Source organism: Artibeus jamaicensis, unplaced genomic scaffold, assembly GCF_021234435.1.
Source record: "Artibeus jamaicensis isolate MK-2021 breed Jamaican fruit bat unplaced genomic scaffold, CSHL_Jam_final scaffold_916, whole genome shotgun sequence".
NCBI classification, from domain to species: Eukaryota; Metazoa; Chordata; class Mammalia; order Chiroptera; family Phyllostomidae; genus Artibeus; species Artibeus jamaicensis.
In genome coordinates, this window is record NW_026522059.1 from 49934855 (window position 1) to 50079033 (window position 144179).

Consider the following 144179-nt stretch of genomic DNA (forward strand, 5'->3'; position numbering starts at 1 on the left):
GTTTTCTTAAATGTATTTTCCAAAAAAATACATTTTTATCCAGCCATTATTTACAACTTATGACTCTTTGTCTTATGACTCATGTTCCAGTGGAGTAGTGGGAGGGGTGGGGGAAAGGCAGAAAACTGTACTTGAACAACCACAATAAAAAAATATATACAGTGATAAATTAAATTTTTTAACAGCCATAATAGTTCACATATTAAAATATATTTTAAATGTCTGGATATTTTGATTTTTGCAGTATGCACATTAGTCATGCATTCAGAATTTTAGAAAGGTATAGTTTCTACTTTCATACTTTGCCCCTATAAAATGTAAAATTATTTTTGGTATGACATTCTTTACATCTTTCATCAGTCAAAATATTTTAGTTCCATGAATGTAAAAACTCATATTTTTAATTTATAAATCTCTATTGAATCTTCCATATGAGATTTTTATTGTAAAACATATGTTCATTACCTCTCTTGATTATCAATTTTTTCCAGTGGATGGGATTCAGGAAGAACAAAAACAATTATTTCATACCTCCAGGTGTTCCTTTTCTTCCTCTGTGATTACTAATTGTAGGAAGGAGCCTGCTGAGTATTTGGAAATATCAGACCCTGCTTCAGTGTTCTGGATTTGCTAAGATAATTGCCTAGTAGCAAGAGACCACGTACTACATTTAATTGGTATTGGATATGTCTTTTCATGTTATTAACATGAGTACTTTCTGCTATTAAGAAAAAAAAAACAAAAACAGAACAATCCTGTACTTCCAGCAGAGCAAAAATATCCTGTTTATCTATTTAAATTTGTGTCGTTATCCACGAGGGAATCTTTGAAGCTAAACCTCTGCAAACAATTATGATGCCAAGGAGGACTGCTGAGACTTTAAAATTGCAAAAAGGGAGTAGGTAGACTGTGTATGCCCTGGCGGGGTTTGTCTGTGAACTGCCTGATATCTCTCAAGCATATTAGAGTATAATATGCTGAACACCTGGTCGTTTGAAAGCATCCCCAAATGTAAATCTTTTAAATGCCAAGAGACAAAGCAGGGTATGAAAGAGAAAATCATAAGTAGTTGTATAAATATAATTCATAGAGACAAAGAGAAAAAATGTTTTAGAAAATTGTATAGCACTCTCTGTTCCACTGCCATTTGATAAGGATCTCAAACACTGATGTTTATTAACATCTCCAGGAGAGATGTTAATCAACATAGCGACCCAGGCTTATGGAAATACAGGGTCTGGCACAAATAATGCCTCTTTTTATTACAAATTGATAAGCATGTAATTATGTAACATAACAATATCACACTCAAGCACACCATAGAACATTTTAGGTGAAAAGTACAAATTAAAACTATAAGTTATTACACCGATATTACTATCTATCAGCTACATTCAAGCAAGCCTTACTTCTGCCAGACTCTGTAGAATGGAACCTGGTATTTATATTTCCCAATTTATCATATTTTGACAGCCATTATGTGGGCTCTAGGGGCCAAAAAGTGGGACCAGAGGACCTATAAATGAAACTCATTCAGGAATGATAGAAACATGAAGAATGGTTACAGGGAATAGCACTTAGACACCAACTGCATTTATTTTACCTACTATAATTCACTTACTAATTAACACTGTTATTTCCTATTTATTTTATTTGCTTCTCACACATCTAAATTACAAAAGGAGAAAAAGTAGCTTGGGTCATTTGTCTATATAACCATTTTATATAGACATATATATAGTGTCTATATAACCATTTTTGTCACTCTACCTACTTGTCCTTGTGGGATAGCTTAAAATGTTTTATTTCAGAAAACTACGATGTTCTACCTAATCAATACATGATATATACACATGAACTACTTACATACCTATATGTTATAGACTTGGAGATAGATACACTGCTCATGTTTTTCTCAATGACAGATGTGCTACTCAGCTGGGGCAGTGCTTTTGGTAGAGAGCCTTCACCTCTTAGCTAGTCCAGGTTCTGCTCAGGTGACTGAGCAAGGCAGGGCATAAAGGCCTGGTGATTCCAAACCCATTGGGTCACTCATATGAGCAAAACTCACTCCATATTGGCCTACCAGGTTAGCCGAGGTTCTCAGTTTTGCATTGTAGATTGACTATTCTTTTATAATTGTTTCTCTCCCTCCTTTTCTCAGACTTTGGTACCTAATAGACATCATACACCCTCAACCCTAACCTGATGTCTGCTCTGAAGAAACTGAGAAATAACAATAAAAATACCAAACTATAGTGATTGTTTTAAAGATTAAAATGGTATTTTTAACATTCAATTAAACCAAGAGGCAACACATTTTTAAAAAACACTGAAAAGTAATCATAGGGACACTTTTATGCAGAATATAGTTGAACAAAATTGTATATACATGTAAAGAACTATTAATAGATACTTGTAGAGTAGTTAGCATTAAAACTTAAACTCTGTTAACATCCCAGATAAATATATAATTTAGGAAAATTTCACAAAATGGGAAATTTGGAAGAGCAAATTACTGGTGAGGATTCTCTGGAGATGGAACCTTAAATGTAGCCGTTGTTTGCACAACTTTCCATTCAGCCACAGACAAAACTAAGGTGTGAGGCCTTCCTTCCTGGTAAGAAGGAGGAGCTGCTGAAACAGCAGGACATGCTGAAGGTGGAGCTCTCCGGGCTGCACATCACCAAAGTGACAGGCAGGCCTTCCAAGCTTTCTAATATCCGAGTTGTTGCAAATCCATCACTCCTGTTCTCACCGACATTAACCAGACACAGAAAGAGAACCTCAGGAAATTTTGTAACGGTAAGAAGTATTGTACGAGACACTCGATCTGCGGCCCAAGAAAACACAGGTTGTGCACTGTCGCTCAAGCATGAAGAGAACTTTAAGACCAAGAAGCAGTTGCGGAAAGAGCTACTATTCCCACTGTGGAAGCAACATGGTCAAGGCTCCACCATCAAGGTGTCAAAAAAGCATAAACTGGTTGGAAAAAATAAAGAACAAGTTTCTACATCCAGCACACTCCATTTAAATTATTTAGTTAGAGTGTGTGTGTCTATTATATATATCACATAAATTTAAGCAGACTTTTAAGCAGGTACATATATAACATGTACCTGTGCTGTATTAAACACACACACATTTTGAAGTGATGAGAAAACTCATTGCTGTTTCAGAAAACCCCCACAGGTTAGTGGGAGAAAGGATTAGAATACAAAACTACAGAATTATAATCGGTGTGCTAGAAATAACCACAGGATACTATGGCTGCAAACAGAACAAATATTTAAAGTGGATTAAAACTCAGAAAGAAGTTTCTTCTTAGAGTTTGTGAGTTTGAATCAAGGGTATTTCTAAAGACTGCTAATGGATTATGGAAGTTTGAGAAATGAATTTGGGCAGGTTATTTTAGACAGCTCCTGCCTAATGATTGATTATGAAGGAAAAGAAAGATTGAGAGTAAAATAAAACATACTTCTAAATACTGGGGAAACTTGAACAACTTGTTTCATTGAGACAAAGATTTGGTAGAGGGAAGATAAAAATAGAGGAAATGTGGAAGAAGACATATGCACACAAAACTAGTAGGAGGTAATAGCCTATGGAATCAATAACAGTATTTTTTATAAATTACTTTAAACTATTTTGGATTAGTGTCCTTCATGAATATTACTCATATCTTACCCACTGGAGGGTAGGAGGTAGGATGGACATAAATAAAGTAGTTGAGTAGGGAATGGGCTAAATTTTGAAAGAACAGGTGTTTTAATAGAAAAAACAGTGTGATACTTGTAAATATAGCTATTTGTGGCAAGAAAGATGGATATTGTCATTGAGGTTTTTAAACAGTTATGTGGTTGACTTTGTGTGTTTTAGGTAGTTGGTATCAGAATTAAAGGAAGACATTCAGGTTTATTCTAGTCCTAAGGAATCAGATCATGAAGAACACTGTCATCACTACCTACATTGACACTTAAGACAAAACATGAGAAAAAATATAGGGTATTATAAGTACCATAACTTATATCATGCTTTATACTGCAGTGGGGGGAGGTGTAAAAAAAGAACTTGCTGTCTGCAAGCAGAAAGAATCAGTTCTATGACTGTTGCCACTGGTGGAAAGAGCTCGGATGGGCTAAAAACAGAAGTGTTTAGGGCCTTTTATCCATTCAGCACCAGTGTCTAGGTTCTGTGAGAGTGTCTAGGTTCTGTGAGAATTCAAGATCCAGCATTTGTACCTGAAAAAAAAAACCCATTAACCTCCATTCAAAATTTACATGTTTTACTTAAATTACTTAAATTTACTTAAACTGATATACTGATACAAAACATATCAATATGTCAACTAATTGACTAAAAATAAATTAAAAATTAAAAATAAATTCATATTTATTTACAAGTATAACAATTAGTGCATTGATAACAAAGAAGCAGCAATATGATTGCTTTACAGTAAGTAGCCTAGTGCAATCTATATAATCGCTTTACAATAGAAAGGAGATCTCAAAAACAATTCACAATATACTTACCAAAAATATTTTGTTAAAGATTTTATTTATTTATTTTTAGACAGAGGAGAAGAGAGGGAGAAAGAGAGGAGGAGAAACATCAGTGTTTGCCTTTCATGTACCACTCTCCAGCCAGGGACCTGAACTGACCGCAACACAGGCATGTGCCCTAGACTGGGAATCAAACCAGCGACCCTTTAATTCATAGGCTGGTGTTCAATCCACTGAGCTGGACCATCCAGGGCTGAAAAAATTCTTCGTACAAGTGAGACCATGTGATTTAAATCCATGTTATTCAAGGGACAACTTTATAATAATTCTGTATGTGAATGCACCTGATAACATTGCTTCAAAAATTAAGAAATGAAAACTTTCAGAAATAATGGGAAAATTACACAGATCCACAATTTTAACTTAACATACTAAAAATAGAAGTAGATATACACACACACAATTCTAAGTTAATAAATGTCTAACTGAAAACACAGGACACTGTACCCAATGTACAGCAATATACTTGATTTCCAGAAGCAGATAATTTGTACCAATAAGCTGCATCACAAAGCAAGAGTAGTAAAAGTGTTCAAAGAAAAAAATCATTAACAGCCTATATGTTAATATGAAAATTAATTTTGAAATCAGTTTTAAATGTTACTGATAAATACCTAACTGTTCAGAAATTTAAAGTATATAATTCTAAATAATCCATACATCAAAGAAAAAATTATAAGGATATTTGGGAATTTTTAATATATGACAATGATAAAATATGAAACAAAATTAGTATGTGAGCTACAGTTATAATTATCTGCATTTAGAGATTAAATATATATGTACCAAAAGAAGAAAAAGATGAAAAATCAGTGATTTTAAATCCATCTAAAAATCAAATTAGTAAAATACAAAAAAGACTTCTTAAATAAACATCATGACTTGCTATCCCCCGAAGAATAACCTTAACCAGTTAAAAAATAATTTATGGATAGATAGATAGATAGATAGATAATGGTAGATAAATAGATATATGATAAATAATAAATGTAAATATTTATATAAATTAAGAATTTAAAATCTTTAAAAATTATCCCAAAAGCATGAAGCAAATGAAGAAATGTTTATTGAAGAAAATTTACTGAGTCTCATAAAAACTATGAATTTGTGCCACTTGAGCAAGAATTTGTTTCATCCCTCTTCACTCCTAGCCCAACATGACAAAAGCTCTACTCAGGATGTGCAAAGTCATGGATATAGGACTCCCATTCTCATGAGTCCCCTGGTAAGGACTATGGTAACTGAAGGAGAAGTAGGCTGCCAAAATTTCTCATCCCCCATTTTACGTTGAAGTACTGTGTTCTAAGCAAGAGAAACTGAGATTGTGGGGTTGTCTTTGTGTAGCCAACCATTACTCATAGGGTCATAGGGTCAAAGTCAGCAACAAACATGGCAAACTAAAAATAATAAAGTCACATTTGTCCTTGCTCCAACTAACTTGTATAGCTTATAAGGTAGTTATATGCAGGGAGCAGCAAGCTGGAAGAGAAATCCTTCCAAGCAGTGACCTTCTCAGAAAGCAGGAACGTCACTCTGAGAAAAGTAGCCTGCATCCCTGCCCAGCTCTGGAAGAGTTATGCAGCAGTTTTGAACAGAGAAAGGACAGGACACCCACCAAAAACCAAAACAAACAAACAAACAAAAAAACCCTCACAGCTGTCCTCAACTAGAGTTAACTGGAATGCGGAATGTGTAAATATAAAGGTATAAAGGCATTCTTGCAAAAGTGCACATTATGGTGTTGAAGAATTAAGAGACATCTAGAAACTATGTGACAGCAACAAGCTATATCTTAAACAACATAGAAAATTAACAAAAAGAGCCCTGGCTGTTGTGGCTGAGTGGATTGAATGCCAGACTGTGAAACAAAGGGTTGGTGGTTGGATTCTGGTCAGGGCACATGCCTGAGTTGTGGGCCAGATTCCTGGTGTGGGGGTGCTCAAGAGGCAACCACACAATGACGCTTCTCTCCCTCTCTTTCTCCCACCCTTCCCCTCTCTAAAATAAATAAGCAAACAAATAATTTTAAAGAAGAGTTTCAGAAAGGAGAAAAATGGATGGCAATGAAGATCGCTCTTAGGGTGAGAATAAACTCCAAAGAACTACTTCAAAGATTACTCACAAAAATAGGCCCAAATTTAACTGTACCAGACTGTGAATGTACTGCATGTTCCAGGAAAATGACTGAGAATAAAGCAATCAGATAAAAATTAGTACAAGGTACACCTGCTGTGATACAAACAAGCAGGCAGCTTAACAAAGAGATTACAAGAAAAGACAGAGAGGCTTGCAAATACACACTCACTCCGATACTGGGCTTCAACTACTGTGGAACAACATCAGAACTGACCTCTGTGAACCTGGGGGAAGGGGATTGGTACCCAGAACAAAATACAGATCAGTACTTTACATAACAAACGTTATTAAAATACCCAGTACTCAACAAATATTATAAGACACAGGAAGGAACAAGAGAAGAGTGTGCGCTATTTTTTTTAAAGGTGACTAAAACTGTCTGAGAAAGGGCCCAAATGTCAGACTTCCCAATGTCTTCAACACAGCCATTATAAATGTGTACATATGGAGATAGGGGAAGGAATAATGATCATGGTTCATATGAGAATACTGATAAGGACATAGAAATCATTAAAAATACAAATAGCAGATTTTCAGGGGAAAAGGGGAAGGGTTTACGGGAACAAGTATAAAGGACACATGGACAAAAACTAAGGGGGGTGGAAATGAGAGGGAGGTGGGGAGCACTGGTGGGGTGGGCTGGGATGGGAGTAAAAGACAGAAAACTGTACTTGAACAATTAAATAAATTTAAAAAATTGTAGTTAAATAATATATCTGAAAATTTAAAAATCATAAGTGGATTCAAAAGTAGGTGAAAATTTCAGCAATGTGAAGGTAGAATAATAGACACTATGCAATGTGTCTATTTTCTCTATTATTTAATAGAGGAAAATAATCAAGGAAAATGAACAGAACCTTAGCAAAACATAGAAATGTAGGACACTGTTTATTGCTTCAACATACACTTACTAGAAGTACTAGAAATGGAGAGAAAGGAAATGCTATTTGAAGAAATAATAACTGAAACCTTTTGAAATGTATTGAAAAACAATAAAAAACCATTCAGGTAGCTCAAAAAACTCTAGCACAAACACAAGAACACACCTATACAGACATATCACAGGGGGAAGCTTTTAAAAGCAGCAAGAAAAAAAATAAAACATTCCACTTACAAAGGAACCTGAATACAATTAATAACTGACTTCTCAGCAGACAATGGAGGGAAGAAGATAATGAGATGACAGAGTCAAAGTTCCCAAACAATAAAACTTTCAACTATAAATCCTATATTCAGTAAAATTTTTCTTCATAAATGAAGATGAAATAAAAGCAAAAAAAAAGGTTTCTTCAAACAAACAGAATTTGTTAATAACAAACTCATATTGAAAGAAACACTAATGTAAGTTCTTCAGGCTGAAAGCAAGTAACCACTGGTAGTAATTGAAATACTCGGGATGGGATCCGGGGTGGGACAGAGAACAGCAGCACTGGTAATTCTGTCTGTAAGTATAAAAGATGTTGTAAATGCAAAACTCTCTCCTTTCTTCTCTTGAATTATTTAAAAAGCAATTATATAAAACATGTATAAAATGATTTATGGGGTCTATAGCATATAGAAATGTAATATATATAAAATAAATTTAATATTTCAATAACAGCACTGGAGCAAAGCTATAATGGGTTAAGAATATAATGACTATGATAGGCTATATATATATCTATATATATATAGATATACACACACAACATTTTATGGTTGTATTTGTAACCTTCATATATGATATATTATTGTTTTATTTACACATATAATATATATTATTGAGCCATGTATGTTGAGCCCCATATGTATATATAAAACACCAAAAGGTGGGAGAGGAAAAGAAATAGAGGTATATGAGACAAATGTTTTTTAAGATTTTATTTATTTATCTTTAGAGGGGAAGGAAAGGAGAGAAGGAGAGAAAGATCAATGTATGGTTGCCTCTCATGGGTCCCCTGCTGAGAACTGGCCTGCAACCCAGGCATGTGCCCTGACTGAGAATTGAACCACAATCCTCTGGTTCGCAGGCTTATACTCAATCTACTAAACTACACTGGCCAGGGTGAGACAAATGTTTTTACATTTTGTTACAATCAAACTGCTATTAATTTAAAGATGAATTCTGACAAGTGTGGATGTATATGGTAAACCATGAAAAGTAAACTAAGAAAATATAGTGAAAATAAAGTCACTCAAGGCAAAAAAAGCAGAAAAGGATTAATAGAAGACTAAAAAGTCACAAGATAAACAGAAAACTAAACTAAACTAAAACTAAAAAGGTAAAAATAAACCAAAGTATGTCAATAATAACAGAATATGTGAATGAATTAAATCAACCAAACAAAAGAGAGTTACAGATAGATAAAAAGTAAAGGCCTGGAAAAGACACATCACAGAAATAGCAACTACAGGAAAGCTGGAGTGGTTATATTGATATTAGAGAAGGTAGATATTAAACTACAAAATGTTCAAGGAATGTACTGGTAAATATATTGCTAGGTGGAATATCTGGCATTTTTCTGCCTTTGTTCTCCTCTAGAACTTTTATGGTGTCACATCTTATATCTAGGTCTCTTTTTTTAATTGTTGTCCAAGTACATCTGTCTTGATATTTCCCTCCACCACTCACCACCACCCCACACATCACCACCTCCTACACTCAATCCTACCCCCTTCGGCTTTGTACATGGACCCTTTATACATGTTCCCTGACCACCCTCCCCCCTTTATTCCCTTCCACCCTTCTTCCTCCCCTTTGGTTACTACCAGTTTTTTCCTTATTTCAATGACTCTGGTTATATTTTGCATGCTTGTTTTCTTTGTTGATTAGGGTCCATTTATAGGTGAGATCATATGGTATTTGTCTTTCACCACCTGGCTTATTTTACTTAGCATGATGCTCTCCAGATCTATCCATTTTGTTATGAAGGGTAGGAGCTCCTTTCTCTCTTCTGCATAGTATTCCATTGTATAAATGTACCACAGATTTGTGATCCACTCATTCACTGATGGGCACTTAGGTTGCCTCCAGTACTTGGTTATTGTAAATTTTGCTGCTATGAACATTGAGGTGCATAGTTTCTTTTAATTAGATATTTTAGGATTCTTAGGGAGTAGTCTCAGCAGTGGACTTGCTAGGTCAAAAGGTAATTCCATTTTTAGTTTTCTGGAATTTCCATACTGTTTTCCACAGTGGCTGTACCAGTATGCATTTCCACCAACAGGATACCAGGGTTCCCTTTTCTCCACATCGTTGCCAGCATTTGTTCTTTGTTGATTTGTTTATAATGTCATTCTGACATGTGCGAAGTTGTATCTCATTCTCTATGGTCAATTAATATTTGACAAAGAGGGCAAAAGCATAATGGAGTAAAAATAGCCTCTTCAACAAATAGTGTTGGAAGATTTGGGTAGCTATATGCAAAAAAATGAAATTCAACCACCAAATACACCATACAACAAAATAAAATCAAGATGGATAAAAGACTTAAATATAAATCACAACACCATAAAAGTCCCAGAGAAGAACATAGGCAGGAAATTTCACAGCAATATTTTCACCCATATGTACCCTAGAGCAAGGAACATAAAGGGAAGAATAAACAAATGGGACTTCAAAATAAAAAGTTCTTCATCGCTAAAAAATATCAGCAAAATGAAAAGGGAACCAACCTCATGGGCAAACATATTTGCAAATGATACCTTGGACAAGGATTTGATTTCCAAAATATATAAAGAACTCACACAACTCCACTCCAGAAAGACAAACAACCCAATTAAAACATGGGCCAAGGACCTGAACAGACACTTCTCCAAGGAGGACATACAGGGGGCCCAGAGACATATGAAGGATGCTCAACATCTCTAGCCATCAGAGAGGTGCAAATTATGTTTAAGTCTTTTATCCATCTTGAGTTTATTTTTATGTGTGGTTTAAGTCTGTGGTTGACTTTGATTTTTTTGCATGTACTTGTCCAGATCTCCTAAAACCATTCATTGAAAAGCCTGTTTTTACTCCATTTTATATTTCTACCCCTTTGTCAAATATTACTTGACCATAGTGACATGGGTTTATGTTTGGGCTCTCTATTCTGTTCCATCGGTTTATGTGTCTGTTTTTACACTAGTACCAGACTATTTTGATTAGAGTGGACTTGAAATATAGTTTGATATAAGGTATTGTTAATCTTCCTGCTTTGTTCTTCTTTTTCAAAATTGCTGAGGCTATTTGGGGTCATATATAGTTCCATATACATTTTTGAAATTTTTGTTCTGTATGTGTGATATGTGTAATTGGTATTTTGATAGGGATTGCATTGAATCAGCAGATTGCTTTGGGTAGTATGGACATATTAATGATGTTAATTCTTTCAGTCTATGAACATGATATATATTTTCAATTGTGTCTTAATTTCTAGAGCAAGAGATATAAATGAAAGAATAAACAAATGGAACTATATCAAACTATAAAGCTTCTGCACAGCTAATGAAAACAACAAAAATGGAGGCCTGGCTGGTGTAGCTCAGTGGATTGCACACGGGCCTGTGAAACAAAGGACTGCAGTTTGATTCCCAGTCAGGGCACATGCCTGGGTTGCAGGCCAGTTCCCAGCAGGGGATGCATGAAAGGCAACCATACATTGATATTTCTCTCTTTCCCTTCCCCTCTAAAGATAAATAAATAAAATATTTTAAATATTTTAAAAAAAGGAAAGAGAACCAAACTTATATGCAAATGTATTTGCAAATGATACATCAGACAAGGGTTTGATCTCCAAAATATGTAGATAACTCACAATACTCCACACCAGAAAGACAAATGATCCAATTATGAAGTGGACAAAGAACCTAAACAGACACTTCTCCAAGGAAGACATACAGAAGACCCATAAATACATGAAAAATGTTCAACATCACTAGCCATCAGAGAGATGCAAATTAAAACCACAAATAGATACCACTTCACACCAGTCAGAATGGCCATCATTAACAAATCAACAAACAACAAATGCTGGCTAGGCTGTGGAGAGAAGGAAACCCTGGTATCCTGTTGGTGGGAATGCAGACTGGTGCAAACACTGGAAAACTGTATGCAATTTCCTCAAAATACTAAAGATAGAACTGTCTTTTGACCCAGTGATCACACTACTGGGATTATACTGAGAATCCTGAATCTCACTACTAAGAATCCTGAATCACAATTTCAAAAGAACCCATGAATCCCAATAATCATAGCAATGTTATTTATAATGGCTAAGTGCTGAAAACAGTCCAAGTGACCATCATTAAATGAGTAGATAAAATACCTGGTTCATTTATACAATGGAATACTATGCAGCAGAAAGAAAGAAGGAGCTCCTACTCTTCACAGCAGCATGGATGGATCTGGAGAACATTATGCTAAGTGAAATAAGCTGGGCAGTGAAATACAAATACCATATGATCTTGCCTATAACTGGAACCTAATCAACAAAACAAACAAATGAGCAAAATAGAACCAGGGACATGGAAATAAAGAATAAACTGAGTGTGATTAGAGGAGAGGTGGGTAACATTGGACAACTGTAAATGAACAACAATAAAAAAATTTAAGTTGAAGAGATAATTGCTTTTATAATTTTAAGTGTTAATCCACCCAGGATATATAATTATGAATATATATGTATATATGCACCCAATAACATAATGACAAAATGTATGAAGCAAAACTAAGAGAAATAGATAATTGGGCAATGATATTGAAGACTCAGTACTGCACTTTCAATAATAGAGTCTACTATATAGTCATTAGACAGTATGGCAGTGGTACAAGGATATACAAAGAGAAAAATGAAAAAAAGAAATGAGCTTCCCTCTGTATTATGGCCTCTTGATTTATAAGAAATACAACATTTTAGTGCAGTGGGATAAAATAAAAGGTCTTTTAAATAAATACGCTGGATTAATTAGCTTTTAATTATAGAAAATATATCTGGACCACTATCTCTCACCACATTAAAAAGTCTGTTAGATGTGTTTTGTCGATGTAAATGTAAAACTAAGCAATTGGTTAAAAGTAAAATTTTATAAAAACATTGAAATATTCATAATTTATGTACAAAGACTTTTGAGACAAGTTATCAAAACCACTAAGAATGTAGTAAAAAGTAAATTAGACTATATTAAGTGCCAAAGATTTTCTTCATAAAATGAGAAAAAAATGACAGGCTCAGGTATTGCAACAAATGATTCTGAGGCATACATTCAACAAAGTTTTGTATTCAAAATTTGTAAAAAAATTTTATGTATACATTTTTTTAAAAAAGAAAATACCAGGAAGCATATTATAAAATGCTTAAGTTCATTAGTGTTGATGGAAATGAATAGAAACTTCAGGATACAATGCCAACTATTTTGTAGAGGAAACACAATTTTAAATAAATAATATCAAATAAACATAACCGTATTCCTCAAAATAACTTCACATTTCAGGGGATGAACAAGAAAAGAACTAACCTGAGTATATTTTAATAATAATAGTTTTACTAAATAAGTCTAAAAAATTTAAAATATTGTGTATTAGTAAATTTGTTTTCAGAGCAGTAGATGGTTGTAATTCTAAAACTACTTTGTATGTTCCAGAATTAAGTAATACATCCACATATAATAAATAATGAGACCCAAGTTTTTCACTATTGCAGAAAGGAGTAACAAATAATGAAAATATGAATGCTAGAATTAAACCTCTGATATTAAATTGGAATCATGGATGTCACTATGCACTGATTTTATATATACATAGATATATACATTTTATATAAACATATATAATATACACATATATATTTAAACTCCCTAAAACTCTGACCTACCAGAAATGTCATCAGGCAGCTGTCAGAAGGCATATAGACTTGGTATACCATAGAACTTTTGCTGAGTGACCTCAGACCAGCTCTAGTACTGAATCTGAACCTCTGTCAGTCTAGTGAACACCACTTGCCCCTCCTAATGACTCAGCAGGAAGAAGCAGGCAAAGGCATACATATATTAGGGTAACTTGAATCTTTTGCTTCCTTGCACCTGGGCCTGGTCCTCATAAAAGCCAACCTTGATGTATGGTTTGGTCATTTGCATGCACACTGAGGCCCATGAGAGGCCGTCACAAAATGTATAACCTTATAGCTCAAAACATATTGCCCAGGGCCAGTCACTCCTAGTGTCTGACAATGGGCTATACCAGAGTTCCTCCCATGAAGCCACAGACAAAACACTCAATGGCCAGCTTCAGACAACATCAGAGCAAGATTCATGTAATGTCACAGTGGCATGTCTGGAGAAAGATCCTACCAGGCACCAGAATGTACTGAAGTGAATTCCACTTCATTTGACCAGCACCTGCATAGCAACTCATACACTATGGACAGGGTCAATCCACTCAGTCATCAACCTGAAGGTCCACCCACACAGGACAAAGCCAGTAGCAATTGAGATTCAAATATAACAGGATGGCCCACATTACCCACATAAAAGACTTTCCTAGAGTACTCCGATCAGCTGATAAAGCAGACTGAGCCACTGGGTACTATAAGATACCTACTACATAAGCCACACTACCAAGACTGGGAGTCAAAGCAGACCTACCAAACACATAGAAAAAAACACAAATGAGTAGCCAGAATTGACAGAAAAAGAAATATGCCCCAAATAAAAAAAAAACAGAAGAAATCTCCAGAAAAAGATCCAAGTGAAATGAAGGTCAGCAATTGAGCACATATGGAATTTAAGAAAAATAGTTACAAGAATATTTAAGAACATAGTGAGAACTTCAACAAAGAGCAAATATTAAAAAGGGCAGGGAAACCACAAAAAATAGCCAGTCAGAAATGAATAATATAGTATCTGAAAAAAAGAATATACTAGAAATAATAAATATTACATTAGATGAAGCATAGGACCAAATCAGTGATTTGAAAGACAAGATAGAAAAAAAAACCCAATCAGAGCAAAAAAAAATAGAAACAGAATTTTAAAAAATGAATATAAATTAAGGGACCTTTGAGACAATATGAAGCTTAACATTTGCATTATATGTGCACCAGAAGGAGAAGGTATAGAACAAGGCATTGAGAATCTATTCAAATAAATAATGACTGAAAATTTCCTTAACCTGCTGAAGAAAAAGATATATGAGTCCAAGAAGCACAGAGAGTCTCAAACAGCATGAAACCAAAAGGGCCCATACAAAGACCCATCATAATTAAAATGGTAAATTTAAAGACAAAAAGATAATCTTTTTATTTTTTTATTGTTGTTCAACTACAGTTTTCCCCATTTTCTCCCCACCACTCTTCCCCATCCCATCCACCCCCACCTCTCACACTCAATCCTACTCCCTCTTTGGCTTTGTCCATGGGTCCTTTATACATGTTCTTTGACTACCCTTCTCCTCCTTTCCTCTGTTATCTTAAAAGCAGCAAGAGAAAGACAGTTAGTAAACTATAAGGAACCTCCTATAAGACTGTCAGCTGATTTTTCAACAGAAAAATTTCAGGCTAGAAGGAATTGGCCTAAATAGTCAAAGTGATGAAAACTGGGATCAATAACTAGGACTACTTTCCTTAACAAAGTTATCTTTAAAATTGAAAGAGAAATGAAGCACTTCCCCAAAAAGGAAAAGCTAAAGGAGTTTGTTACCACATTATAAGTATTACATGAAATATTAAAGGGTCTTCTTTAGGAAGAACAAGAAGAAAGAAGAAGAGGAAGAGAAAGAAGAGGAAGAAGGAGGAGGAGGAGACAGAGAAGAATAGAGAAACAGTTAATGGAGTAAAATGGCAATGAATACATACATATAAATAATCACTTAAAATGTAAATGTCTTAAATGTTCCAATAAAAAGACATAAGGTAGTTGAATGGAAAAGAAAATGAGACACAACCCTGACTGTTGTGACTCAGTGGACTGAGCACCAGCCTGCGATGCAAAGCGTTGCCTTTTGATTCCCAGTCACGGCACATACCTGGGTTGCAGGCCAGGTTCCCAGTAGGGGGTTAGCAAGAGGCAACCACATATTAATGTTTCTCTCCCTCTCTTTCTCCCTCCTTTCCTCTCTCTAAAAATAAGTAAATAAAATCCTAAAAAAGCTAAGACACATATGTATGCTGTATGTGAGACCCACCTGAGAAAGATACACCCAGAATAAAAGTAAAGGGATGCAAAAATATATTTCATGAAAATACAAAGAAAATAAGTAAGAGAAAAAGAAGGATACTACGTAATGATAAAAGGAGCAACCCAATAAGAGGATATAGCCCTTGTATACTTTTATGTACCCAACATAGGAATATCTAGGCATATGAAGTGAATTTTGATGAACAAAAAGGGAGGGATCAAAAGTAAAACAGCATAGTAGAGGATTTTAACAATCTATTGATAACAATGCATAGCTCTTCCAGACAGAAAAACAGCAAGCAAATAGTGTCTATAAATAATACACTAGATCAGATTGATTTCATTGATCACCTATTTATGATAAAAATAAAACTCTCATAGCGGTGGGAATATAGGGAACATACTCCAAAAAATGAAGGATGTATGTGACAAATCCACACCCAATGTCATACTCAATGGGCAAAAATTAAGTTTTTATCTTTATATCGAGAAAATGACAGGTATGTCCAATCTTACCACTCTTATTCAACATAGTAGTGGAATTCCTAGCCACAGCAATCACACAAGAAGAAGAAATAAAAGGCATCCAAGTTTAAAAGGAAGAAGTAAAACTATTATTATTTGAAGATAGCATGATACACTAGAGAAAATCCTAAAAAATCAACAAAAAACCTACTAGAACTCATAAATAAATGCATTACAGTAGCAGGATGTAAAATAAAAAGCTAGGAATAATTGGCATTTTTATACACCAATAGTGAGCTATCAAACAGGGAAACTAAGAAAATAACCCCATTTACAATTGCATCAAAAAGACCAAAATACCATGGAATAAAATTAACCAAAGATGTAAAATACCTGTAGTACAAAAATTATAAGACACTGAAAAAAGAAATTGAAAAAGATACAAATAAGTAAAAGTATATGCCATGTTTATGGGTAGGAAGAATTAACATCATTAAAATATCCATACTACCTGAGCAATCTATAGATTCAATATGATTCTTATCAAGATTCCAATGGCATATTTTACAGAACTAGAACAAACACTCCACGATTTATATGGAACTACAAAAAGACCCCCCAATCCACAGCTCTTGAGAAAAAAATGACAGATGGAGGAATCATGCTACCTGATATCAAACTAGAAGCCCATAGTATTCAAAAGAATGTGGAACTCGCATAAAAACAGAAAATGGAATAGAATAGATTGCCCATAAATAAACTCATGTCTTTATAGTCAATTAATATTCAAAAAAGGAGGGAAAAACCTACAAGGGGTTACAAATTGTCTGTTCAATGATTTGTGTTGGGAGAATTAGACAGAAACATGCAAACAAAACAAAACAAAACTAGACCAAATTCTTACCCCATTAACAAGAATAAACTCAAAATGACTTAAAAACTTAAATGTTAGACTGGAAACCATTCAAATCCTTGAATAAAATATAGGCAGTAAAATCTCAGACATTTCATGTAGCAATGGTTTTCCTGATATGTCTCCTCAGGCAAAATATGAAATATACACAGGAAACTAAACATTTTGCAGAATAAAGGTTACCATCGACAGCATGAAAACACAACCCACTAAATGGGAGAATATATTCTCAACTAATATATCTGATAAGAGGTTAATATCCAAAATTTATGAAGAACTTACAAAACTCAATATAAAAAAAAACACCACAAGTAAAAAAATGGGCCAAGGACCTGAACAGACACTTCTCCAAAGACAACATACAAATGACCAATAGATTTTATGAAAAGATGCTCAACATCACTAATTATCAGAGATGTGCAAATTAGAACCACAATGAGAGACCACCTCACTCCTGTCAGAATGGCTACCATCAATACATCAACAAACAAGTGCTAGTCAGCATGTAGAGAAAAGGGAACCCTTGCATACTATGATGGGCATGCAGACTGATGCAGCCCCTGTGGAAAATAGCACGGAGTGTCCTTAAAAAAGTAGAAATGGCCTTAATGCCCAGCGGTTCTATAATACTTCTAAGTATATAGCCAATTTTCTCTCTAGTTCATCTATTGATTGTGAAAAAAGAGTCTTAAAATTCTCTATTTTGACGGTATTACTGTCAATGTCTCCTGTTAATTTTGTCAATATTTGCTTTATATATTTAAATGCTCCTAAACTGGGTACATAGATGTTTACAAGAATTATGTCATCTTGTTGGATTGGTGTATTTTTTATTATGTAATACCTTGCTTTGTCTCTTGTTAGAGCTCTTGTTTTAAAATCTATTTTTCCTGGTATATGTATTGCTGTCCCAGCCTTTTTTTGTCTCCATTTGCATGAAATGGTTTTTTTTCATTCTTTTATTTTCAGTCTCTGTATTTCTTTTGACCTGAAGTGGGTGTCTTATAGGCATATATATTGGTCTTACTTTTTTATCTATTCAGCTACCTTATTTCTTTTAATTGGAACATTTAGTTCACTTAGATTTGAAATAATTATTGATATGTATATAGTTATTGCCAGTTTATTTGTTTTCTGGTTGTTTTGTAGTTCTCTGTTTCTTTTTCTCTTACTCTTCTTTTGTGTATTGATGACTTTCTATAATGTGCTCAGATTTCTTTCTGTTTATTTCTCTTTTATTAGTTGTGGAATTATTATTTTTGGTTACCATGCATTTGCTATATAACAAGCTATAAGGATATCTGCAGTTGATCTATAAAGTGATCTGCAGTTGATCTTCATATGTCCTGGGCTTGGGGCTGCTTAACAAAAGGTACAGGGCACCCCAAAGCTGGATGCCACTTTGTGTGGGTTTGTGAATCTTTGAGATATGTTAGGAAAATCTACAGCATGAGCCAAGGAAGGCTACTTATGTGGCAAAACCACTGGAATTGGTTCTGGCCTGGTGTGAGAGTTGGGTGTGGTGGAGTTTCAGAGAATCACCAGGGCAGGGTGAACAGAGTGTTAGCCAAGTTAATGGAGAGCTTAGATTTGGTGCACACCTGTGCTTGCTGACTGGGTGATGGAAAGGTCCCACAAAAGAGCAATGGCATCTGCCAACATGTCTGTGACCAGAGAGAACTGTCCTGACCCCTTCCCCTCTGGGCTTTGCTTTGAAGCTTATCAATTCAACCTTTCCTTATATGCCCCTTGTGTTTCTCAAGCTGCTGCTTGTATGCTGCAGTGCAGAGTGAATGAATTTGTGAGTGAGTCGGTCTCTGTTTGGGACTTTCAAGACAGGCAGGGCCCAAGTCTCCAGAGCCCTCTGTTTCCTTCAGCCATAACCCCATGGCTTTTCACAACCATATGATATGGGAACTTCTCTCCCCAGCACAGTGGCCATGGCTTAGAAATTGGATGTGGGCCTTGGATCCCTCCTTCTTCAGGGGGCACCTCTGCAGTCGAGATGTACTTCCTGCATTTTAACTATACAACTGTGTGTGTGGGAATTACCCATGCTACATTTATGCTCCTCTTACCAGTCTTAACATGACTTTTTCTCTAAATCCTTAGTTATAGGAATTCTGTTCAATTAGTCTTCAGGTGGTCCTCAGTGATGGCTGTTCTATAGTTTAGTTTTAATTTTGATGTGCTAGTGAGAGGAGGTGAAGTCAGTACTTACCTATTCTGCTTTCTTAACTAGAACTCCATGTATCTCAATACCATTTATTGAAGAGACAATCTTTTCCTTATTGAGTATCCTCTAACCAAATATTATTTGACCTTCTATGTGTGAGTTTATTTCTGGGCTATCAATTCTGTTCCATTGGTCTATGTGTTTGTTATATGACAGTATACATAGATCGCTATAACTGTGTGGTATGATTTGAAATCAATAAATGTGATGGCAATGCTTTATTGTTCTCAATTAAAATTATTTGGCTATTTTGCAACCCTTGTGATTTTATACAGATTTTAAGATAGTTTTTTCCTTTTCTGTGAAAAATGTCATTGGGATTTTAATATAGATGCCTTTTTTAAAACAAGCATTGACTTTTTAAAGATTTCACTTTTTAATTTTTTTAGAAAGAGGGGAAGGGAAGGAGAAAATGTCTATTCCCATGGGGTGAGAAACATCAAAATAATAGAAAAATATTGATCAGATGCATCTCATACATGCCTTGATGCAAGACTGACCCCTGCAACCCAAGCATGTGCCCTGATCTCATCATAAATACCTGTCAACATTTTACTTTGCAGGATGTGGCCCGTGAAACTGAGCCAAACTAGTCAGGGTGATGTGGTTTCCTTTTTCTTGTCTAACTGCTCTAGCAAGGACTTCCATCACTATGCTTTATAACAGTGGTGAAAATGGGCACCTTTGCCTTTTTCCTGAGCTTAACAAAAAAGCTTTCAACCTTTTATCATTGAGAATCTTAGCTGCAGGTTTGTCATATATGGCCATTTTTATGCTGTGATATGTTCTTTTTATAACCAACTTCTTGAAAGTTTTCATTAATCATGAAACAATATTGAATTATATCAAATATCTTTCTTTTCTGCATCTATTGAAATAATTATGTATTATTTATTATTAATTCTATAAATGTGTCACAGCAAATTTATTAACTTGCATATTTTTTAAATTTTATTTATTTATTCCTATTGTTATTCAAGTACAGTTGTCTCCATTTTCCCACCACCACTACTTACATAACAAAACTAATACTTTAAAATATATATACTTAAAAATACATTAGTCTAAAGTTGTGACTTTGGTTTATTACTCTATATTTTTGTTTTCTACATAATTTGAGAAACAACACACTAAGAAGTATTAGTTTATCTTTTGTACACACTATGTCTAAAGATGCAATTTTGTGACATCAATAACTAAAAGTGGTTGGGATTCAGCTTTAAAGATGCAGAGACTCTGGATATTATTGAGGTTAAACTAGTATTAGTTAAAATAAGAGTATTCCCTTGGCCAGTGTAGTTCATTTGGTTGGGTGTCATCCTGCAAATTGAAAGATGGAGGGTTCAATTCCTGGTCTGGGAACAGGCCTAGGTTGCAGGTTTGGTCCCTGGTTGAGACTCATATGAAAGGTAACCACTCAAAAAAATTTTTTTCACATCAATGTTTTTCTTCTTTCTCCCTCTCCTCCCCTCTCCCTAAAAATAAATAAATAAATAAATAAATAAATAAATAAATAAATATTAAATGAAATAAGGTTAGAGTGTTATAACTTTAAGGTGTTAAATATAATCCCTGTGGTAACCACAGAGAAAATAGCTATAGAACTTATAAAAATTAGATGAGAAGGTAATAAAAATATTTTACTAGCAAAAAAAATCAACTAAAGAAAAGAAATACAGTAACATAAGAAATGAAGCCAAAAATCTTAGAAGGCATTTAGAAAACAGATAACAAAATGGTAGAGGTTTTTCTTCATTGGTAACTACTTTAAATATAATTACATTAAACTTTATGATTAGAAGACAGAGATTAGTGGAATGGATTTTGAATAAAAATGATAACCCAGTTATTTATGTTTACAAGTGACTCATTTTAGATCCAAAAGCACAAATAGGTTTCAAGTGAAGGGATGGATAATTATATGAAGTGGCAAATGGGTACCAAAAAAAAGCAGGGTAGCTATAACAGACAAAATAGAGTTTAAAAAAAGATTATGAGAGAAAGAAGAACATTATCTATTTATAAAAGTCTAATACAACAAAGATATGTAACAATTATTAACAATCATACACATAGTGGTAGACCATCAGGATATACAAAGGCAAAGTTGATAGAATGAGGGGAAAATAGACATTTTCATAACAATATTTGGAAGCTTTAATATACCATTTTCAATAATGGAGGTACAATGCAATAAAACAACTGGATCTAACAGACGCATATAGGACTCTCTATTCAACAGCAATGACATATACATTATTCCCTAGTGCACATGAGATATTATCTAGATCTTCAGATGTATGTTAGGAAAAGTTAATTCTCAATAGATTTAAAAAATATATGGCATACAAAGTACCATCTCAGATCACAAGACAAAGTTAGAAATCAATAGCAGAAAACTAGAAAATTCACAAACTTGTGAAAATTAAGCCATATACTGTAAATCAAGCAATAGATGAAAGAAATCAAAAATTTGAAAATACTCAGAAACAAATGAAAATAAAAATTCAACATACCCAAATGTATGGACGAGAGCAAAAGCAATTCTAAAAAGGGGATTTATTATTATAAACATTTCAGCACTGTTCACAATAGCCAAAAGGTGAAAGCAATCTAATGTCCACAAACAGATGAATAAATAAAATGTGTCCACACACACACACTCACACACACACACACACACACACACTGGAATATTATTCAGCCTTAAAAAGCAAGTAAATCTGACTCATGTTGCAACATAGATGAATCTTGGGGATACTATGTTAACTGAAATAATCTAGCCATTAAAGATAAATACCTATGATTTCACTAACATGAAGAATCTGGAACTCATAGGAACAAAAAAAAAGGTGGTAGTTTCCAAAGACTGGAGAGAGGAGGATGGGGGAGAAGTCTTTGACAGATATAAAGTTTCAGTTCCACGAGTTAAACAGTTCTGGAGAAGGGTGATGGTAGATGGTTGCACAGCAATATAAATGTACCTAATGCCACTGAACTGTACACTTACAAAATTTAAAGCCAAAAAACATGAGTAAAAGACTCATGGGCATAGGCAATGTTATTGGGGTTTGACAGTGGGAATGGGCAGGGGAGAGCAATGGGGAAAAAATGGAACAACTCTAACTGAACAATTTAAAAAAATAAAAGTGCCCTAAAAGACAAAAGAAAAAATGTAAGGATTGTATGTTTTATATGTTTTTACCACAATAAAGATGTTTTATTAAGAATGAAAGAAAAAGAAAGAAAGAGAGAGAGAGAGAAAGAAAGAAAGAAAGAAAAAGGAAGGAAGGAAGGAAGGAAGGAAGGAAGGAAGGAAGGAAGGAAGGAAGGAAGGAAGGAAGGAAGGAAGGAAGGAAGGAAGGAAGGAAGGAGAGAAAGAGGAAGGAAAGAAGGAAGGAAGGAAGGGACCGGAGGGAGGGAGGGAGGGAGGGAGGGAGGGAGGGAGGGAGAAAAGAAAAGAACAGATTGTTTTAAATTGAAATATCTCAAGTGAACAGTGCCTGAGATTGAAGTTAGAAAGTTAAAGGAAACATCACCTTAGCTCTTCAGGTGGATTATGCACATGCCAATATCCATTTTATTCTTGACACCACTTTTTAGAGCTTGATTTTCCACTAGGTTTTACGTAACATTGTGTTCCAGGACCAGCAAAGTTATTTAAGTGTGTAGAGGGATGTAGGGAAGCTCCAAACACAAGTAGAAAACCACAAAATTAATAAACCTTTCATTAAATGTATATGTACTATTATATCAACTACATACTGTAATTATTTTTTTAAACTTTTTAAAAAGTTATATATTTTTTCTTAATTTTATTTATTTATTTATCTTTGGAGGGGAAGGGAAGGAGAGAGAGAGAGAAATATTAATGTATGGTTCTCATGTGTCCCCTGCTGGGAACTGGCCTGCAACCCAGGCAGGTGCCCTGACTGGGAATCGAACCATGATCCTTTGGTTCACAGGCCTGTGCTCAACCCACTGAGCTACATCAGCCAGGGCTCATAATTCTTAAATACTCTTTAATAGCACAACTCTTAAATAACAGCACACATATTCTAGTTTGATATGGGATGGGATAAAGTTAAATAATTTGGTATCATAGGAATGAGATTTCCAAGGGTAAGAGTGTGAAAGGCCTACAAAGTTCTGGTTCTGTCCTAACACAGAGATTAACTTTCTCATGCTTGGTCCTGCTGTTTTTCTGTTGGCTCTCAAGGTGTAGCTTTTTTGGAAAATAATAATAAAGCAAACATGAAATGAAGAAGAAAAAGATTTGAAAATAGTGCCTAATTTTATTTTATATAAATAAGTTTGAGGCATCTATGCAATGTGAAGTTTTCAGATCCATTTGTGTTATTTCCAACTAGATATCTTAAAATTACTTTCTTATTTGTAATGTTATTAACTTTAAAACCTTTAAAATGTACTTTGTGGAAAAAGGCCCACGTGTGAGTCAGAAAGACAAGTGCGTTTGTCCAATATCCTGACTGAATGTCCAGATGAACAACAACAATAAAAGAAAGCATTGAAGAAATGACCAGAATTGCACATGCATAGGTAAAAATGAGTTGGAAAGGTAGGTGGTGATGAATGAGCTGCTGATTGTTCAGTAAGACATGCAATTTTGCTTAATTAAAGCTTGTACAGAATGTGTTTCCCTTTGCAATGTTTTTCAATTTTCAACAGCTGAAACTTTTGTTTCTTGTTTTTAATCTCCAACATTTAAGTCTGATATCATTTAAAGATAGGAGCCAAGATAAAACAGGCATCTTTGTGATAAAAATTAGCCAGCTGCCAGGAAGTCCTGCAGTAATCGACTGTGATTACTGTCACTTGCACAGCCTGAAAACTTCTCAACGAGTCATTTAGCTATTCTTCTTGCATCTCTTGAGATAGCTTCCTCTATCAAAGATGACCATCTATGATTTCTCTGTGAAAAAGTGGGAAAGCCAACTTGTAGTGCCATGTCTAACATTGTTGAGAGTCTTTGTGTTGAAAACGTTAGGATTTTTCTCAAAGCATAGCATTTACTATCACTATTATACTTTATTGGGAAATAAACCAATTTTTTGGTGTTAGTTGTGCATAATACAACTATATATAATGTATAATACAACTTTGTATTTGTGAATAAAATAAATAAAATGGTATTAAGTGACAGTGAAATTATGAAAATCAGCAAAATACTTCAGAAACTATATATTATTCTTTAAACTTTTTCTAAATACATGTCCTATAAATGTAGATCATTTGATTTTAAAGGAAAGGATCAAAAACTATAAGTGACACAAGGCTGGGTCTTTGGTTTCAGTTTCATTATTTTATATTACATCTACATCCATAATAGATTATATTTCAGTACCAATAAAAGGTATAGATAAAATAACCATTACAATAGAAAAACATAATAATAAAATGTAAATAATACTTCCATGAGATTTATTGGATGAAATATTAAATTACATCTAAAAATTCTTTAATTTGTTGACATGCTTTCTCATAAAGAAGGTTTTACTGTGCAACCCAGAAATTCCATTTTCAGGTATAAACTCAGAGTACTGAAAACACACAGGTGACTGTGTGCACATTTGCAAATGTGCACACACACACACACAAATTGTGTTTGAGGAGTACTATGCATCATGACCCAGAACTATAAATAACAGTAATGTTCATCAGAAAATAAACAACTAAAATTGTGGTATAGTTACAAATGATATCATATTCAGTGATAAATAGGAATGAACTACTGATACACATACACATAAATAAAACTCAAAATGTAATGCTTATTTGAAGTCAAACCCACATGATCATAAACTATGATGTACACATACGGAGTTTTAGAATGAAAAAAAAACTAATCCATGGTGACAGAAAGCCTGGGGACAAGAAAAGGAATTGATTTCAAAGTGGATCAGGGGAGTATTTGGTGTAATGTGGATGCTTACATCTTAATTATGGTGATGTCAGTTACATGGGCGTGTATTAGTATATTGATGTACATAACCCTAAGATGAAAGGTTCAGTAAATATATACAAGATGGTTGTGTAAGTTTCAAAAACTCATTCAGAACTTTGGGAGATTTCTGTAACTTGCTTGAATTTTATAATCGGCTGAGCACCTTTGACAGAGATGATGTCAACACCACCCTGTGGCATGTCCCCATAATGTTTGTTAGTCACCAGAATGTGCTCAGGACATGTAGACATCTGTTCTCCAAAACCTTAAGACAATTATAAGTAGTGTGAGACTACTAGGGTTCTTCATTTCATCCTGTAAAGCCACTTAAGGCAGAGATAAGACCCAGTTATGGCTAAGTGTGATTTGGGTACTCCTGGTAGCTGGCAGAAGTTAATCTTCTGCATGTATATTTTTTTCATATAAGTGGTGTGATGGATTCTATGTCACCCAGTAAGAAACTGCATATCTTACCGTATGCTTATCTAAATGCTAATATACACCTTATTTTTCAAACATCTATTTTCTTTAAAATCTCATTTTCTATCTATAGCTGCACTTTCCATATAGTAGAGCATAGACACATGCAGCTATTTAAATTTAAACTAACTAAAATTAAATAAATTTTAAATTCAGTGCCTGACTTGTATGGGCTGCATTTCAGGAACTGTTAGAAACTACCATATTAGGTAGTGCACATACAGAATAATTCCAACATCACAGGAATTCTATTGGAAAATGCTGGTCTAGCAGATAGATGAGGTCTTTTCAAAAATATCTTGCCTTTTAAATTTATCATCACTAAATCATCATGTCCAGTGCCAACTTCTAAATAATATTCTAGATTGCTAATTTCATTATTTTTACAGAGCAGGGTGTTGATTCTAAATATCACTTTATGGAACATTAATCTCTTATTTCAAGTATTTTAAGTTCTTTTTAAGCAAACCTTAATTAAGTGTATCATCTTTCCTCCATAATGGTACATTCATCAATGCTATGTCTGATGTGGCCCTTCATGGGGCAGTGAAATTTGATCTTCAATACTACCTGGAAAATCAGAACTTGTGTACAATACTCAGTCCACCATAGTTTATCTTAATGTTTACAATAACCTCACCAGAGCCTTTGGGATTTTTAGGAGCTGGGTAGTGTGTGCCCATTATAGCAACCACAATGGGTGAAATAGAGTAAGAATGAATACTTCCTACTGTGTTGATGAAATGGTCTGATACAGGTTTTTGACAACATTCTTGTTAGAATTCTGAAATAAAAGGTGAAATATATTCCAAGCATGTCAGTTTGTTTACACACATTCAAAACTTTATGGAACTTACACTATTAAAGCTATTATTAAAGAAGTTATATAAACACACTTCTGCAAGTTGGTAGAAAAAATATTACACTACCTGTCTGATTTTCCCAGGAAAATGCCTATCATTGAATTGAAACAAACTCCAAAATCAATATTTAAGAATGTATAGCATTAAAATTTCAATGAACATAATTTCTGGCTTTTGTAAATGTACAATATAATAAAATCCAATCTTTCAAAATACAGTTTAAAGGAAAATTTAAATTTAAATATGTCCCCAAATTAATTATTCATCTCTTAGCATGTCACACATGTTGCTTGTCAGTGGCTTGACAATCTGGCAGATAATGTAGTATATGTTTTACTAATTCATAAATTAATCTTGATGTGCTCCAAACTAGGAAACTTAATATAAAACTTCAAAAGAAAACATCACATTTTCAGGTTAGACTCACACTATTTGAAAAAAAGTTAGCTAAAATTCAATTATACAGATCAAAGCAAAGACAATTCTATATACACTTGAAATATTTAGCACATTACAAGTTATATAGCTGGATTGATAAATCCATGGTTTATGTAATTTATTTTTAAAATACTATAATATTTAGATATATAAATTAAATAATTTCAAGGACACATTTTGCATCACTAAACATTTATAAGGTATAAGTAATATACTTATTAGTTCACAAAGCTTTTAGTAATGATTGACTAAATAGTGTTGTCCTAGGCCTTGAGGAAGGAGTCCAATACATAGACTCTTTTCTGTAATCCTCTGTGGTTTACTAGGCAAGGGTTTACTAGGAAGCAGTTTTGCATCCAGATGATTAAGGATAACTTGTTATATGTATTTGTTTTTAATACATATTTCATAAATATAATACAGGCTGGGGACAAAGTTAGATTTACAGTTAGAGTACATAAAACAGTTTATTTCATATTATTCTTTATTATTTATTGTATTATTTTCAATAAAAACAACTATAAACTTACTTTGTCCCCCATGTTGTATATGTTCAGATTTTTCACTGAATAATCAAAAATAAAATTAAAGACATTAATGTTTTTTGTTAAAAGGAGCAAATCTCTAAACAATTCTATATGGAATCCAAATCTTATTATTAGAATTGTATTTTTGGAATTTAACCAATTTTTAGATGATTCTAGTCCTGTACTGATAAGAGCGCATGCATGTGTCTCTTCAGTCTCTACAAGATGTTGAACATCATAAATTTTTTAAAGTTTTATAACTCTTTAAAACAGACTGAATTACTGTTTCTGTCCAGTGGCATGGCCTTGCCCTGCTCTCGTGACCACACATGGAGAGTTGCATAAAATAAAGTGTCATCCAATAAGTAGTGTTCTTCTGAGTATTTTAAGGGTTAATTCTTTCTGACCTGATAAGAACAAAATGATCCGAGAATTAAAGATTTAAGAACTTTCTCTTAGGTGCTGTGCCAATTTAATATTGAATCTATGGTCACTGCTATTTCAATAACCCCAGATTCTTACCACCTCTGGGCATGCAGTCCCTTCACATCTAGATTTATTCTTCACCTGACGGCTGATGAAAATGAACTGTGAACATAACACGACATTTACTACTATCCAAATTGAGATTTCAGGAGACAGATTGGCCTTTGCAAGTATTATTGGCCAAGTAAACTTATAAGACATTTTAATCTTACAGGTTTGTTCACAATGTGTAAGGACCAAAATACTGAAAACTGTCACCAATTTGCCTCTGTCACCAGCATACTTGGAGTTGATGTGTTTGAGCTGTTGGCAATGAGATTTTCTGTGTAAATTATAAGATTTTAAAGCCTATGCTTGAGAGTACTGCTTTATTTCTTTACTTTTTAATTTATTTTTGTTATTTACACCATTACAAATGTCCCCATTTTTTCCCTGAGCCCCTGAGCCAGCCTCTATTCAACCCTTCCTGACCTACCCCCCTTCTCTCTGGCCAGCACCAGCTGTCGTCTGTATCTATGGGTCATGATGTGTGTTCTTTGGCTAATTTCTTCACCTCCTTTCATCTGGTCCTCCATCCCACCTCTCTCCTCTGACAGCTATCAGTCTATTCCTTGGATTCATACCTCTGTTTCTCTTTTATTCCTCAGTTTATTTTTAAAAGCTTTTTTCCCAGTTTCCTGTTTTCAAATACTCATTGGCTTTTTATTAAAATCAATAATAAATGAAAACCTTTTTGGAATATCTGCCAGTATAATGCAAATATTCCAAATTCTCCTCTAGAATCCATGAATGCAGTAATAATAAAATAATATATGAGTACATGCATACATGCATTATTAGTTGCAGAACAGACCATAGGAAAAACAGAAAATATTTTGAATGGAATAAAATGGGGTATAGTTCTCTGATGCATATTCAGATATTTAACTGTATGTAATAAAAAAAGAGACAGACTAATATCAATTCATTGATCTATTGTATAATCTAAAGAGATTAGATAAAAAAGAGTAAATTAACCCAAAGCAAGTATTAGAAAGATCATGATTCAAATAAACGTAAAATCAATAAACTAGAAAATGGCAAACTATCAAGAAAAATCAATAAAATAAAATATTAATCCTTTGAAAAGATCATTGAAGTTGGTATAACTCTAGCTAGATTGATTTTTTAAAACAGATTATCTATATTGGGAAAGATAGAATGTTACTATAGATCCTTTAAGCATAAAAAATTTAGTAAATATTATGAATAATTTTATGCAAATGAACTTCTCAATTTGTGAGATAAATTTCTTACAATATAAAATGTTATAACAAAATTAAGTCTGAACACTCATACATGCACACCACACACAGTGCACCACAGAAAACACCAGTCCCTAACTGATGTCCTTAACGACAAACTCCATTACGCACTTAAAAAAGAATTACCTCCAGTCCACCAAAAATGTTTTAAGAATGTAATAGAAAGAACACCTTCTAAGTCATTTTTGAGAGCAGCATCACCTCACATTAAAACCAGGCATAAGCATGGCAAGGTAAAAAAATATATACATATATATATAAAATATTAATTATATTACGTGAGGGAAAAATTCACATATGTATATGTGTGTGTGTCTGTGTGTATGTATATATATGCATATATATTATAGATGTAATATAGCCAAGTGACATTTATCCAAAAAATTTAAGGTTGGTTTATATTTGAAAAATTAATCAATATAATTCCTCATAATAACACTGTCAAGAACTTTTTTATATGTTTTAAATTTTCTTAAGAATTACAGAAAAATAAAAATCGACCTGCCTTTTGACCCAGCAATTCCACTCTGGGATTATATCCTAAGAATCCTAAAACATCAATATCAAAGAACCTATGCACCACAATGTTCATAGCAGCACAATTTACAATAGCCAAGAGCTGGAAGCAACCTAGGTGCCCATCAGTAAATGAATGGATCAAAAAATTGTGGTACATATACACAATGGAATTCTATGCTGCAGAGAGAAAGAAGGAGCTCCTACCCTTTGCAACAACATGGATGGAACTGGAAAGCATTATGCTGAGTGAAATAGGCCAGGCGCTGAAAGACAAATACCATATGATCTCACCTTTAACAGGAAGCTAAACAACAAAAACAAACAAGCAAGCAGAATAAAAACAAAGACACTGAAACAGAGAACAAGGGGACAGTGACCAGAGGGGAGAGGGAAGGAAATTTAAGGGGAAAAAAGGGGGAGGGATTTGGAGGAACAAATAGGAAGGACACAGGGATGAGGAGAACTAAGTGGGGTGGAAATGGGAGGGAGGTGGGAAGCAAGGGGCGGGGGAGGCTGGGATGGGAAAAATAGACAAAAAAACTGTACTTGAAAAATAACTAAATAAAATTAATTAAAATTAGAAAAAAGAATTACAGATTGCCTGAGGTATTTCATTTTTATTTATTTTTATTGTTGTGCAAGTAGAATTGTCTCAAATTTTCCCCCACCGTTAGCCCCTGCCCTACCCATTCCTGCTTCCCACCCTTTACCCATGAATTGAACTGGAGAACATTATGCCAAGTGAAATAAGCCAGGTGGTGAAAGACAAATACCATATGATCTCACCTTTAAATGGAGCCTAATAAAAAAAACAAACAAGTGAGCAAAATATGACCAGAAACATTGAAATAAAGAACAAACTGACAATAACCAGAGGTATGGGGAGAGAGGGATAATGAGGAAAGTAGGGGAAGGGTCATCAAGGAACAGGTATAAGGAACACGTGGACAAAGAACTTTCTTTTAAAAACATAAGGGAGATATCCCTGGCTGGTGTAACTCAGTGAATTGAGCTCAGGCTGTGAACCAAAGGGTCACCAGTTCGATTGCCATTCAGGGCATATGCCTGGGTTGCAGGCCATGTCCCCAGTGGGGGCTATGTGAGAGGCAACCACACATTGATGTTTCTTTCCTGCTCTTTCTTCCTCACTTCCCCTCTCTCTAAATAAATAAATAAAATCTTAAAAAAACATAAGGAAGATAAAGCTAATAAATGAGAGACTGAAAACTCTCATTAAGACTAGGACAAAGGAAAGGATATCCACTCTTATCATCTCTATTCAAAATTGCATCTGGAAGTGCTGGAAGTAAGCTAAATATCCACCAGTATATGAGTGGATAAAAAACTATGGTACATTTGCACAATGGAACACTACTCAGCAGAAAGAAGGAAGGAGCTCCTACCCTTTCTGACAGCATGAATGGAACTGGAGAGCATTATGCTAAGTGAAATAAGTCAGGTGGTGAAAAACAAATACCATATGATTTCACCTACAAGTGGAACCTAACAAAAGAAAACAAGCAAGCAAAATATAACCAGAAATATTGAAATAAAGAGCAAAGTGACAGTAACCATAGGGGAGGGAGAGAGGAATAATGGGGGAAAATAAGTGAAGATCCATCAAGGAACACATATAAAGGACACATGGACAAGGCCAAAGAGAGTAGGTTCAAAGGTGGAAGGCTGGGATGGGCGGGGTGAAAATGAAGACAGCTGTGTTTGAACAACAATTAAAAAAATTGCACCTGAAGTTTTATTCTGTGAAATAAGTCTAGGAAAAAAATAAAAGCTATAGAAATATGAAGGTAAAACTTCTTTAATTTTTATTTAAGGTCATATATGTAAAAATACTACCATGCAAATTGTATATCTACTAGAAATACTAAGAAAATCTAATGATTTCACAAAATTAATGGTTAATATACTAAACTAATTATATTCAATATTTTATGGCCTATCAGTAAGAGGACTGGAAATAAGATTTTAAATTTGCATCAAAATCATAACATTTTTAGATAAAGTATTAACAAAACTTGGAAGACCTTTACCAAACACTACAAGATATTAATTAGAGTGAAATAAAAAGATGATTTTACCACGTTTGTGAAGATCTTAACAATGTTTCTCTCAATATATTAAAAAGTTGCACATCCTCTAATTAACTGAGTTAAAAGCATCTCAAAAATTCCATTAAATGTTAGTTTTGTAGAAATGGAGAAGCAGATTTTTTAATTTATATGGAGTGAACATGGGATAGCCAAATCACCTCAAACATAACGCTACCTTCTTTTAAAGTTTTTAAGGATATACATTACCATCCTTAGAACTTCTTTTTTTCACAGAGGTGTCAATAGGGAATGAAATGTTTAAAAATTTAATTTATAAAGGTAATGTTATTGGCAAATGCTTTTCAACCAACTGTACTATGATATCTTCACATCAATAAAGAACGACAATCACTACCACTGCTTATCTCACACCTTAAATAGAAATTAAAACTATGGAACTGTAACATTTCTAGAGAAAAACATAGAAGACATAATCTTGTGAGATTACAGTAGGCAAAGATCTCTTTGACAGGACATAATAGGTACAAACTACAAATGAAAATTGATAAAATAAACTTCATCAAATTTAAAAACACTCCAAAAGACAACATGAAAAAGTAAAATTACTATCTGCAACACACAAATTTGACCAAAGACTTTTATAGACAATATGCAGAGTGAGTTAAAATAGGTTTATAGTTATTCACATGGAGAACAATACAATAATAAGTAATACTAAATAATAAACTTTGTGTTTCATGTATTCACAAGTGTAAACTTTTGTGCTCTATCTTGTATAAAGAATTCTTACAATTTAATTATCAGGATACAAACAACAGACCATATATTGTACTATACATACATTATAAATTAATTAGTCAGCAGAGTTAATTATCAAGAAAATAAAATTAAAATGATAAGGAGATATTAAATATTCACAAGTTATAATAGCTAAGATAAAGATACTGATTGGATAGTATCTGTAGCAATGGATAGTCCAACACATTGCTGGTGTGAATGTGAGATGATATAATGTTTAAAACAGTCCAACAGTTTTTATAACTTAAAGATACATTTATCACACAACCTTACAATTTTACTTTTAAGTATTTACCCAAAGGAAATGAAACATAATCCACATAAATACTTGTACAGAAATGTTCATAACAGCTTTATTCAAAAAGTGAATTTTACTTTTAAGTATTTACCCAAAGGAAGTGAACATATATTCCATATACCATAGAAATACTTGTTGTACATGAGTGTTTATAGCAGCTTTATTCAAAAAAGTCAAAGCTGGAAATAGTAAAAAATGTAACAATGCATAAGTGGATAAACAAACTGTAGAATACTCAAATGACAGCAACAATAAAATTCTTCCAAGCAATGAGTTGCTGATACTTGCAACAATTTGGATGGATCACAAAATATGCTGAGAGAAAAAGGCCAGGCAAATACAACATAACACAGAGAGTATCATTTTATATTTTACAATGTTCTTCATGGAATTTAACACACTAAATAAGCCTAATTAATTTAACATCTCTCTTTGATATTAAAACTTATTTTTAAAAATAATTAATTTTATTTTAACCTTAGCTAGTTGAACTATGCATAACATTTTTTTTTTGCCAAGATTCTTTTTCCTCATACCTTCTGCAATTTCATAACTGTTTTCACTTTTTCCTATTTTGGAACAATCACTCTTTTTCCTTACCAATTTTTCATAAATACTTGTTTGCTTCTACCCTTATTATTTCTAAGTAGTTTTAATTACATATATTAATTAGAATGCTTAACCCTTATAATAATTAATTCCTAGTGAAACTAAACATGTAAGCAATTGTGGAGTAGCTCATATTATTTTGTGGATTGGGAGACTTATAAATATATTTCATAATTTCCAGATGTATATACTTCCTTCCATATTTTTTAATGTGGCACAAAACATGCTTACACAGTAATAGCATCAAATATATTTAATTCTTTTGTAAAAGGAAAGCAAAAGAAAAATAAGCCTGTGTTCAATGATAAATCAATCAGTATTAGACAGTGTTAGGTTTATTTAGTGTGTTAAATTCCATGAAGAACATTGTCAAATATAAAATGATACTCTCTGTGTTATGTTGTATTTGCCTGGCCTTTTTCTCTCAGCATATTTTGTGATCCATCCAAATTGTTGCAAGTATCAGCAACTCATTGCTTAGAAGAATTTTATTGTTGCTGTCATTTGAGTATTCTACAGTTTGTTTATCCACTTATGCATTGTTACATTTTTTACTATTTCCAGCTTTGACAAACAAACAAGCAAGCAGAATGCAACCAGAGACACTGAAATAAAGAAATATCTGACAGTAATCAGAGAGGAGGAGGGAGCAGGGTAATAGGGGATAATGGAAAGGTCATCAAGGTGCATGTATGAAGGACACATGGACAAAGCCAAAGGGTGTAGGGTGGAGGGCAGGAGGTGGTGATGGGTGAGGTGGAAGGCTACGGTGGGGTGAAAATGGAGATAAAAGTACTGGAACAACAATTAAAAATACTAATCTGGTATTCGACATATGTCCATCATTTAATTTAACTTAGCAAAACCTAAGGTTTTAAGTTACCAAAAAGACTTGGAAAAAATATATAAATAGACATACTATAAAATGTAAGTATTGCTCTAATACAGTGATTTACAACTTTTCATCTCATGATGAACATAAATTATTACTAAAATTCTGTGGTACACCAGTATTTTCCCCATCTGAGTGAGTAGAGAATGTCTCCAGGACTCAGAATGTGCATCATGTTTTTCCAGCCAACACTCTTCCTTCTAAAAGAAGTAACTGCTTTTCTGACTTTGGCTCTTTATACCTGATCTTGAATGTCATGTATATGTAATAACCCAGTGTATATTACTTTATGTCTAGCTTATTTTTCTCCATATTACACCTGGAAAATTTATCTGTCTGTTGCATGTAGCAGTTCTCTGTTCTTTTTTCGTTTTATTGTTGTACCTTCATCTTTTAATCCATCATTCTTTTGTTGAACATTTTGGTTAGTTCTAGTTTGCATCCATTATCAATTAAGTTGTGGCAGAGTTCTGGCGAAGATAGAGGTATAGGTAGAAACCTTTCCCTTCCTCACATAACCAAAAGGAGGATAACAACCAACTTAAAATCAATAAACAACCAGAAGTGCCCCCAAATCAAACTGCGTGGAATTCTAACATCCAAGGAATTAAAGAAACAGTCAACCAGACCCCCACACTGAGACAAAGAATTATGGCCCACAGGAAAGAAGGAACAGAGCAAAACTCCAGGAAGAGAGCTAAGCAATGAAGAGATAGCCAACCTATCAGATGGAGAGTTCAAATCCCTAGTAATCAAAATGCTCACAGAATTGATTAAGCTTGGCCGCAAAATAAAAGAGCAAATGAAAGATACTCAAAGTGAAATAAAGAAAATATTCAGGGAACCAACAGTGACAGATGGTTTCTCAAAAGAAATCTTGCAGGCAAGAAGGGGCTGGAAAAAAAGTATTCCAAGTCATGAAAGGCAAGGACCTACAACCAAGATTACTCTATCCAGCAAAGCTTCCATTTAGAATGGAAGGACAGATAAAGTGCTTCCCAGATACGGTCAAATTAAAGGAGTTCAGCATCACCAAGCTCTTATATGAAATGTGAAAGGGACTAATCTAAGAAATTGAAGAAGATTAAAAACTATGCACAGTAAAATGACAACAAACTCTCAACTATCAACAAATGAACTTTAAAAAAAGAAAAACAACGACAAAATAACTAAGAAAACAACTAGAACAGGAACAGAATTAGAGAAATGGATCTCACAGGGAGGATTTTCAGTGGGAAGAGGAAGGGGAGGAATGCGGGGGAGGCACAGGGAATAAGCAGCATAATTGGTAGGCATAAAATAGATGGGGAGAGGTAAAAATGGTATAGGAAACAGAATTAAAAGATCTTATAAGTATAACGCATGGACATGAATTAAGGGGTGGAATGCTGGAGGGTTGGGGGGCCCAGGGTAGAGGGAGAAGAAAAGGAGAAAACTGGGAAAACTGTAATGGCATAGTCAATGAAATATACTTTAAAAATTAAGTTGTGGCCAACATTTTTATAAGTACTGTGCACTAACTGATTGTGCCCCTGGAGTGCCAGTGACAAACATTTTTATACTCAAACATTTTTGATGGACAAATATGCTTATTTCTCTTTGCATAAAAAATTTAGGATAAAATTGCCAAAATATAAAATAGGCAACTATTTAGCTTAATAAATATATTATTTTTTCTAAAATAATTCTATTAAATTGTATATCATGAGCCATCTAAGAAAACCTGCACCTTTGTTAACACTTAATATTGACAGTCTTATGAGCTTTATTCTAGTCAGTGTGTATTTATACATGATCTCTAATGAGGTTTTAGTTTGCATTTTTCCTGATGAGTTACTGCTTCAAATACCATTATGTATGTTTATTGGCCACTTAGATATTCCTTTGGTAAAAGGAATATCTTTCTATAATTCAAATCTTTCTATAATTTTTCATTGAGTTGTAATCTTTTTGTTATTAGTTTTGAGATACATAGTTTGTGCACAAATTTGGGAGTAGATATAGCAAATATGCTTTTTCAGGCTGTAGCTTGTAGTTTTTTTACCCTATTAATGGTATCTTCTAAGGAATAGAATTTCTTTATTTTAATGAAATCTATTGTAATAAGTACTTTCTGTCTTACTCAAGACCAGAAAACCTATGATGATAGTTTCTTATGCTTCTTTGTTAAGCATTATTGTTTATCTTTCACATTTAGACCCATACTCTGTCTTGAATTAATTAATAACTGTGTATAGTATGAAATAAGGATTACGTTTTATTTACTCCCATATGGAAAACTAATTTTCGCACTGGCACTTGTAAAATATCACCATAATTTTTCCCTTTTGTGTATATTTGACAGTCTAGGAAAGAAAAAAATTAGAGATGAACTAAAGAATGTTGTAAAAATAGAAATAATAAAAAAGCATTTAATTAGTTAAGGAGATACAATTTACTGTATTTCATTAGTGATCTGGCTTCAGCTTTGATGGAGCAGAATCGAAGATGACTCAGGGTTTGCTTTTGGCAGCTGTGTGGGTAGCTGCATCCCTTACAAAGATGAAAATGCTGGAGGGCTAGGCTGGGCAGAGGAGTGCACACAAAGCGGAGAGAACATCCTTCTCAGCAAATTAATTGGGAACTGTGGATGGGAACACATGTTTGGATGGCAGTCTGCCAGGCAAGTTTAAAAATGCAGATGACAGCCGCTCAAAATAGAAACTAAAGTCACAGAGCTGAAAAGAGGACATTCACTGGTCTAGGCAGACATGTCTCTTAATCAGCTCACTGACAGCTTAGGTATTCAAGATCAGTACCCGAGGAACAGAATAAAATATTACAAACATTGCAAATAGAGACCTTTTCAAGGTTGTGCTGCACTCACAGAAATTAAAGTTCATGTAAATGGCTGCAAAAAGAGACATTTAACAAATTTAATCAGATGTGGAAAAATGTGTGTTGTCATCAGGGTCCTCATCTGCTCACTTAGTGTCTCTTATCTGCTCAGTGTCCCTCACCAACTCACTCTCAGTGTGTCTCACTTGCTAATTCAGTGTCCACACCTACACCAATGGTACCCACCTGCTCAGCGACCTCTCTTAGGAAATCAGTGTCCCTCATCTGCTCACTTAGAGTCTCTTATCTGCTTACTCAGGGCCTCTCACCTGATCACTCAGTGGCCCAGACTTGCCCATTCAAGGTCTTCTGCCTGCTCACTCAGGATCCCACTTACTCCTGGTTTGTGGAAAGTAACCCAAGTTTAATCTCCCTTCACCCAAGTAATTTTTTCTCCATATCAATGTATGTTCTTGGAACTAGTAGAGCCATTATTTGTTCTAAAGCTTTTGATTATGGTATTTAGTCTTAAAATTCTATTATTAATTCAGTTAAAATATCTTTCTCTTAGGGGAAAGGAAAGCTGATTAATATCCATCAAAACAATGTTAATGACAGTGTGTGGCCATTTGGTAGGAGCTCAGTTGATCTGATTAATTAGCAGGACCAATCAAACTCTCTTGTTTGAGAGACAACTTCTCTTCTCCTGAAAGAAAATTTGCCATATGAAAAAAGAAAGTGAACATATGAGGTCCTTTGATCTACACTGCTATTTCATTTACTGGAAGAAAAGCTATAAAACTAGAATAAAATACTGAAATTATTGTCTCCTTTAAGAGTTAAAAAAACATATGGATTTTATACGCACATTAAAAAATCTACATGCACAATATTTTGGAAAAGAGCTATACTGACGTACTTTTTATTTATTTCAGTTGTTTTGGGGGTGATTTTTTAAAATATATTTGATTGATTATGCTATTACAGCTGTCCCATTTTCCCCCTTCACACCCCCACCCACATTCCCCCCCTTTTGTTTATGTCCATGTGTCATACTTACAAGGTCTTTAGCTTCTACATTTCTCATACTCTTCTTACCCTTCCCCCATCTATTTTCTACCTACCACTATGGTTTATTCTCCATACCTTTCCTCCCCTCCTCCCACTCCCCTGTTGCTAACCCTCCATGTGATCTCCATTTCTGTGGTTATGTTCCTGTTCTAGTTGTTTGCTTAGATTGTTTTTGTCTTTGTTTTAGGTGTGGTTGTTAATATTGTGAGTTTGCTGTTATTTTACTGTACATGTTTTTTATCTTCTTTTTCGTAGATAAGTCCCTTTAACATTTCATATAATAAGGGCTTGGTGATGATGAACTCCTTTAACTTGGCCTAAGCTTAGAAGCACTTTATCTACCCTTCCATTCTAAATGAAAGTCTTGCTGGATAGAGCAATCTTGGATGTAGGTCCTTGCCTTTCATGACTTGGAATACCTTTTTCCAGCCCCTTCTTGCCTTTAAAGTCTCTTTTGAGAAATCGGGTGACAGTCTGATGGGAATTCCTTTGTAGATAACTACACCCTTGTCTCTTGCTGCTTTTAAGAATCTCTCCTTATCTTTAATATTGACTAATATAATCATGATGTGCCTTGGTGTGTTCCTCCTTGGGTCCAACTTCTTTGGGACTCTCTGAGCTTCCTGGACTTCCTGAAAGTTTATTACCTTTACCAGATTGGGGACATTCTCTTTTATTATTTGTTCAAATATCTTTTTCACTTGTTGCTCTTCCCATCCTCCTTTTGATATCCCTATAATTCAGATTTTGGAATGTTTAAAGAGTCCTGGAGGTTCCTAAGCCTTCCTCATTTCTTTGAATTCTTGTTTCTTTATCCTTTCCTGTTTGGTTGTTTCTTTTTTCCTTCTGTTCCACTCCATTGATTTGGGTCCTAGTTTTCTTCCCATCACTCTTGGTTTCCTGTGGATTTTCTTTTATCTCACTTAGCATAGCCTTCATTTTTTCATCTATTTTGTGACCAAATTCAACCAATTCTGTGAGCATCCTGGTCACCAGTGTTTTGAACTGTACATCTGATAGGCTGGCTATCTCTTCGTTGCTTAGTTGTATTTTTTCTGGAGCTTCGATCTGTTCTTTCATTTGGGCCATTTTTTTTTGTCTCAGTGCACCTGTTAGGTAGTGAGGGGTGGAGCCTTAGGTGTTCACCAGGCCTGGGCAACCCAATCACTGGGTTGTGACACTGTTTGTGGGGCAGGGGTCCAAGAGGGAACAATAATGCTTGCTCCACTCTCTCAAATTTTAGTCACTTCCTTTGCTTCCCCCCAAGCAAATTGAGCCCTTCTGGTGCTGATTCCCATATGGGTGGGTTTGTGTATGTTCTAGGACCCTGTGGGTCTCTCTAATGAACTTTTCTGTGAGGCTGGGAGTTCCTTCTGGCACCTCAGCCCCCCACAGGTGTTTTCAATTGGTGTTTTGAGGTTTTATTTACCCAAGCTGTGACCCTGGTTTCAGTGGTCTGTCTCATTCCCCTGTTTTACCTGGCTTATCTGTGCATAAATGTGGGACTTCCCAGTCTGCCAGCTGCCTTGTGTATCATATCCCTCCACAATTCACTGCCTCCTTGGGTCCACCAGCCACTGCTCTTTTTGTCTCAACTACTCTTCCTACTCCAGCTGTCCAACTCTGCCCCTCCTACCAGTCTAGATGAATGTGTCTACTTTAAATCCTTGGTTGTGCTGGGATGGGATGGGATGGGAAAAATAGACAAAAAACTGTACTTGAAAAATAACTAAATAAAATTTTTAAAAAATAAATAAATAAATAAATCCTTGGTTGTTGGACTTTCATACAATTCAATTTTCTGTCAGTACTGGTTGATTTTTGTTTCTAAACTGTTGCTGTTCCTATTTTGGTTGTGTGAGGAGGCACAGTGTGTCTACCTATGTCTCCATCTTGGCCAGAAGTCCTTGGTGAATTTAAAAATATGCAATACCATTTTCTCCTTGAAAAGCTGATTTTTCCTATAAGTGGTATTTCTGAAAAAGATCAGACATTTACTTGGAGTAAATGAATTATATTCTATTTAATATCAAAAATTTTTAAAATGTATGCTTTTATAATTGTTAACTCCTAATTTATATATATATTTCACTTAAAGAACGATAAATTTCTCACAGTTCTCTTTTTCTTTTCTTTTTATTAAATTTATTGGCCATGATACTGGTTAACAAATTATACAGGTTTCCAATGCACAGTTCTACCACATGTGATCTGTACACACTGTATTGTATGTACAGATACACTGAAAGTTAAGTCTGTCTGTTAGTCCATCAACAAATGGAGAGAGAGAGAGAGAAAGTCATGGACACAGATAACAGTGTGGTGATAGGGGGAGGAGAGCAGAGGGAGGTGGATATGGGTATATAGGGGATAAATGGTAATAGATGGAAACTTAAGATTTTTAAAAAATTGTGATAAATATGTCCTGGTTCAGTGGATTGAGCATCTGCCTGTGAACTGAAAGGTTGCTGCTGGTTTGATTCTTGATCTGGGCATATACCCGGGTTGTGGGCCAGGTCCATAGATAAGAGTGTATAAGAGGCAAACAATTGATGTTTTTCTCTTCTTTTTTTCCCTTCCTCACTTCTCTCTAAAAATATATACCATATTTTTTGGACCATAAGATGCACCTAAGTTTTAGAGTAGAAAAATAGGAAAAAGAATTTTGAGGCAAAATGTAGTAAAATATCTAATAAGAAGAATAACATAATATTTCACCAATGTAAATATAAACAGAACTCAACAGCAGAATTAACAACCATTATTCCTCCCAAATTTGGGGGGGGGACAAAAGTGTGTCTTATATTCTGAAAAATATGGGTAAACAAAATCTAAAAATAAAAACATTTAGTAAAATACACACAATAAAACTCACCTTCACTTTTTAATTTAATTCATTTATTGAAGTAATATTGATTAACACTATATGCTTCAGGTAGGGAATTTATTACTTTATAAAAATTTAGCATTTTAAATGTACAGTATATTTAAGTTCATTCATTCACATTTTGTGTAGCCATCATCTACAACAGCTATAGAACTTTTTTGTCTTTGCAACTGAAGCTCTATATTCACTGAACACTAACTCCTCATTCCCTTCAGCCTCCAGCAACAATCATTCAAATTTCTGTCTCTATAAATTTGTCTGCTCTAGGTACCTCATAGAAATGGAATCATACAATACTTGCCCTTTTTTGTGACTATCTTATTTTACTTTGTATAATACCTTTTAGGTTCATCCATGTTGTAGCATGTGTCAAAACTTCATTTGGCAGGAGAGAGCATCAGGGGAAATTGGGACAACTGTAACTTAACAACAGAATTTTAAAAAAAGAAACAAATTTAAAGGACATATTCATATGTGGTTTTTTAGTATTGTATTGTTTATTCTCCAAAAATGTGGACATTTTCAAATATATTATTGATATTGATTTATAATTTATTTATAAATTATAATCAGTTTTAGTCAGAATATGCTCTGTATGATTATTATTCTATTAAATATTGGAAAATCTTAATGGCCCAGTATATTTTCTATGTTGGTGAATCACTTATTTAACTTGAAAAGAATATTGAACTATGCTGTTGCTGGGTAGAAAGCTCTAATACAGTCAGTTAGCTCATTGTTATAATGTTTTTCTAGTTTTCTATATTTTTCTCAATTTGTCTACTTGTTATATCAATTACTTAAAAAGCAGTTTTGAAGTCTCAGATTAAAATTGTAGATTTGCCCCTTTATTCTTTCAGTTTTGTGAGTTTTTGCTTATTATCAATTATTGTTAATAGGCATATTAATATTACAATGTTATATGTCAAAGATTGTTATATTTCCTAAATAAATTCTTTCTTTCATCATTATAAAATATTCCTCTATATTCATTATGATACTTATTGTTCTGAATTTTATGAATATTAATGTAGTCACTTGAGCTATCTCATGATTAGCATTTTTATGGTATATATTTTCTATCCTTTTAATTCTTAACCTATTTGTATTTTTATACTGAAAGAGCATTTTTTTTAGACAGGATATATTTGAGTCTTTATTTATATAGAGACTGTTAATCTCTGCCTTTTATTGGAATGTACAGATTGTTTGTATATAATGTCATTAATAATCTAATTGGATTTAAGTTTACCATTTGTAATTTGTTTTCTATTTGGCCCCATCTATTCTGTGTTTCTTTTTTTTTCTATTGTCATTTTTGATTAAGCATTCTCATTGTGCATTTTAATGAAGCATTTTTTAGTATAACCTTTAACCTTGCTTTACATTACTAAGTATATATTACAGTTTTCTTGTTGGTTGTTTACAGTATAAGGTTTGTCCAGAAAGTATCAGCCATGTACTATGAAAAATAGACACATTTATTGAAGACGAGACAAGATACAAGAAATATTGCACATTGGACAATGATGCCTCAGCACCCTTCAAAAGTAGGCACCTTGGGACTTAACATACTTCTTCTAGTCACCATCAACTGCCCTGTTGTATTTTCCTGAATCTCATTGACAGTCTGATATCTCTTCCCTTTCAAAGGTGATTTTAGTTTGGGGAAAAGCCAGAAGTCTCAGGGTACCAAATCTGGACTGTATGGGGGTTGAGTCACCTGGGTGATTTGATGTTTCTCAAAAAAAAATCTGCATAAGATGTGATGTATAAGCAGGCTCGTTGTTGTAATGAAGCTGCCAGTCACCAGTTGCCCATAGCTGCAGCATTCTGAATCATATGAATAGTTTCTGTGGAGAAATATTCAAGCTTAATGCAAAATTTGATGCAAATTCATTGCTCTACTTGCTCAGTCATTTTGAATGTGATGGCCACATGGTATACTTGCTCACTCAATGGCATCTACCACCCCACTGACTAGTACAGTGAAGTCATCATTGTTCATGTATGCACATTCCAGTCTACTCTACTTGGCCGCCAAGTTACATAATGTCATACAAGCCATTCTCATTATATTAACAATGGCTGGACTCTTTCCAGACAGATTCTATCTATCTATCTACCTACCTACCTACCTACCTATCTATGGAGGGAGATGCATATATATATGGATGTCTCTCTATATAAATTTATATACATATATATGTGTGTCTCTATATAAATATATATGCATGTATATGTATACATGCATGTATGTATGTGTGTATATATGGTCTGTATATATTCTCAATGTTTTATTTGGAAAAATTGAGAACTCAGATATTTTAATGTACACTTTCTTCTTTATAATTTTCAAATACTTCAATGCATTTTTGTAAACTTTTTATATATTCTGTAAACTTAAAAAGTTACTACTTTTTAATTTAATCATTTGTTTTTTTAAGAAATCTTGAAAAATGAGAAAATTATATTTACTCATATATTTCCATTTTGAATACTCTTTATTCTTTAATCAAAGTACCCATCTGGTGTTATTTTCTTCCATCTGATGAACTTCCTTTAACATTTTTTATAACTCATGTCTGTTGACCAGGCTTTTTCTTAGCTTTTATTCAATTGACAAAAATCTTTATTTCACCTTCATCTCTTTTCAATCAGATGTAGAATTCTCTGAAATAAATAATCAATAAATTTCTATTCATAACTAAAAATAATATTTGTTTCTAGAATCACAGTTATCCAATGTTTAAAACCCCTCTTTGATTGATGTTAATATATTTTCTCCTTTGCACTACAGGTATTTGTTGAAATTCTCTATTAACTGAAACTATTTTGTCAAAACTAAAATGATCAATTATGTTGAATTGCCCTCAGTAATAATTTTTACCAATGCATGGTGCAATGTTTTGCATGTTTTAAATCTGCATTTGAAACTTCACATTTAGCTTCACAGTGAAAGATGTAGAAGTTCATAAAGACACTAAGTCAGGATTTCTTAATCAAGAGAGACATTTCCTAACCTTTTCAGATTCTGTCTAAATGTTCTTTATATATTGCTAAATCTTTTTTCTCAATTGTATGACATTTGGTTCTTTCCATGTCAAAACTTTTGCATGTTCTGACAAACTATATGAATAAATAGTATTTTTCTTTGTATTAATATCGTTTCTGTATTTATTCCTCTTTAATTAGGTAATCCCAAATATTAATATTATTTCATACATATCTTTCCTTAGGTACACTCTAGTGTACAAAGTATGAAACAATATTTTTTCTAAATGAGAGTTATAAAGACTATAGAACATATCTCATTTTCATATCATTTTTTAAATTTTTTATTTAGTTATTTTTCAAGTACAGTTTTCTGTTTATTTCTCCCATTCCAGCCCACCCCTCCCCCATGCACCCCACCTCCCTCCCATTTCTACCCCCCTTAGTTATTGTCCCTGTGTCCTTTATACTTGTTCCTCTAAATCCCTCCCATTTTTCCTCCTAAATTTCCTCCCCTCTCCCCTCTGGTCACTGTCCCCCTGTTCTCTATTTCAGTGTATTTGTTTTTATTTTGCTTGCTTGTCTGTTTTGTTGTTTAGCTTCCTGTTAAAGGTGAGATCATATGGTATTCGTCTTTCAACCCCTGGCTTATTTCACTCAGCATAATGCTTTCCAGTTCCATCCATGTTATTGTAAAGGGTAGTAGCTCCTTCTTTCTCTCTGCTCCATAGAATTCCATTGCGTATATGTACCACAATTTTTTGATCCGTTCATTTACTGACGGGTACCTAGGTTGCTTTCAGCTCTTGGCTATTGTAGACTGGTACAACCATTATGGAAAACAGTATGGAATTTTCTCAGAAAAATAAAAATTGATCTGCCTTTTGATCCAGCAATTCCACTGCTAGGATTATATCCTAAGAACCCCCAAAACATCAATTTCAAAGAACCTATGCGCCACAATGTTTATAGCAGCACAAATTATCTTATTATTTTTTATTTAAGGGAAAGAGCTGGCTGAGAAAGCTGTGCAATGCTCTCCCCATTACTGTGTACCTAGTTCTCATGTTCATACTAAAGAGACCATAAATAGGAAGCATATGACTGAAGAGGTCCTTGGATCAAAAAGTCCTCTCCTCACAATCCCACCTCACTTATCTCTCTTTTCTATTTTCTTCCCATAGTTTATTCCTTTCTATTAAAACTTGAACTGAAAAAAAAAGCAAGTAAAACAACAATGACAAAAATAGGTTTATAGTAAATGAATGGAGATTTAGCTCAATAAGTCAATTCATTTTCATATTTTGTAACTTAAAAAAATTAATTTATTTCTTAATTCCCTTAAATATTATTATCCTAATAAGATACCTGATCTAAAAGATTCCTAACAACTAAGATATTATCATCATGTTATTGTCATCCATCTCTTTTGTTTTTCTTTTTAACTAAAAATCAGCATCTATCCAAATAACCCAAAGGAGGACAAAAAAAGAAATAAAAAATCATAAAGTCTATATGATCTATTACAACCATCAAATATACGAATATTAAAATAATCAAATTTTAGAAAGAAAAGAGAGAAAGAAAGGGGTAAAAGAAACAATACATAAGAACCTCTCACACCTGAGGAGAGACTTGGATATTCAAGTTAAAAAGCTAATAAATCATTCCATTATTCAATGCAAAAATTACCCTCCCTAGACACATTAAAATAAAGCTTTCAAAAATTAAAGTATAAAACAGAATCCTAAAAGCAGAATGAAAATAAAAAATTGTAATCTACAAAGGAAGCCCCATTAGGCTGTCATCACACTTCTCAGCAGAAAACAGTGGAATAAATACTCAACATGTGGGAAGAAAACAAAAGCCAAGAATAATTTATCTGCCAAAGTTAGTTTTCAGATATTATTTCTCAGACAAACAAAAGCTGAAGAAATTTATCACCAGACCTGCCTTGCAAGAAATGCTAAAAAGATTTCTTCAAACAAGAATGAAAGGATAGATAAGCAACATGAAAACACATAAAAAGCTATAACACAGATAAATATAAATATAGATTTGTATATAGAAAACTCTGATTCTGTAAAAGATTTACCCCAACTATAAGAACATACATATAGTCAAAAAGAAGGAATTAAAAAAGGTTTTCCATGTAAGTAGACACCAAAAGAAAGTGAGGTAACTTCACTTAGACAAAATTGACTTTCATCCAAAAATGATAACAATAGACAAAGTGGGTCATCATATTATAACATGTGGGCTCAATTTATTAAGGAGATATAACAGTCATTTTATATATATGTGTGTATGTATAGTTGTGTGTGTATGTATAGGTGTGTGTATGTGTATACACACACATGCATATATCTGTCTCCAGTATTGGAGTAGTTGAAGTTGAAATTACTAATAGATCTCAATGGAAAAATATGTACCAATACAATAATAGTAAAAGGCTTACATACCCTATTTTTAGCAATGGACATATCATAAACATAGAAAATCAACAGAGAAGAGTTTGTCTTGAATAGTCATTTAGACCAAATAGACATAAATATCTATAGAATATGATATCCAACAGAAAGAGAATATACATTCTTCTCAAGTGCACACAGAACATTCTTCAGCAAAGATTATACAATAGGTCACCAAATAAGTCTTAGCACGTTTAAGAAAATTGAAACCATACCAAGTATCTTTTTTGATAGAAATAGCATGAAGAGAGAAATCAATAATAATAATAAAACTGAACATTTCACAAATACATGGAAATTAACACACTCCAGAAAAAACAGTGAGACAAAGAATGAATCTAAAAGAAAAATCAGAAAATATCTTAAGACAAACTGAAATAAAAATACAGCATACCAAAACTTAGAAGACACGGCTTAAGCAGTTTTAGAGGACAGATTATAATGATAAATGCCTAGATTAAGAAAAAGTATTACACAGATACAACCAAGTTTTATGCCTCAGAGAACTAGAAAAAGAAGAAAAACCTAAGCCCCAAATTACTAGAGAAAATAAATAATAAATATCAGAGCAGAAATAAATGAAATAGACACTAGAAAAATATTAGAAAAACAAATGAATACATGAATAATTTTCTTCAACATATACAAAATTGACAAAGCTTTAGCTAGTCTAACCAAGAAAAAGAAAAGAGGTTAGGAATAAATAATACTCAAAGTGAAAGAGAAGACATCACAACTGGCAAAACAAATCACAAAGGACCATAACAGGGTATTATGAAAAATTACAGGCCAATAAATAGAATAACCTAAATGAAATGGATAAATTCTTGGGAACATATAATCTACTAAGGCTGGATTATGAAGAAATATAAAATCTGAAATAGAAAATAATAGTTATAGAGACTGAAACAATAATAAAATAGCTCTCAACATAGAGAAAATCTCAGGACCAGATGGTTTGATGAGTAGATTCTACCAAATATTTAAGGAAGAATTAATATCATTTTTTTTACATTCTTCCAAATATTTGAAGGGAAATGACTCAAATAAATTTATGAAGACAGAATAGCCTGACACCAAAGCCAGATAAGGACACTATAAAAAAATGATGGAGCAATATCTCTGATAAATATAGGTTTAAAAATTCTCAGAATACTATCATCAGAGTGAATCCAACAGTGCATGAAAAGAATCACATAGCCATGCCCAAGTGGGATTTATCCCTAGGTTACAAGAAGAATTTAAAATATGCAAACCAATAAATGTGATCTACCACATTATAGAATAAATGATAAAAATTATTTGATCACCTCAATAGATGGAGAAAAAGTATTTTACAAAAATGAAGCATTTTTTTTCATGACAAATACTCAAAACAAATTGGGTATGAAAGAAACTTACATCAAAATAATAAAGGCCATATGTGAAAAATGCACAATTTACACTATGCTCCATGATAAAAGTTTTCCATATAGGAAAGGTTTTCCTGTAAGTTCAGAAACATGTCAAGGCTGCCCACACTCACCACTCTTATCCAACATAGTACTGGAAGTCCATCCTAGAGTAATCAAATAAAGAAGAGAAATAAAAAGTGTCCAAATTGAAAAGGAAATAGTAAAGTTGTCGTTATCCACAGCTGATGTGATCTTATATTAAAGGAACTTCTAAAGTTCAACCAAAACCCTGTTGGAACTAATCAATAAATCAACATATAAAAATCAGATGCATTTTCATACAATACAAATAAAACATCTGAAAAAATAAAGGAAACTATCTTATTCACAGTATCATCAAAAACTATGAAATATTTATGAATTATTTTTTAAAAATTAACATATAATAGTTATTATTTTTCCATTACTAGTTAGTCCCCTTATAGCTCCTTTCCCCGCCAGCAATCCCCACACTATTGTCCATGTCCATGAGTCCTTTTTCCTTTTTGCTCAATCCCTCATCCCCCTAACCTCCCCACTACTAATGAAATGAAAGATCTGTACAAAAATAAATATAAGACTTTAATAAAAGAAATTTTTAGGAGTACTGGTGGGCATAGCTCAGTTGATTGTGCACAGGCCTGTGAAACAAAGGGTTGCCAGTCCAATTCCCAGTTTAGGGCACATGCCTGGGTTGCCAGCCAGGTTCCCAGTAGGGGGCATTGATGTTTCTTTCCCTCTCTTTCTCTTTCCTTTCCCCTCTCTCTAAAAATAAATAAATATAATCTTAAAAAGAAAAGAAACTGAAGGAGACACAAGAAAATGGACATGAATAATTAATTTGCTAAAATATATAAATACTACCAAAAGTCCATTTTAGATTCAATGCAAACCTTATAAAACTTCCAAAGACAAAATTCACAGTAATTGATAAAATACTAAAACCTATATGGGGCCACAAAAGACTGTAAAAAGCCAAAGCAGTTCTTGAGGGAAAAAAGAAAAGAACAAAACTGGAGATATTGCACTTCTGGATTTCAAATTATACTACAAAATTATAATGATCAAAATAATATTGTACTGAAATAAAAATCAACATATAGACCAATGAAAACAGAACAGAGGGCCTAGAAATAAACCCCTGACTAATGCTCAACAAATATTTGTCAAGGGAGGAAAGGTACTTAATGTAGAAAAGATATTATTTTCAGCAAATAGTGTTGCATGCATGGATAACCACACACAAAAAAGTAATCTCTGATCCCTACCTCATACCATTCACAAAAATTAAATCAAAGTAGATGATGGATTTAAATGCAACACTTGAAACTCTAAAAATCCTAGAATAAAACACGAGGAAGAAGCTCCATGACATTAGTCTTGGTGATATATTTTTTTTGGATATGACACCAAAACACAAGCAAAAAAATAAAAAAGTTGAACAGCATCAAACTAAAAGAAATTTGCACAATAAATCAAACAATCAATAAAATGAAAATCAACCTATGGAATAGAAAAAATGTTTGCAAATATTTACAAACCATTTATTAGATAAGGGGTTAATATCAAAAATATATAAATAACTCATAAAACTCAGTAATAAAAATAACAACTTGATTAAAAATTTGACAAGGGAATTGAATAAATTTTTATGCCAAAGAAGACCTCTACATGGCCAACAGGTACATAAATGTTAGACCCCAAACCATAAAAATCCTAGAAGAAAACATAGGCCAGAAAGTCCCCGGCATAGTGTGTAGCAATACTTTTTCTGATATATCTCCTCAGGCAAAAGAGAGAAAAGAAAAAAATAAACAAAGGAGACTACATCAAACTGAAAAGTTTTTGCACAGCAAAGGAAACTATAAAAAAAATAAAAGGACAACCCACTAGTATGGGAAAACATATTCAGAGTTACATCTGATTAGGGGTAACTATCCAAAATGTCTTTAAAAATTATAAAACTCAGCACCAATAAAAGCAAATAATCCAATTAAGAATGGGCAAAGGACCTGAATAGATACTTCTCCAAAGAGGACATATAGATGACTAATAGACATGTGAAAAGATGCACAAAGTCATTAAGCATCAGAAAATACAATCAGATACCACCTCACACCTGTCAGAATGGCTGTCATCAATAAATCAACAAACACAAAATGCTGGTAATGATGTGGAAAAAGGGGAACCCTTTTACACTGTTGGTGGGAATGCAGATGGTGTAGTCACTGTGGAAAGCAGTATGGAGATGCCTCAAATAATTAAAAATGGATCAGAATTTTGATCCAGTGATCCCACTTCTGGGAATATATCCCAAGGAACCCAAAGCGCTAATTCTAAAGAACATAAGCACTCCTATGTTCATTGAAGAATTAGTTATAATCACCAAGATATATGAATGGATAAAACAACTATGAGACATTTACACAATGGAACACTACTTCATTGTAAAAAAGAAAAATGTGTGCTTTGAAACAGTGTGGATGGACCTGGAGAACATTACACTAAGTGAAATAAACCTGTCAGAGAAAAACAAATACCTTATGATTTCACTCATATGTGGAATATAATAAAAAACTGAACTAAAAAGAAAAATAGAGACAGACTCAGAGAGCAGGCTGACAGTTTGGAGCTGGGGAGGGGTGGGTTGAGGGGTGAAGGCATCAGTAAAAAAGAAAAAAAAAAGACTCATTGACATAAACAACAGTGTGGTGATTGCTGGGGGTGGGGGAGGTCGGCAGACAGATAAATGGTAGGGAAAGAAATACAATGAACATTTTAAAATAAATTAAAAATAATAAAGATGCCCAACATCACTAGTTATTAGAAAAATGTCAAATCAAAACACATTTAACTATCACCTCACAACTGTTAGAATGGCTATTATCAGGAAGACAGCAAATAACAAGTGTCATGAATTTGAAGAAAAGTAAACCCTTATACACAGTTGATGGAATGTAAATTGGTACAGCCACTGTGGAAAAAATATGGAATTTTTCTAAAAAAATTCAAAATAGAACCAATGATCCAACAATTTTCCTTCTGGATATATGTCCAAAGAAAAGAAAAACAAAGTATCAATCTAACAATAGCCAGCAGGGAGGAAGGAGGGGATGAGAGGATGGAGGGTTTTCAGGAACTACTATAAAGGACACGTGGTCAAAACCAAGGGAGAGAGTGGAAGCAAGGGAGGGAGGTGGGTTTGACTAGGGTTGTGGGGAAAAAATGTGGACAACTGTAATTGAACAGCAATAAAATAATTTAAAAAAAAGAAAAGGAGTACCAATCAATAACAAAGCAGAACAAAGTAACAAATGGAAATATGAACTCCTGAACTCCCATGTTTATTACAGCATTACTCACAGTAGCCAAGTCAAGAAACAACCTGTGTCTTAAACGGTTGGATTAATGGAGAACAAAAATGTGGAAAAAAAATGTGTGTGTGTGTGTGTATAAAATGGACATTATTCAGCAATGAGAAAGAAATTAATCCTGTCATTTGCAACTACGTGGATGGACCTTGATGGCATTATGCTAAGTGAGACAAGCCAGAAGAGTAAGAAAAATACTGTATGATAACACAAAAATGAGGAATTCATAAAAGTCAAACCTGTAGAAACAGAGAGTACAATGGTGGTTACCAGGGGCTTGAGGGTGGGGGAATTGGGGACATGTTAATGGATACAAACTTGCAACCTGAAGATGAATAAGTTACAGAGATTTAATGCATAGCATAGTGATTGTGATTAGCAACACTCTGTTATACACTTCAGATTTGCTGACAGAAGACCACGCATGTTCTCATCACAAAAAATAAATAATTATGTGACACGATTCAGGTGTTAGATGATACTAAGGTGGTAATCATATTGCAATATATAGTAGTGTATCAAATAAACATATATTGTACACTTTAAATTCACCCAAAGGTATATGTTGATTTATCTCAACTTTTAAAAATATTCTAAAATAATTATAAAAATAATTCTGAGAGTGTTCGCTAAGGCATAAACACTATTCATTCTCGTACAATAGCACCAAAGTATTAATTAACTTACTAAGCTTTATTATTTTTAGTGTTGATCTTTTATTCATATTAAAATATTTCACAGACTATATATGTACTTTTCTTAAGCTAGAGGAGAAGTGGGAGGGGATAGTGGAGGGGAGGAAGGGTTTTCAGGAACATCTATAAAGGACACATAGACAAAATCAAAGGGGGTAGGATAAAGGGTGGGAAGTGGGGATAGCAGGGGGTGGGGGGAGTGGTGTGGGGAAAAATGGAGACAACTGTAATTGAATTAAAATAAAAAAGTTTCTAAAAGTTAAAAAAATATTACATTTTTATGACACACACACACAAATAAAGTGTTATTTATCAACAGAACTGATCTAAATATATATATATATATCCCTGACCAGTGCAGCTCAGTTGGTTGGGTATCTTCCTGCAAAACAAAGGGCCACTGGTTTGATTCCCAGTCAGAGCACACGCTTGGATTGAAGGGCCAGTCCCCTACTGGGGTGAGTGTGAGAGGCAACTGATCAATGCTTTTCTCACATATCAGTGTTGCTCTTCCTGTCTTTCTCCCCCCTTTCCCCTCTCTCTAAAAATGAATAAATAGAGCCCTGGCTGGTGTAGCTCAGTGGATTGAGCGCGGGCCTGCGAACCAGACAATCACGGTTCGATTCCCAGTCAGGGCACATGCCTGGGTTGCAGACCAGTTCCCTGCAGGCCAATTCCCAGCAGGGGATGCACAAAAGGCAACCATACATTGATGTTTCTCTCCCTCTCTCCTTCCCTTCCCCTCTAAAGATAAATAAATAAAATATTTTAAAAAATGAATAAATAAAATCTTTTTTTAAAGAGTAAAATAAATAATATATGTGTAAACATGGAAAACTATAGGTATTTATTGAGATAAAATATAAATCTATCCTGATATGTAATATATATATAAATGTATAGGTATTTCAAGTGCCTTTGAATATTTTAAAAGAGCATTTTGAGTACTTATAAAAATATCTGAACATTATTCCCATCTGTTTCGTTTCTAAAATCTAATTAGGATAGTTAAAATGAACTATATTTTTAGTCTACTAAACTGGATTTTGCAAAAGCAGCAGAGTATTTTAAAAGTGTACTAACCATGCTATTATTCTAGTATGGCCCCTTACCTTTCATGTTAAAAGTATTTAGCAGCAAAGGCAACATTTTAGGATTCTGGTTTTACCTTCCTTATTTCTTTGTTTCCAGTGTTCTGACATATTGTGCTTTCTTAGTCCCCTTGATATCTAAAAAAGCACAGCTTTCAAAAGCAATAGAATAGAAAATTATTTCATCCTGTATAATCTCAGTTTTTTATGTCTTCTACAAGTGAACTTTGTTGGTTAGAAAAATAAAACAATCTGTCTCCATATACTCTCATCTTTTTCAAGTCCAAATTTATCAAACCCAAGGTTTTCTTACATTTAAATCAATATAGTGTGAGGATGTTATTTATTGTCAATAATAGAGTGCAGTGGAATGTGTGGGATGAATCAAAATGTGGTCAGAAGCTATATTTGACATATGAATATGAACAGCACTGCTTTGTTATGAGATGATGCTTTATGTTTAAGTAGAAATATCCTTGACTGCAGGGGACTGTCCAAAACCGTAGTGGCAAGACTTTGAAATCACCAAAGCAATGACAATCCCAGACTATTTTTCATGAAAATAAAATTGGCAATTCAGTTGTTAAAAGTAGAATTTTGTTTTCAAACATATTATTCACTACTATTTGGTCATAAAATTTAATTTCCCCTTGGACAGCTGCTTCATTAATTCTGATGTACTCTGTTTCCTTTATGTGACTAAGAATCATATTTTGAAGATTCTATTACTATAATTTCTGAGAAACAAGGCAGGACATAGAAAGGTGAAAGACTTTATATACATTATAATATTCTCTTCGTTATTTGACTTTCAACTGTATGCAAGCTTTAATTTGGTTAAAAATTTGTATAACATTTTCTTTTTTTATCCACATAAAGTAAAATCATATGAAATTTGTCTTTCTCTGCATGAATTATTTTACTTAGCCTAGTGTCTTTCGAGTTCATCCATATTGTCACAAGTGGCATGATTTCATTCCTATTTATGACTTACTAGTATTACACTGTATATATACATCACAACTTTTTATTCCTTTGTCTATTGATAAACACCTAGGTTGTTTTCATATCTTCCATATCTTGGCTCTTATAAATAATTCTGCAATAAACATAGTGGTACATATATCTTTCCAAATTAATGTTTTGTTTCATCTAGATAAATGTCCAAAATTAAAATTGCTGAATTATGTGATAGCTCTATTGATTTTAAGTTTTTAGGAAACTTCATACTGGTTTCCATAGTGACTGTACCATATTACACTCCCATGAACAGTGCAGGAGGGTTACCTTTTGTCCACATTCTCAACAACACTTATTCTTTGTGTTTTTTTAATAATAGTCATTCTGCCAGCTATCTATAAATATCTAATTGTGGTTTTGATTTGCATTTTTCTGATGATTAGTGATCTTGAACATTTTTTCACCTATCTATTGAACATTTGTATGTCTTCTTTGGAAAAATGTATTTTCAAGTTATCTGTCCAATTTTAAATTGGATGGGTTGTAGTGTTTATGATGTCGAGTTGTACAAGAATTATAAAGAAAACTTCTGAAAAATAAATTCAATTGTTGCTAAATGTGTAGAAAATTACTTTATCTGAAAAATTTGAAATTAAAAATTTTTGAAATAATTCTGCAATATTTATTGCTTATGCTAGTATAAAGAATGCCTAATTTTGACAAATAATGTCATTTTTGGATTGTTTCTTATAAAATATATGTAGAAAAATCCATAAAATGAATACTTATCATTTAATGAATAATATTAACTCTAGTGTGCCCATCACCAAAATTAAGAAACTAATCAACAAAACAAACAAGCAAGCAAAATATAACCAAAGACATTGAAATAAACAACAAACAGACAGTAACCAGAGAGGAGAAGGTGAGGAGTGGGGAAATGGAGGAAAATAGGGGCAGGGTGGTCAAGGAACATGTATAAAGGACACATAGACAAAGCCAAAGGGGGTTAGGATCAAGAATGGGAGATGGGGATGAGAGGGGCAGGGGGGAGTGGTGAGTAGGAAAATGGAGACAACTATACTTGAACAACAATTTAAAAAGAGGAAGAAAAAGGAACAGTATTGGTACCTTAGAAGCTTTGTGATTACCAACAAATCACACCTTCCTCTGTTTGCCTACCACTATCAATATCCTTAATTTGAGGTTATAAAACCCGCTTTTAAAAATTATTAAAATATATGTATTCTATATAAATATAAATTATATTATGAATAATATAAATTATTCCAATATATGTATACCTATATGTCATTTATTGTATATTATTATAAAATATATAATTTTGTTTTTAATTTTATACTGCTTTCTTCTTTAACTTGCCAAGAAGTTAACTTCTTTAACTTTCTCTTAATGTAAAGTCTTTGAAATTTGTCTGTATTGTTGTATGTAGTTATAGTTTATTCATTTGTGAGTGTGTATAGTATTTTTTGTATAGTATTCATTAAGATAAATGCACTAAAATACATGAATACATTTTACTCTTAATAGATATTTGTATTTGTTTTTTTCTTTAATGGTTCTATGAGCAGTTGTATAATTTTCCTTTTAGTGTCACATATGCAAAAATTTATCTAAGTTATATATGTAGAAGTAGGCCATAAAGTTTATATATTCTCATTTTAATAAGTATATGGATTTATTTTCCAAAACGATTTTTGTGATATATATTTTTATCAGCCATGGCTGTGTTGCTATTGCTTCACATATAATGAATGACTTAAACATTTTTTAAGAGATTTGACAACTTTTTTTCTAATTAGAAATAAGGTGGATATGTAATAGTGTCTCATTTTTATCTTAATTTACATTTTTGTGATTACTAACAATGTGCATATCTTCATATAATTTAGCACTATTCATGTTTGCTCTGCTAAAATGTCTGTTTCTTTGCTTATTTTTAATAGATGATGATAATGATGATGATGATGATTTACATGGTCTCAGAGTATAATGAATACTAATCTTTTGTCAGTTATATAATTTCTAAATATCTTTCTAAGTACATGGCTTATATTTTCTTTTTTTTTTAAGATTTTTTTATTTATCTTTAGAGGGGAAGGGAAGGAGAGAGGGAGAGAAATATCGATGTATGGTTGCCTCTCGTAGGTCCTCTGCTGGGAACTGGCCTGCATCCCAGGCATGTGCCTTGACTGGGAATTGGACCTGATCTTTTGGTTCGCAGGTGTGCGCTCAATCCACTGAGATATACCACCAGGGCCATGGCTTATATTTTCAATTCTTCATTGTCTATTTCTAAGAACAACAATTACTCATCTTAATGCAGGTGAATCTAGCAATATTTCCTTTATTATTTATAATGTTTAATAATCCATTACCTCACGAGTTTATAAAAGGAGAATCCAGACCAAGTTGGATAACATAATCATTTATTATGTTACTGAACTATAGTCATAGTTAGTTTAATATATGTTTATTTGATTGCATTTCTGTATGATTCTGAATACAGTGAATAGTCAAATAGGTCATTGGGACTGATGTTTCTGCTGAGTAAAACTAGAAAACTGGAAAAAATAAAATAACATGAATTAGAAGACTCAAGAGAACTACACAAAAATAAACTATTGCTGAGTCAAGACCTAAGAAAACAGAAAAGTGACTTTTGGTGTCACTTCCCCAGTGCTTTTCCATTACACAGAAAAGAATCTGGAAGTCAAAGCAGAGCTTTCCATGAGATCAGAGCCTGCCAGAAATGGGGCTGGGGGATAGCAGTGTTAATAAACTCAGTTTTGGTACCTCACATCAAATTCATGTGTAAATTCTACCAGTACTCTTTCTAAAATCAGATTTATAACTTTTAAATATAAATAATTTTCAGCCTTTCCCTATGTTAAAAAAATCTCAAACAACTTCTAATTGATGGTGAAATTAACTCCAATTCCCTTGTTTCTCATTCTTCCCCTGACTCCAGGTAGCGAGTTTGTTATGCTTTGTCCCCAGATTTTCATAAGGTTGTTTTCATTGTCACCTTCAGACCTCAGTTCAAATTTTTACCTTCTCTGAGAATTTCTTCAATTACCCTACTTAAATGACCATTCACACACCACTGACATGATCCAAATCATTTTGTATGCATTACTCTGTTTTATGTCTTCAAAGCAGAGATAACTCACTTGAGACTATCTTGTTCTGTGTCTCACAGCAACTACAGTTCACTCCTCTGGGGAGCAGGGACCTTGCTTGTTTTTTCACTGCTCCATCTGCTGTGCTAACACAATGGGATATAAGATGCACTAAATAAGTGTGAAATAGTATATTGATGCTCATTGCACAAGCACTGAGTCATCAAGCCTCTTGTTTTTCTATGTATGTCAGTCACAAATATTTCCTCTTCCTTTATCTGTGTTGACTATTCTGTTTTATATTTAGTAGGGTTTGGTAAGCTAAGTGAAAATAGATTATTATGAGATACTATAGGATAACAGTCTCAGAAATCTCACCTGTCCAAATGAGATGAAGAAAGATATCTTTATTTATAAACGTAAGATAAGCCTAAGTATCCCCTTAAAGCTCTGTCAGTGAGTACCTATTTGTGTTTCTGGAGTGAAGTAGCAGGCAGCACATCTGTTTTTCTAATTTTATTCTTGTCAAACTCCTGTCTCACTGTTCAACTGGCTTTTCTGATTCTTTCACACACTATTCTCCTCTGTTCTCTTTACTCCTTTGGCATCCTTATTTTGTGATTTCCCCTCTTTTACACTTTGGCTTACTCTGAAAATTGCTATGAAGGATGTCATAATTCAACTACTGCCATAACTGATGCACAGCGTTATTTTTATTTTGTGTTGTTTTTATGGAGTGGAAAACAAATGATCAGTTTTTACTCTGTTGCTTTATGAGACTGATATTTTTCTGAATAAATCTATACTTATTTAAAACTCAATAATACTGTGTCTGTGTGGGGTGTTTTTTTGCATGTGTGTACAAGGAGAGTAAGAAAGAATGATTTTTTATTTTCTCCTTAGCCTGATGTCCATAATTGAGGTCAATCATCCTTCCGAGATTGCCCATAGGCAAATATTTAAGATGACAATTTTAGCTGAAAGCAAGTATAAATGAAAGAATATGTATATTAAATGTCTTTAAAACACTGAGTAAAGAGACAAATTTATCACTAGACTTATAAATATTTGCTTGACTAAGTTACTGAGATTTATTAAATTGCATCAATCTTTATTTATTTACCTTTTATGATACTAAATATGCCCAAGGAATTTAAGTACCTCCCAAATATATTTTTTTCACAATTAACTTTGTTTTGTTCTTATTTGTTTTTAATTTTTATTGTTGACACTCTTACAGATGCCTCATTTCTCCCCCATCCACCTACCTCCACCCAGCCCCTGCCCTCCCTTCCCTCTGATAGTGACCAGACTGCCATCTGTGTCTATGAGTTTTGCATATATGGTATTTAACTAATGCCTTTCTATTCTTTCATTCAGTTATCCCCCACCTTGCCCCCATCTCCTCTCACAGTTGTCAGTCTGTTCACTATACCAATGCCTCTGTTTCTATTGTGCTTCTCTGCTTATTTTCATCATTAGATTCTACATATAAGTAAGGTTACATGCTATTTGTCTTTCCCTAACTGACTTATTACACTTTAGTTTTAAAAATAAATTTCTTCTGCATGAATTCTGGTTTAAAGTGCCCCCATGAATATATCTCGATGACTTTTACTTGAATTGTACCTTAAAGTTTTCCAATCAGTCAATACATTTGATGCTTTTGAACTCTAAAAATTTCTATTTTCAGGTGAATATAAATAAAACAAAATAATTAGATTACATATAGCCTTTTTTATGAAGTCTCTCCAATAAAACCTCTGGGGGCCTCATTCCTCTTCTTCTAATGAGGTTCTTCATACACGTTATCTTATCATGTTGGCCTTGAATTCAACTTTTTCCACTATGATGTCATCTCTATCCTGATGTCTCTTGTAGTTCCAACTTGTTACCACAAGTTACCCATAGCCATCTCATAAACATGACACTTTGCCTTTCATTGGGGTTCTTCTTTGTGTGTAAAACTGGAATTTCGCAACCTTGGATCCTGTGTTATCTTCACAATTGCAATAATTTTTGGAATTGCCTATTCTAAGCATAATAGATATCTATTATCCAAGCCTTTTCAAAAATGCTTCAGAAATGTACATTTTAATAAAAATTCTATGTTTATACTACTGTAGTGGTAGGAAAGACCCAAATAATGTGGAAGCTTATCTACCCAGGTTGACAACATCTCTCTCTCTCGCTCTCACTTAAAAGTCTCAATTTTCCACCATTCTTCATTCTACCCTGGCAGCAACATCTCTTGACCGCATGTTATAATTGTTGATATATTACTTATGTGGGATATAAATTACAGTTGGCAGTGAAGACAGCCACTTTTACATATGGAATTGTCTCGATGCTATATGTCTTGTTACTGTCCCTATTTTTATTCCAAACTAAATTAAACAGTACCTATCACGGACTAAATTGTGCCTCCCCCCAAAATTGTATATATTGAAGCACTAAACCTCAGTGCCTTAGAATGTCACTGTATTTGTAGATGGAATTGTTAAAGAGGTAAATGTAGTTCAATCGAAATGATTAGGTTGGGCTCTAATCTGATATAAGTAATTTTCTCTTGTAAAGTGAAAATTAGGACAGAGGTATATACAGAGGGAAGACCCTGTGAAAACACGGGCAGAAGACGGCTAAATGCAAGCCAAGGAAAGAAGACATCAAAGAAACGAACCCCACAAACACGGTCATGATCTTAGACTCACGAACTTCAGAACTCCGAGACTACACCTCTCTGCTGTTTAATCCACCCAGGCTCTGGTATTTGTTATTGTAGCCCTGGCAAACTAATTTTTCTCTTTAGGTAAATAGTACCTAGCCTTGCATCTCAGACTTATAGATTGGTCATGGTATGGCTTACCCTTACTTTCTCCATAAATATCCTGAGACCATCTTACCATAACTTGGCTATGCTCTGTTTATTGAGGTCTCCTCTTGAGCTATAGTGATGACCAGCTCCCAAAGATCACTGTAATAACACAAATCTTCTAGAGAATCTTATATAGATCTGAAATTATACTATTTTTATGGTATAATTTTTGTTTTCCAAATTTGTTTTCACAAACAATTCAATTAATAGTCCAAAATATTCACATTGTATATTTTAAAGGCATTTGATTGACATAAACCTCCTTTGACAAGCATAAAACAAGCCAAATTTTTTTGCCAATACTTTCACTTCTATATTAAACTTTACCTTTTCTAAAATTATATCAGTCATTTATTTTATAACAAAACATTCTCTAGCTTTATATGTTCTTGAGAAATTACCTGCTTTTGCTGAGCTAGCCTATGGTTTATATTGATTCCTTTCAGAGTTTCCTTGGAATGTGTTCTTTCGCCTGAAGACTCCTATTGTTAACCTTTTCCCCATTATCATGAATAGTGTTCCTGTCTACCAATGATCTTTCTTCAGTGACATGAAGTCATGAGAATTATTATAAGTTAATGTTCTCCATTTATTTTAGAATTTCTCCATCTCTTCATCTTTCTTCTGTAGGATTCAAACTGAAATATTTGAAATTTTCTTCTAACAAAATATCTAAGCATTTATTTAGCATTATCACCATGATTCAAACATTGGGATAAATGTTTTTATGGACATGTTTATTCTTCACTTTTCCAATGAAAAAAAGAATTAGAAATTGAATAATTTTTCAAAGTTTATATAAGTAAGAAGTTTGGAAACAATATGTGAACCTAGATCTGTCTCATTTTAAAACTAAGCTCATAGCTCAAAAATATTCAATTGAATATTTTATATAACCCATGAGGTATTTTTCTGTGTGTAACTTCTCTTTCTCTCGGTTTAGGAAGGAACTAAACTCACAGTGGACACATGATATAGATGTGATTATACTTCATAAGATTTGTTTACTTTTTCCATTCTATGTAAATATTCTGAAATATTTATAATGTCTCCATAATATTCAGTAAGCAGATAAACACAAATTTAACTAAAAAATTTCCATATGCTATGTTGAATATAACACTTGTTTCTGTATGTTAAAAGATGTCTGTTTTTATCCCAATGAATAATTAATTTTGTTAAGTATCTTTAATTAACTTTAAATTTTATAATATTCTCTGACTTACAAAAAAGCTGAGAAGATACTGCAGTTTTTATATATCCCACATCCAATTTCCCTTATCATTCAAATCTTGTATTCGTAAGGTACATTTGTCACAATTAATGTATCAATGTTGATACATTATTATTAAGGAAAGCCCATACTTTCTTCAGATCTTAGTTTTTACCCAGTATCCTTTTCTTGCTCCAGGATCTCATTCAGGATCCTGTCTCTTCACGTTCCTTTTGGTGGAAAGACTTTCTCACACTTTCCTTGTTTTTGACAGTTTTGAGGAATACTAGTCTAATATTGTGTAAAATGTTTTTCAACTGAGATTTATCAGTTTTTCCTATTATTAGATTGGGCATAAGCATTTTTGATGTAAAACCACAAAGGTAAACTACCACTTCTATCACATTATTCTAAGATGTGATAAAAATATTTTTTAAGACATTTTACATACTGTCAACAGGACTTGTCATTGTTGATGTTGACCCTAATCCTCTGGCTAAGGCAGTGTTTGGGGATTTCTCCACTGCAAAATTATTCTTTTTTTTCCCTTCCCATACTGTACTTTTAGAAAGAAATGAATGTGTGCAAACCATGCTTAAGGAATGAAGAGTTGAGGGCAGAATGACTACATAAATTATTTGGAATTATTCTGCACTGAAATTTGTCATTGTTTGTTTATTTGTTTATTCAATCATAAATTATAACCAGAGGGACTCATGGATATTCATTTTATGCTTATAGTTTTAATCTAAGCTATTTAGTTTGTCTCCTCAAATTTCTGTGGTTTGTCCATTGGGAGCTCTTTCAAATGATTCCTGAATCCCTTAGCCACACCCTGTCATTGTGTGTATAGTAAATGCACATCTCATAACCACTTATAGAAATATCATGATTGAATCAAATTATGAAATGTTTTAAGGTTGCATTTTCCACCTGGTATACAACAGTTTTATTTTTATTTCACCTTACCTCATAAAATATGATTACTATGATTATGTGCTGTCTTTTATCACAGTACTTTGATAACTACTAAGGCCACTTAGTACAAGCTGTCACCCTGTGACTCCCAGAGTTGAGGCTGATAATTCTTTGGCATGTTTCACTGACAACACACTCATTATTTATCAGTCAGTGCAACTGAATGAAGCACATTCAGTTCTAGGAAAGTTTGTACTTTTGGTGACAAAGACTACCTATGTTAAGCTTTACATTTTTAATTATGCACGATTCAATGAAGCTCCTGTTTTTTGTAATTTGCATGTTTATACACTTTTAGAACTAAAAGAATATATATGTACATAGAGGGGAAATAGCACATAGGGGAATTACTAACATAAGTGAGAAACACAATATAATACATATGAGTTATACATTTAATAACAGACTACTGTGTTTAGAAAAATTAATATGCAACATATTTATAACTTTTACAAATAAAATGCAGTACAAATAAATACAATAAAATATAAATAAATAAAAGTGATCTCTGGTTCACAATGTGTCTACTCCAATGACTGTATTTTTAAATACTGCTTTGGAAATAAAAACTTAAATCTATAACTACTTTATAGTTCAGAATGTTATTAAGTAAATAGTTGCTTTTCTTACGGTAACCTTTGATGATATTTTATTCAATTTTACCAGTTACAGAATGTTTTCTGCTAAAATCAGCCTCTAGGATGACTCTAAAATTCTGAATTTTGATTATAATCAAAATTTTAAATTACATAGTAAATGGTGTAATGACATGAAAGATAACCAAATGTTTAGAAAAATGGAATAAAATATTGACTCTTCTATAAACTAGGATTTTAAATAGCACAAATTTGCTTATATCTAATGCAATTCAAGTTACATCTCTGCTTGGAATTATATAGAGAAGGCAGAACACCAGAGAGAAATAAATACTAGACTCAAATTGAACAGAAAATAATATATATTATCAGTTTGATTTGCTTTAAAAATGTGTATTTTGTAACATTTCTAGTAACTTACTGGGAACATGGGATTTTTCAAATTACCTTCCAGTTTTGACTTCCCTGATTAGGGACTCATAATTCATAATTCAGAAAGTTCTTTGCTGATTGTTTTTATAGTTCTTCTTTGTTCCTTTCTTATTTTCTTATTCTCTTCTCTTGTATGTTGACACAGAGTGATGTTTCGATTGCTTTTCCCCCTTATTTCTTGTGTAGCTTTTGCATATTTTTGGTTTGGGTTATCATTTGTTTTATATATACCACACTATGCTTACTGCAGTCCATTTTAATTAACGGTTGCTTTAGTTTGAACACATTCTTAAGTAACTATGATTTCTACTCCCTCCCCCTGCCACATTTAGATTTTTATCATTCTTTTTACTTTCTTTGTGTGTAGGAAGTAGTTGCTTGTATCCCTTAGTTCGTGGTCCTGTTCCCAACCTCCTATCTCTTAGGAACCAATTGCACAGTAGAAGGTGAGCTTGAATGTAATGTACTTTAATCATCCTGAAATCACCCCTCCCAACCCAATCCATGGAAAATTGTCTTCCACGAACTAGTCCCTGGTGCCAAAATGGCTGGGGACTGCTGCTTAGTTTATTACTGTAATTACACATGATATTTTACTTCTGCCTTTTTACCTTGTACTAACCATTTCTTTTACGAACTGTTTCATTTTGTTGGTGAACATTATTTTCTTTCCTACATTTTCTTATTCTTATTTTTGTTTCTTTTCTTCCTAAAGAAGTCCCTTTAATATTTCTTGTAATATTAGTTTAATGGTAATGAACATCTTTAGCTTTTACTTGTCTGGAAAACTATTTCTCTTTTTTATTTTATTTTATTTTTTCAGAAATAGACTATGTTTATTGCCTCTTCAACTCCTTTGTCTCCCATAGTTCTAATTTTTAAATACCTGCTCATTGTCAAAATAATTATAAGACAGAGAAGCATAAAACAAGAAATGGCTGGTGCGAATCATTTGGTTACAGCTTGAAAGGTTGCGGGTTGATTCCTGATCAGGGCACATGCCTGGGTTTAGTACCTGGTCCAGGTATGTAGGAGTAGCAACCAATTGATGTTTCTCTCTCATGCCAATGTTTCTCTCTTTCTCTCACCGTTCCTTCCCATCTCTGGAAAAAAAAATATATATACCACAGAAATAGTCATCTATACTCTGTTTACCCAGATGAAAAGTTAGGTGATAAATTGACTAATTTACTACTCAATACATTCTACATATATTGTAATCATAACTTACATGAAATATTTCTCTTTTGATTCTAAGTGATGATTCTACCTGGGTAGAGCAATCTTGGTTGTAGTTCTTGCTTTTCATCATTTTGAATATTTCAAGCCAATCTCTTAAGGCCTACAAAGATTCTGCTTATAAATCTGACAGTATTATGGGAACTACTCTGTAATTGATTAACTGCTTTTTTATTGTGACTTTAAGATCTTCTCTGTGCATCTAACATTTAGTGTTATAATTATGTGTGTTGGTGTGGGCCTCTTTGAATTGAGATTGTTCAGAACTCTGCTCTTTCTGTACTTGCATGTGTTTATTTCAGCAGGTTGAAAAAGTTTTCAATCTTATTTCTTCAAATATGTTTTCAAAAGCCTTTTTTTCTCTTGTCCTTTCAGTACCCACAAGGAGAATATTGGTGGGCTTGATGTTGTCCCAGAGGTCCCTTTAACACTATCTTCATATTTTTCTTTCTTTCTTTCTCTCTCTCTCTCTGTTTTATTCTTTCAATTGTTTTTTTGTGCTACCCAATCTTCCAGATTGCTGATTTGAAACTTTGCTTCACATAATCTAATATTGGTATCTGCTAATGTATTCTTTATTTCACTTATTCCATTCGTCATTTGAGATCTTTCTTGTTTATATTTTATATCTTCTTTCTTATGTTTTCTATTCCTGTTTTGAAGTACTTACTTTCATCAATTTCTCTTCTAAATTCATTGAGCATCCTTATAACCAGTATTTTCAACTCTGAATCTCGTATATTGCTTGTCTTCCTTTCATTTAGTCCTATTTCAGTAATTTTATCTTATTCTTCCATTTATGACAAGTTTCCTTGTCTCTTCGTTTTGGCTGACACCTCTGTTTGTTTCTATTTATTACATAGAGTTGTGACATAACCTGGTCTCAACAGGTGGCCTAGTGTAGAAAGTGCCCTGTGGAGTCCAGTAGCACAGTATTACATATTGCTGTAGGGAGGTGCTCCAGGTATGTTCCTTGTGTTGGTTGTGGATGTCCTCTGTTGTAGTTGAACTTAAATTCCTATTGGCATATCTATGGTATGGTTGGCCCTCTAGTTCACTGTCTGTGAGGTCTGGACATGACTAGTGAATGAGCTGTTGTGTGGGGTCTCACTTCATAGAATGAGAGTCACTTTAGCAGGTCTCTGGTGCCATCCAAGTCTTTCCTTTGAGTGTCATTTCTCAAGGTGTTTTTGTGGTGCTCTAGTATGGTCTGGAGCTGGCAACTGGGTATGTTGCTTCTGGAGCCTCTTCGGGGTACTTTGGTGCAGGCCAAGTTTCTCTTGGTAGAAGATACAAAGTGATCTATGGTTTGTTGTCACTTGCACTGGGCTTAGAGCTGTCTGGAATAGGCTATGCTGTAACCCAAAGCCAGTTGCCTTTTTCACCAGACATGGGCCCTTCTGCTGTGCACCATGATGTGAGCTGAGTCCAGCCACTACTTATACCAGACATTCGGCCACTTAATTGAAGCTACTTTCCTGGCCCAGACTGACTGCCACTTTTGCCAGGCTTAAAGCCACCATTTGGAAATGACAGTGCAAGCTGAGAGTTATTGCCACTTTTTATGTCTTTGAGACCACTTTGCAATAGCTACAAGGCACTTGGAGGTTGGCCACTGCTTCCTTGAAGTTCGGCCACTGCTTCCTTGGAGTTCATGGACTTTTGAGAGATTTTGGGCAAGTCAGCATCATGAGCCAAGGCCAGCCATTTGTATGGAAAAGCCAGTAGAAGAAGCTCCAGTTGGGCAGTTAAGTTAGGTGGGGTGGTGGTTTGGGGGAATCACCAGGGTAGGGTGAACAGTGATATCCAGGTTAGTGGAGATCACAGATTTGGTGCCTGGCTGCTCATGGCTGGCTGGATGGAGAGGAAATCCACAAATGAACAACAGTGCCTGTGGGCACTTCCATCCCTGGAGGGCCTTGCTCAGAGCCTTGCCTGTTCAGCTTGTGCCCTGAATTATTTTCTCATCATATGCACCTAGAACTTTTTGAGGTGCTGTCTCTGTGCTTGAGTTTAGAGAAGGTGAGTTTGTGAGCTACTGAATTAAAGAGTCGTTGTATAAAAGGTTTGCCTCAGTGTCCAGCAGCCCGTGTTTTCCTCAGATGCATTTCTTGCAGGTCTTTACAACCAGATGTTAAGGAGAATCCTCTTCTCGGCAGCTTCTTCCGGCTCTGGGCTGGGAGCCAGGTGTGGAGCTGGGACCCCTCACTTCTCAGGAGGGACCTCTGCAGCCAAGATATCCCCCCCTCTTGAATTGTATTCACCACATTGTGGATATTGGACTGCTTGTTCCATATCTTCGCCCCTCCTACAATTATTGAGGTGGCTTCTTTATGTCCTTAGTTATAAGATTTCTGTTAAGCTAGTTTTTGTGTCATTCTCAGTGTCATTTGTTCTATTGTTTAATGGTAATTTTTATGGAGTTGTGGGAGGAGGTGAGAACAGAGTCCACATACTCTTCCATTTTGACATGAAGTCTGTAATTGGTACCTTTCAAGATGAAAAGTGAAGATGGTCTGGTTGCCATGATGAGGAGAAAGTGAAGTTCAGTACATGGTCTTAAGGCTGCTTCAAAAGTTCATAGGTGAGAGGAGCATAAGGAAAATGTCTTTGTTATTTGCTAGGTCCATTTTATTTTATTTTTTACCTGAATAAATGCACCATGGCTATTTCCATCCACAATAGGAAGAACTCGCAAATATCCTAAGGATTTCTTAAAATACAAGACAACTTGAGGAAGCAGTGTTAAAACCATCCCATGACAAATGTTGAATTTGTAGGTCACCCAGATTATAAATAGGATAGTAATCACAGATTGAGGAAAGAGTTTTGTCCTTCATCGCTGTAACTCTCTTAAACCTTTAAAGAGATCATAAATAAAGTGAAATTGGAAGCCAGCCAAAAGGTTAGTCTGTGACTATACCAGACTGCCACCACAGCACAGGCCTGCTTGGGGTCTCTATCCATAGGTATGGTCTTGAGACGGCCCAGGTACTGAAAGAGATTGGGGACCATTAGCAGCTATACTTACTTGGAGTGAGCTGGGGCTGGGCAAATATGGTCATTTTTAAGGCTGGGGGATGAGTTAGTCAGTGCTCTTATGCAGAAATTTTGCTAAGCCTGAAAGTCCTTTAATTAGATATGCTGCTGCCAGCTTGGAACTGCAGGTATGACTTAAGACAAGAACAGGGAGTTGAAACCCTTGATTTACAGTTACATTTTTAACCAGGTTTTATAATTACATGTATAATATAGATACATGCTATATTATGTATCTATATTATACATAGAGATATAGGCAGCTAGCAGGAGTAGAGTTTACTAGTAAAATTAAATGTATATTTAATACATTTTTAAATGAGGGCTGAACACCCTGCCCTCACTACTGCAGGAATGATGGTAGCCACACTAATAAACTAACATTCAGCCTCTGTGTGTATCAGGCAGTGCTACTCAGTTATGGTGCACGCACCTACAGACACCTCACATCAAATCTGGAAGAAAACATGGGCATTTCAAAAAGAGAACACATTAGTTTCCTAAAGTTGTTGCATCTGGGGCACAAATGTCAGTGGGATTTTGACAAGAGGACATGTCTTTGTAGGATTTATGCAATCTTGGCCCACCTGTCTCACTTGAAAAAGGAAGGAAAGCTTGTGCAGGTCCGTGGAAGACTAAATGGCAGAGAGTAGAGGTGGGGTGTCAAGAGGACCCATCTCCAAATACATCATGCTCTGTTAAAAAAAATATAAGAAATAATTGTTACTGGATGTGGACCATCCTGAAAATAGGTTCTTGTGTTGTCTTGGGAAAAGTATTTTAGGGACATTAGTGAAGGAAGAATTGACCGATGGTGCCAAGATTTATTCAAGTGAAAAAGTACAGCCTGAGAGAAGAAGAGGTGTGCAGGGCACAAATGCCAGTGAAAAGGCTGCCACACTCAACAAGATATTTCCCGGGCAAGTCCAGCAGCAAAAGCTAATCTACCCCAAATACACGAAACCCAATGCTTAATTCACAACCAGGTCGTTCAGCTCCATCTCTGCAGAAGAAATCTAGTTTCTTAGGCAGCAGGCCTGCACTTGTGCCCACCAGGCCCAGGAGGGCCAGGGCCCAGGGCTGTGGTGTTGTCACCCTGGAACCTGAGGCTCCAGGAGTTCACCCCAGTCTCTGCTCCTGATGGGCATCAAAATTGCCTGTGTTACCTTAGGAAAATTTTTTAACTTCTCTGTACCTCATTTCCCCATCTGTACCTCCACCACCAAGGCTTGGTGCCCTGGGCAGCATGGCTGTACCCCCAAGCTGCAGATAGACCACTGTTAAGTGCTAATCATATTTCCCTGGGTTTGGGAACGAGTAAGTTTTCTTTCAAACTACCCAATCTCTTTCCTAGCTTTCCCCAGGGCGGTGCTAGTGTCCCCTCCCCCTTTCCTATTCCTTTCCTGGATCTTCTGGGGTTTTGTGTTCTTATCTTATTTGGTCTTTTGCCAGGTTTTCCCAGGGGAGTCTCCTCACTTTTACGGAGAAATTTTTTTTAATTTCTACTGTGCATACTCATAGTAAACAGCGTACCCTGTCATTTATCCCTCGTCTTGTTAATCCTGGAGATGGTTCTGGTTGTTTCCTGGGGTGACTGGAGAGCAGGTCTGCCCACTTGGATGTTGATCCATTGGGGGAGTGGTGCCGGCTCTTCCCTGGAGTGACTGTGAAACTGCCCCCTTCCTAGTTCATCTGGCTTCATCAAATGTTTGCTCCCTTTCTTTTTTTTAATGACTAACTGCCTACTATAACATGATCACCACAACTGAGTTTTAGTAACAGTTAATTTTGTCACATAAATATCGCATTATGATAGAAAACACACACTAGAGCCAGTTAGCATTACAAACTTTTCCACACTATAGTTTCAATCTTACTCTTAAAGTATTACTTCTCCGTAATTATTTATATATTGTGTCACTAACTATATCATTTAAAAATATTCATAATATTTAGTTATGTGCATTCAATGGTCAAGATTATGAATGAAAAACCAGATAATATCAAAATAAAATGAAATTATGAGTCTGTTCCCTCCTCACATTTGTGAGCAATAAACGTTGAATCGGCCATGACTCTGGTAAATGGAGTGGAACACTTTGCATGAATCAATTTGCCAGTTTATAGTGATATTAACAGTCTTCACCTCACCACTCTATCAGAAATGTATGGCTATAAAAATGATTATTTAGGGCATAAATTTCACAGTGTCCTAAATATTATTTATATCTTTAAAACTCAGGGTTATAACAATGAGATGAAGTCCAATGAACATGACCTACAGAACTATCAGATTTTAATATTATTTGCAGTTAGTTTCTTTTTCTCTCATGAAAGTTGTGAATCATATCACTCTTTGCCTTTCTGTCTTTGCACTGGTAGCTATAAAGTTCAAGATAAAAGTATTATTAGTCAGCTCTAGTATTTTCAGAAATACACGTCCTGTCTTGCACTTTATTTTTATCCCCAGGTCCTATATTTTTTGTCCTTTTATTTTAAGTCAACTTCTTCAATTTTATTTTAAATCTTGGTATATAGCATGAATTTTAAGCCTTTATCCAAAAAGATTTTTACATAACTTGGGGACTTATTTTAAAGGTAAGCAAAAACAAAGGAGAGACTCAAACTAATGAGTTAAAAATAAATATATTTTATTTCACAGCATTTTTCCCTTGTGCTTCTAAACTATTATGATTTGCCAATTGCTTATTCAAAATCCTTCAAAGTCATAATTATCTATGAAATCCTGAATGCAGCTAAGACTAAATTTTATGACATGAAGCACAAACTTTTCTTATTTCTGGCCATACTTTGGCTTGCTGTGATGCCATTATTTTTGCAAGCATTTGAGAAAAATGCTCAGGTACTCTTGGCCTAGTTACTCCTCAGTTGGATGACTTGGCTACTTTTCAGTTCAATTCCCTGATGTTTTGGCTCTAGAGTAGTTTTGCAGGGGCTTAAATGCTACCATTGCCTTCTCATTGTATCTTCAATGGTAACATGGTAAGAACTGCAGGGCTCCAGCTACAGTTCAAACACAAGGTAAAATAACTCAAGGAACTGTTTCACACAAAAATCTTATTTTCAGCTTTTCATTCTGTAAGTCTGTTTAGAAAGATAAGTATTCCTTTGAGCACTGATTCCATACTTCATATATCAAAGTAAAAATAATATTTTAAAATAAATGTGTATATTTTTGAACCTCCTATAGTTTAATTGTATGACACTATTAAAAAGATTTAAACAAGTGATACAGTTAGTATCAGTGGCTTTTAAATAGGTTTATAATATATTAAACATGATAATATATTATATTAAAATATGAATATAGTATTACATGAGGTCTGTCCAGAAAATATCCAGCCATGAAAATATTAAAAAGGGGCATTTATTGAAAAAGGTATAAGAAACATTGTACATAGGACAATGATACCTCAGTCCCCTTCAAAGTGTGCATCTTGGGACCTCACATAGTTCTAATAGCCATCTGCTGCCCCTTTATAATTTCCTGAATCTCTATGACAGTCTGAAATCTCTTTCCTTTAGAAGGTGATTTTAGTTTGGCGAAAAGCCAGACAGATGTCACAGGGCACCAAATCTGGGCTGTAGAGGGCTGAGTTACCTGGGTGAGTTGATGTTATGCCAAAAAACTCAACATGAGATGTGATACATGCATAGGCACATTGTTGTGATAAAGCTGCCCATCACCAGTTGCCCATAGCTGCAAACTTCTGAATCATCCAAATAGTTTCTGCAGAAGAATTTTCAAATTCAACGCAAAATTTGATGCAGATTTGTTGCTCTACTCAGTCATTTTGAATGTGACAGCCACACAGTGTACTGAGTAGTACAGTGAAGTTGTGGTTATTCATGCATGCTCATTCCTGTCCACTCTCCTTGGCTGCCAGGTTACATCAATGTCACAGCACTTCATTATATTAAAAATGGCTGGGCTTTTTCTGTACAGACCTCGTATCTTGTTAAATATCAACCTACCTGCTTTGATATTATTATAAATACTATAGGGACTTTCACAAAGCAGGAAAATGCTCAGTGTCTATTCTCTATAGAAGTAGTCAACTTTATTTTGCAGCTACTGTGGACAAGCTTTACTGCAACCTGTATAACTTAGAAGATACATGTCAATAAAAAATCTTGCTCCATAAAAAGAGGAAGCATTTTTGAGAAGTCAAGAAGATGAGAAAACAAGTCCAAGTACTTTGGGGAGGCTAGACAGCTAGAATGTAAGGGGGGACACTATTTTCAAATCTAATGGCTCAGGTCTTTATAGTCCATACTTCAAACTTTTCTCTGGTTAAAGGGTATAGTATGTAAGATCTGGGAGATAAGGTGATTTTAGGAACAGGAAGCAAGAATAAAAACTATTTACTGTCCAGGCCAGACTCCACACACCTGACAGGAAAAACTGAGCAAGACTTGATCATGCAGGTGAATTCACTGAGGTAGGTAATTTGCCTTCTGAAAATGTGTTTGGAGCACTAACAAGCCTGTGCCCTGCCAGGAAAGGTCTTTACCATATAGAAATTAAAAGAACGTTAGAGTTTTCCAAAGCTATGAGACCTCTTGGTTCCTTCATTTAATTTCAAAAACTGGTAAGATTTCTGTCACCCAAATCAAATAAGTGGTCTCTGTAGTGTAGCAACTACTCTTATTATTATGAACAAGGGGGTCTTGGGCAACAGACCCAACAGACCCAACAGACCCACTTGGGTATGTGGAACCTGGAAAGCACCTGTTGTTTGCTGAGTTGATATGGAGGGAAATGCTGTCTCTAAAGATGACCTGCAGCATGACATAAGGTGACCTTCAGGCCTCATTTTCCTATGGTGGCTCTTCAAAATATTTTCATTTAATGCTGTATATGCTAGCTAAACACAACTTTAGGGCTGGTGGAGTGAGACATATTGCTAGGAGTAAATAGTATTTAATCCCCAAGGAATATTCTAAAATAGCACTCTCATAGTTGGAGAAGGAGCTACCTGCAGGGAAGTGTGAAGAAGTTGTTTGGCAACAGAAATTATATTACCGATACTTGTAACAGACAGTCTTGTAAGGTTAGTGAGGCACATTAAGAATTTGAAGAATGACTGGAAGAGTCTAAAGGACTGTTAGAAGGTTATTTCCTGTGAAATACAAAATTGATACCTAAACCAAAAAACAACAGCTCAATCAAAATAAGGCAGAATTAGAGCATTTAGAAGATGACTTTCATTGTCAGTGTAAGGTGTTACTTCAGAAAAACAAAGTGAAAGTTTTTACCTAGAGATGGTAAGCTGTTCAGAGTAACTCGTAACAGATGTCCCAGACAATATGCAACACCAACTGTCACTTGGTTTCCCACAGGTGTGCACATCTATAGCACATTTCCATGGTAAATTGAATATTTTAAAAAATAATTAGGCCCATAATGTAACAGAAAGATGACAGGAGGACAAGGAATGACCTCCCCAGCCTTCCCATATAAAAGTTACCAAGAGAGAACTTTAGTTATATTGCCTTACACCCAGTGGACAAGGAGGAAGCTGTAGGAGCCGCCTCAGAATAATCTTAAAGTAAAAATAGAGAAAAAAATCATGGTGGTTCACTATATATATAAGCCCTGAAATTGTCCCTCCCTAAGACAAAAGCATATAGCACAAATGCCAGTGTGCCAAATTGTTGAAAGCATGGAATATTATTTTTGTTTGTTTTCTGCCTTTTAAAATAATATTACAAAGGTGTAACTATCAGATCTGTATTGAAAGATAATGTAAGTTCTCCAAATAGTTTCCTGGCAGTGAAGAAAAGGGCTAAAGGAGAGATTTTGAAGACTTTCAACCCAATGACACTATTTGCTCATGTGTCAACAACAACAATCATAATAACAATAACAACAACAACGACAACAACAGTTTAAAATCAACTCCAGGCATAAGAAATTAAATTGAGGTTTCAAATACTAAGTGGGAAGGAAGCTGCAAAAAGCCAGGTTAGAGAGTTGGATGTAAGCAAGGAGGAAATTGGGGGAAACAAGGTACTCTACTTAAAAAGGAGACAGAATGCTGACTGCATTCTGTGTTATCCAGGGAAATTTCCATGATCTTGAACTGAGGACATAACTGTTATGAATTTGTCAAATTAACACTTACTAATTGGAGCACAGGGTGCCAGGGTGAATCACTATTCAACAACAGACCACAAAAAGATATTGAAATTGGTAGTTTATTACTCACAGGTCCTGGTGGAAGTACCTGAAATGTCTCTGGGGTCAAAAAGGAAGATCAAGGCATAGTACAGACAGAGAGACCAGACCTGGGGCCACAGAGATGGAGACAGAAAGAGACAGAGGGAGCCAGACTGTGCAGGTAAGCCAGTGAGCAGCAAGGATGGAGCTGCAGACTTTTACAACGTAATCTTTGAAGTGCCATTCCATCACTTATGCCATATTAACATCACAGACCAACCCTGACAGAGAGGGAGAGAGGTTAAGGACTACATAAGAGTGTGAAAATCAGAACCAGGAGTCATCGGAGACTATGCAAATGAGATCCTGGCAACACATATATAAATCTTCCTTAACCACAGTTTATATGCACCCAAACTAGAAAGAATCCAAATATTCATCAATGTTAAGAATATTCACAAATTGAAATATTATCCAGCAGTGAGAATAAATGAACTATAGCAACAATATAAAATAATTCTTATAGCTACAATGTGGAGTGAAAGAAAAAAGACATAAATGAATGATTATAATTTGATTGTAATTTAAAAGTTCCTAAAAGAACTGATTGAGTTTATATAAATGTATACAAGTAGATAAAACTATGAAGAAAAACAAGAAGTTAATTATAACAAAAGTCAGGCTGTTATATCTAGCTAGATGGGAGAAAAAAATTGTTTGTGAAGAACACAGGAGATTCTATGAAGCCCTGGTAGCATCTATTTCTTAATTGTACTAATGGGTAAAATGAGTATTTCCTATATAAATACTCATAATACTCAATACTTTTGCATTTTTATTCATGCATATTAATGTCATTTTGAAATGTCTAAATATCACAGAAAGCTTAGTTAGCTTCATTTTTTAAACTATTTATTTATTAATTTTTAGAGAGAAGGGAAGGGAGGGACAAAGAGAGGGAAAGAAACATCAGTGTGAGAGAGGAACATTGATTAGTTGCCTCTTGCTGGAGCACCTACTGGGGATCAGTCACCCACATGTGTCCTGACCAGAAATTGAACAAGTGACCTTTTGCTTGGTGGGATGACTCCCTACCAACCGAATCAAACCCATCAGGGCATAGTTAGCTTCTTAACTAAAAACTCACTCTGTACACATTGCCACATTCTTAGACCTGGTTTAATTATTATTTAGAAACAAACTCCTGAGCTATCAAAAAGTAAATTTGAAGATTCTTTGATAAATACAAATGTCTCATTGTCAAATTAATGAAAATTGCCACTGTTTTACTCCAATTTTCCTTATGTTCAAAAAGTGTCACACAAAAGTTTCAGAGTTGTCATGTACAATGTTGATATTCAAAAACTATTTGAACAGAAAAGTAGACAGAAGAGCAGAATAAAAAAGGAGAAGAGAATTGAAGATGAAAGGGAAGAATCTAAAATAATGAGAGGAAAAGAGAAGGACAATATGGTAATACAAGCTCTATCTACATGGGAAAGGAGATTTAGGAATCACCTTGCCAGTTCATTCAGTGTTGCTTACATAGAGTGTATCTGAGATTTTCCAAAAATACATGTTTTATGTCTTTATCTTGATTAAATAAACTTAATTATTGACTAAAAATAAGCTATCAACAACTAATAAAATAAACAAGAATAAAATGGGAAAAAGTGAAAAAATTAAGAAAAAACTCAAATGAGGAAAAAATAAGCAATCAACTTTATTTTTTTCTATTCAGGAAAGAGCTTGACAAATTCTAAGTTTTCATGTAAATGTTAGTTATTATTATTATCTGATATCTTTAGTAATATATTTTGAATTAATAAATTCCAAGTGATTTAAAAACTCTTGTAATTTCCAAAAAAAACTAAGGTTATCATTTGAATATTTTGACACTCCCAGTATGTTGGTCAGCCCTACATTATTATTATAGATGGTGTTACTGTATGGACATTTCTAAGAACAGAAACTAACAGTGGCACCAAATAGCACTCTCAGAGCTCAGAGGTGACCACAGTATTTCATCAGACCCAACAAACTCGGAGTCAGGGATTTACCAGAGCCACCCTCCTACACTACTCTCAATTTGGTAATCATTGTGCAGCTTCAAATTCTGAGCATTAACACAAAACCAGTCTTGGGCCACTAGGCCTCTTAGAAAAAACTATGTGCTCCCTCTAAAACCTCAGTATAGTTCTCTTTCATTTAATTTCCCTAGTGTTTGCATAACAATATATACAGATCAAAAAATAAACATTTGGCAGTTATGATTTTATAATTTATGACCAAAAATTCTATGAATGGCATATGGTCATCACAGGGCTTTTTATTACTAGATACCTGGCTTGGTTTCCTTCTCAACCTTCATCAGCTTTATAAGAAATGGGCTTCTTTATAGTCTTTGTTCTTCGTGAGTATATATATATGTATATATATATATATATATACAAAAATATGCATAGTATTTTAAACATAGCCAACTAATAAATATGTAGCACAATATGCAATTCATATAAATAGTATTTTAAAATAAATCTTTATTTTTTTATATTGGATACAAAATTTTAGTGATAATCCTAAGAACGAGATGGCTAAAACAACTTATGGCACTTCCATGGCCCTGCTATATGCCCTGCTGATATGTTTTCCCATACAAATTCTTTGAGAGGAAAAGAATAACCAGTGCCTGCATATTTTTGACATTTTTAGTGCTGGCATACTGCTTTCCATGGTTTTTAAAGTTATTTACTTCTAAATTTGTTTTTGCCTTAAATTTTAATCTAAACAAAATAAAAAATATTTCTAGGATAAGTGCAGCAGAAAACATACTGCCCTTTTCAGCCTCCTGATCTCTTAGTTTGTAGCTTCCTGAAAATTATTAATATATACCTTAGATATTATTATATCAGCCCCCTCTCTGGGCCCTATATCTCTGTGAGCTTGAACATGAATGAATATCTCTTGGAAGTAGCTACTCTGAATCTCCCATGTCCTCATTAGCTAGATGAATGAGAAAATGTATATACACTTTTAAAACATATTTTATACTATTAATTTTTCCCACTTTGTGAAGTATTTACTTGTAATTTCTACTTCCTGCTTAAAAAGAACATCATTTGAGGTCAGATGGCTATTCTGCAGCCTCATATTGACAGATGTGGTGGAGTAATGTTGACAAAATAATTATTTTTCAGGATATGAATTTTCTACTTTAGAGCATAATAGGAATAACACTTGCAGCATGATTGAAGCTTCCCTTTTTAAAATATAAATCTTGTAGGAGGTGAACACAACAATGAACTGTGTTGTCTATGAAAGTTTTGACTTACATGAAAATGATATAGTTATTAAAATGCAGATGGAATGGTGTTATCATACAACATTTAGATTTAAATATAGTAAAAATTACATTTTTAACTTTTCTGGAAATTATGACCTATAATAGAAATCCTTCACATAATTATTTTATCGTTTTTTTCAAAGTCATCATCAACTGTTATATATTTTAGAAATTAAAATTAGATCCAGAATGAACTAGTGAAGTTGTAAAAGACTACTAGAATTTCAGATTGCATCAGATCTGCAAGTTTAGCTCCCAGAAACAGTAGGATGCTCCTAAGCTAAATTTCCTCATCCTAATTTAACTCAGCTCTCTGGAAACTGCGAAGGGTTAAAATTATGTCTAAAGATAGGTATAAATAGCTTTAAAATCCTAGAAAAAATAGAAAATGGAGGCAGACAGTTGAGTCAGATTAAGCAGACATCAAAGCCTGTACATACTCTTTGGGATGAACCAAAAGATCTTGCTACTTCCCATTACCCAAAACAAACTTACAGCTGCAATAACTATGGCCAAACAGGTCCCCGCAAACACACATCCTTCACCTCCCAACCCTGGAGTATCATGGTAGTGGTCTGCTTAGTGGGGAAGAAGGAGAGAATGACCTCAGCAGGCCAAATCACACAGCAGAGGGCTGAAGTAGACTACGAACTGTGCCTTTCAGATGGAGTTTGACAGCTCCAGAGCACAAGTAGCCCTCTGCTGCTTCAAGGAATATTAACTCCAAGGATAAAATGCTAACTCAAACATCAATCTTTTTATCAGTTAGAGGCTCCTGTGATTCATTTTTCTGAACCCATAGAGCCAGTCCAAGCAAGTAGAAATTTGCATGGTTTTTAGAACATGCTGTATGGAGCTCACATATACAAGACAATATAGGTGTCAAAGAAGAATAAAACCTGCACCATTTAAGGAGTACAAGACAATTTTGCTCAGTGCTTCTGAAGTAGAGGAGTAATCCAGTGTAAGCTGACCTATATCACAGTAGAAAGGAAAGGTGGGGGGCCTCGTTTTATTGTTATTCTAGTACGGTTGTCCCAATTTACCCCCATTGCCCTCCTTCGTCCATCCCATCCCTCATTCCACAGTCCATTCTCACACTATTGTCTGTATCCATTGGTCATTCATACATGCTCTTTGACTAGTCCCTTCACTTTCTTTCCACAATTATCTCCCTCATCCCTTCCCTCTCTCTGGTCACTGTCAGTCTGTTCTATGTTTCCATGTCTGTGGTTCTATTTTGTTTGTTAGTTTATTTTGCTCATTAGATTCCTCTTATAGGTGAGATTATATGGCATTTGTCTTTCACTGACTGCTATATTTCACTTAGCACAATATTCTCCAGTTCCATCCATGCTATCATAAAAAGTTCTTTCTTTTTGCTGCATAGTATTGTATTACAGAAATGTACCACAGTTATTGATCCACTCATTTACCATTGGACACTTAAGCTGTTTCCAGCATTTGGCTATTATAGATAATACCTCTGTGAACATTGGGGTGCATAAGTTCTTTTGCATGGGTGATTCAGGATCCTTAGTGTGTATTCCCAGCAGTGAAATCTCTGGATCAAAAGGCAGTTCCATTTTTAGTTTTTGAGGAATTCCATACTGTTTTCTACAGTGGCTACACCCATCTGCATGCCTCCAAACAGTGCACTACAGTTAATTTTCTCCACAGCATTGCCAGTACTTGTTGTTTGTAGATTTATTGATGATGGCTATTCTGGCAGGTATGAGCTGATATCTCATTGTGGTAGTAATTTGAATCTCTCTTGATAGATAGTAATGTTGAGCATCTTTTTATATTTCTCTGAGCCCTCCGCATGTCCTCTTTGGAGAATTGTCTATTCAAGTCCATTTTTAAATTAGATTGTTTGTCTTCCTGGTGTTGAGATATATGAGTTCTTTGTATATTTTGGAGATTGAACCCTTGTCCAATGTATCATTGGGAAATATATTCTCCATATGGTCAGTTCCCTTTTCATTTTGATGATGGTTTCTTTAGCTGTGCAGAACCTGTCTAATTTGATGTAGTCCCATTTTTAATTTTTTTTCTTTATTTCCCTTGCCTTAGGAGATATATGGGCAAAAATATTGTTACTTGGATTATCTAAAATTTTACTGCTTATGTTTTCCTATAGGACTTTTATAGTGTCACACTTCTGTTTCAGTCTTTTTTCCATTGTGAGTTTATTCTGGTGCATTGGAGGCCTTTTGAAGCCTGGGGAATGTAAAGGACAGGTACTGAAGGATGGTAATGGCTGTCCATCCGTGTCTGCTAACTGGCACTTATTGAAATTAGTCTCCTACTGTCCCACGCATACAGGAGACAGAAGGGAGAGGGTTTGGGGATTTGCCTTCATGATTACAATTCAAAGCAAGGTCCTTGACAAAGACATTCCTAGTTTTTAGAAGATACTTGTTTATCCCAAAAGTACAGAGAAAGGATTTATAAGTCTGAGTTGCTAGGCAAATGCTCCGAAGAAAGGAAAGTTATGGGCCTATGTCAGGTTTTGGTTCAAATAAGGAGTAAATTATTTGGCAGGCTTTAGTTTTGCCTGGCAGGAACTTAAAAGGGTCAAGGTCATCTCAGGACACATGGACTTAGGCTACTAGAAGCCATGCTAAGCTTAGTCATGTCTCTTAGAGAGGACACTTAAATAAGTCATTCCCTCTGAGACTTTTTTTGCAGCTCTCAAGGGCAAGGCTGAGGGAACTGACTTATTTGGTGTAGGAGACCATTCTGTGTGGTGTGGGCCCAGCCCCCAGTGGCAAACATTTACTGCAAAGTAACTTCCTAAAATCCATGCTAAATATTCCAAGGACAATTGTAACTGTTTCAACCATGTTTGCCCTTTTCATTTGCAAATATCTCTCTTCTGTGATGTGATTAGCGGTATTGGCTCCTTTGTTTTCTGTAAAAGGTAACTGCGTAAAGCAATCTGTGCATAGTAAATGAGGACCATCATGTAATGTGCCAGGAAACCCAATGAATGCCAGTCACTATAAGGGCCAAGGCTTTTGCTCCCCTTGAGAGAAAAGCCATGCTGTCCCTTTTCCTCTACCTGACACGGTAGTCTGTGTGGATGTCTCATTTCATCCATGACACAGACACTGCGGGCCAGTGTCCACATCAATTTCATTTGTAAAAGTACAAGGAATGAATTAGTTTTAGACAGAGAAAAGGAAAATAAACCAGAGGTGTCAGTTCCCTGTGATATTGTACCACACACCACAAGGGGCAGCCCAGGAGAAAAAGCATGCAGTTGTACAAAAGTCACCTTGTGCTTTGTTGTGATGAAGTTGGAAGTCACCATCTGCAGACTTCTGAATCATCCAGATAATTTTCACAGAGCTTAATGCACAATTTGATGCAAATTTATTGCTCTACTTGCTGAGTCATTTTAAACACGACAGCCACACAGTGCACATGCTCGCTCAACAGCATCTACTGCTCCCACTGACTAATAAACTAAAGTCATCATTGTTCACACATGTGCACTGCAGTCCACTCTCCTGGGCTGCCAAGTCACATAAATGTCACACAAACCATTCTTGTAATAATAAAAATGGCAGGACTTTTTCTGGACAGATCTCATAAAACTGAGAGGTACTTGTGAAAGTCACCCTCCTGACACATCATTTGAATTCCTATATAATAACAGGAGATTAAAACTGAGAGAATTTCACATCTGAGACATTATTTAAGAGGTATGAAGGGTACTCTTAAAACTAAATGGCATCCCTGGCTGGTGTAGCCCAGTGGATTGAGCACGGGCCTGTGAAGCAAAAGGTCGCTGGTTTGATTCCCAGTCAGGGCACATGCCTGGGTTGCAGGCCAGGTCTCCAGTAGGGGACATAAAGAGGCAACCACACATTGATGTTTCTCTCCCACTCTTTCTCCTTCCCTTCCCCTCTCTAAAAATAAATAAATAAAAATAGTTTACAGACATGTCCCCTAGAGCAAAGAATATAAAGGAAAGAATAAACAAATGGGATCTTATCAAAATAAAAAGCTTCTGTGTGGCTAAAGAAAACAGTATTAAATTAAAAAGACAATCAACTGTAGGAGAAAACATATTTGCCAATGATACCTCAGACAAAAGTTTAATCTCCAAAATATACAAGGAATTCATACGACTGCACTCTAAGAAGACAACTAACCCAATTAAAAAATGAGAAAAGGACTTGAACAGACACTTCTCCAAGGAGGACATACAGAGGATCCAGAGACACATGAAAAGATACTCAATATTGCTAGCTATCAAAGAGATGCAAATTAAAACCACAGTGAGATACCATTTTACACTGGTCAGGATGGCTATCATAAATAAAGCAACAAACAACAAATGTTGGAGAGGTTGTGGGGAAAAGGGGACCTTAGTTCACTGTTAGTGGGATTGCAGACTGGTACAACCACTATGGAAAACAGTACGGAATTTTCTCAGAAAAATAAAAATGGACCTGCCTTTTGACCCAGCAATTCCACTGCTAGGATTATATCCTAAGAACCCTAAAACATCAATTTCAAAGAACCTATGCACCACAATGTTCATAGCAGCACAATTTACAATAGTCAAGAGATGGAAGCAACCTAGGTGCCCATCAGTAAATGAACAGATCAAAAAATTGTGGCACATATACATAATGAAATTCTATGCAGCAGAGAGAAAGAAGGAGCTCCTACCCTTTGCAACAACAGGGATGGAACTGGAAAGCATTATGCTGAGTGAAATATTCCAGGCGATGAAAGACAAATACCATATGATCTCACCTTTAACAGGAAGCTAAACAACAAAACAAACAAGCAAGCAGAATAAAAACAAAGACACTGAAATAGAGAACAGGGTGACAGTGACCAGAGGGGAGAGGGGAGGGAATTTAAGGGGAAAAAAGGGAAGGGATTTAGAGGAACAAGTATGAAGGACACAGGGACAAGAACTAAGGGGGGTGGAAATGGGAGGGAGGTGGGGAGCATGGGGCTGGGTGGGCTGGGATGGGAGAAATAGAGAGAAAACTGTACTTGAAAAATAACTAAATAAAAACATTTAAGAATTTTTTAAATCTACATGGGAGACAAAAGACACCGAACAATGAAAACCAGAGAAAATTTTATCCTACAGCTACATCAAACAGTAAAAAAGGAGCCTGACTCCCAAACAAATCAAGAAAACTTCACACTAAGAGATTATTTACTTAGTACTCTATATTTGCCTTTAAGAATTTGCAAAGTAAAATAAAAGATGCAAAAGACAAATAAACAAAAAACACAGCTTGATTAGATGGGGCAAAAATCAGAACCAGACTCAAAAATTAGTGGTTGCTAAGGTCTAGTGGGTGTGAACAAATGGGGTGGGACTCCTAATGAATATGGGGTTTCTTCTGAAATAATAAAAATAATCTGAAATTAGATAGTTGTATTTGCACAACTTTGTGAATATCATAAAAACCACTGAATTGTATACTTTAAAATGGTGAATATTATAGTATGTGAAAAAACCTCTATTAAAAGAGTGCAGGGAATGAAGCCAAAAAGAATAAACAAAAGGAAGAAAGTTTTTCTACTATGCATGTTAATACTCATTATTTTTAACTATATATTTTATTACTGTTTATTTCTTTGAAGATTACAATGAACACCATGTTATTTTAATTTATTTTATATTAACTTCAAATTGCTATTAATAATATACAAAATATTGTTTCTTTATTACTTTTTCCTCCCCTCTCATATACTACTATTTTTGTATAAGTTGTGTCTTTATACATGGATGTACATCAAAACTAATTTATAATTATTATTTTTTTAATTACTTTTTTGTTGTTCAATTAGAGGTGTCTGCATTTTCTTCCCAACCCTCACCCCGCTCCATCCAAACCCACCTTCTTCCCTTGCTTCCACCCTCCCCCTTGGTTTTGTCCATGTGTCCTTTATAGTAGTTTCTGAAAACCCTTCTCCCCACTGTCCCCTCCCCACTCCTCTCTGGAACTGGAACTGGAAAGCATTATGCTGAGTGAACTCCTCTCTGGCTATTAGACTGTTCTTAATTTCAATTATAATTAATTCTGTATGTTAATGTTTTAAATTATATCAACTTAAAATAAGTCAAAACTAGAAAATATAGTTATAATTATTTTACATCTACTTGTGCAACTAGCTTTATGGGTATTATTTATTTCTTTGTTGGATTTGAGTTACTGTCTAGTTCCCTGAAGAATGAAATTTCATCTGAAGTATTCCCTTTTGAATTTCTTACAGGCCAGGTATGCATTCCATTGAATCTGTAGTTCACCTACAGTAGTTCTGATATCTTTTTAAAAAATTTATTGTGTTTTTTCTCACTACTATTTAACCCCCTTATACCTCCTGCCCCTTGAAATCACCACACTATTGTCCACATCCTTTTCCCCTTTGATTAAAACCTATACCCATAAACCTCCCCCACAACAGCTGTCATCCTGTTGTGTATCTATGAATCTGTATCTATATTGCTTGTTAATTCATTTTGTTCATTAGATTCCACAGATGAGTGAAATCACATAGCATTTGTTTTTCTCAAACTGGCATATTTCCCTTAGCATAATGTTTTCCAGGTCCCTCCATGCTGTTTCAAAAAGCAAAATTCCTTATTTTTCACAGATGAGTAGAATTTCATTGTATATATGCCCCATAGTTGTTTTACCCACTCATGTACTGATGGACACTTGGCTACTTCCATATCTTAGCAATTGTAAATAATGCTACAATGAACATAGGGGTGCGTATCTTCTTTTGAATTAGTGTTTTGGATTCCTTTAGCTATATTCTTAGATGTCAGATGGCTGGGTCAAAAGGCATACCTATTTTAAATATAAACAAGAATGTAAAAAACCTGTACTCCAAAAATTGTAAGACACTAAAGAATGAAATTGAAGAAGATACTAATAAGTGAAAGCACATACCATGTACATAGATAGGAAGAATTAATATCATTAAAATGCCCATACCACCCAAAGAAATATATAGATTCAATGGAAATCCTACCAAGATACCAATGCTGTATTTCACAGAACTAGAGCACATATTTCAAAAATTTATATGGAACCACAAAATGCCCCACATAGCAACGGCACTCCTGAGAAAGAACAAGTTTAGAGGAATCACTCTACCTAACATCAAACTATATTTTAAGGCAATAGTAATCAAAACAGCATAGTACTGGAATAAAAATGAACACAGATCAATGGAATAGAATAGAGAGCCAAGAAATAAACCCACACTCTATATTCAATTAATATCTGACTGGGGCCAAGCACATACAATGGGCTAAAGACAGTTTATTTGATAACTGGTGTTGGGAAAATTGGACAGATACATGTACAAAAATGAAACTAGACTACCTTCTTGGTCGCACAAAAGAATGTATTCAAAATGAACTAAAGACTTAAATGTTAGACCTGAAACCATAAAAATTCTAGGAGAAAACTGAGGTAGTAAAATTTCAGACATTGCTCATAACAATATCTTAACTGATATATCTGCCCAGGCAAGGTAATCAAAAGGAAAAATAAACAAATGGAACTACATCAAACTGAAAAGTTCTTGCACAGCAAAGAAAAACATCAACAAAATAAAAAATCCACAGAATGTGAGAACATATTCATCAATATCTCTGAGAAGGAATTAATATCCAAATATTAAAAATTTACAAAACTCAACACCCAAAAAATTCAATTAAAAATGGGCAAAGGGCCTGAATAATCACTTCTCCAAAGAAGACATACAGATGGCCAATAGACATATGAAAAGACAATTAGTGTCACTAATCATCAGATGATGAAAATTAAATATACAGTGAGATATCACCTCAAGGATCTTGAGAAAAGGGAACACTTTTGCACTGCTGGTGGGACTCCGGACAGTTGCAACCACCGTAAAAGCATACAGAGATATCTCATAAAGAGTTGATATCTTAACAATATTAAGTGTTCTGATACATGATCATCAGATGAGTGTCTGTATTTATTTTTTCCTTGATTTATTTTTAATATTTTATCGATTATGCTATTATAGTTGTCCCAATTTTTTTCCCCTTTCCCTCTTCTCTAGCATTACTTTGTCTGGGAAGCACTTTATCTGTGCTTCAATTCTAAATGATAACTTTGGTGGATAGAGTAATCTAGCTTGTAGGTCTTTCTTTTCATGACCTGGAAAATTTCTTGCCAGTCCCTTCTTGCCTGAAAAGTATCTTTTGAGAAATCAGCTGACAGTCTTATGGGAACTCCTTTGTAGATAACATTCTGCTTTTCTCTTGTTGCTTTTAAGATTCTCTATCTTAAATCTTTGGCATTTTAATTACAGTGTGTCTTGGGGTTGTCCTGTTGGGTCCAACTTATTTGAGACTCCCTCTGCTTTCTGTACTTGTAGGTCTATTTCCTTCAACAAATTAGGGAAGTTTTTACTTCATTATTTTTTCAAATAATTTTTTTTATTTCTTGCTCTTCCTATTCTTCTGGAACCCCTATGATTCAGATGTTGGTAAATCTAAAGTTGTCCCACAGGCTCCTTATCCTATCCTCATTTTTTTTGTCTTTTTGGAATTCTGATTCAATGCTTTTTTCCCCTTATGTTCTAAATCATAAAATTGATTCTTGGCTTTATTCCCTCCACTGTTGGTTCCCTGTAGATTTATTTCACTTAATGCAACTTTCATTTGTGCCAGGGGTCTTTTTATGCTGTTGCAGTGCCCAACATTTTTCTTTACGCATCCTGATAACCAGTGTTTGGAACTCTGCATTTGATAGGTTGTTTATCTCCATTTCATTTAGTTCTTCTCCTGAAGCTTTTTTTCTATTCTTTCATTTGGGCCGTATTTCCTCATCTCTTCAATTTGGCTACCTCCCTGTGTTTGTTTCTGTGTATTAAGTAGAGCTGCTTTGACTCCCTGTCTTAGTAATGTGGCCTATTGTATAAAATGCACCTATAAATTGTATGGAGTGAAGTCTTAATCAATTGCCAAGGTGTGGCAACCCATTTCACCACTTTGTGTGGAGAAGGATTCAGAGAGAGGACAATACCACTGCATGGCCTCTGAAAATTGCCCAGGAAGAAGCTGTATCCCAGCATTCACCCTTTTGCCTATCACTTCGCTTTTTCCCCTTCTTCCTGTTAAGCCACTTGTGCCCTTCCAGCTGTTCCACTGGCGCTGAATCCCAGGAAGGATGAGTCTGTGTGAGTCCAAAGTCCATTGTGGGCCTTTTAAGATGAGTCTCTTTAGAATCCTGCAGTTTCTTCCACCCCCCCAACTCCCACTGGTTTTTTATAGCCAGAAGTTATGGGGACTTATCTTTGCTGGAATCCTGGGCTGGGTGGTCTAGTCTGGGGCTGGGATTGCTGTCTCCCAAAGTATCCCTCCTGATTTGTAACCACCACTCATAATGCAGAACCACCTGTTCTGCCACCTTTCCACATAACCACTTCTCCTAGTTATCTGAATGAATGTGGCTTCTTTAAATCCTTGGATGCCAGATTTCCATACAGCTCAATCTTCTGATAAATCTCATGATATTTGTTTTGTAACCTAGTTGTAATTTTTGTGGTAGTTGTGCATGGAGGTGAAGCATGTTTGCTTACATGTTCATCTTGACCAGAAGTTCTATTTTCCTTAATTTCTTTCAACAATGTTTTGTAGTTTTTATTGTGCAAGTCTTCAATTGCCAATGGGGATTATTCCTGAAATAATTTACTGTATTAAGCCCTCAGTGAAAAGTTATTCTATGGAGGGCTTAAGAGTATGAGGATTATAAGAAGGAAATATGGTCAGTTTTACCTTTGTCATGCTGAGACCTTGAGTCCTGAAGTTCAATTGCTTAGGTTTGAGTAATGATTTATTTGCTGGCTATTTGATTTGGAGTAAGTCACTTCACATGACCTTCAGGTTTGAAGTTTATCTTCTTTTTTATTTTATTTAGTTATTTTTCAAGTATAGTTTTCTCTCTATTTCTCCCATCCCAGCCCACCCAGCCCCATGCTCCCCACCTCCATCCCATTTCCACCCCCCTTAGTTCTTGTCCCTGTGTTCTTCATACTTGTTCTTCCAAATCCCTCCCCTTTTTTTCCCCTTAAATTCCCTTTCCTCTCCCCTCTGGTCACTATCCTCTTGTTCTCTATTTCAGTATCTTTATTTTTATTTTGCTTGCTTGTTTGTTTTGTTGTTTAGCTTCCTGTTAAAGGTGAGATCATATGGTATTTGTCTTTCAACACCTGGCATATTTCACTCAGCATAATGCTTTCCAATTCCATCCATGTTGTTGCAAAGGGTAGTAGCTCCTTCTTTCTCTCTGCTGCATAGAATTCCATTGAAGTTTATCTTCTAAATTTCAGCTTTAGCATCAGTAAAAAAAAGGGTAAGAAAACTTAAAAGAGTACCTGGAATTTGGAAACGCCAACAGGCATTAGCTATTATTACTATTATAATAGTAAATGAAAAGGGGTTCTATGGAAATTAGTCTCAAAGGGCGATCTGTTCATAAATTTCTAACTGGGCAGGTAATGGTAAGTAGTTACATCCCAGGCATATAACTTTTTCAGTAAAAGGCTTATCGTTGTCTTAAACCACCTTGTCCATTGTGTTTGTACTTCTGGGTTAACATACCCTTGAAATTAGCATAAATACCCTCAATAAAGCACATAGATTTGTTAACTATTTTGTAATTCAGTACCCAACTTACTTTCTCTTACCTTTATGTAATCTTCCTTAGATTCCCTCCTTAATTCAAAATGCATAAAAGAAGCTGCAAACTGCTGTCTTAGGGAGCATTTGAGATCTTGTTTTCTGGTTGTTTCTGTCAATTTTGGCTCAAAAAAACTCTCTACAGGTTTGCTGGGTTTTTTTTAGATTAACGCAATTAATACTATTAGTATTATTACGCTATTATGAAGTGAGAATATGTCACATGATGGATTTTTTAAAGGAAATTTAACCACTTTCAGGTAACCTATCTCATAAAAAGTTATTCTTACACATGAGAAAGGCAGATTGCTTCTTCCTAAGCTAAATAAATTCAGTTATATGCATCCAATAAAGGTCCTGAGTACAACACTAAGAAGAGTAAACACATATGGACAAAAAGGGGTTACATGCTAAGCCTGACAAGCTCAACAGAGGCCAGCATGATGGCCTTTCAAACAGGGAGACCTAAAGCGACTGTATAGGATGGTCTGAAGCTCAAAACTTTCTACGCAAAAGCGGGTCATGACAAGCAGTTTTGTCCTAGGCTGGGATTCTCCCTGACAAAAGTCAATCTTTACTTAAATTAAGCCTGTCTATTGTCTTTTTGCATCCATGATAATATACCTTAGAAATGTCAAGGTAATTTCTTTTTCCTGGATCCTTGAAAGCACAGGCACCACACCAGAGGAAAACCACAAGCCCCCTCAGTGTTATTGCTATGTGTTAATTGCGACTGTTAATTATCCTGTACCCACCTACGTAAAAGAAGCATGGGTCTATCCTTTTACTTTTTATTCAATCCCAAGGGTTTCCTTTTTTTCTACCTCCTCAATCTATCACCTACAGATTTCATGTAACCGAGTTAAATCTCTTTTGATTATAATATATACAGTAATGTGCAAAATGGCAATTTTCTGGGTCATTTTGTCAGTCCATTGATGTATTGCTTCCCAGAAATTGTCAGTTTGGCTGAAATAAACTCACAAAAATTCTCTGCAGGTTTGAATGTTGGGATTTAGCCACTTCCAGATAACCTCTCTCATAAAAAAGTACCCTAATACATGAGAAAATTAAATAAATTTAGATATATCAATCCAATAAAAGTACTGAGCATAATGTTAAAAAGAGTAAACATATCTAAAAAGCAATAAACTAAATTTAAATTTTAGTTAAATTACTGCATGATATATATTTTAGGAAAAAAGACATATTGCCTAAAATATAATTAAAATTCTTTGAACATGGATGAAGTAGTTTCTCCCTCCCTAAGTAATTAAAGCTATATGTCTCCTTCATGATAATATATATACTCCCCAGCAGGCATTGTGTTTAGAAAGTAAACAGATGGCATGAGAGTGTTATCAGATTTCAACTTGGCACATAACCTCCAGGATTTATATTTTCTTTTATAGAATGCTGTTGGGAATCACAAGATACTGCTCTGACAAGTTTATCTGAACTGTGGGAATTACTTTGGAGAATAGTATGACACCGTTTGTATTAATAAAGATAAGGGGTGTTGAAATTAAAAAAAAACTCCTTATGTTACTAAATAGCAAGTGGGGTGCTGCTGCCCACCACTACCCTCTAGACAAAATTTCAGAGGCAGAGGTTTGGTGAAAAAGGAAAGGAGTCTTTATTCAAAAGCTACACAATTTTGGAAATAGCTTTCCACATGTATTAGTCACTTAAGTCTGTCAATTAAGACTAAAATATTTAACTACAGTTTCCCTATCACTCCCCATTTGTTTTAATTGTGTTTTTCTATAAAATTAGTTTACAGGAGGAAACAACATAAAATACAAAAGCTACACAATTTTGCAAGAATGACAGGCTTCTGCCTCAGATTCTGCCCCTCTAGAACACTCATAAAAATAACGCGAACCCTTTGCCAGGCCAGTCCAATCCTAGGCTGTGCCAAGAGTTCTTTCTTCCATTTAAAATACTCTCCTTTGTGCAATGCATGTGGCTACAGCATAATCATCCAGGAAGAGAAAGAAAGAGAGCCAGTCTCTGCCCATAACCTGTTTAAATCTTCCAACCCATAATTCCGTGTGCACTGGAAGCATTCAGCTTCTCAGCCAATCCCGTCCTAAGCTAATTTAACATCGTCTGCAGCAACTCTTCATATCACCCCTCCCTACTCCTCCACAGTAATCTGATCAGATTTCTCTGTACCAATTACATTCATTAAAAATGATTAAATAGATCGGAAAATTATTTCTCGGTTTTCTGTAAATATAAAAGCGTAATTGCTTTCTCCATAATACAAACCTCTTTACAAAAAGCAGTTATAAGAACATAGACATTTAGCAGACTTAACCAAAATTTTGTATAACTGGTAGACATTGAGTAAATGGGAATTGCCAGTTAATAAATTTAATAAAAAATATACTTTAGCCATTTAGATAGATTTATCTTTGAGAGGTAACTTTTTTTTAGGTATATTTGAATTTAAAACCAAACAGCAAAGTAAATGGAATATAGGACCAGACTTTCAAATTGCTTTAACAACAACAACAACAACATGAAAGCTGCTCAGCCTTTGAAGTGCTCTAACATTGTGCTCAGAAAAGTCTTTTTTTTTTAAGGGAGTGTTTATGCAGACAATAAAAACAATGCAAAAGAAATAAAAAAATACTATTTTTCAAAAGCTGTTTAAGAAGGATTTGAATGTGGGAGAGAGCATAATGTTTATTTTAATTTTTTCCTAGTGGTTGCTGGTTAAAAATGATGCAGCCACTTATCGAACAAGAGACAAAAAAAGAAAGGAATGCTGTGTTGTAACAGAGTGAAGGGCTCATTCTCTTTGACTCCATCCTTTTTAAGCCTGTGTTGTTCCCGTAGCCTTCAGGATATCAGCTCCTGCTTTAGACATGCTAGTCATTAGAGGGATTCTGCTTGGTACTTGAGTTTTTAATGCCTCCAAAAAATCTCCTTCCGTTTTTCCTCCTCCTGACAAGAAAGGAGCATGAACTCTGTAGTTTCTTAAGATGAAGTTGAGAAACTACTAGGGCTCTCATCTTCTCTGTTAGCACCTTCTCAGTCAATAAAGTTTTTATCTATTATGTATATAATATACATATATTATATATAATTATACATATATAACTTATTTATGTATTTAGAAATAAAATTGTTGTTTAAGTACTGTTGTCTCCATTTTCACCCCACCTCCAAACCTGATGTTTTCAGTTTTGGCTTTTCAAATTACTGGGTATACAGACTGGATTGCTAACATGTTCACATAATATATCTTTAGTGGCTGTAGATACTTTTGACAATGTAAGAAGCATCTAGCCCTGGCCAGGTGGCTCAGTTGATTGTAACAATGTCCCATACACGAAAATGTTGCAGCTTGATTTTCAATTAGGGCACATATCTAGGTTGTGGGTTTTATCTCTTGTCAAGTTGTATATGGTAGGCAACTGATGGATGTTTCTCTCTCGTATTGATGTTTTCCTCTTCCTCTCTCCCTTCTTCTATTTCTAAAATCAATAAGCATGTCCTTGGGTGAGAATTAAAAGAATTCAAATTTCTGGGCAATTCAAATGAGTCCATTTGAACCAAAACTGAAGACATATGCTAGGGAGCAAGATCTCATGCTTCCTGAGAATAAAAGTTTACTGTATCTTTCATGCATTTGAGGTTAAGGAGGAGGGAATGTAAGGAAGGTTACATAAAGGTGGGAGAAAGCAAGATGAGTACTGTATTACAGGATAGCTGAGACTATTTGCTGTCTTGAGGGTGGTTACATGTTGGAAGGAGGATTCTGAAAGGTGCCATTTCAAAGGTGTGTTAACCTAGATGCACAGAAACAAGGCACAGGGCCAGCTTACAAAGTTATAGGCCTGATGCATGAGTATTCACTGTGACCTGCTTAGTTAAGAATTTGTAATTTATTACAGTATCCTTTTTCATCCACATTTTAGAGATTTTGGTAAAAACTATGATCACTTTTACCCAGAAAAAAATGCATGAATTGCATCCATATAACCCCCTGACATCCAAATACTTTAAAGAACAACCTTGTTGTATATATGCAGTTGTGTGTAGATTTTATATTGTGGATGAAAAAGGAGCCACATACCAAGCCTGACAAGCTCAGGAAAGGCCTGCATTAAAGCCTTATTAACTCAGAGACCTAAAGTAACACAAAAGATGATCTGAAATTATAAGGTATTAATTAAAAGTAGTTTATGGCAGGTAGTCATGTCCTGTGGTAGAATCTTCCCTGACAAAAAATCAATCTTTAATTTAAGGCTGCCTCTGGTCTCTTTGCTTCTAAGATAACATACCTTTGAAATGTCAAGGTAATTTTTTTCTGGGCTCATCAAAGCACAGATACTATACCAGAGACCACAAAACCCCTTATTGCTATTGATCTGGAGCATTAAGTGTTGACTGTTAACTATCCTATACTCACCTATGTAAAAGAAGTATATATCTCTTTGTTCTTTTTATCCAGTCCCAGAGATTTCCTCCACTTTACTTTCTCCCACCTCATTCATCTACCACCAATGGATTTCATATAACCCCTTTATGCCTCATCCTTTGATTGTAATGTATAAAGTAAGGTACAAAGTAAGATCCTTCTTTGGAGCATGTTCTCAATTTTTTGAGATTTTAGTTCCTGACAACTGTCATCAATTTGGCTAAATCAACTCATAAAAATGCTTACAGATCTGAACATTTTAAAAAATTTATTTAATTATTGTTCAAGTACAGTTTTCTGTCTTTTACTCCCATCCCAGCCCACCCCCCAGTGCTCCCCACCTCCCTCCCATTTCCACCCCCCTTAGTTGGTGTCCAAGTGTCCTTTATACTAGTTCCTGTAAATCCTTCCCCCCTTTTCCCTGAAATTCCCTCCCCTCTAACATTGACAATGTTATGCGTAGAACCATAAACTAAAGTGTGTTTCTATTTAATTGCAATAAAAGCTGACCAAATTAGAAATAATGTTAATGTTTGCATAACAGTCTGTGTATTAAAGGCAATTACTAAATATTATACAAAAGGTAGGTTAAGGCAACTTTAGATTACTTAATAACCAGCCTCTGACCACTTGCTTTGCTTGATGTTGAAGTTGCATTATTAATGGTGTCATTTTCATATTAACCACTACCTGTGTACCAGGGTAGGGCAGAGCATGGGAAAGCAGAGTGTGTCTGGAAAGCAAAGAATTCCACCATCCCCCAAATCCTACAAAAAGGCATGGGGTGAGGGGTGGGAGGGGTGCCCACAGAGTGGAAAGTACAGCACTACAAAGATTGAGGCACATTGCATAACAAAGGCAGTAAAGAGTCCATGTCTTCCCATGTCTTCCTATGCCCTTTTTAAAAGAAAAGCTGCTGGGAAAATGGTACACTTGGTGAGAATTTGTGTCAGCAGAGTGACTCAGATGAGTGACTCATGACATAGCTGGGGGAAGCCCACACAGCACCTGCGTAAGCATCAGGGGATGGGATGCCCACCCTGGATGCCCGTGCGTGGTTAGGAACTCTTGCCCTGACTAAAGAAGGTCAAAGACAGTGGAGAGCTGAAAAAAATGGCAGACACTATACCACCATAGAAACAGGCTGATGTTCTACCACGCAGGAAGTTCTGAGCCAAGCCTTTAAAATTGGAGCATGCCGAGAAACAGGTCTGCTTGTAGGTCGATTGGTCCGTCTGTAGCAGGGGAGGTCTGGAGGCCCATTGGAAACATCCTCAGTGCCCCCTCCCGTGCAGAAGACAGTGACAGTCCTGGCAGTGCTGGTGGGGGACCAGCTTAGCCAAACACACAACACCCTGGTGAGCTGATGGCTGGAGTAAGGGCAGCTCTGGAAGAAAGGAATTGAACTTGCAAGAAGGACTCAGGCCAGTTCCTATAGAGTCATGAGAGATGATTGGAGCAGAACTGTGACCAGGCATGCTGAACCGCAGGCTTCTGTGTTTCTGAAGAACAGTACTGTTGAATGGCAGGTTTTGGAACTGGTCTGGCTTGGTGGAGGGAGGCAGGGCTATTTGTTTTTGGGTATTTTTAAAGGGAGCAGGACCTAACAGCAGAAAGACCCATGTTCTCACTCTCTCTTCCTCTCTTTCCACACCCCCACACGCACACCTGGTATGTCACTCTCTTGATATGGAGACTCTTGGTATGAGACTTTGGAGCTAGGTGAAGTTCTTTCCTTCTGTGCCTTTGGCATTTGGAATTTCTGGGCCTCTGGGCCTCTGGGCCTGCTCCCCACACAGAAGGTAGTGATTGTTGAACCAGGACGTATGGGGCCCACCAAGAGCTTAGACCCTGCACGGATAGAAGCCCAACCTGGAGGCAGGGTCCCACATAGTGATGTGTGTCTCCCTGGGCCCCACCCTGTGGGATAGTGCAGCACAGCATACAGTTTCCTGGACCGTGACACAGAGACTGAGAACAGCGAATCCCAGATCCTGAAAGGAGAGAGCTGCCACAAGAAGATGGTGACTCTGAATCCCACAAGTGAACATTCCAGACAGGATGGAGATCTGTTTGCGTGACAAGCTTATTGACAGATAAGAAAGTGGAGAACTTCTGGGCAGGGTTTTGGATTGTAGCCTTTTGGGGAACAAGAGAATTTCTGGATCTCATGGGAGAGAAGAGCTCCAAGCAGAAGTACTCTCAGCACCCACAAGGTTGGAACACTGTTAATAAAAACTTGTTTCCTTAAACACAAATTGTTGAATCACATACAAAAGCACCAAGCAGCCAAAACCCAGTTTTCATGGTCACACATGCGTATTCTGAAATTTTACACAGATAGAGTTTTGTATTGTATCTTAGGAAAGGCAATCAGAAAGGCCATTTTCACATAACGATTATTTTAAACTGAAGGCTATTTCTCAACAATGAGACAGAAGGAACTTTTTTTTTCCGCCTAAAAACAAGGCATAAATTTCAGCTTGTAAAGGGGTCTCCCTATCCAGCACCAGGCAGAATTTGAAATAAATATGGTAAATAGGTGCCAAGCAAGGTCATGGCAGCTAGATCACCCTTGTGTTCCATAGAAGCAAGTACTTCTGTCATGTGTGTTCTGCTCTTCCCTATTTACCTGTAAATTGGCCACTCTCACTTTTGAAATCCAAGATCCTCTCCCAGCCTTCTCTCCTTTGTGCATGATGACATACATACCTAATTTTACCTCACTTTCTTTGGAATCTTCATGCCTATGTGAATTACCATGTACACATATTAAAATCTGGATTTATTCCCATCCATCTGTCTCTGTTAAGTGGAGTATGAACCTACCTAGAAAAACTTAAAAGCTAGAAAGTACTTTTTTTTAGCTCCCACACAAACAAAATTCTGTATTGCCTTGGAACCATATTCAACAGAACAGAGAGTGAAATTTTATGTTAAAGGGAAATGAAAAATATAAGCTAGGTCTTTCTAATGGCCATTTGAATTTTTTTTAAAAAGTAAAGAATTACACCCAAGTTGGTTCCACGAGAGATTACATGGAAATTGTAGAAAACTACAGAGAAAGAAACAACTGCACAGGAGGGTGCTTCTCAGCAGTGAAGGGGCAACAGACACACAGCCTTTTCAGGGTGATACCTGGGAGGAAGGACAGTAATCTCTTTGGCAGAAACAGTAAGCAAGTTGCAAATCTAGCAGAATTTTATGAATCTACTGTTCTGTAGAGGAATGGAAAAAATGAATCCAGAGTAACTAGGAAACGAGAATTTAATAAATAGATTATGATGCTAATACCTTTCTCTTTGTTTTCCTTATTTGAGCCACATGGCAAAATGTCAATTTAAGGTATCGTCATAAATTGCTGGTTACTTCTATTTAGGAGGATGAGATGTTTTCCTAAGCATCCTTTTAAGGTAATGATAGATCACATTGTTGCCTTTATTACACTGAGACTTAAATTACTATATTTGGTGCTTATCCATATGAAATAACATATTTTATATATCATTTTCCAAGGCAAAATATGCATTCTGGTTTATATTATTTTATACTTGAGAAAGTTCAATTTTTATTGAAATTATTTTTAATTATTAATTCAAAACTTAGGTACTACCGATTTTTATATTCTCTTGTTTTTAAGATGAACAGATTTGGGAGGAAATCATTGATTTCCAATGGCATTTCATTGCAATCCCTCTCAAGCTCAAATCAGTTCTCTAACCTAATGGCAAATTGTCTCATTGGTTTACTCTCCTGTGAAATGTCAACTCCACTTTCTCAGAACTCATGTGTTTACAGTGAGCCAGTACTTTCCCTTAGTGTGACAGTCTTTGGCCATCTTGATTCAGGTGCATGGGCCTGATTCAAAGTGTTGTAGAACAAAAGACTGAAGGATCAGCTTCCCATCGTCACAAAAGGCCAATCCACGTGGCAGATGCTGGTGTAAAACAAAAGAGGTTTTATTCAGGTTCTTTGTGATCTGGGAGAATGGCAGACTCCTGTCTCAAAACTCATCTTCCCTGCAAAACTAAAACAAAGGCAGTGTCTAGAGTTCCTGTTCCATTTTAAAGTACAGTCCTTTGAAACCAGCAAGGGACTGCTGAGCAGTCACCCAAGTAGCTTGGTTTGTGCCTGGGTGCTGTTCATTTCAGTCTCTCTCCTGGAGCCTGCATGGGGACCCTGTGTGACCATTGGCCATGATGCTGCTAGGGCTGAAAGGTTGCGTGCTCCAGTGAATGCATCACCATGTCTGCAAGGGAGAGAGAGAAAGAGAGAGAGAGAGAGAGAGGCTCCTTCTTGGAGGCTATGGGCCATGCGACTGCTAAAGTCATGAAGAGAACAGATGAGTCCACCATGTGAGTCCAGGTCACAAGCAAGAGCAACAAGCAAGAGACCATTTCTTTTTCCTCTAGGATTATATTAGTCAGGGTGTGAGACATACCAGATACTTTCTCAAAATGACAAGTCAACTTCCCAAACTTCTGTGAGATTTGGGTGGGTCTACTTCCCAGCTAATCCCTCCTTTCACCAGGCTAGGCTGTCTCTTTGCTCCAGAACCCCCCTGCACCAGTTTGAGTTCTATGACACATGTGCTTGCCTGCCCCTGGTTTCACTCCCCAGTCTGGAGATGGGGGGGTTGTTTTTTCCTATCTGATTATTTTGCTAGCCTTTTGCACACTCAGTGTAAGTATGTCCCCCTGCTGCCACCTTGGCCATTTGACAGAAACTCCCCAGGCTCCAACAGGTAACAAAGTATCTAAATCTAATCTGTAAATGCACTTCTGTTAACTGTATTATTGATTATTTTGATTATCGTCCTTGAAGAGTACTCCTACTTTTTAATTTAATAAAAATAGTTATTTTCTGTTTATAAAAGTAAATTAATAAGTAAATAATTTTTTAAAAAATAAATTGAAGACAAAGTCAGAAAGTGAATAAATATATCATCAGAACTTTTACTCTGAAGTTTTTAAACACAATGTCAACACTTTAGGTAAAAGGCAGAATGCTAAGACACCTATGTATACATTTTTATTTTTATTTTAACACATACAAAATAAATTCATTTTAGCCATATGTATGTATTATACTAGTATTATAAACCAAAATGCATTAATCTAGTCAATTCATAGAAGTCATATTGCTTTAATCCTCTTCAGTGGCCTCATGTTCTAAGATTACACTGCTACTTTTAAGAAACATTCACTGATGAATAATTCAGTCTAGGTTTTGATGATTTTGCAGATAAAATTGTTACCAAAGGAAATTGGTTTTTCAGCAGTATCATGAAAGAAACAAAGTCAGGGATACTCATGTAGGGTAAGTTTAGCATCAGTGGCAAAATTGATTAGACCGAAAAGTGGTTGTACGCTCTCAGGCAGAAAGCTGGCAGGTTATAAGGGAGCAGCGGTTTAGACATAGCAAAGGAAGTAACAGAGGCAAAAGGAGAGTCCTCTGCCACTGCTCACTGCTCCCCTGGTTTCAAGCTTAAGAGAAAAGTGCCTGCCTGAAAGATGGAAAGGCTCGAATGGTCTCCAAGGAGCGTACACACTGGGTTCTTTGTCAGGCTTTTCTGTATTTCCTTGGGTTGGGAAAGAGCAGGCTTTCTTTCAAATTGTCCAATCTCTTTCCTGCCTTTTACTGGGCTTGTGCCTATGCCTGTGCCCTCTCCCTTTCCAAATTCTTTCCTGAATTTTCTGGGGGTTTGTGCCCTTTCCCTATACAATCGTTTCCCCCACCTTTCCTAGACTTCATCCTCCCCCTTTTACAGTTGCCATTTTGGCTCCTTACTGCACAGGTCTCATAGTTCTGCTTTGTCATTTGACTTCTACTGGGCATGAGCTTAGTACAAGGAATTCCACCTCATGGTTTTCTCCTTCCCGCCTTTTATTCAGGCAAATCAATGCCAGTTACCCTCTGAAGTGGCTGTGAGCTATCTTTCCTGCCTAGTTGACCAGGCAGGACGTCTTATTCCATTTTGTGGAATGACGGTGATCTCCCACCTGGAGTGACTGTTTCATTTTTTCCCTTCTCTCTTTTTTTAATATCTAACTAGCAGAGGTAAGATAGTTGAAAACTCTGGAAGTTAGTCTCAATATCACCTGTTGACTTGCTTCTAAACCTTATTGTTTTGAGTATAATACTAAATGTAATCAAAACAAACTCCTAAATTCATTTTGGCCCTTGTTTTCTCATAATTTACTCTTGGTACTCTGAAATGTGTTCCAAAAGCACATGTATTAGCATCTCTAAAGGCACATTGTGCATTATACAATGAGGAGAGTTTGTATTTAGGAATAGTGGATCCTGCTGCTAATCGCTCCCAAATCTCACCTGGTATGGATTAAACTTAAGCATGTTCGAACACTGCATATACTTTATGAGAATGAGAAGCAGGCTTGGAGTGATCTGTAGACCCTTCTAGGTGGATTTCTCTCGTGAACTCATGCAACTTCCTGATATCAAGTAATTTAATACAGTGCATTTTTATTTCTTCACTACAATGTGTTTCTTTCATTGAAACAACACATTGCTCAGTACAGGGGATGAAAGGCTTTGAAAAAATATCAAATATATCAGGCCATTTTCAGTATAAACTTGTAACCCAGGTCATTTCTTAATAGCTCTGTAGAGAATTTCTACATAAATTACTTGAAAAAACAGAGTTTACCTAGGTTTACAACACCATACTTAAGAGACCTGTGGGGATAGGTGAGGTGGGAGAGGGGTGTCGGGGGGAAGTAGTGACAACTGTGCTTGAGCATCAATAAAAATAAAATTAAAAATATTCTTTATAACTTCAAAAAATAAATGAATATCTCTTTTGAAGTAAGATAGGTTTAACCTCAAGTGTCTAAATTCATTTCTTTATTATAGGTTATGGAGCATTTTAGATTTTTAAAAAAGTTTTTTCCTTCACTTGATTAAAATAAAATAATAGCTGAAGATCTAGATTCATAGTCTTGACAAATTTAGCATTGTTATCTGAGAAAATTCTATTTTTCCTTGTGAACTATTGGGTTCTGTGTAGTCAATAACTATAAAGGGTCTGAGGTTTTTTACCCTACTCTTAGTTAACAAGTTAGCCTGTGAAGGGGACCTAAGTATTGTCACCCAAAATTTGCCTTTTGGAATATTAATTTTTAGCTTGTTATTAGGAAACAAAAGATTCATAAATAACTTTTAACTCTTCCTTTTTCCTAATCAAGAGATCCATATAGAAAAACCTGCTCCATGAAGAAAATCTGAGGATGTTTGCCTGGCTTGAATTAAGTATGGTGCACAGAGAGATGCCAAGCAAAGTCTTGTAGCTAGATCACCCTCTGTGTCTCACTGACGCAAGAACTTGCCTGTGTTCTTGCCTGTGTGGCCTGCTCTTCCTCAATTACATGAAAAATGCCTACTCTTTTTTGAAATGCCATCAGTGACTCCAAATTTTTCCTTTATCCAAATTGACACATATAACTAATTTTACCTCATTGCCTTTGAAATGTTCTCGCTTCTGTGCAAGCCCCATGCACACCTATTAAAACATGATTTTCTTCTGTTAATTTGTCTTTGTTAATTTGATCATTAATCCAGCTACAGGAACTTAGATGGTGGGAGAAAAGGTATTTTCCTAGCTCTCTATACCTGCCATAGTTTAATGTTTGCTGGGAAAAGACACAAGACTCAAGAGTCAGAGACGGCAGACTTTATTCATGACACAGAAGCCAGGAGAGCTTCGTTTTCACACCAGTTAATCTGTTCCCTAAAATCCCACACAAATGATACAAAGGCAGGTGCTGTACATGCAGTGGGTTTGTGTCACAGGCATGTAACACTGAGCTTAGAAAATCTCCAATCTTATGAAGGGGCTGCAAGCAAACCTGCTCAACTTTTGCCACAGAGAAATGCACTTCATTATTATTCTGATCAAAAACCAAACAAAGAGAATCTTTCCTCTACAGCAGGCAAAAGCACTAACTACCTTCATCTTCCAAGGCCATTTACTATACAAACATTCTTGAAAAGATAATGCAGGACACAAAATCTCAAAACACGCAGGAACTACATAAAGAATTACTTTTCCCAACATCTGGTTTCCTTCGTCATTTATCAGAATGAAAGTTATTTTTCTTTTGATATTATTTTAAGCCAAAGTTGAATGAGAGTAAGAATAAAAGAATCAAAGACAGACATAAAAATGTTAATGTTATAACCTTATTATTATGTTTCCCTGTTATAATTATTAAGCATAAAATTTATACTTACAAATATTTCTATATTACTTATGATCTAAAATGATTACTATTCTAAAGAGATTTAAAGTTAACATGAAACCCTGCAGCAAATTAAGTGTTCAAGTTCAATGTTTTTCATTCCATGCCATTACTTATGCATAGCATTAAAAAATCAGAAATAAACTACATGCATGTGCTTATATTTGTCTCCAAAATTGACGTAATGCTTTAGCTATAAAATAACAATTATTCTTGGGGTATCCTATATTCTCAGTTCATGAATTATAGGGTTTCCATGCAATTATTTAAATATATTTGTTGAAATATTAAAAAGAAGAAGTTTTTTCTTTTGAAAAATTTCTTCTAAGTAGAATATACACAGGTAAAATAGTAAATATTTTTAATGCATTAAAATAAAATTTCCTGTGCTCAGTGCTCGAGGCGTCGGTGTGCTGCGGTATTTGAGTCTTATCGCGTGTCGGCCAGTGTGCGCGTGCGCCGACAGGCCCTCAGAGGACTATCTTCAACAAGCAACCCAAAACTGTGGGGCCTACCCGACCCAGCCTGGGCAGGGTTATTCCCAGCAGAGCAATCAGCCCTGTGGGCACAAGGTTATGGAGGCTATAGCCAGTCAGGAAACACTTCAGGCTATGGCCAGAGCACCTATAGTTCTTATGGACAGACCCAGAACCCAGGCTATGGCACTCAGTCAGCTTCCCAGGGATATGGCTCAGCCCCATGTGGCTATGGTGGTGGCCAGAGTTCTCAGTCATCTTATGGACAGCAGTCCTACCCTGGCTGTGGCCAGCAGCCAGCTCTTAGCAGCACCTCTGGAAGTTACAATAACAGTTCTCAGAGCAGCAACTACGGGCAGCCCCAGAGTGGGGCCTGTGGTCAGCAGTCTGGCTATGGACAGCAGCGAAGCTCCTATAAGCCTCCTCAGGGGTATGGACAGCAGAACCAGTGCAATAGTAGCACTGGAGGTGGCAGAGGGCATGGTGGAGGTAGCTATGGTCAAGATCAGTCCTCCATGAGTGGTGGCAGTAGTGACGGTTATCACTATTAGGACTAGAGTGGGGGGGGTGGCGGTGGCTGGTGGGGAGGCCAGCAGGACAGTGGGGGATGACCGGGGCAGCAGTCGCAGCTATGAACCCAGAGGTCATGGAGGTGGCCATGGAGGCAGAGGCAGCATGGGCGGAAGTGACCATGGTGGCTTCAATAAATTTGGTGGCCCTCAGGAACAAGGATAACGTCATGACTCTGAACAGGATAATTCAGACAACAACATCTTCGCGCAAGGCCTGGGTGAGAATGTTACAATTGAGTCTGTGGCTGATTACTTCAAGCAGATTGGTATTATTAAGACAAATAAGAAAACGGGACAGCCCATGACATGGGCTGTACACATGACACTAAAATCTGCACACAGACAGGGAAACGGGCAAGCTGAAGGGAGAGGCAACAGTATCATTGGATGACCCACCTTCTTCTAAAGCAGCTATTGACTGGTTTGATGGTAAAGAATTCTCTGGGAATCCTAGTAAGGTCTCATTTGCTACTCGAGAAGCAGATTTCAATCGGGGTGGAGGCGATGATCATGGAGGCCAAGGGTGAGGAGGACCCATGGGCCATGGAGGCGATGGAGGTGGTGGCAGTGGTGGTGGTGGCCGGGGCGGATTCCCCAGTGGAGGTGGTGGCAGTGGAGGATGCAGTGAGCTGGGACTGGAAGTGTTCTAATCCTACATGTGAGAACATGAACTTCTCTTGGAGGAATAAATACAACCAGTGTCAGACCCCTACACCAGATGGCCCAGGAGGGGGACCAAGAGGCTCTCATATGGGGGGTAGCTATGGAGATGATCGTCGTGGTGGCAGAGGAGGCTATGATCTGGGTGGCTACCGAGGCCTACCGAGGCCGAGGCGGGACCGTGAGGGCCTCCGAGGAGGCCAGGGTGGTGGGGACACAGTTGGCTTTAGCCCTGGAAAGATGGACTCCAGGGGTGACCACAGACAGGATCGCAGGGAGAGGCCATGTTAGACTGACTGCTGAGGTTCTGGAACAGCTTCTCTTCTACACCCATTGTTTACCTCATTATTTTGTAACCTTTCTACTCCTGATCACCCATGGTTTTCTGTGTCAGACTATGTAATTGTAACCATATCTCTGGTTCCCATTAAAAACTATCATTTTAGTTTTAAAAAATTTCTTTAAACTTTTCAAGTATTAATGGATTCCAAATACAAAACATGTATGTTAACATTAAAACTCTCAGCGCTTCTACAATCTTCTTTTAAAATATTTTGATTTTGTTGTTATAATTACATTAATCTATGTTGTGGTCATTAAAAAGAGATTAATTTTATAAATATGTACATTTATTTTTAAATTATAGTCGATATACAATATTTTATTCGTTTCAGGTGTACAACATAATGACAATATTCATGTAACCTATGAAATGATCATCTTGATAAATTTAGTATCCTTCTGATACCATACATTGTTGTTATAATATTATTAACTGTTTTTCATGCTATAACTTACAGCTGCATGACTGTTTTTATAACTGGGTATCTGCACATGTTCATTCCTTCCTATTTGTCACCCACCACCACCAAACCCCTACATCTGGGCACTTGCAAAATGTTCCTTGTATCTGTGTTTGTTTCTGTTGTATTTGTTCATCTATTTTGGCTTTTAGATTCCCCATTCAAATAAAATAGTATATTTGTCTTTGACTTATTTCACTTAGCATACTACCCTCTAGGTCAGTAATTTTCAACTGGGGTACCTCAAGAATTTTTAAAACATGAAATATCTAATTATTTAGTAAGGGTACTGACCCCTTTTTCTTAGATTGTCAACTAATAAAATGACAAAAGCCAGCACAACAATAGTCATTGTGTGTGAATGACTCAAAAATTATGCATATCATTTTTTGTCAGACTGGCAAAAAATATAACATATATTTTGGTGTGCCACAAGATTTTAGTAATTAGTTTATTTGTACCATACATGAAAAAAGTTGAGAATGCTGCTTTAGTTTCATCCATGTTGTCTGAAATGATGTGAGTTCATTATTTTTTATGATTGAGTAGTATTCCATTGTGTATATATACCACCTCTTCTTAACCATTTGTTTATTGACCATATTTAGGCCCCTGCCTTATCTTGGTTATTGTAAACAATGCTGTAATGAACATGAGATGCAAATGTATTTTCAAATTAGTGTTTGGGGTTTTTTCTGTTAAGTACACAAAAGTTACATTTCTGGGTATTTTATTTTTGCCTCTTGTTATAACCTTTGATTTAAGGTCTATTTTGTCTGAAAATTGCAACTTCAGCTTTTAAAAATTTATTTTCATGGAATAATTTTTTCCATCCCTTTACTTTCAGTGTGTGTTTGTCCTTCCATCTAAGTGGGTCTCATGTAGACAGCATATGTATGGGTCTTATTTTCTTATTCATTCAACCACCCTTTGTTTTTGATTTGAGCATTTAATCCATCGAAGTTTAATGTAATTATTGAGAGTTATAAATTATTGCCATTTCATTATTCATATTCACATTCCCTCTTTTTGTTCATCTTTTTTTAAAGAGGTCCCTAAAACATTTCTTGTAATACTGGTTTAGTGGCAATAAACTCCTTTAGCTTTTTCTTGTCCAGGAAGCTTTTTTTCTCTCCTTGGATTCTAAATGAAAGCCATGTCAAGCAAAATAATCTTGGGTGCTGGTCCTTGTTTTCCATTACTTTTTTTGGTACCAATTCTTTTTGGCCTACAAAATTTCTGTTGAGAAATCAGCTGACTGTCTTACAAAAACTATCTTGTAGGTAATGCATTGCTTTTTTCTGGCTGCTTTTAAGATTCTCTCTTTGTCTTTAAATTTTGGTGTTTTAATTATGATGTCCCTTGGTGTGGATCTCTTTGGGTTTAACTTGTTTGGGACTCTGTGCTTTCTGGACTAGTGTTGTCTATTTCTTTTGCCAGGTTATACAAGTTTTCAGTTACTATTTCTTCAAATAAGTTTGAATCTCTCAGCCACTTTCTTCTTCTTTTGGTGTCCCTATAATGTAAATGTTGGTGTGCTTTATGTTGTCCCTGAGGCTCCTCAAATTATCTTCATTTTTTAAAATGTGTTTTTTTTCTTTTTTCTTTTTTATTGGGTGCTTGTTTCTATCTTGTCTTCCAAATTCCTCTTTTGATTCTTTGCTTAATTTAATCTACTATCGACTCCCTCTAATTTAACTTAATTTCAGATATTGTATTCTTCATTCCTGACTGGTTCTTTTTTATGTCCTCTATCACCATTTTTCTATCTTTGTTCAAGCTCTCTGAATTCATCTGTGCTACCCCTAAGTTGTGGGGCATCCTTATAACCAGTGTTTTTGATCCTGCATCTGATAAATTGCTTGTCTCCATTATGTTTAGTTCTTTTTCTATAGTTGTTTTCTGTTCTTTTTGTGGGTTATGTTTCTTTGTATTCTCATTTTGGCTGACTCCGTGTGTTTGTTTTCATGTATTAGGTGAATCTGATATATTTTCTAATCTTGGTAGGGCGGTCTTATGTTTTAAGTGTCCTTGGGACCCATTGGCACATTCTCCCTGGTCATTTGAGCAGGGTGCTCCAGGTATGTCCCCTGTATTGGTTGTGTGTGCACTCCTATTGTAGCTGAGCCTTAATTGTTGTTCACATATCAATGGAAAGGACTGACCCTCAGGTTTGTTGGCTGTAAGTAATGGCAGTGACTACACAGGAGGAGCTGTTGTGCAGAGGCTAACTCTATAAAACATGATTTACATTAGTAGGGTTCTGGTGACTGCCAAGTTCACTGTTTTGACACATGATTTGTGGATATAACTGGGTGGTTTTCTAGTGAGGTCTGAAGCTGGTCACTTGGTCTGTTCATTCTTGGGCTTCTTGGAAGGAGCTCTAGTGCAGGCCGAAGTCAGCCATTGCTTCTTTCCAGCCCAGAGTCACCTGGTATAAGCCACAAGTGATCTTCAGGTGATTGCCACTTGTACTTGATTTGGAGGTATATGGGAAAGGCTAAGCTACAAACAGAGGTCATCTGCCACTAGTTAAATTCATTTGCTGATCCTAGTTCTTACCCAGCCTTCAGATAGTTCAATTCCTCCCCATATGTTTCTGGTGCTTTTCAATCTGTTGCCTCAGCAATGGAACTCAAAGTGGGTGAGTCTGTCTTCAAGTAAGTCCATGCATGGCCCTTTTAAGAGGAACACCTAGACCACCAAAAGCCCTTTATTTCAGCCGTAATATCCAGCGGTTATCACAGCCAGAGGTTATGGGAACTTCTCTGTCACTGGACCCTTGGTCTGGGAGCCTGGTATGGAGATGGGACCCCTCAAATTCTGCAGGAGTGGGGAGGAAACTCTAAAGCTGACATATCCTTTACGTTCCTTAACTGCCATACCATGGATGTGGGTTCTGCCCATTCCACATCTCCAACCCTTTTACTAGTTGACATGGCTTCTTCAGACCCTTAGTTATAGAACTTCTGTTTAGCTAGTCTTCAGGTGTTTCTGAATGATGTTTGTTTTCTAGTTACAATTTTGATGTTAAATTAGATTTTTCTAATGTTCTAAATTATTTTATTAATCTACTACTAACTTCTCGCAAAACAGTCTTCAAAACTTTGATGAGAGCATGATTAGAGACAGAAAGCTACATCTAATATAGTGATTGAGATCTGATTTTTTTCCATTTTTCAGACATTGAGGCATACCTCCATGTAAATTGTACTCTGAAAATAAATTATTTTTAAAAATATTCAAAGTGTAAGTTAACTGTATGTTGGAAATTCTAAAGTTTTAAAAACTTAGTTTACTTACTTTTCTAAATGTCATCTGAAAGCCAAACTCATTATTGGAAATGTTTTAGTTACAATTTTCTTGCCTCAAATGTATGTGTTATGCTTTAAGCTGCCTTGACCCACTGTGTCATTTCTAGGAGGCTGGATGCAATTCTCTTGTTAAGGACAGATTCACAGAACTATGCAGAGATTCATGAACTTAACATTTCTATTCATCATAAAGAGTTCCAGGGAACTGAGGCAGCCTTGTGTATCAGTCCTATGAGTCTTTCCAGTGTCATGTGGCCTCAGCTCTCTTCCATCAATCACCAAGACTACCATCTGCACAGAGTGTGGATTTCTGACACATTCTTGTTGAGGTTCACACCTCTGATTGAAGTAAGAAGGACTTGCAGCTTAATGTAGAAACATTCTGGCCCTGGAGGTATTGATCTTGACCTGTCAAAGTTTCAGTTTCTATGTTGAGATCAGTATTTCAAGGACTTACAGTAGAAAAGAGACTAGTCCAACCCAATGCCATATGTATAGCAATTCTCCTACACAATATCTTGGTATTCTGCAGTGGGGCACACAAATAATCTAGCTCTATGTCCTTTCTTCTGATTTTGTTATAATGCTCCATGGTCTTCTTGTTCATCCACATAAGTGTGTTAGTGAATTTCCTGCAAATGAGAGGCCCATTTGCTGAATAAATTCTCAGAGTCCCTCAGGCAAAAACAGACTTCAGGCTCATTCTGTCACAGTACTACACTGAGTTGATCTTCTAAGTTCTTTGCACTCTTCATATTTTTTATTGAAAGATAACCTCATATAAATGAGCTATTATATTACTGATGTCTTAATTGTAATTTTTCTCTAATAAAAACAATACATATTTATTCATTTATCCACAAATTCTCCAGCACTCTTACCCTTCTGCATATATTTTTCTGGTCAATTGAAGCCAACATAGACTCTTTGTAGTGTGACACTGCTTTGCCACCTAAGCCATATCAGTTGCTCTGTTAAACCCCTCCCCCCAAAACCAATGCACCCTGTCACTCAGTGAATGTAAACTCACTAGGCTAGGAGCTGGTGTCTTCTCCTCAGTCTGTCCTAGCAAACTGCCTGTGAAGGGTTATATGTTCAACAGTTGCTCCAAAATATTTACAAATGAGTGTTGAATTAAGGGATGAAGAAATACAATAAGTGAATATTTCAAAGAGTCATTCTGGAAACTCAGATTTTAAACATCATGGTCATTTAAATGCAATAGGAATACTCCTTACACAAAGATTGGTTATTAAAATATTTGAAACTTTGACATATGAAACTATGCTTTTACAACAACTTTGAAGAATATCAGAAAACATAGAAGGATTTTATTTTGTACATATATATTTCCATTGGTCATGAAGTCTCTGGGTTGCATAACTCTATGTTTTAAAAATAGCAGATAAACTAAAAAAAGGATGAGAAAGAGTAAGAAGACAAGAGGAAAAAAAGAAGGAATAAAAGGAACAACAGAAAATAAGGAAACAGATGAGAAAGAAGTAGAAGCAAAAATGGAGAAACGAATAAGAGACTGATGTCAGAAGAATCATGGCAAGAAATGTTCTATTGTTTTTCCCCCTTGAAGCTACAATTTGAACAGTTATAATTTATCAAAGGGATTCATCTTCAACACACAACGTGTGTAAGAGATCCATACTCTGAGGTATCTAGAGCTGGATTTGTTGGAGAGAATGAGGGAGGTGAGAGGGGATCATAGCATAGACAGATGCTAAGGGTGTGGCCCAGAGCTCACTGCAGGTCTCATAAGAGAGAAGGAGTCAAACTGCTACCTGTACTCTCTGCAAATAAGGAGGAGCAAAAATTCAGTGAGATTTTCCTAGGCTGGGTGGTTGGTATACTCTGTGGTTGAATCTAGTGACCTTTCAAATGGTCATGATTGCCAGGCAGAAAAACAAAGTCATGGGCCTGGTCTCCTACCCTCCTTACCTTTGCTCACCCTCTTAGAGCTTGCCCTACCCCTTATACTCCCAGAGCTAGTAGCAAGACCCAGAAAAGTTATGGCAGTGTCTGTTTACAGAGAATACCATCTACAGCCCTGAGAACTGGAGAGGCAGAAGAATTTTTTTCCCCTGAGCAGCAGGCTAATCCAGTGACAGGGAGAGAGATACAGAGGTTAGGCAGCTGAGGTGTGGCAGTCACCATTACTGGGAGAACAAAGTCACAAACACACCAGCCAGGTTCTCAGCCTAGATCACCCCATGCCCACCCATCAAGGCTGTTCTGTTGGCAGCATCTGGTTGTATGGGAAGCCTTGGATTTCACAGACTTGTAACCACATTCTGCTTATGGGGCTGGTGCCCTATGACTGAGGCAACCTGGTCACAGAGGAAACATCCATCTCCTTCACCACCTAGCAGGGATCTGATAGCCACAGCAGTGCAATAGACACAGACACTCACACACACACAAACATGTGCATCAGCACCACCTACTGGAAAACAAAAGAAAGACTCCTCTTTATCAATCTACACAAGCACACAAACAAAACAGAGAGGCCAACACAGATAAAGAATCCATCAAATACCATGAAAAACCAAGGTAAAAAGACAGGTCATCTCTGAAAGAACTAAAAAATCTCCAGAAAATAAATTTAAAGACAGAAATAAGTGATTTAAGTGACAGAATTCAAGATGGCTGTTCTAAAAAAAATTCAATGAGATACAAAAGAAACCAGTAAGCAGCTTAATATACTCAGGAATAAAATCAATAAACAAAAGAATCACTTTACCAGAGAGACTGAAGTTTTAAAAAAGAAAAACAAATTCTGGAGATGAAGAACTCAATAAAACAGACATAAAATGAACTAGGAACCTTAGGAAATGCAGCTGACCAAATGGAGAAAAAAAATAGTGACACTGAAGTGAGAAACCCAGAAATGATGAAGATGAAAGAAAAAAGAGAGACTTGAGAGGAAAAAAAGGAAGGAAGAAAGAAAAAGAACATGCTGAGATCTGACTTCATCAGCAAGAGCAATATCAGACTAATGGGAATACCAGAAAGAGAAGAGCAGGAGAAGGGAACACAGAACTTACTGAAACAAATAACTGACAAAAAAGTCCCCACACCTGTGGAAATAGCTAGATCCTCAATTCCAAGAAACAAACAGAATACTTACTTGTGTCAATCCAAAAATAAGCCTTCTCTAAGGCACATTATATTAAAACTGTTAAAAATTAATGACAGAGAAAGAGTTCCCAAGGCAGCCAGAGAAAAGAAGATGGTGACTTATAAAGCAAAGACTATTCAGTTATCATTGGATATCTCAGCAGAAACCCTAAAAGCTAGGAAACAGTGGACTCAAACATTCAAAATAATGAAAGAGAGAAGTACAAATCGGCGGTTACAAAATATTCCTTGGGATGTAAAGTATGGCATAGGTAACATAGTTGGTAATGTGATAACTATGTATAGTGCCAGTTGGGTACTGAAAATTTTGGGAAAAACACATGGTAAAATACATAATTTCTAACCACTGTGCTGTACCTGTGAATATGATACAAAATAATATTTAAACTATAATTAAATATTAAAATTAAAAAAGAAACAGAGAGAGAAATTACCTGCCAAGGAGAACAGAAGCTGAGGGAATTTATCAAACTATGAGCAGGATTACTGACAGAAGCAGAATATGCAACCTATTTTCAGCATACAATATTACACACTTAAGTACAGCATAAAGGTTGAGTGAGGTAAAAGAACACTAAAAATAGAGAAGAGAAGAAGAAAACAAAAGCTATCATAATTTAGAAATAAACTCACAGCATAAATAGAGATACTTTGTGATAAAAAATACATAAAAAGGGAGGTGGTAAAGGTTGGAATTTGTAAAGAGAAATTGAGATAAAAGTTCATTCAGAAGAAAAGAACTACTGTATATATGAAATATTCTTTTGCACAGATGTAATGGAAACCACCCACAAAAAATAAGAAAACTAAGATAACTAACTAAAAAAGAGAAAACAGAAGAAATAAATCATGGAATACCACCAGACTACAATAACAGACAGGAATGGAGACTCAGAGATACCAGAAAACAAAAGATAAATGGCTGTAGGAAGTATCTATTCATCAGTAATCCATAAATGTAAATGTACTGACTCACTGATAAAAAAGAGTAGACTAGATCTAAAAACAAAACCCAAGCATATGCTGTCTTCAGGTGACATGTATCAGCCCCAAGGACAAATACAGACTCAAACTGAAAGAGGAAAATGACACTGCAAGCAAATGGCCTCCAGAGAAAAGTGGGCAGAGCCATACTCATATCTGACAAAACAGATTCCAAGATAGAAAAGGTAACGAGAAACCAAGATGGTTATTTTATAATGATAAAGAGAAAAATACATAAAGATGCCGTAATATTTCTCAGTACATATGCACCCAGACTAACATAACTAAAGAGAGAAACTGACAAAAAACACAATTATGTAAGAGGACATAAATACCTCATCCACAGCTATGTAGAGATCACCTAAACAAAAAAATCAATAAAGAAATATTGGCCTTAAATGACACATTAGACTAAATGGACAAAACCAATATTTACAGACATAGTCTTGGTAGAAAAATAAACACATGGACCAAAGGAACAGAATTGAGAGCCTAGAAATAAATCCCCATATATGTGGGCAAATAATTTGTGAGAAAGGACCCAAAAACATACAATGGAGTAAAGAATTCCTCTTTAATAATAATGCTAAGAAAAATGGAAAGCCATGTACAAAAGAATAAAATAAACTGAAAATTGTCACCACATACAAAAAAAATTAATTAAAATGGTCAAAGACTTAAATATACAGTAAAAACCTGAGATAATAAAATACATTAAAAAACATAAGTAGTAAACTTCTGGACCTTGATCTTAGAAAAGATTTTATGAGTTTGACCTAAAGGTCAAGGGGTCCTTCTCATGGGGCTGTAAAAAATGGAAAAGTTTCTGCACAGCACAAGAAACCATCAACAAAATAAGAAGAAAACCAACAGAATAAAAGACATTTACAAACAACACCTCCAATAAGGGGTTAATATCTAAATATATAAAAAAGTTATATAACTCAATAACAGAAAACAAAGAATTCATATTAAAAATAGGCAAAGAACCTGAACAGAAATTTCTCCCAAGGAAACATATAAATGGCCAACAAATATATTTTTAAAAAGTCTTAATTTTCCCTGACTGATGTGGCTGTTTGTTGGGTGCCATCCCACAAAGCAAAAGGTCAGTGGTTCAAGTCCCATCAGGGCACATGCCTGGGTTGCAGGTCGGGTCTCCAGTCATGGCACATATGAGAAGCAACTGATAAGTGTTTCTCTCTCACATTAATGTTTCCTCCTTCACTTTCTCCTTCCTTGACCTTCTCCCTAAAAATAAATAAATAAAATCTTTAAAAATAAAAAGATGCTCAACTTCATTACCTATCAGAGAAACACAAATTAACACTACAATGAGATGCCACCTCACAACTGTTAGAATGGGGATCATGCACAAGACAAGTAATAGCAAGTGTTGGTGAGGATGTGCAGAAAAAGAAATTCTCATTGCTGCTGGTGGAATGTACTGGTACAACCATTATGGAAAACAATTTAGAGATTTCTCAAAAGAATTAAGAATAGAGTTACCACATGACTCAGCAACTGTTCTTCTGGGTATGTACCTGAAAAAAAAATAAAAACATTTATTTGTAAAGATATATGTACCTCTATGTCATTGCAGCATTATTTACAGTGGCCAAGACATGGAAACAACCAAAATGTCTTTCAATAAGTGATTGAACAAAGAAGATGTGGTACATATATACAATGGAATACTCAACCATAAAAAAATGTGAAATATTTTCATATGCAACAACATGGATTGATCTTGAGACTGTCATGTTAAACAAAATAAATCATACATGAAGAGTCAAGAACCATATGATTCCATTCATATATGGGATATAAAAGTGAAAGAAACAAATAAAAAGAACAAACTAACAAAAACTCAGAGACACAGACAACAGCATGGTGGTACTAGAGAGAAGGTGGGTTGAGTGATAATAAAGAAAAAAAAGGGAAATGGGGCTAAAATATAGCTAACAGAAGGAGATGTGATTTTGGTTGGTGAACACACAATGCAACATACATATAATATATTATAGAATGGTACAGTTGAAACCTATATAATTGTATAAACCAATGCAACCCAAATATTTTTTTTATTTTCACCCAAGGACTTTTTTTATTGTCTGTAGAGAGAGGAGAAGGGAGAGAGAGAGAGAGACTGATGTGAGAGAAAAACATCAATTGGTTGCCTTCTTGTACAAGCCCTGACTGGAAATGGAACCCACAGCCTTTCAGTCTACAGGACAATGTTCCAACCAACTGAGCCACACTGGCCAGGGCTCACCTCAGTAAATTTAATTCAGCACTTTAAAAAAGAAAACAATAAGAGGAAGAGCAAAGAATAATTGTTTGAATATCATAAATAGGAAAGAAACATTGTCAGATTTTTCAGCCAGCATTCTTAGTACAGCTTTGGAAATGCAGAACTCCTTTTGAAAATGAAATATGGGAGGAGAGGGATGGTGGCCAAGTAGGTGAAAGCTGAGTCCATTTAGTCTGGCCCCCAATTCAGATACTTGGATGATCTTCCAGGAAATAAACTAAACATTCAAAGGAATCTTAGATGATATGAAGTTTGGAAGCCAGAGAGTACAGAAGATGCTTCATAATGGGCAGTAAGGAGATTTTCTAAGTTGAAGGGGAAATACAATACCCTGTGCACGGTACCCAGCAGCCGTGAAGAGCCTGGTCAGAAACTGCAGCTCTGCAACTCCTTCCCCTCCCAGGGAGTTCTCGATTCAGAGAAGCCCCTGACCCAGACAGGAGTGACTTAGATACACAAAGTCATGGAGATCCAGGCTACTGACACACACAGTGAGCAGCACACCCATAGCTTTAGTGGCAAATGCCAACTGGGAGAGTGCCAGAGAGAGAGAGTGATACTATCTGTTCCCGGGTCAGGAAAAGGAAGCAGGTTGTTGCCAGCCATGACTATGAGAGACTTTTGGCTTTTGGGGGAGGTAATGGGTAAGGAAAGCCGGACAGTGACTCAGTGCTGCAGTGGGAGTGACCAGAGAGACTTTCTAAAAGGGGAGCTGAGGCATACTGGACAGGAACCCCATGCACACCTGCTCTGCCAGCAAGGGGAAATTATTGAGGGTGTAGTTTGCTCCCACTGAGTGCAGCTGGGAAGATATACCAGAAAGGTACACATCAGAGGAATTTTTTGGCCCCAGACTGGTGCAGCTGGAAGGCCACAGGCTACACAGAGTGGAGAGTTTGAGACTGTGACTGTTGTGAGTACAGTAGGCTGGGAACTGGGCAGGTGGGAGTTGAGGACCTGAGATTATTTACAGCCAGACAGAGTCCTCTTTCCTGGTGGAAATCTAAACTCTGTGAAAGGAAGGACATACCCATTCCCCACCTCCTGCAGAGCTGCAAGTAAAATAGGAAGGTCAGGCTCAAGAACCCTGCAGGATGCATATCCACAAAAGAAAGACAAAAAGGGGAAGTCTTAAAGGGCCCATTTTGAACTCCTCTCAGGCAGACAAAATACACTGGTTCCTAAGGCCTTGTTCCCCTGAAGCCAGCAAGCAGTGAGATCAGAAATTGGTGTGGTGAGGCCCTGTCCAACCTCAGCTTGCACACAAAGCTGCTATAAGCACCAAGCAGGAAATAGCTGACCCTCTTACACAGATTGGCACCTCCATTGAAAGAGACAGCTATTTCATTAGACACTATACATTATTAGAAATAAGCTGGGAAAGACCAAGACAGTTGGTGCAGGGATAGCGAGAACACACCCACAACTTTCTCAGAAGACTGAACAGTGCTTCCTAGGAAGCCTCAGAGGTCCCACCCTCCCAATCACAATAGAAGTCCCCTCTAGAGGCAGGTGAAAGTGATACAGGCAGTGCTGCCAGAAGTTGTATAACCCATGGCGGGGGTGGGGGGGGGGGGTGGGGGGGGGTTGAGCTGAAAAAAGGCCAGAGGTGGATCCAGAAATAGAAGACAGAAGGCAAACACTAAACTTTGCTGAGTCAAATTCTACCTCATTCTTCTTCAGAATTTGTTTTATTTTTTCTTCTGCATAGACTTTTAATTCTTCTACTATTATGTTGATGGTATGATGATGAATTCACTATTGTTTTTATTTCTTAGTCTTTTTATTTACATTTTTTATACTTTTTATTTTATTGTAATTTCAAATCTCATATCACACCCTTCCTTTTCTTACTCCATTGTGCCTTCTTGATGCCCTTTCTTACTTTCATTATAAATTTTATTTCCCTCAATCTACACCTTGTTCCTATTCCTTACTCTATTTCTCCTCCCTCTGTCCTCTCAAATCATTCCTCCTTCCTTTAGTCAGGTCACATTCTTCTTCCCCTTCTTATAGTATTCTTTCTTTCCACCTTTATAAATTATGGCATGTTTGTGTGGATATTATGGCTATTGCTGTTCTTCAACTGTATTCCTATTTGTTCACTATTTTTTATTTTAAATATCGTAGGTTACTCTCCCCTCGTCCTATTCCATTTGTCTTCCTCCTAACTATGTTTATTTGAGTTTGGAATTTTACTTTTTTCTTTTCTTAGCCCCAGACTCTATTTCTTACTCTTATTATTTCTCCTCTCTCTATCTTTTCAAAATCATTTTACTGTAGAAATCTCATATTCTCTTTTCTCCTTTATACAATTTTCTTGTTCTCTTTCCATCTTTATTAATCTTTGCTCAGTGGTCATTGTTATAGACCATGTTGTGGTTTTTCTGCAATTTTGTTCCCTTTGTTAGACTACTTAAAAAATTTTATTTCAAACCTCATATTATACTCTTACATTTTCTTACTTCATTTTTCCATTATACTTCCTGTTTTACTTACAGCTTATATTTATTTTCTTCCTTTCTTTGCCTTGTTTTTATTTTCTACTTTTATTACCTTTCCTCCCTCTTCCCATACAAAATCATTTTTCTCTTCTTTAGTCATCTCACATTTTCTCTTTTCTATTTTATAATATTCTCAATCTCTCTCCAACTTTATTAATCTTCTCTCAATGGCTGCTGATGTTGCTGATGTGGTATGGTGGTATTTTTGCTAGTGTGAGTTTGCTATGCAGTAGTATTGCTTTGTTAACCAACATCTGTACAACAGCATAGAAGATGTGGAGGGCATTGTGACTTCTAGTTAGCCAGCTGGAGGGGAGAACCCAATGATGAATGAGCCATTAATAATCAAAGCCTAAATACAAGAGAGCATGCATACACTAAATAAAGGGCAACCTTAAAGCATCCAGATCAGGAGATCAAAGAGACTATACCACTGAGTCACATAGAACTTCTACCACAGAATTCCAACGCACAAAGATAAGCAGGCAAAGCAAACAACCTGAGATGCAGAAACAAACAAAAAGAGTCACCTAAAATGGGGAGACAAAGAAATAACTCCCAATCAAAAGGAAAGCCAGAATCCCCAGAATAAGAGCTAAATGAAATTTAGGCAAGCAATCTGTCAGACATAAACTTCAAAATAATGGTTATAAGGATGCTAAAGGAACTCAGTGAGGACTATAAAGAACTTTATAGAAGCTAAGCTCCTATAGAAGCTATAAGGAACTTAGTGGGAACTATAGCAGTATAAGTAAGGACATAGAAACTATGAATAAGAACAAGGAAGAAATGAAGAATACTATATCTGATGTGAAAAATACACTAGAAGGAACTACAATCAGGCTAGATGAAAGAGAGGACTGAATCAGTGAACTGGAAAACAAGGTAGAAAGAAATACCCAGGCAAAGCAACAAAACTAAGTAAGACTCAGAAAGAACAAGAAAATTTTAAGGGAGTTTCAGGACAAAATGTTATGTAACAACATTCAGATATAGGAATATCAGAAGGAGAAAAAAAGGAGGAAGTGATAGAAAACCCATGAAACAATAATGGCAGAAAACTTTCCTAATGTGTGGAGGAAAAACAGTTATGCAAGTTCAGGAAGCACAGAGGGTACCAATCAAGATGAACCCAAAGAAACCTACTCTAAGACATATCAAAATTAAAATGGCAAATTTTAAAGACAAAAGAGAGAATCTTAAAGACAGCAAAAGAGAAACAACTAGTAATATACAAGGGAGCTCTGATAAGCTATCAGCTGATTTCTTAACAGAAACACTACAAGTCAGAAGAGATTGGTGTGCAATATCTCAGGTAATGAAAAGCAAGGACCTACAACCAAGACTACTCTATCCAGCAATGTTCTCATTTAAAATGGAAGGCAAAATAATGAACTTCGCAGAGAAAAGAAGGCTAAAAGGGTGCATCCCCACAAACTGAGCACAGAAAGAGATACTAAAGGGACTACTATGAAAATGAGGGGAGGAGAGGAAGAGGAGAGAGAGAAAGGAAGAGAGCGATATAGAAAAATGGCAATGAATAAGTACCTATCAATAATAACCTAAAGTGTAAATGGAGAGAGGACCAAAGTAAATAATATCAGAAATGAAAGAGAAGTTACTATTGATACCAAAGAAATACAAAGGATTGTAGAAAATTAATATGAACAACTATATGCCAAGAAATTGGACTACCTTGGAAAATGAACAAATTTCTAGAAATATACAATCATCCAAAATTGAATCAAGAAGAAACAGAAAGGCTAAATAAACTGCTGACAACAAGTGAAATTGAAGCAGTAATAAAAAAAAACTCCCAGCACATAAATATCCTTGACTGGATGGCTTCACAATGAATTTTATCAAACATTTAAGAAAGAACTATCTCCTATCCTTCTCAAAATATTCTAAAAATTTCAAGCAGTTGGAAGTGACCCAAACTCTTTTAATGAGGTCTGTATAATCCTAATTCCAAATCCAGGTACAGAAACAGCAAAGAAAGAAAACTATAGACCAACATTGCTGATGAAGATAGACACTGAAATCCTGAATAAAATATCAGAAAACCTCATCCAGCAATACCTTCAAAAGATCATACACAATGATCAAGTGGGATTCATCCTGGGGATGCAAGGATGGTACAACATTCACAAAATATTGTGAATATTTTGTGAATATTCAAAAGAAACAAAATAAAAGGCAAAAATCACATGATCATATCAATAGATACTGAATAAGCATTTGATAAAGTCCAGCACTGATATATAATAAAAACACTCAGCAAAGTGCGAATGGAGGGAGCATACCTATACGTAATAAAGGATACATACAAGAAAACTATAGCCAACATCATACTCAATGGGAAAAAAAACTAAAAGCTTCCCCACTAAAATCAGGAAAAAGACAAGGATATCTGCTTTCACCACTTTTATTCAACATAGTATTGGAAGTTCTAGCACAGTGATCAGACAAGAAAGAGAAATAAAAGACACCCAAATCAAAAAAGAGGAACTAAAACTCATTATTTGCAGATGACATGATAGTGTACATAAAACCCTATAGTCTCCACCCAAAAACTACTTGGCCTAATAAATGAATTTGCAAAACAGTGGGGTACAAAGTCAATATTCAGAAATTGATGGCATTTTTCTACACTGACAATGAAATACTAGAAATAGAAACTAGGAAACAATCCCATTTACTATAGTAACAAAAAATAAAGTACCTAGGGATAAATTTAACTGAGGAGGTAAAAGACCTATACTCAGAAACTATACAACACTGAAGAAAGGAAGATACAAATAAATGGAAGCATATACCATTCTCATGGATTGGAAGAATTAACATCATCAAAATGTCCATACTACCCAAAGCAATTTATAGATTCAATGCAATACCTATTAAAGTACCAATGACATATTTCACAGATCTAGAACAAATATTTCAAAAATTTATGTGGAACCAAAAACAACCCTGAATATCCTCAGCAATTTTGAGAAGGAAGAACAAAATAGGAAGGATCACAATACCTGATATAAAACTACACTACAAGGCTGCTGTACTCAAAACAGTCTGGTACTGGCAATAGAACAGACACATAGATCAATGGAACAGAATAGAGAGCCCAGGAACCAATCCAAGTCTCTATGGTCAAAATATTTACAAACAAAAAAAAAAAAAGAAGAAAAAAAAAAAAAAAAAAAAGAAAAAAAAAAAAAAAAAGAATAAAAGAAAAAAAAAAGAAGGAACGCGAAACTGAAATGAAAAGGGAACCAACTGTATGGGAAAACATATTTGCCAATGATATGTTGAACAACAGTTTCATCTCCAAATATATAAAGAAATAGCATGTCTCAACACCAGAAAGACAAACAATTCAATTATAGAATGGTCAAAGGACCGGGATAAACAATTCTCCAAGGAAGACGTACAGAGGGCCCACAGACATATGAAAAGATGCTCAGCATCATTAGCCATCAAAGAGGTGCAAATTAAAACCACAATGAGATACCTCCTCATACCTGTCAAAATAGCCAACATTAATAAGTCAACAAACAACAAGTGCTTGCAAGGATGTGGAGAAAAGGTAGACCTACTGCACTGTTGGTGGGAATGCAGACTCATGCAGCCACTGTGAAAAACAGTATGGAATTTCCTCAAAAAACTAAAAATGAAAATGTCTTTTTACCCAGTGTTTTTGCTGCTGGGAATATACCCTAGGAATCCCTAATCACCAATGCAAAAGAACGTATGCACCCCTATGTTCATAGCAGCACTATACACTACAGCCAAGTGCTGGAAACAACCTCAGTCCCCATTAGTAAATGAGTGGATTAAAAAAAAAACGTGGTATATTTACACAGTGTTATAGTACACAGCTGAAAGAAAAAACTCTGACCTTTTGAGACAGCATGGATGGAACTGGAGAATATTATGCTAAGTGAAATAGGCCAGTTGGTGAACGATAAATACCATATGATCTCACCTATAAGAGGAATCTAAATGAGCAAAATATACTAACGAACAATACAGAACCAAAAACCAAAGTCATGGGAACATGGAACATACTGTCAGTGACCAGAGGGGCTGGGGAGGGGAATAATGGAGGAAAGAAGGGGAAGTGACTAGTCAAAGAACATGTATGAATGATGCATAAACATAAAGAAAAATTTGGCAATTGACTGTGGGGGTGGGGGTATATTGGGTGGAAGAGGTCAAAGGGGAAAATTGGGACAACTGTAATAAAATAACAATAAAAATTATATAAAAAGGAAAATTAAAATGTGTGTTCAGACAAAAAATATAATTTCTAACTAAACTAGCAGTGTTAATAAAATATAGGCGATGTGAAATTTTAAAAAATAGTTGTTTTGCATGGGAAACTTCTCCATGACCCATTTATATATATTATATATGTATGTGTATACTTTTATATAGAAACCATAATATTTGTTACACAAACTTTAAAATAAATTTTATCTCAATATTAAAATATAAGTGTGGACTTTATTTATGAAGTTCTGAAATGTAAGAAACTGATTGTTGAGCAACCTGATCAATTTCCTCCCAAGATGAGGGTTGTTTTTAGGAGTTCAGAGTGTATGTACTATTTTCATATGTTCAAATAAGGAGACAAGGAGAAAGAATTCTGAGTAACTAGAAACATCATGAAGGCTCTGAGGCTTGAAATCAGTCATATTTGTGATTTAGTTAAGGAAGTGGGGAGTTACCTGGAGTAGGGATTTTTCAGGTGCTGAAAGCCCACAGGCCTGTGCATGCATTCTGTCGCGTTTTGTTGGTGCACTAGTAAGTATTGATTATCAGTTCACTCTTTAAGAGTCTAGCCATGTCCTCCCTTTGTTCACTTCCTTGAGACAAATATGCAAGCAATGCACTTTTTCTCAATGGGCTGGATAGATAATAAGAATCTTTAGCTATCTATGTCCAACTTTTCCATTAAATATTTTGAACACTCAGCCAATTCACAGAAGGAACAGGTCAAAGGACTGTCAATGCTCATACACCAAGTTTTAATTCTAGAATCCAAACGTGCTTGATTTTATTTCTTCTCTGAGTTTACTGTTTGTGAGATTCAATATATTGCCTCATTTAAAAAAAAAAAAACTTCCAAGCAACAAGAAAAAGAATTATGAGATGCTGGTCTTATAAATTTTCTTACTCCAATTGATTTCAGTGTAGAAAAAATAAAATAAAATAAAATAATAAAATATAGCCCTGGCTGGTGTGGCTCAGTGGATCGACCTCTGGATTGTGAAGCAAAGGGTTGTCAGTTCGATTCCCAGTCACGGCACGTGCCTGGCTTGTCAGCCAGGTCCCCAGTATGGGGTGTGTGAGAGGAAATCACACATTGATGTTTCTTTCCCTCTCCCTTCCTAATAAAAAATAAAATCTTTTTAAAAATTAAAAAAATATATAATAAGAAATATTATGGAAATAAGGGGTAGATTGTAATTGAATACTCAACCAGGTTGCTAGGAAAATGATTCATAGAAAAATGTGACATTCAGTCTCTAAATGAAATATATTGTATCGGTTAGTGACTAACATGAAACAAACTACCCCCAAAATTAGTGTTGTGAGTTAGGTCATCTAATCTCTGGTCAGCTTGCAGATATGACTGAAGGAAGCTGACAGCGTCTGGGAAATGGTTGAGCTACACTAGTGTCATCTGACTAGACTCAGCTCTACTCATGGCATTTCTCATTCTCTAGTTGGCTTGTACGTATTATGGTCAGGGGAAAGGTCCAAAGAAGAACCAGAGGTCAAGGCCTCTGATGCCCAGACTGGGGGCTAACATACCACCATTCTGTTGCCTTCTGTTAGTAAAATCAGATCTGAAAACTACCCTGAAAGGGTGGAGAAGGTTTTCATTCTTTATGAAAATTGCAAAGTCTCTTTGTAAAGTATGAATACAGGAAGGTCATTAAATTTGTTAATTCAATCAATGAACCAAATATACAGGTAGTTAGATCAAGAGATATGCCTTATACATTTGTGTACACATAAAATTTTTTAAAAAAGAAATAAAAAGTTTCTGTTTGCCTTCTTAAAAAGCTGTCAGTTATCAAAACCTGAATTAGTTTAGGTTTGGGATGATTTTATGTATAAAGAAAGTGAAAGTCTATCTGAAATTCACATGGGATCTCTGCCTATGCCCTTACTTTTGTTTTTGACAGACTATGGAGAATTTTAATAATTTAAAATATAGATATCCACTTAGTTAATTATACTAAAATATTATAATTATAGAAGCATACAAGGTGAATCTCCCTGAAAATAAATTTATTACAACATGGAAAATACACCTTAGGTAGTTTCAAAATGGATGAGAACACTTTTTAAAAGCCCATAGTTTATCAGTAACCACACTATTAACACTCTTATTCATATAAATAGCAAATATTTCCCAGGCTTGAAGGACAAAGGCAATATTTTGTCTAATTTTGCACTCTAGGAATTATTACAGAGCTTCAGTCATTTTTTAAAACATATCATTGAGGACACATTTATTTATCTATCTATCTATCTATCTATTTATTTATTTATTTATTATTGTTTTCCAGTTACTGTTGTCCCAATTTCCCCTGTTGCTCTGCCCCCCTCCTACTCCCTCAGTCAGTCCACACCTTGTTGTCCATTACCATGTCCTATATACATGTTCCTTGATTAGATTGTTTAAATACTCACCTGAGGATATGGGTATCGATTTTAGAGACAAAGGAAGATATATATGTATCTCCCTTTGATATATATATCAATTGATTGCCTTCCATACTTGACCCAACCAGGGATTGAACCTGTAACCTAGGTATGTGCCCTGACTGGGGATCAAACCCTCAATCCTTCAGTTTTGAGATACTGAGTCACATGGCCATGACAGGCCATCAGCCTTCCGAGAAAAAAATATTTTATTTATTTATTTTTAGAAACAGGGGAAGGGAGGGAGAAAGAGAGGGGAACAAAGATTGATGAATCGTTGTGTGAGAGAAACATCAGTCAGTTGCCTTTCCTACACTCCCCAGCTAGGGTCCTGACTGGGAATCAAAGCAGCACCCATTCAGTTTGCAGGCTGGAGATTAATCCACTGAGCCTCCACAGCCAGGGCTAGGATCACCTTTTTAATCATTCAATTACCAACCATTTACTGAGCAGCCACTATGTGCTTTTTTTTAGGAAGGGGTCTCAGAAGGCAACAAGGTTACTGCTTTCCTGCAGCCTGAGTCCTAGACAGAGAAAGAATCAGTACTGGAAAACCACAAGTTAATAATTTCCCACAGTGATACTTGTTATAGACATTATACCAAATAGATGTATATACCATGAGGATTGCTTATTTGTTCTGTCAGAGAGGCCTCCTTGATAATGAGACATTCAAGCTGAGTCCTGAAGAAAAAGGAGGAGGCAGACAAATAGAAATCTGGGGTGAGGGTGGGAAGGCGGAATAGTGTTTCAGGCTTTGGGGGTGGCACTCAGTAAGTTCCTAAAGCAGAACTGAGCTTGGCTAATATGAGGACTTGGAATATAGGTGATTAAGGAGGAGAGAGTGATGAGATAAATATCAGACTGTCAAAGTCAGAACTTATACCAAGTGCATTAGAAAACTCTGGGATAATATAAGCAAAGGCATGCTTTGGAATGATTCATGTTGTCAAAAATTTATCCTTACTGCTGTGCAGAGGAAGTATTCCAAGGGAAAAACTGGCTATGCTGAGTTAAATTACTAGACTACTGAATTAGTACAGTAAGAAATTATAGCAGCTTGTACTAGAGTAAAAAATTTATCCTGGAGGTAGTGGGTGGATTGGAGATATATTTTAGAAACAGAAGCAAGAGCCCGTGCCAATTCTTCGAACATAGTGGGCGAGGGATGATAAACTTTGAGATGACTCCTTGATTGTGAGCTTTAGTTGGGTGGGCGGTGGTGCATTTGCTTGATGGAGAAGATGTACCACTTTCTCTGGGGTGGTGATCCAGAGGGCAGTTGCATATGCTAAGTTTGCTCCCTTTACTGAGCATTCAGACAGAGATGTCAAGTATTCGACATACATCTATATACAATATATTTGGGCTCAAGGGACAATTTAGGAATCCTATACACATTTCAGTGCCAGTGTTATAGAAATTATATTTAAGGCAATATTAGTTGGGATTGGTTGAGATCACTTGAACAGATAATTCAGAAAAAAAAAAGAGTAGAGTGCCAAGAACTAAATCCTGTGGAATTCTAGCATTAAGGGGTTTGAGCCGATAAGGAATCAGCAGGGAAGACAGAGGTAAAAATTGCCATTTCTGTGAATAACATTACAACGACCAAGGCAAGAGTGTTTCAAGAAAAAAAGGATCCATCGAATAGGTCAAAGGTTGCCCTTGAGTTAGAAAAAATAGCTGAGTGTAGTGAGGACAACACAATGATCAATAAACTCAGAAACAGAGAACTCTGTGGTGACTGACAGAGAAGTCTAATTAGATGAGTCTAAAAAGTAAATGGTTTGGTAGAGGTGATAAAAATGAAATAATAAGTGAGAACACATTAGATGATATTTGTAAGAATTTTCTCTGTAACTAATTGGTTACTAACTCTAGGTATCAGTATAATATTTACTTATTTATATGTATATATATTTATGTATACATATGCACACATATACTTATGCACATAAACATGCATGTGCACACTCAGATACATACATTTTATAAAGAAGGAAGCTACTGAAACATATATACATATGCTTATTAGAAAGGGTGTATTTACTAAACAGTTTAAAATATTTAATATAATAAATAAGCTAAATTGGCAGTATATACTTTAAGGATAGTTCCATTTTTTTGTCTGTGGTTAGCAAATTGTTACCATGGAGGACTTGACAACCTGTGAAGATGTTGCTGAAGTAGTGTCCTTGCAGTGTTGTGAGAAAAGCATTGTGGGGAACCCATAAGGGAGTCTGGTGGTAAGATTTATTTGGGTGAAAATGTAAGGCTTCCCCAGGTTTCCAATGTCTCATCTCCAGTTGTCCTGCTCTGAAAGGAGTCCTGACTTATTTTCATTGGGCCCAGAACAAAGACCAGTGTCCAGAGATTTGGTACCATTGGTTCAATCTGGGTATCTGTCTCCAACCTGCTAGCTCAGTCTGTTCCCAGATGGCACCATGCTCAGGCCTGTACAGTCTGCAGCAGCCTCAGGCAGCTGCTAGGGCCACATGACATGGCTGATATGGAGAGAACATGCAAACCACCAAGGCCAGTGCATGTTACTGGGGAGGGAGGGGGGAAAGAAAGGGGGGAGGGAGAGGGAGGGGGCAGAGGGAGAAGGGGGGAGAGAGAGAGAGAGAGAGAGAGAGAGAGAGAGAGAGAGAGAGAGAGAGCTAGCTTTCTTTTTTCAGGTTAGTTATATTACCTCAGACTTAGAACAGACTTGGCACTTCTTTGAACTAACCAATCAACTCCTCAAGTTTTCATGGGTTTGCACTGGATCCTCCCTGTAACCAATGTATTTCCTAGATCTTTTAGGAGTATGTGTCTTTTACCCAATTTGATCCTTTTCCCAGGCTAGTTTGACAAGCTTCTACAGTTGCCATCCTGGCTTTTACTGTGCATGTGCCCAGCAGAGAAATTTCTCCTGTTTTTATTCTTCCCTCTGGTTTCCCGATCTTTGGGGAATTAGGTCCTCATGCCCTAGGGAGTGTGTGAGCCCGGAACATACTAGTTAAGCAGTCCCAATATTGGAATCAGCTTTGAATGGATTACACTTAATAATCCATGATTTCCTTTACCCCTTCCTTTATTAATATTTAGCTACCTAAAGTAACAATTCTCGTAACACTGAAACTTGTAGTGTAATTTCTACATTCTTGTACACAAATGCTATCCACATCAATGTGTTTCAAATAAAGCAATATTTCCTACTTGATGTTAATGAACAAGAAAAATTCTCCAAAGCAGTTTCCACCAGAGAAGTATGGAGAACTGTCCTGTAAAGGGAGAAGCTTGTCATATATTGAGCATTTTATGTACAAGTCCCTGAGCCAGATTTTTACTTTAACCCTACAAAGCAGGTTGCATTATTTCCATGTTAAAATGAAGGTATAGACTCAAAAAGGGTTAAGTAACTTATCCAAATGAGTAGCACCTTTTTTTCAAGCAGTCATATCCAACTTAAGAGTTTTTAAAAGAAAAATAAATTAATAAAAAGTGCTCATGGGTCTATTGTCTAAAATGAAATCTCTCTCATTTTAGGTAATTGTGAGTAACAGTGTCTAATTTCCTGTTTCTCTAACCTTCACTTGTTAGCTCCCCAAGAGATAATCAAACAAATCTCACTGGTTTTTTTGTACTTCAGTTACTTGAAGCCAGTGGTGTTCCAAAATCACATTCACCTTTTTATGTAACTGAAGTCAATTGAGCTTATTAAAACAAAAGCAAACACGGGTGAAATCTTCTGGACTTACTTGATATGACTCAGGTAATTATACCTTGGCCAATTAAAGCTGTTTTGAGTGAGGGTTCCATAATAAAAGGGACAAACAATGTACAACTCAACAAATGCTCATTGGAAAAACCACAAAAGAAGATTTAAAAATATGATCTTTGTTCCTATTAAATAATGATCAATAGATATCTAGTTGTACTTTAACACAAGTAAATCAGCTCAAAATAATGCTAATGATTATATCAAAAAGGGTTCAGATGGGGGTATCATCAGATTCATATAGCCCTATCTCTAAAAAGAAATATGAAGTACCCAGAAATAATTAGAAAACCATGTTAATAAAAAATGAAAACCTCTATTGTCTATCCAGCCTTGAAGTTGAGGTATAGAAATTGTAACCAAATAATAATCCATAGATTACATGACACATTTATATAGAATTACACAAGTAATATGCACAAGTTTTATGCATATTGTTTTGTTGTGTATTACAATTTAATGAGGTTAACAGAAATTATATTACTACCATCTTACATATGGTTTCAAGATGGCTCAAAATAGTTAACAGTCTTGTATAAATGATTCAGCCAGTGTCAGCTTCATACACAAAATAACCAGCCCGATTGCATGGTGTGGAGGTTTTGCTTTGCATTTCAAATTTCCTCCTCCAAAGGATTTAAAATTGCATTCAAAATGTTTCATAAATCATTGTTTTCTAAAATTCCTAGTGTGAAAAGTGGGTTGGTGGGAATTATACCATGGTTTTGTAAACAGGTTGAATGATCTGCTTTAGGTTTCCCAGTGTCAATCCTACAGTATTACATTTTCTTGTGAATATAATAATACTTCATCTCTTGGGTTGTTTTGACGTTTTACATTCACTTGTTGCTATGTTTATATTTTTGAAACAATGGTAATTTAAAGTAAGTGACAATTTACATTTAAAATAAACTTAAAAAAAACTCTGCTTCGAGGGTGAAATTTCTTCAGATATTTCTTTAATTCATCTCAGTTTATCTGCTTTCTCTGGCATTTCATTTATACGCTTTTGTAGCATCAGATATTAGGCTGCATTTTATTTTCATCATTTAAATTTCCATAAGTGGTTACACAACTTGATGAGGAAAATAAGAAGTAGATTTTGCTTCTACAAAAAAAGACATTAAAGTAGCATAACCTTTCTGGGACTGACAATTAAAATTAATGACTCTTTTTTTCTTTTTTCTTTTTTTCTTACTGGCAGAGAAAGAGAGGGAGGAGGAAAAAAAGATTGAGAGAGAGGCTGCCATTAACGCCAATCAGCGGTTTGGAAGAGAGAATATGTTCCTCCGGGTCTGAATAATCAAGTGCATATGCATTTAATTAGTAAGATCCTTGTACTGTGTGCCTCATTTTTGTCAATGCTTTTATCTGGTGTGATATTTCTGCGATTACCCTTGCTTCTACATGGTGGGAGAAAATAATTTAAACAATCAATTCAGTCAACTGGAGTAAGCATAGAATTAAATCCTGCGGAGGAAAGCCCCTTAACTATAGAATGAGTGTCACCAAGAGTATTCCTTACACAAGGTTTGTTTTTGTCCTCCGACAGAAACCCTGCACGTTCTGAAACTTGCACAGATGAAAGTACTTGTTTATGCAACTACAAGAAGCACGCGTTTGCCTACATTTGTAAGGGATAAGGGAAACTTCCTGTGTCGCGATCCATCTTTCAGGTGGGCGGTTAAGTAAAACACAACCCTTCCAAATGAGCCTCGAGTAACAAATACTCTGAGTAGGTTTGTACATGCCAAAGAGTTCAGAGGGCTTCATCAGGCGGCTTGAGAGACTCGCGCACACCTTCCAATAGTCCCTCTATATATGGAAAAGGCCTGCGAGGGAAAGCAGACCCGGCTTCTCCCACGGCGAACGCCGCTGCGTGCGCAGCCCCACGCGGCGTTGGCCGCCCGCACTGAGCCCAGCACCACGCACGGCCTCTTCCAGCCGGAGCCCCGAAGCGGGCAGTGCCCGCTGCTGGCCAATCGGGGGCTGTGAAGGCATCGGCTTCGGCGCGGCCGGGAAAAGGCTCACAGTGTAACGAAAACATAGATTTTTCGTGCGAGTAAATAACCTGCCTGATTGATTTTCATTCCGGATTGATCTCGGTTCAATCTTGTTTTGCCCGCTCCGCCGCCCACCCCGCCCCCGCGCGCCCTGCACGCGCGGCCTCAGCGCCGCCAGCGCAGTGACCGCGCGTTACCGCCAGGAGGCGGGGGCCGCTGTGCGCTCAGGCTCCTTCCTGGAGCGCGGGCTGACGAGGGAAACGGGGCCTTCACGACCTCGTCTCCGTGGTCGGTATCCGAGGGAAAGGAATCTGAGAAATTCTCAGGGAAGGGCGGCCAGAGACGGCCGCCGGCCGCTTTCCTGCCGCTCTGGGCGCGTGGCGTTTCCCTCTCCCGCGTTTCCTCCCGAGTCCACCAACAATCTCGGCGCGCAACTCCGCACGGCGCACCTCGGTGCCGAAAGGCGAGCTGTGTTACCACCCCCTCGACTACATTTTCCTTCTTCACTACACACAGTCCTCTCAGACGACAATTCGTTCAGTTTCCCAAGTTTCAGAGTTGGGTGTCTCTTCCACAATCTCACCCGACCAGCGTCTGCGCCCCCTGCGGAGTGCGGGCGGCGGAGCCCGCCGGGACTGCCCTCGGGACCAGCCGAAGGAGCCCTTCCCCGTTCCCAGCCTCCGCGCGGGCCGAAGTGGGTGTTGCGCGGAGCTGGAGCGACGCGCTAGCCTGGCCCCGGGAAGGCGCAGACCGAGACTCCGGAGACTGACCGGCAGCGTGGGAGGCGAGGCGGGAATCGGCTGAACCCCGAGGCAAAGAGCCCGCAGCGTCGGCCGCTGTTCTGGCTTTGAAAGGACGAGCATTGTCACTCTTCCTGCTGACTTTACGCCTTCCTCACTTGATCCTTTGTGAAGGCGGCCTCCCCCCAACCCGGCCCCCCTCCCCCGCCCCCCCCCGCAGGAGCCCCGGCGGTGGGCGGCGGGAGAGCGCCGGCTGGGGTAGTTGCTGCCTCCCCAGGCTCCCGGCTCGCCCAGCGGGTGCTCGCGGCTCCGCGAGCCCTGACAATCCCGGGAACGACTTCCGGCTGCATCTTCTTAGCGGCTCCGCGACGATTCGGAACAAATTCACCAGCATTTTTAAAAGGTAGCAAAGCCGAGATGCCTTTTCTTTCATTCGTTTTCTTTTTCTTTTTCTTTCTTTCTTTCTTTCTTTTTTTTTTTTTTAACAGTAACCTGCAGTTTCTCCCTGGAGGGTCAAAGAAGAATCCACGACCTCTTCGTTGTGTTTAATCTAGGAATTTTAAATGGGGTTCCTCAGAAATTAAACGTGGTCCACCTAATTGCTAATCAATTGCGGAGTCTTCCAAAATACCCCTTTCCCTTTTATGTAATGAGAGGCTGAAAGAAGCTCTTGCTTTTCTACGGCACATAATCTGTACTCATTCATATTCTCTCCCTCTCCCTCCCTCTCCCCCTCTCGCTCTCTCCCCCTCCCCCTCTCCTCTCCTCTCTGCCTCCCTCTCGTCCCCATCCTCCTTCTGCCCCCTTCCCCTCTCTCCTGCGCGTGTGCGTGCGTTTCCTTTCATTTGTCTCCTTGGGAAACTCGTTTAGGGCCTCTGAAAAGTGAGGAGATGCTTAAATCTGATTTCCCACCTATTCCTACTTGCAGCGTCAAATAATGTCCGGAAACGTTGCCAGCAGATAAATATGAGAATATTATTTTGAAGAAGCAGTTAACCCCTACCGAAATATAAGGCGCCAGAGGAAAGGTGAGCCTGGAAGACAAGGAAGCCCTTCGCATTCGCTGGGGGAGGAAAGAGCTATCTGGGGACGGACTGAAGGTGGGGTTCCAGTCCCCATACTTCAGCACCGAAGGGGATGGACAGCGTCTCCAGGCTGAACTGCAGCCACAGGGACACAAGGGAGCTGCCACTGCCGCTGTCCTTGCTGCCACTGTTGTTGCCACGGGCAGCTGGGTTTCCTACTTCTCGAAGCTAAAAGGCGGTGCCTCCTAATAACCCCTCGTCCCCACTGCCCTTTCTTAATAGACGAAAAATAACCCTGCTTATCCACCTGCTGCAACTACCATACAGGGCTCTGAGAAGTACTTTTGTTCCGCAGATTAAACTCAACAGCAACTTCAAGAGTAATTTTCTACAGGGGCCTGGGAGAAATGCAAGCAGAGGAGTGAAGTCAAAGTTCTTGGAGGCTCTGAGAAATCATGGGCTCTGCAATAGAGGCTGAAATGCTCAGAGGCCCTCACTTTTTGAGATAAACAATGTTCGTGAGAGGATTGCAACTGTTTTTGGATATAGCTTTGTGAGTGGAAGTTCCAGAACTACTCAAAATCCTACATCAGAGAAACTAAAATACTTCTATCTTTTTTTTGTACTCGGCAGGTAAGTGATAATACTAGTTTTCTGCTTATTTACAACTCTAATGATTTCTCAAAGAATTTAATAGAAAGATTATATATAGTATTATTTTTCCTTGTGTATTAAGAAAGTAATTTCATTTTTAAATGATTGTTCCTGCATCATGATCTTAGGAAATCTCTTGCCTAGTAACATATTTGAATATTTTATTTTTCTGAAGTACCTTATATGACAAGAATATTAAAATATTGTATATACTGGCTTATATAGTTATAGTAAAGTCTTAGTGTGACCTTAGTGTGATATTTTACATTGCTCATCTAACAAATTTTTAAATTTGTGTATGTATCAGTTTTCCAAAAAGTAATACAATCTGGTATTTTGATAAGAGGTTTTTTTTTCCTTTGGTCTTATGCATGTAGTTTAAAGTGATCTTGTCTGTGTTGGAAAGTATGCAAGATTCAAAGTTACAAGTAAATGGTTTAACCACACCTTCTATTATATTTTAGCTGATTATAATTTATGAAACAATACACAGAGGAGCAAACATATGTATAAATACACACCTGATCCCTTTCTCTACTTGAATCCCCAAGTATTCCTACACCTGTAGAATCTTAACTAAAGAAATACACATTTTTTTCTCAGCATGATCTTTCCTGCCTTTTAAAGCTTAAGACTGCTTGCTCAAACCACATCTTCCATAAAGCAGAAGTGAGAAGCTTTAGTGTGTCTTTTTTAGGAGAGCTGGATTTTAATAGCATTCTGACTTCTTAGTTCTACAAAATAAATTTGTCACTCAAATCCAAAATAAGTTGTAGGGGAAAATAGGTTCTTGACAAACCATAAACTTTAAAGAGTACATTAAATCTGTTTTCTGTTAATTCTTATTTCTGGAGTCTTCTGCTGGAGCTTTAAAACTACCTCTTTCACAGTGACCTTGATAAGCATTCTGCTTTAATAAAAAGGTTTCACTGGGTAAAGGCAGTTACACAAATTTATAACCCATGCCTCACATTTCACTAAGGGTTCAATCAATTCCATTGCACACATTCAGTTCTGTGGAGAGTATTGACTTGCAGGAATGGACTTTTCCAATCATGTAAGCACATATTATACTATATGCATAATGAACACTGTGGAAAGAGTTTGCCCCTTTGAAAAATTATAGTTTCTTAGTTTTTTCTTTTAATTTTATAGGTCATATCTAATTGATAGTGAAATGCTCCTAATATGTATCCATACATACCCTCTTTCTCGATTGCAGCATACAAATCCTCTGAGGCTGTTAAGATGGTATTTGTTGGTGGGCTGTTGGGCTGGTGGTATTTGTTTTGCATTGGCTGAGAGTAGCAATTACACTCTGAGGAAAAATCATACTTAACTGTCATTTACCACTTATCATGAACCTGATTGCTTAGCAGAAAGGAAGCAGAGGCATCTATGTAATTGAGCAGCTGGGGGGCTGTGTTGCCCTATATAGGTCAGAAATGATCATCTGAGGAGAAGAAAATGTACCATTGATTTTGATTCCTTCCTAGGAGACCTATGATATGCTCCTAACACAACCTGATTTTTTTTTTTTAGTCTTAGAGAAGTGAAGGTGAAATTACCTCATGGAATAATTAATAATGCCTTAAGAGATGTACAGCACATTTTTAGATGGATATTTTGGTCGTCAGTTAATTAACATGGCTCTCATGGCTGGATCTCATAAAATAAAAGCCAAGAGTGTGTTATAGGAAGCATTCCTATGAGTATGTGGCTGCAGTTACCTTCTTAGTGGTAAAGAGGGCAGGCTTTCTCTATGTGTGACTGAAACTGCACAAAGTAAAAGTACCTTTGCCTAATCCCTTTGGAGATTTAGTCTTAGAAATAAATAACTCTAATTCACCCTTCCAAGATCAGGCAAAGTGCATGGAGCTCATAACAATCCTTATTTTTGAGGAAATGTTATTACATTGAAATGAAGTTTTGTAAATTAATTTAATGCCTACCTAAATGCTAATTTCTATCTGCCCCAACTCCCAAGCTCCCCCAAAGGAGTGGCTGGGTTAAGGGAACCTAACATTTTTGGGCAGGATTACCTGTCTTTAAAGAAGAATCACTGCTATATTCTGGATACTCATATCCCAGTAAAAGAAGCTGTTTGTTAGTTATTTTGGTCCATTAGGGAAAACAGATGCATGAGGTTTGCAGAGTACTAGACACAATAATTCAATATCCCCTCCCCTAGTAAGGCCAGTGGTGGGGGTGTGGAAGGAACTGTTTGTTGGTAAAAGGTTGCTTACATTTGAGTCCCAAAGGAAAAAAAGTGAAATAGGACTGTATAAACAGGAAAATGTAAAGTGTATACAGGACCAGAGGATAATTACGAATAAGCCCTAGAATCTGATCAGTCACTTTTCTTCTTTCTACAAGAAATGGTATGTGGAGAGTAGAACAGGGAGTGCTGGCCTGAATCTCTAAATACTAAGATATTATAAAAACACCTTTGTTTAATGTTTTTGTGTAGACCATCTGAATACTAACCAGATATTGATACCCACAGATTATATTGGATTTGAATGTCCAGAGTTTGCCTTAGGAAGTGTTTTCTTGGGTTTGAATTGTATATATCAAAAAAATATAAAAGTAAGAGATGATTTTTTATTGAAATTTAAGAAGGCCCTCAATAATTGACTTTTGTTTTTGTATATTTTTTAAAGATGTAAATTGCAGGCAAGAAACCTTTTTATTCACCAGATTCTAACAAGCAAGGTAAAAGCTACTAGTAAAGAAAAGTATGTTGTAAATTGGAAATTATTTTTATAATCATCCCAGATCTGCAGAAACATGTACAGTGAGTCATAAAATAGCATACAAATGGAGAAAGAGTTCTTGTTTAATATTTTTTCCTGTTTAAGTGAATGAGTCATACATGGTGTGTGCTGAAATAGACATGCTGCAGTATATGCATGAAGTATATTATGTATCATGATAGAGTAGAACAAGTAGGGTTTGACAGTCAAAAGATAGAGATTCTTGAATGCTTGTCATTAGATGTTGGACAAGTCACTCAACCCAGTGAAATATAATGTTTCTTTTGTAAAAGGGGATACTATGGGTACCAATTAAGGCACTATCCTCATATAGTGACACCCAAACATTTGTGGCATGAATGAACAAATACCTACTATTTGGAATATGAGAAAGTCTCAACATAATGCCTTGAGAGTGTTTTGGAAACTTAAGTGCTATATCTGTGAGTTGTAAATAATCTCCAGTAGCTTTCATTTCTTCCCTCATTGAAAACTACCCTGTTGATTACAATATGGTTGACATTACTCTTATATTTAAGAACTTTCAGTATATATAATGTATTTTTGTGCTAATTCAGCATCAATTTTCTTAAATATCTTAATGGAGTAAATATTTCAATGCAGGTAGAAACTGGTTTAAAAATATTTATTGTTTAAAATTCACACCAAAGTGATCAACATGACCCAGGTTTATTTTCACTACTTTCATTTTGACCTTAAATGAATCAGGCACTCTTTTGTGTCATAATTTTCTGGTCTCTGAAGAAGGAGAATATTTTTATTAGATATATCAACATGGAAATCCATAGAATTAAATGCACTTTAAAACTTAAAACCTGAAAACATAACCAGAAAGAAAGCATTTTGGATTTGATTTCTTGCTAGTGAGGATGAAGTGTGGATAACATGGTCCTGACCTGTGGTGATACCTTGGAAATGCTGTAAAGATATAGTGTTTATTTAGTGCAAAGCTTAGATTTTATCCATAGATGTCAAGAAATCTCAAGCAACATCTTATTTCTTATTTTTTCATCAGTTGGAGTTTTAAAACTGACTATGATTTTTTAAATGTAATGTTTAAACATTTAGTTTGTATAGTTTTATATAGTATCACTAAGCATATACAGGTAGTATGTTGAGGAAACTTAAATTAGTGTATAGTTATGTTATTTGAGTGCCAGAGGTGGAAAATTATTATAATTACCTAGTGATACAATTTTGAGATTTTTTGGGGGGGTTTTTTGGTCATTACTTACCCCCCCCCGAAAAAAGAAAATGAAAATAGGAGAGAAATAACAAAGGATAAAAGAAAAAAAGCAAGAAGTAGATGTTCATCAAAATAATGTTATGTGACTCAAAATTTCATCTTTGTATTTATAATTATGAAGCTCATTCAGCACATTTTACACACTCAATGTCAGAAAATGATCTTAGATTTACATGAATTTAGTCTTCAAATTCTCAACAAAGCTAAAGTAATATTTACTTATTTTTAAATAAAAGAATAATTAAATTGGTGCATTGAAATAGAGGCTAATTCTTTATCACTTCAGTATACTTAATGTACATACTTGCATAATTTTTAATATTAAAATTTGTGAAGTAGTTACAACTACATTTATATATAACAAATAGATTCATTTACCCAATTTCAAATGTTATTTCAAATAGCTGAAGATTTGTTATTATTTTAAATAGCTGAAGATTTAGTTTTTTAAATTCACATAGTTAAATTCACTGAATAGTTTAGCAGAAAGCAGTACTCTTTTAGAAATGGTATCAGAATTTGAACAATAATATGTTATCATATAAAATGCATAATAATGCATTGAATAATGCATTCTCTTTGAGCCTTCTCAAAGGAACTAAGGGTGAGAAATAAGTAAGTATCCAAGATCATGGAATATAAAAGTCCATAAGTTAGCAGCATTGTGTGGTTAAAAATACTTGAAGTACTTACTAACTCTCTTGGAGTCACGTACGGTTTCTCATCAACTAAAGATGTAATCTTGGGTATATCACTTTGCCTTAATTTAATAGCTCATCTGTTTTCTTGATTACCTTCTGAGGCAGAAAATTACCTTTTTTGATAAGTGTGGTTGGTCGGTAGAACCTGTATCAAACATGAGGGGTGGGGATCAAGGCTGGGTGGAGAGGGGCAAAGGGGAAAGAATGGAGAATATCTGTTTTAGTGTCAACAATAAAAAAAAGAAAAATAAAGCAGCAAATAAAAACCTATACATTTAGTTGAGTTCAGAAAACTTTCTTCTGCTTTCCTCAGGCAATTTCTCTCATAAATGTTCCCATACTCTTATGGTGGGAAGTACATGAGATTTAGGATCACAGAGATTTTGAATTTGAATTCTGGTTTAGAGACTGATTAACTTTACAAACCTGGACAAGACATGTAAACTCCCTGAGTCTCTTTGTTTTTGTATGTGAAACAAAAGAAATTTCCCCCCTCAATATGCTGTTGGGAAGAGTTAATATAACAGGGTATAAGAGAATGGCTAGCGCACTGCCCTTCAGCAGGAAAAACAGCAGGAAACTGGTCAAGTTGGTGTTATTACTTAGCTCTTTAGGCCAGTCTGCATGCTGTGGCTCTGACTGTTCCATAGTTGTTCTATTTAATTTCCTCAAATGAAGCCCCATGTGTTATATATTGTCTTCCAAACAGACTGTACTCACGTCTAGTAGTTCTTTTCTTTATACTTCCTCCTAGATTGCTTCCTTTTTTGTTTAGTTATCCAAACCTGCATTTCTTTGCATAGATTGTACATTTAAACAGCTACAGGGCTCAGGGAGATCAAGGAATGAGAGTGGCTGGTCAGTAGGACCTGTATCAAACATGAGCCCCAGGAGGGTTCCTTGTCTCTCACCTTGATTCAATTAGAGCATAGGTGGCGAACACAAGGCCTGTGGGCAGGTGGAATATGGCCCTCCACCTTATTTTATCTGGCCCGGCACCTTGTTTCTGCCCAGGGGTGGCATCCAGCTTTCACGTAACTGTTAAGGAGTAGTTACATTCATACAGTCCTAAAATTACATTCCACCCTTTGAAGGCAACTAACTGTGAGGCTGATATGGCTTCCAGTGGAAATAAGTTTGACTCCCCTGAATTAGAGCAAAACCTAAGAACTAAAAACAGAATTTTGTGAAATCTCATTTTCATCTAATTTAATTTTTTAAATTTTTCATGGAACAAAACAACCACAAACGGACTCAATTCACAGGGTGCCTTCTGTGTCCTGTAGCCTGCAGAACCATTGCTTTTCTGACTTCAGTGCCTTTGTTAAGCATAAAGTGGACATATTTAGGCCTTTTCCAGTCCTCTCTGTTTTTCTTTAAAGATAGGAGAATAAACAATGACTTGGCAAAAAAAACCTCATCTTAATGTGTTTAGAAATTTCCAAGAAATAAGTTTTAAAAAATGATGAGTGACTGAGATAAAATAGTCCATTCCTTTGAATGGTCAAAAATACTGTGAGGAAAATATAGTCCATAGAATAAATAGAAGTGAAGATAAATCAACATTCCATAATGTGTTTTATTATAGTATCTCTACCAATTACATTGTTTTGGGTAATAATGCCAAAAATATTAACAAATGCTGAAGATTTTAAATGAAATTGTTTTGAGAAATAAGCAACTCTATTACACACAATTTATTTTTTTCTGTGAAAAATTAAATTCCTTTAAATCTTATCCAAACTTTATTTTTCTGAACTTTTTTGATATGTATAAAAGAAGTATAATCATAGAATGAACAATTGAAGAGAGCCTAGAAATTTACATTATTTACACAAGCATTTAAAGCCCCCAATAAGCTTTTTCCTCTTGAACAGAGTAAACAGAACTCCAAATAAATGCAGTTTCTTCTTTCCATGTGTAGCTCTAGAATATAAGAGCCTTACTTCAGTGTGCTTAGCTGAGCCAAATCACTGTGCCTTTACAGTTTTATCAAGAATACATATTAAGAGCTTGAATCCTAGGAGCAGGATGGAATTCAAATAGATAGAAGTTCTAAGTATGGATCTAAGACCACATTATAACTATTCTTAAAGAAAGTTGAACACTTGGAACAAGGCTGATATGTGGCCAAAAAAAAAAGTTTGGCATCTGATGAATTACTTAGCATTTCTTTTTATAAAGAATAAAAGCTCTCTGGCTTCTAACAAAGAGTTTGTGAGCTGTATGGCAGTATTTTGAACAAGGAGATCATTTATAAATGCAGTCTTTATATTTAGGAAATGATTACGGGATGCAGCTGCAGGTTTTAATGACTTTTAATAAAGCATGTTATAAAGTGAATTAGCAATGAATGTTTAACAGATGATACTAATTCAGCACATTATAGAACATCATTAGATCTACCTATTAGGTTGGTAAAGCAATATACATGCTTATATAATACCGGTGATTTTGAAATATTCTGGGAAAGTTTGAAAGGAAGTTCAAAGTACGTTAAATTTTAATGAATGGAATTAGTGTATCTACTAGCTCTGGATAGCTGATACAATTTTATTTATTTAACTAATAAAGTACAGAAACTGAAAGCTTCTTAGATTTTTCAGTATATAGAATTGTGAAACAGGTTCATGTGAAGATATATTTCAACCATTTTAAATTCTTAAGTATCTCATAAATAAAAATGAATTTTACTTTATAGAAAAAATACTTTGCTAGAAATGATCTGTGTGTAACACTTGCTTTGCTGACATTGCCAAAATTTAAAATTTCAATGTCAAGTGGTCAGAATGCTGATGAACAGAAGCAAACACAACTCATAACTCACCAGTGTCTTTTGCACAGATATTTGTGGACTGCCTCGGCATGCAGAATATATTACTTTTCAGTAATCTATTTTTCCTATACAGATTACTTTTTATTAGTATAGATTACTTTTAAATACTAAGCTTAGTCTCTGATCTCAAAAAGGCCAGAATCTAACAATGACAAAGCAAAGACATCTGCAATAGACTCATAATGTCATTATGAGGTAGTACTGGAAAAGTATTCACATATTATTAGGTTAGGAAGCTGACTCTCAGAAAATTTCTGAAATTTGTCAAAAGATTCTAATTTAGTTTATGACTGAGTTGAAATAGAACTGTAAATTATAGTTTAATCAGTGATACTCTAAGAAAAGTAAAGGATAACTGAATATCATTCAATGAATATCTCCTTATTGAATCATACTTCAGGGTAAACCAGCAACCTACAATGTTAAGAAGGTAGAGAAGACGTAAGTTTTAAGTTTTCCAAAATTTCAATCAAGTGATATTGAATGTCCATCTTAGGTGCAGTTAGGGACAGCAATACAATATATTTGGATAATCATTTTTTCAACTTTGTATTTATTTTTAAATAATTATAGATTCAAAAAAGTTGCAGAGATTGTATTTTGTGAAGCCTCCTCTCATCTTCCCACCAATGGTAACATCGTACATAGTAATAGTACAGTAATATAACCAAGACTTTATATTGACATGACATTCTCAAATAAACTATAAGTGTCATTTTAAGTTCTTCAATTTTTATCAGGTTGTATGTGTACATGTAATTGTATGTACTTTATGCTATGTATAGATTTGCATAATCACCATCACAATCAAAATAGAGAATAGTTTTATCACCAAAATAGAACTTCCTTGTTCTAGTCCTTAGTCTTGTGGCCTACTCCCCAGTTTCCTGGCAACAACAGATCCATTCTCAATCTCTAGAGTTTTGTTATTTTGAGAATTTTATATAAACAGTATCATACAGTATATGACCTTTGAGATTGGCCTTTTTTCCCACTGAGCATAGGGCTTTTGAGATCCACTAAAGTTGTTTATTATGTCAGTTTATTTATTTTAGTTGTTAAATATTATTCCATGGTATGAATGTACTACTTTGATGGCCTATCTACCATTGAAGAACATTTTGGTTGTTTCCAGTATGGGCTACCATGAGCAATGGTCTTGAACATTCAAATATAGGTCATTTATTATGCAGTAATAGATAACTAGAATATCTTCCTATAAATACACTTGAACACTAAACAGAATATGGCAATAATATATACTGACCAAGTAGCATTGCATTGTATAAATGGTCCATAGTTATTTTATCCACTCATCTAATGATGGACTCTTGGGCTACTTCCATAAAGCAGGCAATATACTGCAGAAAATAAAAGATTTTGTATAGGTAATACAGTTTTAAACTCTGGCATTTCACTGATAAATGATTGTTTTATACTTGTTACTTTTGCTCTCTGAGCACCAGATATAAAACAATTTTGTTTCTAAGAATTAATGTGAAAGTTGAAACAATTCAATAATACTCCCACACAATTATTGATTTTTCTAAGAAGACATTTTAGTTAATGCCATATTTACCTGATTTTATAATCTTCTACATAGTCTGTAGCAAAATGTAGTGATGTGGACATGCAAATTAAAATCTAGATACAACATACACAAATATAAACATTTACAGTTTATGATATTTAGAAGTTTACATATACATTTACAGAACCTTGACCATATATGGTGTCGCAATGCAAACCATACCAGATTTCAAATGTTTAAAATTCTAACAGCATAGTCTTTGGTCAATACCATTTAAGTAAAAATAAATTAATTAAAAAATTAGCCTTTTCAACAAATGGTTCTGAAACAACTGTAGATCTATCTTCATGCAAAAAAAATAGATGTAAGCTTTACTACACCCTCCTTTAAAATTAACTTAAAATAGATAATAGACCTAAATGTATCCATAAAACACAAAACTATAAAACTCCTATAGGACAACAAAAGAGAAAAATCTAGATAATTTTAGGTACGGTGATTCATTTTATATGAAAAATCAAAGGCAAAATCTATTAGAGAAATAATTATTAAGTTGGATTTTATTAAAACTAAAAAAATCTGCTGTTTGCAACATAATATGAAGAGAATAGTAAGACAAGCCATAGAATGAGAGGACATATTTGTAAAAGTTGTATCTGATAAAGAGCTGTTGTTCAAAATATATGAAAGAACTTTTAAAATTCAACAATAAAAAATGAACAACCCAATTAAAAGATTGTCAAGAGGACTAAACAGATGTTTCACTAAAGAAAATATACAGGATGGCCAATAAGCATATAAAATATGTTTCACATCATGTGATTAGGTAATTTTTCATATAGCAGTTATGGACATTTTGGTGTTTCTACTTTTACTGTAGTATTTAATAGTCATATGCAAGTTTTTATATGAATATGTATTTTCAGTTCTCTTAAGTACATATCTAGGAGTGGAATTGCTGGGTCATGTAAGTTAACATTTTGATCAATATTTTGAGAAACTACAAAACTTTTTTATGACAGTTGTACTGTTTTCTATTACCATCAACAATATATGGAGATTCCAATTTTTCTGTACCTTTGCCAACAACAGTTATTGTCTGTTTTTTTTATTATAGCTACCCTAGTATCTGTGAAGTGGTATTGCCTGCTTTTATTTATTTATTTATTTATTTATTTATTTATTTATTCATTCATTCTTTTCATAAATTACTGTTGTTCAATTACAGTTGTCTGCATTTTCTCCCTCCCCCTCCCCCGACCCCTTTCAAACCCAAGTGCCTCCCTTGCTTCCACCCTCCCTCTTGGTTTTGTCCATGTGTCCTTTTTAGTAGTTCCTGAAAACACTTCTCCCTACAGTCCCCTACCCCCCTCTGGTTATTGTTGTAAAACTGTTCTTAATGTCTGTGTCTCTGATTATATTATGTTTGCTTTTTTCTTTTGTTGATTATGTTCCAGTTAAAGGTGAGGTCATATTGTATTTGTTTTTCACCACCTGGCTTATTTCATTTAGAATAATGTTCTCCAGTTCCATTCATTGCTGTTGCAAAGGGTAGGAGCTCCTTTCTCTCTGCTGCATAGAATTCTATTGTGTAAATGTACCACAATTTTTTGATCCACTCATTTGCTTATGGTCACTTAGGTTGCTTCCAGCACTTGGCTATTGTAAATTGTGCTGCTATGAACATTGGGGTGCATTGTGCTGCTAAGAACATTGAGGTTCTTTTGGATTGATGTTCCAGGCTTCTTAGGGTATAATCCCAGCAGCAGAATTGCTGGATCAAAAGGCAGTTCCATTCTTAGTTTTCTGAGGAAATTCCATACTGTTTTCCACAGTGGCTGTACCAGTCTGTATTCCCACCAACTGGGACCCAGTCTGCACTAGGGTTCCCTTTTCTCTGCATCCTCTCCAACACTTGTTTGTTGATTTGTTTATGATGGCCATTCTGAGCAGTGTGAGGTAATATAGTGTTTTTAATTTGCGTCTTTCTGATGGCTAGTGATGCTTAGCATCTTTTCGTATGTCTCTGGACCCTGTGTATGTCCTCCTTGGAGAATTGTCTGTTCAAGTCTTTTGCCCATTGTTTAATTGGGTTTTTTGTCTTCCTGGAGTGGAGTTGTGTGCATTCTTTATATATTTTGAAGATCAAACCCTTGTCCAAGGTATCATTGGCAAATATGTTTTCTCATATAGTGGATTCTTTTTTTATTTTAGTGCTGTCTTCTTTAGCCATGACAAAGATTTTACTTTGATGAGGTCCCATTTGTTTATTCTTTCCTTCATATCCTTGGCCTTAGGGGACACATCAGTGAAGATGTTGCTGCGTGGAATATCTGAGATTTTCCTGCCGATGTTTTCCTCTAGGACTTTTATGGTGTCACAACTTATATTTAAGTCTTTTTTCCACCTCAAATTTATTTTTGTGTATAGTGTAAATTAGTGCTTGAGTTTCTTTTTTTTTTGCATATAGCTGTCCAGATCTCCCAACATCATTTGTTAAAGAGGCCATTTCTACTCCATTTTTTGCTTCTTCACCCTTTGTCAAATATTAGTTGACCATAGAGACTTGGATTTACTTCTGGACTCTCTATTCTGTTCCATTGTTCTATGCCAGTACCAGGCTGTTTTGATTGCACTGGTCTTGTAATGCAGTTTGATATCAGGTATTATGACCCCTTCTGCTTTGTTCTTCTTTCTCAAAATTGCTGGAGCTCTTTCGGGTCATTTATGGTTCCACATAAATTTCTGAAATGTTTGTTCTATATCTTTGAAATATGTCACTGGTACTTGAATAGTGATTGCATTGAATTTATAAATTGCTACAGGAAGTATGGTCATTTTGATGATGTTAATCCTTTCAATCCATGAGCATAGTCCATGCTTCCATTTGTTTGTGCCTTCTTTAATTTCTTTCTTCAGTGTTGTGTAGTTTTCTGAGTATAAGTCTTTTACCTTCTTGATGAGGTTTATTCATAGGTACTTTATTTTTCTTGTTGCTATATCAAATGGATTTTTTTCCTGATTTCTGTTTCTGATAATTCATTGTTGGTGTACAGAAATGCCTTTGAATCTGGCTGGTGTAGCTCAGTGGCTTGAGCGTGGGCCTGGGAACCAAGCAACCATGGTTCAATTCCCAGTCAGGGCACATACCTGGGATGCAGGCCAGTTCCCAGCAGGGGACACACAAGAGGCAACCAGACATTGATATTTCTCTCCCTCTCTCCTTCCCTTCCCCTCTAAAAATAAATAAATAAAATATTTAAAAATTTAAAAAATGCCATTGATTTCTGAATATTGACTTTGTATCCCACTGTTTTTCCTGATTCACTTATTATGTCAAGTAGTTTTTTGGTGGAGTCTATAGGATTTCTATGTACACTGTCATGTCATCTTCAAACAATGACAGTTTTACTTCTTCCTTTCCAATTTGGATGCCTTTTATTTCTTTTCCTTGTCTGATTGCTGTGGCTAGGATTTCCAGTACTATGTTGAATAGGAGTGGTGGAAGCGGGCATCCTTGTTTCTGTTCTTAATGGGAAAGCTCCAAGTTTTTGTCCACTGAGTATGATATTGGCTGTAGGTCTCTCATATATGGCCTTTATTACGTTGGGGCATACTTTCTCTCTTCCCATCTTGTGGAATGTTTTTATCATAAATGGGTGCTGTACTTTATCAAATGCTTTTTCCACATCTATTGATATGATATGTTATTTTTGTGTTTTGTTTAGTTTATGTGGTGTATTATATTTATTGATTTGTGAATATTGTACCATCCTTACATCCCTGGAGTTGGGATTGCACTTGATCATGGTATACGATCTTTTTTTAAAAGATTTTATTTATTTATTTTTAGAGGGGAAGGGAAGGAGAGAGGGAGAGAATATCAATGTATGGTTGCATCTTGTGGGTCCCCTGCTGGGAATTGGCCTTCAACCCAGGCATGTACCCTGACTGGGAATTGAACCGCGGTCCTCTGGTTCGCAGGCCCGTGCTCAATCCACTGAGCTACACCAGCCAGAGCGATCTTTTTAACATATTGCTGAATGAGGTTTTCCAATATTTTGTTGAGGATTTTAGCATTATGTTCATCAGCAATATTGGCCTGAAGTTTTTTTTCTTTGTTATATCTTTGTTTGTTTTGGGGATTAGGATAATGCTGACTTCATAAAAAGAGTTTGGGAGTGTTCCATCTTTTCTTGAATTTTTTGGAATAATCTGTGGAGCATAGGGGTTAGCTCTTCTTTAAATGCTTTGTAGAATTCTCCTGGGAAACCATCTGGTCCAGGGCTTTTGTGTGTGGGAAGCTTTTCCATGACTGTTTCAATTTCATCAGCTGTTATTGGTCTCTTCAGGCTTTCTGCTTCTTCACTGAGTTTTGGAAGATTATGTTTTTTTGTAGAAATTCGTCCATTTCACCTAGCTTTTCAAATTTCTTGGCATATAGTTCTTCATAGTAATTTCTTACAATC

At 35.6% G+C, this 144179-nt stretch overlaps 1 pseudogene; it reads left to right on the forward strand.

The window, feature by feature from the left end:
* Positions 1-2652: 2652 nt before the first annotated feature.
* LOC119057807 (RNA-binding protein FUS-like) lies at positions 2653-102933 on the forward strand (annotated as a pseudogene).
* Positions 102934-144179: the final 41246 nt, after the last annotated feature.